Here is a 144,179-nt window from a genome sequence, read left to right on the forward strand (position 1 = left end):
TAGTCTCGATGATACAGTACTGTTTAGAACTATAGTGGATCACTGGATCAACAGTTGCAGAGTGAAACAGACCATTTGTTAGGTGGCTACTGATCTTTGAGCAGTAGTGTGACAGGCACAGATCTGTGAAGTTTGAGGATTTAGGGGCTCAAGCTATCAGTATCACCATGATTAGAAATCAGTTTCCTGTGGTTAGACCACCAACCCTGTCACACTTAATGCTACATAACTATATCCCTTCAAATATAAGGTTTAGAATTTCTGTGACATAAAGGGAGATTGGTTACTTAGCTGTGGGCAAGATAATGTTTAATATTTATATTACTACCATCATTAGGATTATTACAAATGAAGTTTTAAAAATTCCATTTACTCTTCACATTTCTCTGATTATGGACAAAAGTAAAGTAAGCCAGTTTTGTTTTTGTTAATAGTGCATTTTACAATCAGGTTGAGTGCTGCAATGTTTGTTTAAAGACAACTGTTTGCACTGGAATTTAAAGGAAAACTGTTGCAAGATTGTGTTAAGCTTTTTGACTTTTTATTAAAAAAAGGTGCAAAAATTTGAGTAGAAATGGTCCTTTTAAGGGTCATCCACATTGCAGGTGGGTATTTTTCCATATGAAATAGTTATTCCACTAGAATATAACCACTCCTTTTTCAGAGTAGAATATTACTAATTAATTAAAAGTCAAACCTTGCATAATTTTAATAGCTTTATGCTGACACCATGCAAATTATTCAATGTGGACAGCAAGCAAAGAATACAACATGTGCCTAAGCTCTTAGAGGATAAATATTTATTATCTATTTATAACCTAAGACATCTTAAACAAAATAATGCAATACACTATCATTTTATACAGTCAAACATATTCTTAGTATTAAGGCAACAGCTGCATTATTCTTTTTAATAAAAGTGCAGGTTTTTTTCTTTTACATATTTACTAAACCATATATGCAGACTTAACCACAAACTTATCCAAGATATTTTTGCATAGTATAGATGTGTTTTGATAAAATCTTTAGTATTCAGGTAGCTACAGTAATCAAACTTCCTCCATGCTTTTATAACCATGTTCCTAAGAAAAGCATGTGTAAAATTCAAGCCAAAATTCTCAAACATTTTAACCCAGAGCAATTACCTCATTTAGAAAGGAAATCGAGTATTAAAATCAGAAATCCACTCTCTATTTTCCTACTGTACAATAATTACATTTAAATAACATTAGCCTTTGCAAATCCCATTGCTAAACATGGTGTTCACAAGGAATAAAAATATTTTCATGAATGTGTTATATTCATCGAATTACTGGTGCTGATCTATCATTTGTAACTGTTGGTCGGAGTTTCACAGTGGCAAAAGGATTTTCTCCGCTGTGAAAAGAAATATAAAATTATTGCAGGTGTGATGGCAAGACAATGTTATGAGTAGCATGACAATAAAAGTAACTCTCACAAGTTACCAGTCAGTAAAGCACTCACTCAGGTACATCCTTGTGTTTAAATCCATACTTCTTCAGTAAAGCATGTAAAGGATACATGTGAGTACTTTGCTGACTAGAGGCTATCCTCTGCCTGCACTTGTTTCAGGATGTTATTTAGATGTCCCCTCCCTTCCCTTTGAGTTTTTAGTAAACAGTTTCTATTTATCCAAAACCACAAGGAATTAAATGCTGCAGTAACACTGTACTGTGCAGCAACTTAGAACTGAAATATACATTTTCTTCTCTGTACTGAGTTTTACATGAAGAATGAGTATTTCAACTACAAGACACTATGCAATTATTTTTAACTTAATTAAAATAAAAAAAGATGTTTATGGATTTAGTTAGAGGGTTCTTAACAGAGCAAACACTTTTTCATCTATGTAACCCAAGCAGCTTTTACTTCCAGCATCTGGAACTTCTATAAAGCTGGTTGAAGCAGGAGTGACAGCTTTTTTCCCCCAAGCTTGTGTGTTTCCTATGTTTAACCCCAAAACTATAAACTTGACCCTGTTTCCTTTCCTGTAATGGGAAAAGTCCCATGCCTTTATTGGGGCTTCCACAAGGGACTGTTTAATTGCAGTGTACATGTTCAAGCTTGTGCTGCAGGCTCTAAGATGCTGTTAAGTGAGCTGACCTCACAGTGTTTAAGTGCAATGAAGATACACCCTAAGAGTCTTCATGGCATTAGGGAGTCATCAGCCTGCTCTGAAGTGAAAGCATGGAACACATTGCAAACCAGCAGAGGAAGTGAAAAACATGAGATTGTCCCTTATTTTCCTTTTGAGATAATGATCAAATACTACTGCATTAACCTGTAAGTGCTACTTTAATATCTGTTTTATTTAATTATAAGATAAACAGAACATACCTTAGGAAAGGTGGTTTTGTAATGCCATTCATATCAGGTTTCTGCTAAAGAAAGGATATAATCACTATTAAAGCATTTATCACATCAACTCTGAAAATTGTTAAGAAAGATAAGCTACCTACTTGCAGCTGTTTGATAGTAAAAAATATATATACACGTGTATTAAATAGTCCCAACATTTACTATTCCACATTATATGGCTGCACAATGAAATACTCAGCCAACAAGAAAGGCCAATAGCAAGTCAAATGCAGAGGGTTAAGGAAGAGAAAAGCCAGCAAGACCAATGTTTGAGTATCAAACTTAGATAATTAAATTATCTCAACACCCAAATGCACATAATACAAATATATGATGAAGACCCACTAAGATCATCACTTATAAGGTTACTGTTCTACTGTTTTCAAATGTAAGGTCTGTGTGTAAGTGCTAGTTGAGCATATTATAAATAATTTCAGGAGTTATAAAAACACATTGGAACAAAATCAATAACCACATATCAACTAAAGGAGATTCTAAAATGGCTTGAGAGAAATCTACTGATCTGACAGAGAAGTATCCCAAGATGCTATACATCTATTGCAGCATATTGCAATTAATTCTTCTAAATTTGTGAGCTTCATTACTTAAAGCAGTCATAGACATAACACAATATGTAAAATACTAGTGATTACAGTAAGATGTTATTCTGTGAATTGCTGGTCTGGAGCAGCTCAGCTAAAAGAATACAAATGCATATTTTAGATGCTATTTCTATAAACAGGATGTCATCAGTATATCCAGTGGATACAATGTGAAATCATGTAAAAAGTAATGAAATCATCTACTTTAATAGCAGGTTTGAAATTAAAAGTAAACAGGGATCCAGTTCTGATCTATTTGCACTCTAGCCTCGTTTACTTAAATGTAGCTACTGTAGACTAAAAAGGAACAAGTTCAGAATCAGATCCTTTCAACTACTCTTGCAGTGAATAAAATATTGTACATGCTTCTATTCCTTCTGGACTATCTGTAATGGTTTGATGCAATAAAAAAAAGGGAAATAATTTTAATAGTTGTATCTTTACCATTTCATTAGTATTAACTTGCATATTTAAATATGATAAAATATTACCATATGGCTATATCAGTTACTGTACACTACTTCACCTTCTGAAATTCATATTGGATTGTGAAGTTCAGCTAATTACACAAAAGGTGGCAGTATTGCACTGCCGTAATGTTATAATAGCCATTTTTATAGCTGGGATAGGGAAAGCTATCAAACATTTCAGACACATGTCTGCAACATTTTCTGGAGCCATTAAACTATTTCCTCCCTTCACACCACCTATTAGGGAGAAAAACTAGACTAGATCAACTGTGTAAGTCAAGGCATAAATCGGTTCAATACATTTAAACTGGAAAATAAACTATCTTGTTGCTTCCAAAAGTTGTCAATAGAAGAACAAAATGGCAGTTCAAAAATGATAAATTGCAGTTACTAAAATGAAGTTATCGTTTTACATCTGAATACAAACACTGTGCGTTTAATAAAATTACACGTGTCCTCATTTGGTTTATGCTATGCATTTGCGTTGTATGGATATTCTAGATGTTCAATTTTTTAAGTATATACAATTAGAAAGAAAATTGGATGGCTAAACACGGGCCTATAAAACCTTTATATTTACATACATTAAACTGTTGTATGAACTTAGTTTAACCTAGATGTACAAGGTCTAAATTTACCATTATAGATAAAAAGATATTTAGGGCTCCATACTCATTTAGGCCACAATTTGGCAAGATACTTAAGCATATGGCTAACTTTGTGTGTCTGGGCAGCCCCACCGAAGTCAATGAGATTACCTCGGCATGTATTTAAATACCTTGGTGTAGCAAAGCCTGAATCAAGAGTTGTTTTTATTAAGCAACCCTTCCCCCATTAAGATGAAGTATTTTTAAAACCTGGCCTGCTATACTAATCCTTTTATGTGGATTTCTTCTGTAAGGACTATTGCTGCATGAGGCAGAAAGATTAACTTTCATTGCCTCAGCTGTAAACCAACAGAGAAGCAAAACCACAATACCTTAGCCACTAAGCTACCCATGTGTCAGTCAAAGTACTCCAATGAATTAAATTGTGGTTCATTATTAACTGTGCTCATACTGTTACATATTATTCCATTGGAACACTCACTGAATATTAAAGACTATTCTGAATTGTGATATTACATGGAACGTGTTCCCATCTTTCATAGACACAGGGTTAAAATAACTGCCACAGAAGCGTGAAGGACAAGCAGTGAGTAACTGCACTGTGCTTCCCTTTCCCTGAACACGTACAAGTTCCCAGTGTGAGCTCCACTTGGTTTGAAATCCATAGGTTCTTTTAGGCCAAGGAGATGGAGTAGGCCAGGGGCATAAAACACAGCTGGCTTGTCTTCTGATATAGAGAGAAATCACTGCCACTTACACCTACCCCTTTTGGAGTGAAGAGGTCATGGGCAGTTATGTGGACATTGCAGAAATGTTGCGGACAACCCTTTGGGTGCAACCTGAAGCCCACTGGGGGTTGTATATGCAGCGCATGCAGTCCCTCTCTGCTTCTTTCCCCTGTGCCTTTAGTGCCTTGGGGCCCTATAGTTAGTTACTCTCTCTCCCCGGCTCCCAGCACTTCCAAAGTGTTTGAATCAGCTGATTTGAGCTCTGTTCCTGCCCTTCTCACTCACTTCAAGAGCATGAACACCGTGAATGGGGAGCAAGAGGAAGAAATGGGGACAGAACTTGAATCAGCTGTTTCTCAGTGCTTTAGAAATGCTGGGGAGGAGGGACGCAGGGACACAGGGCACACTCAGTGGAGGAGGCAGGGAAGAGGCCAAATGGGGGTTTGAGGAAGGGTCTGGAGTTAGGGTGGGGTGGAGCAGAGAGGAGGGTCAAGTAGCCCCTGACAAAATGAGACATTATATACATTTAAAAAGCAAGGGCACGTGAGGTGCATGCAGATTGCACGCAACTTTGTGAGAGCTGTGTGTTTCCCTCTGTTTCCTTGGCCGCGTCTACACGTGCACGCTACTTCGAAGTAGCGGTGCCAACTTCGAAATAGCGCCCGTCATGGCTACACGTGTTGGGCGCTATTTCGAAGTTGAAATCGATGTTAGGTGGCGAGACGTCGAAGTCGCTAACCCCATGAGGGGATGGGAATAGCGCCCTACTTCAAAGTTGAATGTCGAAGTAGGGCATGTGTAGACGATCCGCGTCCTGCAACATCGAAATAGTGGGGTCCGCCATGGCAGCCATCAGCTGAGGGGTTGAGAGACGCTCTCTCTCCAGCCCCTGCGGGGCTCTATGGTCATCGTGTGCAGCAGCCCTTAGCTCAGGGCTTCTGGCTGCTGCTGCGGCAGCTGGGGATCCATGCTGCATGCACAGGGTCTGCAACCAGTTGTCGGCTCTGTGGATCTTGTGTTGTTTAGTGCAACTGTGTCTGGGAGGGGCCCTTTAAGGGAGCGGCTTGCTGTTGAGTCCGCCTTGTGACCCTGTCTGCAGCTGTTCCTGGCACCCTTATTTCGATGTGTGCTACTTTGGCGTGTAGACGTTCCCTCGCAGTGCCTATTTCGATGTGGTGCTGCCCAACGTCGAAGTTGAACGTCGACGTTGCCAGCCCTGGAGGACGTGTAGACGTTATTCATCGAAATAGCTTATTTTGATGTCGCTACATCGCAATCAGCTATTTCGATGTAGCGTGCACATGTAGACGTAGCCATTATGTCATATTTGCCGGCAACTTGATTTGCCCATAATAATGAATTTCTTTGTGTTGAAAAGTCATGATAAAGGAGGAGAATCAGGCACAATATAGTTAATCTTATTTTTGGGATTGTGGTTAATGCACATCCCCGATTTCAATCTGAGATGAAAGAGGGCCACTCATGTGGCCCACTCAGTAGCCTTAGTTGCCCTTCGCTTAGAGGCATCCTAGACAGCAATGAAGATCGCATCCCCAGGAGCTATAGAGCTCACTTTTCCCAATGTACATTTAGTATCCATAGGGCTTGCCTGAGAGGCTATAAATCCATCTTTCCCTTATAGAGGAGCGTGCCAGAATTTTACAGGAGCTGTTCTCTTCCTCTCTGTTTTTCTGTCCAATGATAGCACGGAGGCCACTATCATGTTTATTAGTTTATTTTAAATCACCTAAAATGAATGATCTCTAAAGTCACTGGAGTTAAACTAAGCATCTGAAATACTACACAGCACAATGCTGCTGAGACAACTTAAATAGTGCCAATAATTTAACAGAACTACAGTAAGTCACCTCTTTTCTTGTCACATAGCAAAGAACTCAATGTCCTGCATACTTAGCAACTTCCACTGTGCTAATAAATCTTTAAACTATTGCTAACGTGATTATAGTCTAAGAACAAGTTGATCTAGTAGGACTCACCAGATAGCCACAGAATAAATGAACCAATATATAATTCTGACGCTACATAATTGTTAAGGCTCATTTATTCTTTATCCAAAAATGAAAACAGCAAGCGTATCATAATATAGGTGCTTTGTTCACATAATTATTTTGGAAGTCCCTAGATTATGGTAGTACCTCAGTGGTACAGGCACCTTGGGAAGGGCAACAGTTTGTAACTCTGAACAAAACATTCAGAAGTTTAGAACTCAATATTAACATAGAACAGCTGTGAGGTAGTGGAGAAAGGAGTGCCTGGCATCCTAGGAGCTAAAGGAAGTCTGTGGGCCCAGCTAGCCCTGCTCTGCTTTATCTGAAATCAATACCAGGTATGTAGTTGGGAGAAAAAGGAAGGAGTCTGACTCAGTTTGGGGCTGACTAATGAGGAAGCAGGAGGTTGGTTTGGCCGTCTGAAGGCACAAACCAGAGCCTGTCCACCCAGCAGCCCTGGGAGCAAGTAACTCCCATCTCCACCCCACTGGTCTGAAATGCGTGGATGCCTGCAGTCCCTGCGTAACAGGAGACAGGTGCCAGGCTGCAGCCTCATTCTTAGCTCCCCTGGGGCTGGTCAGTTTGCTGGCTCCCAGAGTGGAAGGGAGCCAGGAACCAGGGGCAGCCTGCAAGAGGAGGGGAACCAGGAAGCAGGGGCAGTCTGGCTCCCACCTCCCCTCCACTCCTTGGAGCTTCTCCCTATCTTTCCCCAGCTGCATGACTGTCAGCTGCGTGGCTGGGGGAAGGCACAGAGAAGGGGCTCTTAGCTTGCCAAGCTGCCTGCATCTGCGGGCAGCTAGGCAGGCTGACAGCTGCAGAGCAGCTTCAGGTTGTGCCTAACTCATGTTAAAGCAAGTTACTCGCATCTTGAAGCTGCGTATTTCAAGGGTTTACTGTACACCTAAGTGCCCTGTGAGAAGCGATCATATAAGAAAACAGAATAATGTGTTGAACTACTGGTTTCTTTTTAAGCTTGTAGTTCCAGTAGATACACCAGTACCTTTCTCCTATTTTCTGCACATTGCAAATTAGTATCTGAAAATACATACATACATAAGTAGAAAAGTCATACACAAGTGAATATGTAACATATTAAAATGTTTTTATATAGGTTTTTTAAACTCCCCTTTAATGTAATAGGCCAATATTTTAATATCCAGATTAATTTCAGTATATATATTGTAACAAGGCACCATTTGTTTGGATTCCCCCCCTCCAATAAAAATCTATAAATATCATACAAAAGATGCTTTCTATAAACTTTAGGTATCTTTGGTAATTACATAAAAACACAAACCACATCAGAAAAACAAAATGAGCAGCAAATGTCACTATGTATCGGAAATAATCAGGTAGCCCTTTTACAGCAATTTTAAAAAATTCCTATTCACAAGCAATATGTTAGACCAAAACCTCCAATGCTGCTACCATGACTATGCTTCTAACCCAGTGAGAACTAGCACAAGTACACATGCACATCCAGGAGAATCACACATCTGCTCCTTAGCATAGTCTTTGTGAGACACTTACTTTTAAGGGGAAGTACTGAATTATTTATGAAATTTTCTCATTTGTCAGGGAATCTCTGAATTTTTGCATCTGCAAGTGACACGTTTTCGGTTGTCACGACAAGTAATTTTTCTTGTGTATGAATATTCTCGTGAAACACATAAGCAAGACAACTGAGGATGAACATGAAGCTCATTGCATTGGATAACATATGTGGTAATAGAGGACGTTTCCAGGAGAACTTTGCTACTGGACATCTGGCAAATCTTGACAATTAATTCGTCAAAAAAATACTGTTTCTTCCTCAAGGAAAAATCAGAATTTTCTCCCTCCTTTCTGGGCATGTCAGACTTCATTATTTCACATGTGACTGATCGCCTTCCCTGCCACACTTTATTATTTTATAATTAAAGGAAATAGTCCGACTTTCAGATAGATCATCCTAACTTGTATTTATAACTAATTAATATATTCAATGCAAATCTTTTTGCTTGAGTTCACATCTTCAAAATAATACTATTGTGATATTTTGGATAACATTTACTGATTGTTTCTTAAATCATTATTAAAAATAGTATTTACTAGTTCATAAATCTCCAGAAATATTGCTCATACTCTATATTTTTGAGATACATGTGGACAGAAAACCACAAATATATATATATACAGACATAAATATATGCAGTAATCTATTTTATCTGACCTAAAAAGGTGCCTACCACCATTGTATGTAGGCACTTGTACATACCTATATGAATAGATTAATTAAAAAAGAGAGACACACACACACCTATCTGGTAAAGACTGGTTTTTGATCCCATATGAAAGTTACTGCTCTTGACTATTGCTACTATCATATACATATGATAACTGAATATTTCAGTTTCTGCTTTTCATTTCCCCAGAAGAATGTTCTGAGACTCCTCTATTTCACATTGCTACAATATAAGATTTACATGAGTATTCTCATTTCTACTATATGTGCCAGCGGATCACTTAGCAAGCACAAACATGACACCTATGGTGCTAATTAAGTTTACTGTAGTTATAAAATATTTAATTCAGTCCTATTAATTTTCTGTTTATTTCTTGTGCAGTAACTAAACATGCATTTTGTTTTGTTATTCATTTGCAACAGAATGGTATGCAACATGGAATATAAGGAAACTCACTATGGAATTACACACTTATCCAGTCTGGCATCTTACTGAGCAGCTGCATCTCGGTTTCAGCAGAGCTTCTACTAGTGCCTTATGGGCTACGTCTACACGTGCCCCAAACTTCGAAATGGCCACGCAAATGGCCATTTCGAAGTTTACTAATGAAGCGCTGAAATGCATATTCAGCGCTTCTTTAGCATGCGGGCGGCAGCTATTCCCAAATAAGGGGACTTCGAAGTAGGCGGGGTCCTTTCCAAAAGGAGCCCCGTCTGGACGAGACGCGCGGCGGCAAGCCGCGTCAATTTCGAAGCGCCGCTGCCGCCCGCATGCTAATGAAGCGCTGAATATGCATTTCAGCGCTTCATTAGTAAACTTCGAAATGGCCATTTGCGTGGCCATTTTGAGGTTTGGGGCACGTGTAGACACAGCCATGGACTGTTATATTAAAGCAGCTTTTTTCCCCCCTCAAAGCGTGTATTCTGCTTCAGGAATTTTGGGAAACAATCTGAGCAAAATCATTTATGAGAATTAGGTGTACAGTAATCAAGATAAATAATTAAATCTGAATACAAATGATTTAACTATCGAGCTTACAAATTAATAGATAAAAAATGCAGCTCATTCAGTCGTGTGTTTATAGGATATAGGACTTAATGTGAAGGTCTAAATCCTCCCCCTGGCCAGTGTAGGATTTTTTTTTTTTTTTTATAGACTATGAGTAACATTCTGCCATTAGTTATACCCACACAATACCATTAACTTATACGGGGCCTCAAAGCCATTTCTGAAGGCAGAATGTGGCTTATCACTCTCAATTACTCGGACTAGTGCAATTTTTAAACAACATAAGTGATGAGCTTTGCAGAGTCTCCTTGAAGGAAGTCAGGGCTGCAAATTAGAAAGGAAAGTGGAAGGAAGTCTGCCTAGAACTCTTGATATTGCTGACGATGCCTGCAGCAGAACCAATTGGGTGACAAAGTCCTAAAAAACTCAGCAGTGAGCCTTTGGAAGAGGTTTGGAGAGGGAGGAGCTGATACACTTAAAACCTGGGAAGAGACTGTGGTAAAGGCTCTGAACCAGGGCAGATAGGAAGTGGTCCGGGGTGGAGCAAAGGGTCGCTTTTGTCAGGCCTTGACTGCTTATTGTAAAGGCACAGGACTGGTACTCACCAGAGAAGGAGGGAGTGGGACTGCTGTCCCACTACTAGCCTACTGAAAAAGGTGCTGAGGAAAGGACTACTGAAACCTCTTGATCCAAATGGCAAGGCCTAGTGAGTCCAGAGGTGGACTGAAGGACTAGTGTAAGGCCATGGGCTATTATTTGTTAGACAGAACGGGTGGACCTACCTGTGACTTGGCTGGAGGGCTGAGTTACAAGAATCACCCCACCATGGGGCTACAATGGCTATCAGCAGGGAGTGTTAAACACTTGCTACACTGCACTATGCCCAGATACAAAAAGGTGTGCTAACAAATGAGGCACATGTATATGTAAAGTTCAAGAACAAACAAGACAGGACACTACACTGAGCCTGCGCATTCAGTCAGGTGGCCTGACTAATGATAAGAATGGAAAAGAACAGGTGGACCGGAGATAACTGATTAAATGCTATGCAATTTTACTCACAGGAGCTGTGTTTTCTGGTCTGGCCACCGGTGGTTTAATAGTAGTAGTTTTGGAAAAATCTGCTCTCATATCTGAAGTTATGCCTGTTTGTAAGGATCCCAAATAATCTGGTGGTGGGAGGACAACACCACCTTTGTCTGCTAGGTTTATAGAGCTGATACTTCTGATTGGTGCAGGGCTAAAAGGTGGGGGGAAAACACATAACTTAATTAAAACAAGAAATGTTACTGGTTTGGGCCCTAATGCAGAAAAGAACATTAAAAACATGCTTAGCTTTTAATACACGAATCACCCCATTGAATTCAGTGGGACTACTCACGTGCTTAAAGTGTTTTAATAGCTATGGGTCTTTGGGTAGAAGAAGATGGTATGTAATCAAGGGATATAAGAAAGAACATACAAAGTTAGGAAATACTTAGAACAATAACACTCTAGGAGAAATCAGTTTAAAAAGAAAAAAAGTTCATGAGAAAATATGTGACTGAATTTCGAGGGTCTTTGTCCAGCCAGAAGAAAAAAGCTTAATGGTTCCTACTGTGTTTGGCTTATGAGAGCAGGAAAGGGGGATGGATTTAACTGAGTGGAGGCAAGCAGGAGTACAGAAAGTGACCAGAGAAGATGGGGTCACCAATTTATCATGCGCATTGGGGAGGAGAGGGTGAGGAAGACAGAAAGATTTAGAAAGTGAATTCTGGAAGGACTTCTCTCTTTCATCTGTTATCAGCAAGCAGACCTCACCTTCCCACCCCTGGTAACAGTGTCGGAGTGGTTATTTTAAGATTGGCTGGGTGCACCACTGGGACAAAGACTTTTTGTAAAGCTTAAAAGATCTTTAAACAGTTCAAACCGCAACTAACAATATTACCTTGGCACTGGGACATGTACTGTTTCATCAGATGGCTCTTCCAGTAGTTTTGTGTATGATGATGGAAACCATCCTTTCCTACAAAAGAAAAAAAATGGACAACCTGATATAATTACTAGATGATTTGTATTTTATCTGATGGCACTGAAAGGAAGAGAAGGCTAAACAAGGCTGAGTGAAGTTTTAGCTTTTGTGCCTGGCTTTTGGTGATACTGTTTTCTGGGGATTTTGCATGGCACATTTGCCTTCAGGGTAACACTTTCCTGACTGCTGAACCCCCTCAGAATTCCCAAGCAACAATACTGAGCAGAGAACTAAAACACACTTGCTCATAGACAAAATAGAATAAGTAGTATTTGTTTTGCTGATCCTGCAATCAGGTAATACGTAGATTGACTTACACTTTAGTCATGTCATGTTCCCCATAAAGCCAGCCATCCTTTTCTTCAGCTATAAGAAGTGTGATGACATCTCCCTGTTTAAAGCTAAGTAATGTCTTGTTAGCGCCAGCAGTATGTGGAAAGATAGTTTTTACTTTCTGCCTTTTCATTATGTTCAGTCCTGTGGCAACAGAAGTTGAACGTGATAAACTGGTATCATCCGAATTACCTGTAATTAAAATAAATAAATAAAATAAAATAAATAAATAAATAAAATCAATGTGACAATAATCACAGGGTAACAGAGCAAAATGGGTGCCTAAAAGAGACAGGTACTACAACGTTTCGCCAAACAGCATAAAGTATCTATTGCTCTAGCTCAACAGTTTCCAGTTAAAATCTTCAATACTGAGACTTGCAAATAATTAACATTAGCACAATATTCCTTCTGCTAAGTACTATGGCTATTGCAATAACTTTAAATTAGTAAATGTAAAACAGGTACAGAGTTTAATTACCTCAATGGGTTTTCTTCAGTGACTGAAAGTTGCTAAAGTACACATTGATGAGAAATCATACATACAGATGCAAATTTTTTGTTCCATAAGATTTTTAATTGTGTTCCCAAACTAAGGACCTAAAACTCTGATTTTTCACATGTACCAAGCACACAGTTTCAGTACAAGTCAGTGAAAGTTTCAGTTGTTTGACACCACTAAAAAGTCAGGCCATTACTGTGACTACAGTGATATGTGAAATTATTGTCAATGACATAACGGCGACACCTAATAAATGGTTTGTGTTTGCTTGTTTCTGAGCAGAAGATTCATGCATTATTTTGATTACCTTGGAGAACTCTGTGCATTCTTTAACTTGCCCTTGGTTTTTTTTCCACCTCCCCATCAGGATATAATTTAGAGATACTATTTTAATAACGCTACAACACATCCTGATTTTGATGAGATTTCCAAATCTTAACAGGATTTTCCATCCGAGCACAGAGAAAATTTAAACAATGCAGTATTTGTTCATTTTCACTAATTGAATGCACTGAAATAATCATTCAAATTAAGAGAATGAGTTAAATTAGAAAAGTTAGTAATTTCCATTTGACTTCAAAAAATGCAACACCAATATACCAAGAATAAAAAGTGACAGTCATGTGACTGACTGAACACTTAATTTGATGAATATGATACTTAAAACTTCTATCACAATTTCACTAGAGAATTTCAAGAGCTTTACAAGCATGAAATCAATGTCCTTCAGCACTGTATTTCTATTTTTCACCATTTTATAGTTGGGGAAGTTAAGGCAATGAGAACTTAAGCATGGGATTTTCAATGTCTCTGTTAGCTTTAATCTACCACCATTGGGTGCTTTTGAAAATCCCCTTTTGTGTCTTGCTTACAATTAATCAGGAAGTAATGGGCAGAGATTAATAGAGCCCTGCAAATCCACAGATATCCATTTTACATCTGCATCTAGACCATGTATGTGGATCATGGATTGGATATGGATACAAATTTTGTATCTGCATATGGCTCTAGAGATTACAACAGACTCTAAATATCCTGAACTATGCTTTTACCACAAAACATCTTTTCCCCTTCTGAATTTTTCTTATTAAACAGTAATGATATCTTTTTACTAAGAATACTGACATTTTGGAATGACAATTCTGCCTTCCCCCATAATTTTTCTGCATGCCTCCTGGAATGCCAAAGATATAATTTCATATATATATATTGATTATTTAGTAGCCAAGACAGCATGCCATCTATCAAACACTAGTGTATGTCATTTGTACTTACTGTATATCAGTACCAAGATGAAAGTGAAGTCTATCTTTCAACAAGTAAGAACTCACCTGCTGAATTATTTAAACTTGCCAAAGGAACCTTTTGAACTGTTGGTGGATTGTTAAACATGTCAATTAAAGGACTCGTAAATGCTCTACCAGTAGGAGCAGGAGGTACTCTTCCAACCTACAAATGCAAAGATTTTTTTTTTAAGATGTTAGCATAATAACAAAAAGACAGGGACCTCTTTAGATTATTTGCAGCACTGAAGTTTAAAAGGTAATAACTGAATATTCTTATATTGTACAGGTTTCAAATTTTGCAAGGTCCTTAGCTGTCCAATTTCTTCAAATGGAAAAAAAATCAACTTAGAAAACTCCTCTGCCACCTCACTCATAGGGGCTGCCAAGAAATATAAGACCCTTTTTCCATATGATCTCCGGCTGAGATCCAGTTCTGGGAAAAATAATGTTCAGTAACACTTAAGTTTCTGCCTGAAACTCAAGTGAAGAGATATTATACAACAGTCACTGTGTATTTGAATACACTTGCAACACAGGGCACTTAAGTGTACTATGATTTATTTCAAAGGAATTTATTTCTGAATTAAAAAAACCTATCAAAGTTATTTTCAAATGATTGAAAAGAGAGTAACAATGATATATCTGATAATATATATAGCACCCAGAATGTAATTGAATGGAATATTAAAGTTAGAAACTGGGCTGAGTTCTACAATTGGGTCTGTGGGGAAGATCCTTGCATCCACATGTATCCCCACTGGAGCCAATGGGGCTTAGTCTAGATAAGTTTATATGATGGATCTATTCACTGGACAGAGGCTCCAGTTCGCAAATGATTCTAGAATCATAATTCAGGTTATTTGTTATGGCTTTTGAGTCCAAATGTTTTTGTACATAAAAGATCAGGGAAGTCAATCCAACCTTGAGAACTTGTAATGAATGCGTACCATATTATTTCTCTCTGGTACCGGTGAAGGTTGTGGAGTCCCTGAGATTGGAGTGGAACCAGGTGTCTTCATGTCTTCTATCATGTTCACAACTTTTTCTGGCACTTGTGTGGCATCACTACATGTTTCCACCCATCCAGGCAACTTGTACTGAAGTAAATCTGCACACTGTAACCAATAAAAAGGTTACGTAATACTAATTTTTTGTTAAAGCACTGGAACTGTAATGGGCCATATCTTTCTTTAATTACATGAGTGCAACTTCAGTGAGATATATGGGGTTGAAAGTGACAGGAACAGTAAAAATTAGCCTGCTACAAATATTCTTGCTAGGCAGTCTTTAGATACTAATTTAAAGCAATGATATGTGCTAGAAATAACTGCCCAATAGAAAGGGTGAGGTATTGGAATATTGTTTCATCCGTAGGTTCCCAAACTGGGGGGTGCACCCCCTGGGGGGGGGCATGAGGCGACCCAGTCCCCCTGTCAATTCCTCCCATCCCAAGAAAGAACCCACTCTGGTGTTATCTCCTGTGAAAATGGAGGTAGCGCTGGCTTCCTGAGGCATGGGGGAGGGAGAGCTCCTCAGCTGCATCCCAGAGCCGGCATCTCGGGATGCACAGGTGCTGCCTCCCCTCCCCAAACAGCTGGTGCATTTCCTGAAAAGCCTGGTTCTGTTGCCTGCTGCATTCCTGTGCCGGGGGGTAGGAACCCCAGGTCTGTGCCAGCTCCAACTGCTCGGGCCCTGCATGCCCTGCTTCTCGCTCCCCATGGCAGCCATACACTGCTGTTTGGGGAAGAGAAGCAGTGCACACACTTCTTGAGACCGTGGACATGGCACGCAGCTGTGGGGTGTGCAGCTGAGGAAACCCCAGGTACCAGCTGAGCTGTCCCCACCCTCACCCAGATCCCCACATGTACTCTGTCCCCCTGCCCAGACCCCCACAAGTATTCTGCACCTCTGCGCAGACCCCCAAGAGTACCCTGCCCAGACACCCACAAGTATGCAGCTCTCCTGCCCACAAAATTATTTTTATAGATTTTTTTTAAATTAATATACCATGGCTGTGATTAAGAAAAGGAAGTACAATAAAGACTGCATTAGGTATGGCTACGCTGTCATGGGGAAAAAAAAGGGATCAATCATCCTCAATGCATAGTATGCCACACCGTTCTCAGTGATGACACCTTGGGCTTGTCTACACTTGTCCCCATCTTCGAAGGGGACATGTTAATCAGGGTGATGGGAGATTACTAATGAAGTGCTGCAGTGAATATGCAGCACTTCATTAAGCTAATTTTTCCCCATAGCAACTTCAAAGTGCCAGCATGCGTGTAGCCACGGGCACTTCAAAATGCCCACATTACTTTGATGTGCCTTTACTCCCCAAAATATCGAGGAGTAAAGGCACTTCAAAGTAGCGCAGGCGCTTTGAAGTTGCCGCAGGGGAGAATTAGCCTAATGAAGTGCTGCATATTCACCGCAGCACTTCATTAGTAATCTCCCATCACCCTGATTAACATGCCCCCTTCAAAGTTGGGGCAAGCGTAGACCCAGCCCTTGAGGGACGCTTGACAAAGAAACACAGCGCTTTGACAGACAAACCAGAGGAGTTTTTTGCTGCTAACCTTCAAAATCTGAAACACATGAAGCTGTACGCTACTGCAGCTTTTTATCAAATGTTGGCCAAAGCAGGAGAAGCATCTTATGAACAGTCATTGCTTATTGCTAAAGCCAAGAAAGCGCACATAATTGGTGAAACTCTTGTGAAGTCTTGCTTGCTGAAAGCAGCTGATATTGTGCTTGGTGTCAAAAGCAGGAAAAAAAATATTGGAAATTCTGCTTTCTGACAATTCTGTGAAAAGTCGCATCTATGACTTGGTGAAAGATCTTAAACTTCAAGTTGTGGAGGCAGTGTTGGCTTCTCCTTTTTTTGTAATTCAGTGCAACGATACCACTGATGCAGTACAGTGCAGCCAGCTGCTTGTCTATGTTCGATTCATTAACAATGGAGTTGTGAAAGAACTGCTTTTTTCAAAGGAATCAACGACCACATCAAATGTTTCTGATGTTATCAAAACGATTTTTGACTTTTCTTTAAAAAAAGACTGTCACGGGGAAAACTGGTTGGTCTATGAACACATGGTGCTCCAGCAATGGATTTATGACATTGATTACGGCTGGATTTTTTTCTTTCACTAAACACAGACAAGCGTTGGCTGCAAAAACCCTTCCAGATGACCTAAGTGACTCCATTGAATTTGGCCATCAAAGTGTCAATTTTGAGAAGAACACAGTGCTTTAAATATGAGACTTTTTCTTGCTGTTTGGCCATATTTGGGAAGGGCTCACAAAACTGTTGTTTCACACAGAGGTGCAATGACTTTCCATAAGTAACATACTTTCTAGATTGTTCCAATTGAAAGACGAAATGGAAATTTTCCTTGAGCAACAGGAAAAAGCAGAGTTATATCAGGCATTTATGGACCAAACGTTTCAGCTTTTACTGGCATATCTTTTGGACATTTTTGAATCTTTGAACAAGCTCAATTTGATGCTGTAAGGAAACAATGTTTGCAAACATTACAGTGCACCACCATGCCAAAGGGTTTACAGAAAAAATCCAGTTTTGGAAACATTGAACACAACCTCAGATGCTTAACTTTTCATCTTTTGCAACATTTTCATCACTTGCTGAAAATAAAGGTTTTCAAGAACTTTGTAAAGAGGAATTTTTGATAAGATGTTACCCAACATAATTGAAAGTTGGAGAAGAGGTGCTATGTATGATTCTTCTGTTTTCATCAATGTACCTCCATGAACAAATCTTTTCAAGTTTAGTCACATAAAAATGAAACAAAGAAATTGACAGGATGTTGAAAACTATTTGCATTGTGCATTTTCATCTTTTAAACATAGGATTTCTCAAATCGTGAAGAAAACACAGCATCATCCTTCTCATTAAATTCATTTTGTTTCTGCTATTTCGGATGTTAAATTACATTTTTATTAAATTTTTAGACCAAGAAAAACTATATGCGCTTATTTTTAATTTTAAATAAAAAAATTTATACCAAGCTTTTGTGTCTATTTTAAATTATGAATTGCATTTTTTGTTAAAAGGGGGCATGGATGATGGTAAACAAGATTGGGGGGAATGAGAGTTTCTCAAAAATCAAAGAGGTGGCATGATGCTGAAAAGTCTGGGAACCACTGCTGTCATCCATAGATCTTTAAATAACATTTACTTTCTGGTAATAGTAACCCATTACTTCTTGTAGCAATGTAATTAACAGAACACACTACATTAAATGCATTTTAACTTGCTCACGATACAATTTTTCATGCACTACATAATGTATTTTATATTTATCATTTATAGACCTGATCATACTTGTAGGCAGTGAGTTTGGCTTCACCTCAATAGGCCCAATGAGCTTCACGTTGCCCAATTAGGCCTTACGAATGTTTGCATTCAAGCCATCTAGATTTCCAGACACACTGACCTGCTTATGATAGAAGTGCATGTGCTGAGTTAAACTGCAATGCTTGTCAACCAGAAAACAGAATCTTCTTTTTTCTTCACGTAGAGCTTCTTTGCAGCCTTCAGCAATAAATCTTTGAATCTCACTCTGTCGAGAACTCACATTTTCCAAATACTAAATAATAATAATAATTCATAAATTAATAATGAAGTATGTGCACACTATTCATGAGTTTGACTTTTCTTATCGAATCCTACTTATCTACGCATATCTTGTTTCTTTACGCAATTATTTTAAGAAATTTAGTAATCTAACTTCCTTCATGAAAAGGAACATGAACTTTTTGCTTTAAACATCTCTTTTACATTTCAGACCATGCATATCAAAAAGACAAACTGTGTATCAGTAATCATCCACAGATTAGAAACAAAAACAATACTTATACCCTGAAAAGAGAAACAACTTTTAGTTTTCACACAACTGAAACAGATCATAGTATTACTTCGAACTAACAGCAAATGGGCAAAGCAAATCAATTTGTGTATTTTTTTTAAACACTTAGTATGCTATTTTTTATCTCACAAGTTCTTTCTCTGGACTTCCATCAGTGTTTCCGAAGTATAAAGATATATGTTCCCACAAAATCACTGTGAAACATCAAATTATCACTACACCTCTGTTTTATGGATCGGGAACTGAGTCAGAGAGATTGAGACTTGACTGAGGTCATCAAGAAAGTCTATGACAGACATGGAAGCTAAACTTTGATCTTCTGAATTACAGTCTAGTACCTTAACCACAAAATAATGGCTCCTCTACTGAACTTGCATTAGTGTACAAAAAATCTAGCAACAATAGTTAAACATTAAGTTCAATATACTTGGCCGAAATGACAACTAATTTACAAAGAAAAACAATGAAAATATAGGATAAAGAAAAAAAAGAACAACCAACATGAAATAATATTTTGGAGTATAAACTTTCGTGGACAAAGACCCGCTTCATCAGATGCATCTGATGAAGCGGGTCTTTGCCCACGAAAGCTTATGCTCCAAAATATGTCAGTCTATAAGGTGCCACAGGACTTCTTGCTGTTTTTGAAGATACAGACTAACTCGGCTACCTCTCTGATACTTGTCAACATGAAATGAAGACCAAAGGAAGTAAGTGCACAGGAAACTGCAAATAAACAAGTATTTTTGTAGATCAGATACATACAAAACATTTCTATTAACATTGTACTGTCAATTCAAAAACAATATAATCTACCTGTTTAGTTTTCACATTGTTAGTACTTTTTATTTAGCTTCGAAACAGTAATGTTTTTAATGGGATTATTAGGTAATACTAAATGTTGACAATATTTTTAGCATAATACTTTTCAAATTTAAGGCTTCCAAAGCACTACAAAAACTTTAAATGTGAGACCAACACCACCCTGGTCTAACGTCACCCACTATTGTTGGCACATGCAATTGTTACATGTACACAGAGAGCTAACATCCATCGTCTACAAAAGATTACCAGGTGATAAGTTAATGACTACAAATAGTCCAGAGTTTTATGTCTCCCCTTGAAGATGCCAACACAGTATTTCCCAGTAGAATACTGAAACTCCCTGCATCTGTTCTCCCACTTGCTCCACTGGAACTGTGCTACATGGTGTAAAGGGAGTGGGGATTGGAGATACAATGAGAAAGAGAGTATTTGTCAGTTGGAGGAGGAGGAGAGGGTATGATTAAGTGAGAGAGTCTACTAGTCCTGATTTTCTGCCATGAGTGTAATGCAAATCTGTCCTCCTGCAGCTTTGTGTTATGCTGAGGCCAAGCACAACTCAATCAGGGAGCTCTGACTGCCTCTATCAACCCACCTCAGCCCTTCATTGTGTCTAAACTTGCTTAGGCACAGAAAGAATAAAACCCTGAATGGACTGGAACAATAATAAATCCCAATTATCCTTGTTGGCACAAGTAATAATATTCAGATGACCTACACTTGGTGTTGATCATAAATCCAGTAGTCAGAAATCCAACAACCCACGGTTAATTGCTAGTGCAAAAATAGAGGCTAGGTATAAAACAAAATCCAGGGCTGGATGCGACAAAGCGTAAATCAATCAGTGGGACTCCATGTAATGAGTATAGAATAGAACCCCAAACCTTAACGTCAGTTTTTTGATTACATATGCAAGTAATCTCCTTAACCCAAGATAATTTGGGAAAAATCAAAAGTAACAATTAACTTTTTGAAATTCTTCTCCTTACCTGTTGCCAAACAACAAATAATAGGAATTATTCTACATGGCAATAGCGAAATACATTGCAGTCATAAAAATCAAGGTCAATTTTAGAAATCTATTTAAATATTTTAGAGTGCATCTGTCTTTCTGTGCTACATTTGTTCAAGAACTTCTCTTACACCATAAGAGCTATGACCATGAAATTTGGTAGGCAGCTTCCTTTTACCCTAACTGAAACCAAAGTTAGACTTTGGTTGTGCCTGGAAAGTGCATGAAACTCCATGGTTTTCCAGAATGTGGAAAGAGAGGGGCACTAAGAGGAGTTACACCATACTTCAGACAAACCACTGGGGGCAATGACTGCAGGGAACAGCAATTCTGCAGTGGGGGCAGATGCAGCAGGAAAACAGCGGTGAGATGGAAACCAGGCTCTCAACCCTGCCTGCTTCTATATGGGTAAGTATCAGGGGGTACTTCAATACCTCACCTCACAGCTCGGCTATGCTGCCACACGGGAAACCCTGCTATCCCTCCGCTAACCACCCGCCCCCATATAGCTCCCTGAGATCTGGGGCCAGGCCTTTTTCCCCCTTCCCCAAGGACAGGCTGGGGACAGGAAACAAAGCTGCACCTCTGCCACTTTGGTCAGGGGGTGAGAAAAAAGAACATGGCCTCAGCCCTGCCCTCCCCACCCCTCAACTCCCTGCCTTCCTAGCCAGAGTCAGGCAAAAGAGCCACAGCCCCAGCCCCAGCCCCAGCCCCAGCCCAGCCCCGAGCAATGCCAGGTAAATTGGCTAATCAGGCTATAAAGTGGATTGTATGATTTCACTATTAACCAGTTTCCCTAAACAGGACAGAAGACAAAAGTCAACAAGAAGAGTGATTAAACACAAACCTCAGTTTCCTTATTCTCGTATTTCATTGCATTTCTTCCACCTTGACTTTTCCTCCTGATTTTTTTCAGCTCAGCCTGAGATTTCTCCAATGAATCTAACTTGCTTCTGTGTTCGGTTTGGTATCTCTTTAAAGTTGCCTGCAAACCAAACATTTAAGTATCTTAGAGTGCACTGAACAATACAGCTACCTGAGCACTAATGCAGGCATCTAAGAAAAACTCTATATTGTCAGGATGAACATGATTAACATTAATGCTACAAATGTGTCAATTACTTTTCTCCCCTCCATGTTGGTAAATCTAGTTCAAAACAAAGTTCCATTCTTAAGTCATTGTCCAGCCATACTGAAAGGAGAACAGGAGATACCTGGTATGGATTTAATCAGGCTGCAACTTTATTATTAGACATCTGGGACTACCCAATCAATAGCAGTGTATAATGCAGATAACCACCTGTTTATTTTGTAACAGAAGACAGGGCTCCACCAGCTCCCCTTCTTTTTCCATCCAAGTTCCTCAAGCACATCTATTGCTGAGAATTTACCATACCAGGGGGCTTTTACCAGCTCCCTCTTTTTTCCATCCAGGTCCCTCCAGCAAATCCACTGTCAGGGTCTTATGACTTCCCCACGCTACCTGCTCGTGGGTGGGGTAAGGTGGGCTACAGGAAACGGGAGTTGGCTTCCTGCCCTTACAACCATAGGAGCCCAAACCCCACATCATTCCATTCCTTTAACCAGCATCTCCCTTTTGCCTCCTTTACCAGGCTATTTATCTGATCACTGAAAACTTTCCTTATGATACCTGCACAGGCCATGCAGCCCACTTACTAAGTTGTGACATATGCCCTACCATACCTTTTATGCTCACCACATAGGTCTTCCCTGACACCTGCTGTGGGGAAAGCAAAAAAAGTCCCACTTCATTGAAGACAATATGTTGGTGAGGAAAAAAAAATCCTTCTCAGCCCTCTAATAAGTAGCAATTAGCACAATGGCCACAACAAGGTTCTTGCCCACTCTCATAATCATACCTAACGGGGAGAGAGGATGGATGCTGCCTTACCTGCTGTGTAGAGAAAGGGCTTTCCAGTGCCAGGACTTTGCATCTTTAAAGCCTTCTGATCTTACATTTCCAGTCAAAGCTGACTTACCACCTCCCTTTCTGCAGCAGTTTCTGACCTGTCTTCTCTCCACTCTTCTGTCCTTCCCCTCCCTCAAAGCACCGCCGCCTTTGTCTGGCAAGCCTGAACACTGGCCCCCTTGTTTTCAGTAGGGGTGGGGAGGTGTCACTCCAGAATTTTCATTTTACAACTAAATGAAAAATGTTACTAATTTTTTTATTTAAGATTTATATAATATTTTCTAATATGGAGTTGTACATTACAGAATACAGTAGACCCCTGAGTTATGTGAGGGTTGCATTCCTGCACCCTCTTGCATAACTTGAATTTCACGCAAGTTGGGCGGGGGAGCCAGGCAGCAGCCTGGCTCCTAGTTTGCCTGGGTTTGTGGGAGCTGGAAGAAGCAGGGGAGAAGCCTGCCACAGCAGCTGTCTGCCCTCCTAGCTCCCCCAGCTGGTGGAGCTGAATGGGCAGACGGCTGCTGCAGTTCTGCTTCTCCCTGCTGGGGGAAGCAGGGGAAAAGCTGCGCCGCAGCAGCTGGGAGAAGCCACGCTGCAGCAACTGTGCCTGCCTAGCTCCCCCAGCTGCTGTGGTGCAGCTTCTCCCCTGCTTCCCCCAGATGGCAGAGAAGCTTGTCCCTGGCTTCTCCCAGGTGGGGGAAGCTGGGGGCTGGAATGGGGAGCTGCACTCCTTTTGATTTATGCTTAACTTGCTTATTTGGGGTTTACTGTAACTTCTTAATTAAAACAAAGAAGTGGAAAATGACCCTCGGACGTTAAAGATCAAATTCTATATATGATCCTTTTGTAAATTATTTTTAAAAGGCACAAACAACTGCTATAGCTACACACAGTATAAACAAATGCATGATCTTTCTTTTCTGGTATTAAATTCAGTGTACTTACATTCATATATTTTACATCCAATTCTGTTTTCTTCTCCAGTTCAGATATAATCTCTTTATGAAATTTTTTGAACTTTAAAATTAAGCAAGAGATAATGTTATTAAAATGTAAAGAAAAACTTTTTATTTCAAAAGGGTTAGATACAGTAAAATATACTTACACTTTCCTCTAGACTGTCATTAAGTTTCTTGTTTGTACTTGATATCTCTATAAGAACATTTCCTGTGGATAAACAAACACCCATTTTTCTTGTTTATTTAGAGATGTTTGAAATTGGCATTGTACAGAAGACGGATGATTCTTTTATAATTAACAGTACAAAATGAACTAAGAATTTAAGTAGGGCATTTTCTTGCAGTTGTTAATCATGGCAATCATATTCTGAATGAAATAATTTTATCTGACCACAATTTTACCAAACAGCTTACATGACTTGAATAATCAACGATCTATTAACGTGGAAGCAACTCTGAACCTTCCAATAGCACTTGGTTTGTCAGACAGACATGATAGCTCAAGAGCACTTCAAGGTATTCCTCTCGTACAGGAACTGAGCATATTGCCTCTGTAGTCGTCACTGGTTTTGCTAGTCAAGGGAACAAGGCACAAAACCTGGAGTTCATGGCAGTTATTTACTCTGTGTTCAAAAACTAGAATAATTATAATTCTCACTAAATGTTAGCCAATTGCTTCCACAGAGCCTACAGGAGAAATTCTCATATTTGGTTGACTGAGCTGTAAACAATGGCATGTAGCTGATCTGATCTGGCAAATCACTAACGTCACTGGCAAAACTCCCATTGATTTCATTGGTGCAGGGTCGTATTTATCCTCCTCACTTACTTATTTCTTATTATGTTGCTATTCATATCCCTCTTGTCCCAAAATACCAGCCAATACCACCTGTTCATCGGCTTCTCCCACAACTATCTTAACGTCTTCCTGCATAGTGCCTTATGTGCTTGGAACATCCTTCTTGACCCAGTCAGCAAGCTATTGTCCTTTCTTCCTTCTTTCAAGCCCACTTCAAATGCAGCTACATGAAATCAATCAACAAGGATAAAATCCACAAAGGCTTTGAAGATAAAAGACACTGTCCAATATAACACAATACAAATAACCACCTCCTCTGCCAAATAAAAAACCTCCACAATCCCTGTTAGTAATCTGAACCCATGAAGCGGGGGACATATCTAGCCTATGTAACTGTGTGAACATACTGTTCATACTCTTATCTCCTTACATTCCCTGCCTTATTATTTGCCATGATATATTTTGTTTTGGACTTAAATCAGGCTGAACTAGAAACCATTTTGGGGTAGGGGTGTAGGCAGCAACTATAAAGCTCCTAGTACACAGAACACAATGGAACCTATGCTATAGAATGTAAAATATGGAGAGAATAAAGAGAATTTAAAAACAGATTATAGCAAGAAAGTTGTGAACTGGAATTCATATTCAAATTTGACACATTAATAGGTGGTATGAACAGAGACATCAATTACATCACCCATTACAAGGACTGCTTCCCTGCCTTTGATGCTTGTAATTATCTCAGGCAGGACACTTAACATCCCCCATCCCCTCTGCCACCTACTTCAGTCCTATGTAATTGATTTGTCAGTTTTATAGCAATTTTTTTTTGTTTGGTCCTCTGTACTTGTAAATGTCAGTCTGTATTGGAAATGAGATTGATCTGATGAAGTGGGTCTGTTCAACGAAAGCTCATCACTGAATAAATCATGTTGTTAGTCTCTAAAGTGCTACATTTCTGCTGCTTTTTTTAAGGGAGAAAGTTATGCATCTCCCTCTTCTGTTGCACTGACCATTAGGATTGCTTGATGGAATTTGGAAGATGGAGAGCTAAGAATGCTGTGGACACAGCTGAGCTTAATTCCATCTGGAAGGAAAAATCCCCAGTTGGAGGATCCCCATTGTACTCATATCTTGCAGGTGGGAGAGCAGAGCTAGTGTTAACAGGATTTTCATGTATGTGTTTTTCTGGGTCATTACATCCACCTGACAGAATGCTGTGATTGTTGCTTTGGGTGTTCTCTGTTTGTCGGGGGTAAATACCTTGTGAGGTAAGAGTTGCTATAGTAACTGGTTATTTCGTGTACCATAGAAAAAGTAAATACAGTGCAGTTACATAAATATACTTCTATAGTAAGCAGATGGCATAAGAAAGTGAACCTGTTATTTCAGGGGTGGACAAACTTTCTTTTCTGTAGTATTCCTATTAACAGAACTCTATCTTCACAAATATTGTAAATGTTACACTGGTAAACTCAAACAAAAAGTTACATTAAACTGGGGAAACCATGTAGATGTTTATCAATAATTTAAAGAGAAAGGAATATTTCTAAAGGAAACTAAAAGTGAAATTTAAATTTTAAGTTACACATAAAACTATTTGAAAAACATGTACATAATGGCAGGGAATGAGAAAGAAAAGACAGTATATTTGTTTTGAAAGGCATTTAAACTTGTCTGTGCAAACTTCTTCTACATACTTACTTCTGCTCCTTAGGAGAGCATGGAGATTTGCGAACACAGCAACGTACTTAACTAATGGTTTGCATAACTGTAAAGATTAATACAGTAGACCCTAGAGCTTTAAGTACTGACAGCTATTCAACAACATTGGGTGGTGGCTCATTCTCTCCTCACCTTTTACACACCCTTCCTCTGGTTTCACCTCCCACCACCATGCAAATGTTTAGTAAACCAACTCATTCTTCTGGTGCATCAAGAATGGAAAACCTGATGTCTGTCTTTTTTTTTTCTGCTTATCTGAAACAACACTAAGGCTGACTGCAGCCCTGACAGTTTTAGAAAGGCTGAATTCTTGGATAGAAATGCACTTCTTCACCCTTATTACAACAAAGTATACTGTCAAAATTTATCTGGAAATAAATTTTTATGTTATGTGTTATATTAAAAGTTTGCACTGGTTTAGTTTGCAAATTTATTTTCTTCATGTTTGTGGTCAGAACATGCAACACTACATTTTTTTAAAAGTAATATGTTTAAAGACTAATGACCATCTGCTAAATAACAATTTTCCTCTTTTTTAAGAAAATTCAACTAAACATGAATCCATTCTTCACTACAGAGTTAAAATTAGTTCCCTGCCAGAATCCCCTCATTGCCAACAGTAATCCAGCACCACTCAGATGTATGGGCTCACCCATTTCATTTCCTGTTTTATGTTCTGAGTCAATATTTGGACCAAAAACCCATAGTAAGTGCACTGTAAGCTAGTAAGATGAAAAGTATAGACCAAAATCTTCCTCTGGTATGAATCTAGAGTACATCCACTGATTTCAAATTAGGCCCTGTGCTGATAAGTGATACTTTAAAAAGAATTTGGCATCGTCTTAGGTTATCAATATCAATGGAAATTAGTTATCTAAGTGACTAACTAACTTTAGATGACTGAGCAAAGAGGTGAGCAAAGCAGCATCTCAATACTTCTAAAAATCCATCGTACATGGAGAAAATATATAGACTAAAACTGCTCACAAGTATGTGTTCAATTTTCTTGTTATTTCAGATAAAAATCAATAAAATTAATACACCACTGTACTTACAAAGCATGTGCCGAGAGTGTTACGCAGGAAAGAGAGGAAAACAATGCCTACCTCACAAAATTTACAGTAACTTTTAGCACAGTATCTCAAACTGTTTTACACAAAGAAAACAATCTTTTCCCCATTTTACGGTTGGAGCAACTGAGCCATCTAATGTACTCTGAAAGCTCACAGGCCAGTATGACACTATCATATTAATTTGTAATTCATAGGAATCTAAGGGTCATAGTGGACCACAAGCTAAATGAGTCAGCAGTGTGAGACAGTTGCAAAAAACCTAAACATAATTGTGACATGTGTTAACAGGAGAGTTGTATGTAAGGCAAGAGAAGTGATTAGGCCTCAGCTGGCATAGTGTGCCCAGTTCTGGGCACCAAATATCAAGAAAGATGTGGATAAATTGGAAAAGGTCTAGAGAAAAGCAACAAAAAATGATTAAAGGTCTAGAAAATATGGCCTATGAGGAAAGACTGAAAGAATTGGGTTTGTTTAGTTTTGAAAACAGAAGACTGAGAGTCGATAACAGCTTTCAAGTATGTAAAAAATTATTATGAGGAAGAGGGAGTAAAACTGTTCTCTTTAATCTGCAATGATCAGATAAGAAGGAATGGGTTTAAACTGCAGCAAGAACTTACTCACTTTTGTGCAGTAACGATAGTTCTCTGAGATGTGTCCCTGCGGTTGCTCCACGTAGATGTCAGAGCATCCCTGCAATGCAGATCAGAACGCTTTACAGAGCAGTGCCCTCTCCCTACTGTGTGCACCCAAGAGCAGCCTGACATCACTGGGCTGAAAAGAGTGTGTGTGGCACAGTCCTCCTCTGTTCCTCTTCTACCTGAAGTTCTTAGAGACTCCAAGTAGAGGGGAGGCAGGGAGCATCGTGGAGTACCCACAGGGACACATCACAGAGAACTCTAGTTAAAGCACAAAAGTGAGTAGCTTCTCCTTCAAGTGTTCCCTGCAGGTGCTCCACATATGTGACTCCACAGCAGTACCCCTACGCTGCTGGTGGGTATTGGAGTCTTTAAGTAGAATGATGTAAAACAGCATCTGCCAGGTTAGTGATAGGTACTGGCCCTTTGTGCAGTGTGTAATGCTTTGTGAACATGATGTGAGGACGAAGTGGCCGCTCTAAAGATGTCCATCAGAGGGACATTGCTAAGGAAGGCAGTTGTGGCCATCACTGGCATCGAATGGGCTCTAATGGTCTGTGGTGGCTGCTTGCTTCCTAGTTGGTATGCAGTGCGAATGGAACCTGCAATCCACTTGGATAGGTGCTCTGCTGAAACAGCTGTTCCCGCACGGGGCCCCAAGCATGCCACAGAGTTTGTCCAACTTCCTGTTTGGCTTGGTTCTATCAAGGAAAAAAAGCGAGAGCACATCTAACATAGAGTGCGTGCAATACAGCCTCTCTAGGAGAGGAGTGAGGGTTAGGGAAGTAAGTGGGTAAGTATATGGGTTCATTCACATGAACCTCAGATATGACCTTGGGGAGAAATCCCAGGTGAGCTCTCAGTAGCACCGTGTCTTTGGTGAAAACAGCAAAAGGTGGGTCAGCCATGAGTGCTGCAATCTCACCAACCCTTCTGGCTGACGTAATGGCTACTAGGAAAGCCACCTGCATGGACACGCACAGAAGGGGTATTGTGGCAAACGTATCAAATGGAGGTCTTGTCAATGTATCTAGGATCAAGTTCAGGTCACATGGCAGTACCGGAGGGCACAGACTTGGGCAAACCTTTTGTAACCCTGTCAAGAAACTTTTCACCATCAGGTGACTGAAAGTAGAACGGTTCCCTGAGTCATGGAAAGCTGTAATTGCAGCCAGATGCACCCTAACAGAGCTGAGAGGCCTGTATCACTGAGATCCATAAAGTAATCAAGCAAGGTGGGTTTTGAAGCAGAACCAGGATGAAGATTGCGGATCACACACCATTGCTGAAAGTGTGCCCATTTCTTAGTATAGGTATTTCTAGTGGAAGGGTGATGGCTATTTATAAGGATATTTTTGACCCTGTTCAAACAGGTAAGTTCTTCATCATGGAACCATGGAGGAGCCATGCCGCGAATTTCAAGGTTTTGATACTGGGATGAAATGTGGTGCCGTGGTGCTGAGTGAGAAGGTTTGGCACTATTGGGAGAGGGATCAGTTGGTCAACTGACAGAGCAAGTAAGGAAACCAGGGTTGTCTGAGCCAATCAGTATTATGGTTGCTCAGTCTGCCCTGATTTTGTTGCTCTCCCTGGCGATAAGTGGAATTGTAGGAAAGGTGTAGAGAAGGGAAGCTGTCCAGTGAATCACGAATGCATCCTCCTGTGATCTCCTGCCTATTCCTGACCTGGACCAAAAGCTGTGGCACTTGCGATTGTGTGGAGTTGCAAAGAGGTCTATTGCTGGTGAGCCCCATTTGTGGAATACGGAGAGCAGTATGATGGTATCAGTTTCCCATTTGTGCTGATCTGAGAAATACCTGCTCAGCCTGTCCACCCTGGTATTCTGTTCCCCGGATACGTATGTTGCTGTCAGAGTTACCCAGTTCTTTATGCATCAATTCCATAATCTGAATGCCTCGGTACATAGAGAGCATGACTGGGCACCCCCTACCAATTCACATAAAACATAGTGGACATGTCGTCCATGAGGACATGAATAGTTTTGCCCCTTATCAACATGAGGAAATGGGTGCCGGCTCTTTGAACAGCCCTGAGCTCCACGGTATTGATATGAAGGAATCTCTTGTGATGAGCCCATGTGTCCTGGATTGAGGATGTGTCACAGTGGGCCCCCAGCCCATGAGAGAGGCATCTGTAGTTATAGTTACAGAAGGCTCTGGGGGGATGGAAAGGTATGCTCCCAAGGAGGTTTATTGAGGATGTCCACCAGTCGAGTGACTGTAGCACCAACAGAGGAAGAGTTAGGGTTTTCAACAATCTGTGGTGGGTCAGTATGTAGTTGCAGGCGAACCAGTGTTGAAAGCAGAGCATATGGGACTTGCAAATGGGACTACGAATGTGGTGGCAGCCATGTACCCCAGCAGCTGGAGGCAAGTTCAAGCCATAGTAAAGGGGGGCTGTTTGACCATGTGGACAAGGTTGCAGATTGCCTGGAACCTGTGAGCAGGTAAGTAGGCTCTAGCTGAAACCGAATCTAGGAGAGCTCCTATGAACTCTAGGCTCTGTGTCACCTCAAAGTGGACTTCTGTAGGTTTCCAAGGAGGCCAAGCCTGGGAAAAACATTTCCTGGTCCTAGTTATCATAAGGGCAGTTTGGTGGTAAGTAGAACCCTCAATTAGACAGTCATCTAAATAAGGAAAAAATAACATTCTGCCTTCTGAGGTACACTGTGACCATGGGCAAGTGTTGTGGAGAAAACTTGCAGGGTCGTAGAAAGTCTGAAAGGGAGGACCTTGTTTTGAAAGTGGTCCTGACCCCACCGTAAAACCAAGGAACCTCCTGTGGGAAGGGTGAATGGTCACATGAAAATAAGCGTCCTGAAGGGCGAGGAGTGAGAACCAGTCCTCTTCATCTAGTGCTGGAATGATAGCCTGCAAAGTTACCATCTTGAACTTTGTACTGAGAATGAATCTGTTCAGTTCCCTGAGGTCTAAGACAGGCCTCTATCCCCCTGGATTTCTTGGCTGTCAGGAAATAGTTGGAATAAAAACCCTTGCTCCTGTGTTTGTTGGGGAGGGTTCTATTACCCCTAACGTAAGAAGTTTCTGCACTTCTGTCTGTAGAAGGGGCTCGTGAGATGGGTACCTGAAGAGGGACAGGGTAGGGAGGTTGGGGGGGGATTGTTCATAAAAAGAATAGTGTAGCCTTCTCTGATGATATCGAAGATCCATTTGTTGGATGTAATCTGGGTCCACTGATGGTAGAAGTGCCTCAGATGATGATGAAAAGTGGGCCCTGAATCCACTAGAATTAAAGGTGGTTGCTCGGACCCCCGACCAAGCCATCAAATTTGATGCTTTTGGGAGGTAGGGTGAGGTGTAGATGACTGGCCCTGATGTGTCCACCTCCTGTTCCATTTGTTTTTAGGCTTATTATCGTATTGCCTATGCTGTTGCCTGTAATAAGGGTAGTTTTGCTCTTTAGCCCCATGAAAGAGCATGTACTTGTGCCTCTTGCTAGAAGGGGAGTACATTCCCAGCATGCACAGTGTTGCCCTGTAGTCTTTCATAGACTGTAGCATCTCATCAGTCGTGCTGGAGAACAGCTGCTTTCTATCAAAGGGGAGGTCTTCCACCTTTGACTGGATTTCGTGCGGAAAAGCTGAGGACAGGAGCTGTGCCGCCCTGCACATAACTATCACAGTGGCAGTTGTTCTAGAAGCTGTGTCAGCCATGTCCACTGCTGCCTGAAGGGCAGATTTAGCAATTGAGAAGCCCTCCTTAATTACAGACTGCAGGATAGGGTGTTTAATGTCTGACAAGTCCTGTAGCAGGTCTTGTAATTTGCTGTAATTTGTATGGTCATAGCTGTCTAAAAGAGCGGTATAGTTCACTATTCTGTACTGTGGGGTGGCTGAAGAGTTTCCTTGCGCCCGAAGGAATCTAAGTGCTCATGTTCCCTATCAGAGGAAGTAGATTTAAACTGAGGATTTCTGGTTTACCGAATCCACCAAGGAGTTGGACTGTGGATGTGAAAAGAGAAAATCCAATACTTTCTGTCCACACTACGATTGGTGGGCGGGATAGAAGCCAGTGCTTTCCAAAGAACCTCAGAGGGTTCAAGGATTGTTTCATTAATATATAGGGCTATTTTGGAGGGTGCACATGGCTGCAGGATTGTGAACAGCCTATATTGTTCATCTTGCACCTCCTGAAGGGTGACGTCCTGGGATTGGGCGACACTTTTAAAGAGGCCTTGAAAGTGTTTTAGTTCATCAGCTGGAGAAGAGGGGGAATCTGAAAAACCGCCTCATCCCAAATAGGCCTGTCACCCTTGGAAGAAGTCTCAGAGTCTGAGTGAGGTAAATATTCCATGGCGTTAGAAATTGTCTGTGAGACACTAAACAACAGATTAGCTGGTGATGACTGTGCTGACATTTTAGGAAGGTATCCAGGCATACTCTCATGCTGAGAAGTAGCATGCCTAGAGCGGTGCGTGTGGGATGATCAAGGCCGATGCATATGCCAGGCATCTCATGAACCCCACTGCAGTGGAAACTGTTAAGTGGGGTATGGCCATGGCTGGTGTGCCCAGAATGGGGGAGACTGATATTGAAAGTCCCTATACAAATGCCATGATGAGGCGAATGGGCTCGTGAATGACTCGCCCTATGCCTGCTACCGTCTTTGTATTACAATGAAGGTGAGGGTGAGTGAGCACCGTATGAGGTGCCAGCATGTTTATGCCCCACAGAATCCAGTGGGAACACAAACAGTGTTGAGTGTAGCTGAGGTGAGTTATGGGTACGTCACGTCTTTCGTTGTGCCTTCTTATGTCTGACCACTTGGTCCAAAGTGGTAGCCGAGGCAGTGAGCATTGCCAGTGGAGGCATATATAGCCTTTCAGTAGCAGATGCCTCACAGGCGCCTGTTGGTTTGGGTTGCCTGGCCTCTCAATGGTACCTGACATAATTGGCACTGGAAAGTGTGAACGGCTGCCAGCAGCTTGGATAGAGAGCAAGCCGCTGACGCTGTCCCAGAGTGAGAGCCTCTGCAGGGCAACGTAGCTACCCCCATCTGAGGGCTTTCACTGCACCTGTGTATCATTTGGCGTGCCCCTAGATGAGACGGACTTTTGCAAAAGTAGCACTTTCAAGCACAGTTCCTGTTCTTTCCGTGCCCTGGCCAGCATACCCTGGCAATGGGGGCACATAGAAATGCGATGGAATTCATCCAAGCATTCTAGGCATGAGGCATGCCCATCAGACAAGGGCATAGTGCCTCATAGAATTAGGCACGGAATAAAAAGGGTAGCTATCTCTTTAAGACATGAGCTGTTTGTGAGAGGGAAAAAGAGCCACTGCTGCAGCTCCGCAGCAGCTGCCGCTCCACTGAAAGAAAAAAAACTTTTGGTGAGGTAAAAAAGAACAAAAATTGATTAAATATCATAAATAAAAGAGAAAGGATGGAGGCTAAACAAAGACCTCTGACTTTGCAATCAGCAAAGCAAGAGCTGCTCTGAGTCCGTCCGCAGTCGAGGGCAGGAGAAAAGAAATGAGGAGGTCTGTGCCGTGCAATCTCCCCTCAGCCTGGTGATGTCACCGGCTGCTCCTGCACACACGTGGCACTGCTCTATAAAGCGTTCCGATCCGCAGCGCAGGGACGCACTGACACCTACGTGGAACACCTGCAGGGAATACTCGAAGGAGAAGGAAGACTGAGGTTGGACATTAGGAAAAAATCCTCCTGTAAGGGTGGCTAACCACTGGAACAAATTGCCTATGGAGGCTGTGAAATCTCCATCATTGGAGGTGTTTAGGACCAGATTAGACAGGCATCTCTCAGGGGTTGTCTAGATTAGAGGTCTGGTTGCAACCTAGGATCTACCCTACCCTTCCCCAAACCTCTACCCATTCCATTCTCCCCTATCTTCATCCCTTGCTGTCCCCTACTCTCAGGGCTTTTTTTCTGGTGGAACGCACCGGAATGGAGTTGCGGCACCTTTCTTCTGTTAGAACACCAGAAAAATTTTCACCATCAGTGCTGCAGCAGCACGGGGACCAGCGCAGGAGCTGCTGTTGGTCCCACAGCAGCAGGAGGACTGTGACAGGAGCCTCCGTCATCCTGCAGCAGCACAAGGACCAGGGCAGTAGCCCCCATCACTCCTGCAGAAGCGCAGGGACTGGACCAGGAGCCCACGCTGCCCTGCAGCAGTGCAGGAACCAGGGCATTAAAACTGAACATCCTAACCCCTATGAGCAATCATCAGCCTTGAGTTCCGGCACGTTTTTTTCTAGGAAAAGAAAAAAGCACTGCCTGCTCTCATTCACCTTCGCTGGGCCAAGACAGGAGGTGTGGGCTGTGGGTCAGAGCGGAGATGTCTAGCTGCAGGAGGAAGTGAGGGTTGCCAGCTCTGGAAGGGACTTGAGGTGCAGGAGGGCACTTCAGGCTGGGGAAGAATGTTGGGATGAAGGATGGGGTGTGGTCTCTGGCAGGGAGCTCCGGAGTATTGGGGAGCTGGTGGGGGGTTTGAGATGCCAGCTCTGGGGGAGGGAGTTATAGCTGGGACTGGAGTGTAGGCCAGGGTGTGAGATGCCAGCTCTCTTCTGGAAGTGCTTAAAAACAGGTGGCTCCAAACTGGGAGTGCAGCAGTGCTCAGACAGGCTGCCTGCCTGTCATGAAGCCATGCCACCCCCAGAAGCAGTCAGGTGCAGGCTCATCTCTGCGTTCCTCTTGGTGGTAGGTGGACAGCATGTCTCCACACACTGCCTCCACTCCTGCACTATTCTTATAGCTCCTATTGGTCAGGAGCCGGTCATTGGGAGGTGCAGGATTGAGCAGCTTGCAGAAACATGCTTCTTGGAGCAGCACGGAGCCAGGGCAGGCAGGCATCCTGTCAGAGCCCTGCCGCATTTTAATGGTCCTGCTGCACTTTAATAGTCCAAAGAGCACAATCAACTGGCTCAGGCTCGAGGATCAACCAGCTGATCCCAATTGATGGGTTGGCAACTCTTGCTCTAGATGGTGCTTGGTCCTGCCATAAGTGCAGGGGACTGGATTTAATGACCTCTCGAGGTACTTTCAGTTCTATGTTTCTTTGATCTTGGCTTCTGAGACCAAAACTGAGTTCTTCTCACCTCATTCCTTTGGTAACACCTGTGCAATCCCATTCTCATCACATAGGCTTACAGAGGTGCAGTGAATTGGAACTCAAACAAATTTCTTAAGGAAACATAAAATGGAATAGAATCCCATTATCTTAGCTCTGTTTTTCTGTAAAGCTAATATGAAAAATATTCATTTTAATAAAGCAAACCGATATGATGCTCTAGAAAAAATCTGAATAATCTGTACTTCATTTTTCAGAGCAGATCTGCATTTGAAAGAAACTTTCTTAGAAGAAATAGATTGAGCCTCACCTTAAAAGCCTATAGACAAGCATACCACTCTTTTGGGCTCGTTTACACTTTGTTTTTGCACCATTAAACAAGCTGATTTAGGCTGTGTCTACACCATGAGATAAAAACCAAATTTCAAACAGTTACCTCAATAATAAAATGTCACTGTATTCACAGTTAATACTATTATCTTGATTTACTGACCCATAATACTGATTACAAAATTTGGGTATTATGGGACGGGTAAAGGCCCAATTTCGAATTTCAAATCGCAAATCAAGGCTAGTGTGAAAGCGCCATGTCCTTAATTTGAATTTATTAGCCTCCAGAAGTGTCCTGTATGTATCCCACAAAGCTATATGGTGACCCTCCATGTATGGCCACTTTGTTGTATGCTGCTCTCCAACCAGGTGCACCGGAAGGAGGACACAGGAAACCTGTGAAGTTTTGACTGAATTTGAATTAGAATTCAGCAGCCCAGCTCTGCAGATATAAAGGGTGCCCACTATGAAAAAATTCCCTTGCCCATAGCATCACACTGCATAAGTAGCCATCGCACCACAATCGGTAGCAATTGCACTGTTAGTCCTCCAGTGCAATCATAAGCACTCAGGCTAGTGATCTGCTTAGTACTTCTCAGAGTCACAAGAGAGCCCCAGCATGGAGCCATCAGGATATTCAGGATTGTCTTGCAATTTGGGGAGACCAACAGATGGCGAAGAGACTTCAGGTGGCCAAGAGAAATGCAGCAATCTATGATCAGATGTCACGCAAGATGATCGCCCAAGGTTACTTCTAGGACTCAATGCAACGTCAGGTGAAGGTGAAAGAACTCCAGCAGACCTATCAAAAAGTCCAGGAAGCCAACCAGTGGTTAGGGGCAGCTCCATGGATCTGCAGCTATCATCAGCAGCTGCACATGCTTATGGGGAGTGACCCAACCATGGAGGCTGGTTTGAACACTTCTGGAGACTTTGGTATGGAGTTCGGGGTGAGCCCAGAGGAGTCAGGTGGCCTGGAGGAAGAGAGCAACAGGCAGGAGGAAGCGGGCAATGAGCAGGGGACAGAGGAAGTTGTGCCAGATAGCCCAGAGCTCTTCACCATAGACCTCAAACTGGTGGGCTCCTCCATGCTGGTCCCCAAGCTCGTGGACCAAGTGGTTTGGGTGAATATTTATTCTGCCTGCTAGAAGTGGGTTGGGGGTGAGTATAGCTATATGGTTGTATATGGGTACAGGTTTGCTAGCTATGGTTCTATGCCCCTCAGAACAGTGTGTTAATGTTCCTTGGGATGGAGCATTTCTCTTTTTTGGACATCTCTTCAAAGGCCTCATCCAGACACTCTTGTATTTTTTTCCACGAGGCTCTTGGGCAGGCCTGACTTGTTGCAGCTTCCACGGTAGCACACCTTGCCACACCACGCAATCAGATAGTGATCTGATGTCCTGATGCCACACAGCATTTTAGCAAATTTTCCCGGCTTTTGGTCACACCGCACGAGTAGGTGTTCTTTCTCCATATCTGTTAGTTTTAGGAGGGTTATGTCATTTTTGGCAACTTGCAGCAGCATGGGAATTTGCATTTTTTTTTTAAAACATGCTTCCTGCCCCTTTGCATTTGACTGCAGCAGCCGATGGGTAGTCTGTTCTCTGCCCCCCAACATGTTTTGCAGGCTCTGCTGGGCTTCTCCCTGGCCCTAATGTCCCTTTCCATCCAGCATTTCTTTTCATTTTTCAGAAATCCCCTGCACCCTGTGGCTGCTGTGCACTGCTGAGTGTTTCCCCTCCCATGTGTCTTTTCCCCCAGCATTTCTTTTCATTTTTCAGAAATCCTCTGTGCCTCGCAGCTGCGGTACACTATTGGGCATCTCCCCTCCCATGCCCCTTTACATCCAGTGTTTCTTTGGATTATTTATTTTAGTTTCTTTACATTTCTTTCATTATACATTGAATGCCCCCTCCCCACAGATGTCCATGCGACTGTAATCAAACCCCTCCCCACCATGAGGCTTGATCACTGGGGAGGATTGCTCCAGGAACGGCCAAAAATTTTTTTTCCCCTGCCACAGGACACCCCGCAGGATACCTGGCTAGAATGCCTGGAAGCTACTCCTGCTTTGCAGCCCTCCCCTTCCTCTGAAAAGCAGACAATTGCTTATAGCTCACCATGTCCACAAAGAAATGTACTGGATAAGTGATGACAAATGATGTATTGTGAAATGCACGCTTACTATGCCATACTTAACAAGCCTTCAGTGTCTTTCAAAAAGTTAACTTTCTCTGATAGTAGACACAGAGACCCATTGATTCTACCTCAAAGCACACTATGGGAACTGTATCTTAATTTTGACTTTCGTATTTCAGAGCTAGTGCCCTGGGTATCAGAAAAGACCAGAAGGTGAAATAAGTGCAACAAGATCTTATCCTGCAGCATATGGAAAAGACTGAGGCAGAGCACACCAAGCTGACAAAGGATGTTGCTCAGTGGCATCATAGTCAAGCTGAGTTTCACCAGAGAATGACTGAATGCTCCAGCAGCAGCAAGTGGCAAAGCAGAGTGAGGCTGCCGCAAAGCTTGTAACAGCCATTACAGAGCAAACAGAGCTTCTGTGCTCCCTGCTGCAGAGGGACTCCCAACACAGCAGTGCAGAAACTGATACCTGCTGGCTGCAGTCCACTGAGGAGAGGTCGCCCACCCCCATCATCACAGTCCCTGAATGCAGGGAGGGAGGACAAAGATAACCTGCCACTCCAGCCCCAATGACCACTGGAAAAGGCTATTCAAGCACCCTTGAGAAGGCTTCTTTTCCCAGACACTTAAACCCTTCCTCCTGCCAAAATAAAATAATTCTTTTGAGCTCAGTGTGATTTTGTGGCATGCAGGAGTGTGTGTGTGGAGGGGGAGGGGAAATACAAATCAAACTGGACGGCTGGGGGAGGGCTGAAGGCACAGCTGCCCGCTGATACTTCCTGGTCCCCAGCAGACGCACAGCTGAGGGAACCGGGTGTTTGGGGGAGGGTTGAAGGCACAGCAGCCCCCCACATGCATTATAACTTAACCCCTCCCACCAAGTAAAAACATCCATTCATTAAGACACGGTATGATTTATTGGCATTACGTTAGAGAAATACATGGGTAGCATGTGCATTACAGATCATTCATGACGCCATTTTTTAAAGCATCCCTTATTGCTGCTGCCTCAGCATGGCTACTGGTGGATGGTTGTGTAGATGGCTGAGAGTAAGCCCTGCCTATGGCCTCCACTACAGAATTCCAGACGGACGGGAAAGTCTTCTGCCTAGATTCAGATACGTTGTGCAAAATAATTCATGCTGTAATCATGGTGGGGACATTATCTGCAGAAAGTTCCAAAGTGCCAATAAACATCTGAACCTCACTTTTAAATGGCCAAAGCACATTCCAGCATTCCACCACCATTCTGCACCTCCTGAGTCTGTGACTGAAGTTTTCCTTGCTGGGGTCCAGGGCTCTTTTGTAGGGCTTCACAAGGCAAGGGAGCAGAGGGTAAGCAGGGTCACCCAATAAAACAACAGGCATCTCCACATCGCCAACTATGATTTTCTGACCAGGGAAAAAAGTCTCATCCAGGAGCTTTCTGTACAGTCCAGGATTTCAGAATACAGGCGCATTGTCAACCCTCCTTGCCCAACCAATGTTCATGTTGGTGAAATGACCTTTGTCATCCCCTGCAACACCATCGAGAAGTACCCCTTTCAGCTTATATACTCCAAAGCCAGATGGGCTAGGCCGATGATGGGGATGTGCATACCATCTATTGCCCCTCCACAGTTAGGAAACCCCTGGGCAGCAAAATCATCCACTATTGCTTGTGCATCTCCCAGGGTCACAGTCTTCCTAAGGAAATGCCGACAGATTGCATGGGTCACCTCCATCACCACGGACCCCACTGTAGATCTGTCCACCCTGAACTGATTTGCCACTGACCAGTAAATGTTGGGTGTTGCAAACTTCCACAGTGTGATTGCCACTGCCACTCACTTCTGAACCGTTAAAGCCAGCCTCATTCTTGTGTTGCTGTGCTTCAGGGCAGGTGCCAGCACATCACAAAGTTCCATAAAAGTGGACTTGTGCATGTGAAAGTTCTGCACCTACTGCTGATTGTCCCAGGACTCCAAAACAATGTGATCCCACCAGTGTATGCTGGTCTCCTGAGTCCAAAACCATCGCTCCACTGTCAGCAACGAATCCAAGGCAACAAGCATTTGAGAGTTCTTGGACTGCATTTGGGAGATTTGCTCTATGAAACCATCATTGTCCTCAGCAGCAGAAGCAGTACCATTATGATACTGTACCATCACAGAGCTTTGTAACTGAAGGAAAAATTGCCAAAACGATGTGCACTATAAGTTGAAGCATTTGGGGATCCATGCTTATACTGGAGTGCAGCAGCAGAAAAGGGTGCAATCTCCAATTTGTTTTTGTGTGGCTACTGGTGCTCTGAATTCTGGGACAGTGCTTTGAATTCTGGGATTCAAATATGAAAAACTCACAATCAACTGGGGCTAAAGCACTGTGGAATATGTACGCACAATGCACTGCTCACACTGTTGAACTTGCATGGGGAAATGGGGACACAGAGACGCAACATGAAAAAAAGGTGGGTCGAATTTCAAGAAGCTCTGTAGACAATTTGATTTCATAATATCAAGGTTAAATAATCAAATGTATTAAAAATCAAATTCATCTCATAGCGTAGGCGCAGCTTCAGTTAAAATGCAATCCCCCAGTGTGGTCACACATTGATTTAAAAGTTTCAGAATGATTTCAGCTTATGTTAATTGTTTCTAATATGAGAAATAATTTAATCTAAAGACAAAAATAGATCATTTTTAATTTATATTATGTAAACTATGTAAGCCACTTGAACATGCTCTGAAAATTCTGAATGCTACACCAGAATAAACAAACGTCATAAAATATCACTGAAGAGAACATTTAAATACTATTTCTATTAAAGAGCACTGTTCTGGAAATACTTTAAGACTACATTAGTAATATTTTCCAAAATGCTGGGAAAGTAGTCTTGAAATAACTAAATTATTTCACTGATCCATCTCCTGTTATCTCATCCATGGCGGTTCTTGTCCCCTTAAATACGAAGCACCTCACCACTTTCATTTCCTTAGGCATGTAAAGAAGAGACTAACTCAGTCATAGGTTAAAAAGGGAGACAACGAAGTATTTTTAGATTTCATTTATATTATGCTGGTTCCCGTCTATCAAATTACTCTTTGTCCAAGTGGAAGAATTTTATGGTGAAAGAAAGCTTGAAGTAAAGTCCTTTGAACCCATTAGTTCCCCAAAAGGTGAACTGGATAATAGAATGCATCAAAGAAATAAAACTAAACAAACAAATATTAATATTTGTGACATGATTATCACTCTTTTAAAGGAGATTTATTGCATGAAGATGTTTGACCAAAAGGACCGCTGTATCCACATCCTACACTCAAGTGTAATATTTGTCCAAAGGAATGTGTTATAAGAAGCCCAGGTTAGGAGTTACAACAGCAAAGCATTGCAAAGTGTGCAAGGTTACAGGGTGTTTGGTGACCCAAACCCTCACTGGTCTGGATTGCACCCCAGAATGTGATAATAGGTATAGTGCACAAGACCATTCTTTGAAGGCAAAAAAGAAGTTGAATTTAATCACAATGGAGATTAACATGGACCATTAAAATGAAAATGAAAAATACTGCAGCACGAATAACTGTTTGCAGAAAGACTAACTACATTTGATCCTAATATATCTGGCCCAAATACGGCTCTAATTAAAAAAGAAAAAAAAGAATATTTATGGAAGTAACTTCTAGCATACATATGAATCAGTAAGACTAGGGCAAATTTCCCCTTTTCCTGGCATTAATGCACTGTAGATAACAAGCAAAGAGTAGCCATTCAGTATTTCATGTTATAAAACAACATTGACATTGCAGGCTATGTCTACACAGTGATTGCTATTTCGGGAAACAAATGTATCAATTTTATCAGTACAGTCATAGGGACTATATCTGAAGACCAATATTGGAAAAAAATTCAAAAAGTTTTGCTTTCAGCGGATAGTCCTACTAGTTGGACAGCTGGACTCCAATCTCTGTAGAGAGGTTAAAAATTAGAAATAGACTAAATAAGAATGTCACTTCAAACTACTTTCAAAAAGATTTAAAATTAGGACAGGTTTGGCTTAAAAACAACGGTTTTGTAAAAGTAAGTTTTCAAAAAGACTAAAAAAACATTTCCATAATATAAACAACGAATTAAAATTTTTCAATAAGAACTGATTAAAAACATCCCAGAAAAATCCCAAAATCAGTAGTTGAAACCAGTATTATGCTTTAACTCTCTAATATACAAAATATGAGACGCAGTAGAAACTGTTAGAAAAATTACACTGACAAGTCTGCTCTCACTTTGGAAACGGAGAAAAAAATTAAATTGGACCCTGACTGTTCAAATACTTACACACAGACTTTACACACTGTAATTCCACTGAGTTTAGTAGAACTATTTACAGTGAGTTGAGTTAAGCATACTTGTAAATTTTCACAATCTTAGCCTAAGATTTTTAAAATTTTCAGTTTCAGTACTTGAACTTGTTATATTTGCTTTTCAAAAATATATGCTTTTGAACTGGCAGTATCCTTTGAACTCAAAGAGCAACACATACTAAAGTTACTTTTCAAATAAGCTATTTCTTTTAATTGCCTTTTTTTCAAGAGGCAGATGAGTGTCTGTAAAAGTAAGAAAAAGCTCGTCTGTGGAGATGCTTGAAATAAGAATAGCTGAGACAAATGCTGAAAGCACTACAAGCTTACTGGTCAAAAAAGACATTTTAGTGTCCAATACATCTTTAAAGTTACATCCAATAATGGAATAAAAATTAATTTAATTTTTCACATAGCAGAAGGGTCAGTAAATAACTGGAAAAAAAAATCAAAATTTGAAACCACAGCCCTTAATCCTGTAACTGGATCCACAATTACAATTTCCATCCCAAGGAGAGAGACACTGAAGCAACAGTAACAGAGTAAGCCGTGCTAGTCTATACACTATCAAAACAAAAAGCAGTCAAGTAGCACTTTAAAGACTAGCAAAATAGTTTATTAGGTGAGCTTTCGTGGGACAGACCCACTTCTTCAGACCATAGCCAGACCACAACAGACTCAATATTTAAGATACAGAGAACCAAAAACAGTAAGCAAGGAGGACAAATCAGAAAAAGATAATCAAGGTGAGCAAATCAGAGAGTGGAGGGGTGGGGGGGAAGATCATGAATTAGACTGAGTTAAGTATGCAGACGAGCCCCTACAGAGACTCAGAAAGTTCACATCACGATTTAAACCATGTGTTAATGTTCCGAATTTGAATATAAATGTCGATTCGTCCACTTCCCTTTCTACAAAGGACCGATAATTTCTTTTCAGTAACACACATACCTTGAGGTCATTGACAGAATGCCCCATTCCATTAAAATGTTGACTAACTGGTTTGTGGATCTGGAGTGTTTTGATGTCTGTTTTGTGCCCGTTGACCCTTTGTCTAAGGGAGTTAGAAGTCTGTTCAATATACAAAGCATCTGGGCTTTGTTGGCACATGATGGCATATATGATGTTAGTAAAGGAGCATGAGAAAGTGCCCGTGATTCTGTGAGTAACCTGGTTAGGTCCAGTGATGGTATTTCCAGAGAAGATATGTGGACAAAGCTGGCAGCGGGCTTTGTTGCAGGGAAAGGTTCCAGGACTGGTGTTCCTGGGGTATAGACTGTGGCTGTTAGTAAGGATCCTCATGAGGTTGGGAGGTTGTCTGTAGGAGAGAACAGGCATGTCACCCAGGGCCTTCTGAAGTGTAGCATCCTGATTAAGAATAGGTTGTAGGTCTTTAATAATTTGTTGCAGTCATCTGAGTTGGGGGCTGTAATTGATGACCAGTGGTGTTCTGTTCTTGGCTTTTTTGGGCTGATCTTGGAGTAGCTGGTTTCTGGGTATGCGTCTGGCCCTGTCGATTTGTTTTTTTACTTCTCCTGGTGGGTAATTCAGGTTTATGAATATTTGGTAAAGTTCTTGTAGTTTTTGGTCTCTGTCAGTTGGATCAGAGCAAATGCGATTATACCTAAGAGCTTGACTGTAAACAATGGATGTAGTCACGTGTGCAGGATGGAAACTAGAAGGGTGTAGATAAGTATAGCGATCAGTAGGTTTTCGGTACAGTGTGGTACTGATCAGACCATCCTTGATTAGTACTGTAGTGTCCAGGAAATGTATCTCTTGCATGTTGTAATCGAGGCATAAGTTGATGGTGGGGTGTAGATTGTTAAAGTCTCTGTGGAATTCTTCTAGAGCCTCTGTACCATGGGTCCAAATCATAAAGATGTCATCAATGTATCTTAAGTAGAGGAGTGGTAATAGGGGACGAGAGCTGAGGAATCATTGTTCCAGGTCAGCCATAAATATATTAGCATATTGTGGGGCCATGCGGGTGCCCATAGCAGTTCCACTAATCTGGAGGTATAAATTGTCCCCAAAACGGAAATGATTTTGCGTTAACACATCCTATTGAAGAATAAGGGCCATAGTTGTGATGATGACTTTCAAAAGGTGATGGCTCCTTGGGCAAAATGGGTCCTAGTCCCCCACCCTCTGTGCCTTTTAAATCTTTTCAATTTTGTTAACATTCCAGATGGAGTCAAATATACAAGCCTTACGGGCCACTTCCTCACATGCAAACAGTTCTTTTTGACTTGTTTGCAGTTGACCACATAATAAAAGCAGGTACGCTTTGTTTTTTAAAAAATGATGTAGCAATTATTGGCTTATAAATAATCTCAATGCTTGAATGGCATCCCTTTAGCTGTACAAGTGCTTTATATGGAGCTGGTTTTGAAGCACAAATACTTTTCTCAAAATTTGTTCTCAAGTTACATTAGCCATCATGTTTCAAATTATTTTAAAATAAGCTGTTTTAAAAAGCTGTTAAAACTCAGACAATTTGCCTCCTTTAAAATGTCTGAATTCTTTTAAAACATCTGAGTTCGATTTCGTATACACATGCTGATTTTTGAATTACTTGAATCAGCGGTGAGCTACTTTAATAAGATAATATAACTATTTAATTACAGAAATCCTAAATGTTTTAAATATTTGGACAGCTCTTTGCATTTGATTCCTAAGAAAAGCTCCACAGTCTTCTTAACTCCACAAAGCCCTGGAAGCTGCCCAAGACTAAGCATATTGCCTCAATGTCCAAAGATTTCAAACAGCAAGTTAAGCAGGACTGTAATCATCTGAATAAGTGGGACTTACTCACCAAAGCTCATGACTTAATACATGTGTTCATCTCCAAGGTGCTTCATGACTGTTTCTTATTTGTAAAGCTATAGACGATCAAGGCTACACCTCTGTGTTACTAATTTTGTGGAGCGGGTTCCAGTGCTCTGAGGAACTTGTGATGCTTCTCTCTCTCCAGAGAGCTTTATTCTTGATTCTGGTGAGTAAAAAGACTGATCTTCCACAACAGACTCCACCCCCCGCCAATAAAATTCTTCTGGAAAAAGGCAGCAGTAATCCATTCACTTGCATATGCATGCTCGGCCCTCTTTCACAGGCCTGATTTGACTCTCAGTATTGTTAACAAAAACACAACAACCCCCACTCATCCCTCACTTTACGAGCACAATTGGTTCCCAACTCATAGGCAGAAACTCATAAGAGGGACACTAAATTCCTACTAAATTACATGTAAATGTCTCTGCTTAGTTCCTAGGGCTCCCAGCTCGGGCAAGAAGTGGCAGCAGATGGTGCTGCTTTTGAAAGGAGAGCGAACCTTGGGTTGGGAAGGGTTAAAGGATGAGGGTAGTTTGGGGCCGTGAGCAGAAGGGAGGGTTAAAATCTAGTGGCGGAGTGGGGCTGGGGTTCAGGTTGCTGTGATTTGGGGCCGGCGAGGGGTGTGTGTGTGTGTGTGTCGGGCTGCAGGGGTCAGGCGGCGGGGGCACCTGGCTGCGGGCCGGTAAGGGGGTCTTGCTGCCACGGTTTGAGGCCACGGGGGGCTGGCAGAGGTCGGGCCAGTGGTGTTACAGTTGGAGAAGGGATGTCTGGACGCGGGGGTTACAGTTGGTGGGGGGTCTGGCTGCAGGAGTTGGGGGCGGGGGGCTGGCCACGGGGCTGCGCAGGGTAGGGGCAGCCATGGAGTGGTTTGGCCGTGGGGCCGTGGCAGGTACAGGTGGCCACAGAGCGGTCTGGACACAGGGGGTACCGGTGGTGTGGAGTGGTTTGGCTGTAGGGCCACAGGGGTTACAAATGGCGGGGGAGGTCTGGCCTCAGGGCCAGCAGGCTGCAGGGCCACAGGGTGTGCAGGCAGCCGTGAGCTCACGCTGCAGGGCCCGCAGGGGGGTCAGGCTGTAGGGCTGCCAGGGGTACAGGTGGCAGGGGGAGGGTTCAAGCTGTTGGGTCAGTAAGGGGGTCTGGCTGCTGCAGTTTAGGGCTGCAGGGGGTGTGTGTCAGGCAGTGGAGAGGGTCTGGCTGCGGGGCCAGTAGGGATGTCAGGCTGCCGCAGTTTAGGGCTGCAGGGTGTGTGTGTCAGGCAGTGGAGAGGGTCTGGCTGCGGGGCCAGCAGGGATGTCAGGCTGCCACAGTTTGGGGCTGCGGGGAGTGCAGGCACCAGTGGGGTGTCAGGCTGTGGGGCCAGCAAGAGGTCAGGCTGCAGCGGGTTGGAGCTGGGGAGCTGACGGGGTGGCAGATATGGGGGGGGTTGGAGCTGTGGGGAGGTGGTAAGGCTCGAATGAGCAGGGGAAGTTCACTTGTAGAGCGAACTAGGGTAGGTAAGTGTGTCCCTCATTTAAGCAAGTACTTGTAAATGAAGTATTCATTTAACGAGGGAGGAGTGTACTTCTGGTTTTGTCATCGAAAGGTTTTTTTGCTGAGAGTTTTGAGGAATTTGCACATTTCTAATGGTAGGTGTACACTGAAAATAACAGTCTGCAGCTGGCACATGCCAGCTGTCTTAGGCTCACAGGTCTTGGACTAATGGACTGTTTAACTGCTGTGTAAATATTTGGGCATGAACTACAGCTGTGGCACTAGTACCTTCCTACCACACCGGATCTTAGAGCCTGAGCATCTACAACATAATTCAACAGCCTCTTAGCCTGAGCCTTGTGAGTCAGCTGACACAGGCCAGCCAGACGTGTCTAAGAGCAGCATAGACCTAATCTAAAAGAGTGAAAGGAACTGAACTAAGAATATAACTTCACTACAAAATTGACTTATCTATACTTTATTTACTTCTCTGGAAGTAGCCTAGCTTGAATGAGAGTGGCAATGCAGCAAAATAACACTGAAGATGCTGTGTCCTCACCACACAGGCATAATTCATTACACTGCTTCTAGCCACTATTCTAGCAATTGGACTATACATCGCTCTAAGAGTTAGGAAAGCAGCTGAAGAATCCTGCCACCCAAAATTCTTCTGCTGTCTCTCAAATAGTGTAGCCAACTGCATCACAACTCCTCTAAAGCCTGATCCTAACAGTGGACAACAACCTATTTCTGCTACAAGTTACTACTTTAGTTCAATTGGAAGTGGTTGTAGATATGAAGGTCCTTTGTACAACTCCGATGACCACAGAAAGGTGGGAAAGCAACAGTATGTCATGAACAAATATCACAATGCATGTGCATATGAAAGCAGAATTAAAGTTGTATTGCTAACTCATTGCATTCTCATTTTAGTTTAGTTCTGAATGCTTTACCCTTGCAAGTCAATGTTCTCTTAAAGGTGGTAGGTCTACCCAGTTGCTGGGAGTGAGTTCTACAGCCTGGGCTGACGAGCTTTTGTTTCCAGGTTTTAATGCTAACATGCTAAAAATAGCACTGTAGCTGTTCTGACTCAGGCAGTGAAGCATAGGGAGGAATATACGGTTCAGTGTCCAAGTTCCAGCCTGAGCATTGAAACAACCTCTGCAAGGCTATTTTAACATGCTAATCTGAGACCTGCTAACACAAGTCCGTCAATATGGGATGAGAGTCATTCCTAGCAGTTGTGTTGAAATACCCAAATGGCCCAAGGAATGCCAACATGATCCCCTGGGAAAGCTTATAGGTGCTTAGCACAGCTACATGCAACTAAAACAACACAACTGGTGCTACGTAACCAAAATAATTAGAATATTTTACACGAATTGTAGATGAAAATGTTGAAGAATGGGAGGAATATCTATTTTATGGATCATTCAGTTTAACTTCATTAGATCTGACCTACTAAACGGATTAAATAAACTGAAAATGCTTTATACACAATATAATGATGATGATCCATTTACAGATAGTCACTCCCATACAACTACTAGTGAGAAAAATAAAATATTCATAATGAAGACTTAACTGAACTTTCTACTGAGCCAAATCAGGAACATTGTCCCAAAAATCAATCTTACTATTTTTAAACATCCATGAAAGACACTTGTTAGCTTACAATATTCAGAGGGAATTTGTATTTTATTTCCTTCTGTCAAGATTTTCTGCTAACTCAACTTTTTGCCATTGTGATTTGGTTTTTCAGTAATTCTCTCAAACTTCTCCATCAACTTTTCACTATGTAAAGACTGCAGGACAGGCCTTTTTAAAGTTCCACAGTATTGTTTTGTTTGTTTTTTTTTTTAAAAAGAGAGAGAGATAGAGAGAGAGAGAGACCAGAAGTAGTAGACCATAAGATACTTTTACCCAATGGAAAATCAAATAGAGTTAAATAAACATAAAGTTCACCTTGTCTTAAATGTTAAGGTTCCAGTTAGTAAAGAAAAGCAAAGCAGTTGTCCTATAAATAATGAATGAAAAACAACAAGGTTGTTTTTCCCAACTGTCACACCATTGCTAATTACTTTAGAAATTGCTGTAGCCATATTTTTGTTAAAATATACAGGAAATGCTTTACATTAATACAGGTAAAAAGTTGACAATTTATATAGCCCTAAAAATATTATATGGAATGGCTTTGCATGTTGGAGCTCTAATCTTGCTAAACAAACAAGAGTCTTGTAATCATTACACAGAAGAGGTACAATAGAAAATAAAGTTACATACAACATAACTGGAGGCCTGAACATGCCTACATGATGCCTTGCTGTTCTTTACACCAGTGTTTCCCGATTTTATTTGGCCACAAAACCCTTTTAAACTTGAAAGAATTTCGCTCAACCTCAATAACAGTCTTATATATGGAGCTGAAAAAGTAGACCACAAATAAGTAAGGATAATAATAAACAAATGCTAAGCCCCAATCCCTTGCCCCCGGCCTCAGGATTAACACACCTCAGCACCAAACCAGCCCCAGGGACTAACCCATCCACCGAAAGAGTCCCCCAGCCTAACCTCACCTGAACAATCTCCACCCAAGTTAGCTCTGTTACATCACTCAACCTGGTGGATAAACCTACCTTAGCTACCGGTGCTCCTCTGACTCTAGTCCTGAGGGCCCAATTTCATTGGCTGCCCTATGGCAATGGGAGAGGACAGTTGCAGCCAATGAAAGGCAAGAACGATGCAGGAACAGCAGGAATCATCTAGGTCCCTTTCCGCATTGCCTTTGGCACTACCTGCCCCACCCCCATTGCATGCGTGCTGACTACTTTGTGAGTGAGGGGCTGGAACTCAATTCACTTGCTTTAAAGGCTGGATCCCTCCCACTGTCCTGCTGGCTGTTAAACCAATTAAATGCAGTTCTGTTTCAGTGGTGGCAGGGCAGGGAGCCTCACAGGAGCCAGCGGCAGCAGCGTCCAGAACCAGATATGACTTCTTAAAGAGCTACAGGTTGCCAACAGCTGATCATAGTCAATTTATGTTTGTCATCGTTCAATTTTTAAATACAAGAAATCATGTGACTATACTATATTTGTATTCAGTCACCCATGTGATCCACACTCCCTGAGAGTGAGTACAGAGATTTACGGTGGTACATAACAGGCAATCACACCACTGACTGTGTCACAATGCTGAGTAGTGACATCATCATCCCCACTCCCTGGCTAAACTGGCATTACATAGGGACACTTACCATGGCAAACACAAATGAATATTGTTTCTAATAAAATTCATAAATGCTTAAATATTAATTATTTTTAAATCATAAAATGTTATTAAGGAATTTTCTCACAGAACCCTTATTTTCATGTTGCAGAACCCTGGGGTTCTGCAGAACACCATTTGGGAAACACTGCTTTAGACAAACACAAAAGCAATAATACATAGATAAGATGGTCTCTGCTTTTGCAGTATGACCCGGACAAGTAATGCACACCTAATAGCAAGAGACAAAGGTTTCCTGTGTGCGCTCTCTCTCTCTATGCATATATGAAACAGAAGTGATACCTATAAGCTGTAATGTGGTTCTGTACTGGGTGATTTGGTCCAGTTTTAATATTGGAGCCCTCTGCATATCAGTTTCCTAGCCCCTGCATTGTCAGAAACATCTAATAATGAAGAAATTGATTAACCACACATAATATAAAATGTCAATTAGCAGAGTCCTAAACATTGTCTTCTCTTAGGACGTACACATCCACAGTTTCCTGATTAGATCACATATTCTTCATACAAGATAAAATACAGACAGGCCTTGTCTAGTACTTAAAAATGTTAACTCTTTAATAAAAACATGGATTGATATAATCTACGTCTCCTTTTTTATCCTATTAGATTTTCCTATAAGAGATATTCCAACAGCACACACTACACCTAACAGAATGAAAGCTTAAATGCAATTGCATATGTACATGCATTCAGTTACTTCCCAATGCATTCCCAGAATAATACTGGGAAGGAAATGCATACTATCAAATGTGGGCAACTATGCACATATGTACAGCTCTCTGGGAGTGACTTAGGCTACGTCTACACTATGAAATAAATTCAAATATATTAAAATTGCTTTTGTCATGCTGGATTTTGAAATCACCTCCCCAGAAAGTCAATTTATTGCTGCTGCACTCAATTGCCAAACATTGACTGTTACAGCAGTGCATTGTGGGAACCTATTTTACAGTGCCCTCAGCCCCGTAGTAGTCTGGGTATTTTCACTGGTGCAGCATGGGGAAAAAAATGCCCTGCAAATGGTTGTGGGTATTTGATGTCATCTTCCCACATTGTATTGTCCTCCCATAGAAAACAAATGGCCATTTTTCCCGAAGGAAAGAAGGAAAAGTAGGGCATCAACAAAGATCACCAAATTAGTGGAAATCTCTTGCTTCTATACCTGAATTGCTTTTTATAACTGAATTATCAAAGATTTTACAAAAAGCAGCAAGCATCTGCAATGGGCTTAAAGTGCAGCAAGGTGGTTTTGTCTGTGTCTTCTCAGCTGCCCCTCCAGTCACTTTTCCCTGCGTTAAGGGGGCCAAAGCCTGAAGAAAGAGGAGGACAGAAAAGGTTAGGAAAAAAATGATTAGCTTCCCACTTCATTACACAGAGTTGTCCAACGTGGGGAAAGGGGCTTGCCAAATTTCAATAAGCAGTGCTGCTCAGGTGGGGGGGGGCATCCCCAATTGACTGTTGGGGGGGCAGACTCCCTCATCCCTTGAGGGGGGTTGGGTGGATCGGAGGATGAAGGACCAGTTGATATGGTCCCTTCAGTGTTGCTAAGTGGGTGGGTGGGGACAGCCCCAATTGTGTGGTGGCTGGTCCCCCTCATTGCCATAAGGGGGTATGGTGTTTGTGGCTGCAGAACCAGTTAACGTAGCCCCCTGGTGGCATCAAGCCCCCGAAAATTTTAGCTGCTGAGGGAGATTTCCTCCTGGCAGCAGCAAGCCCCCCAAAATCTGTGGGGGCATGGGAGTGGGGTCTGTGGCTGCAGAGCCAATTGAAATAGTCCTTCCAGTGGCAGCAAGCCCCCCAAAATCTTTGGAAGTGAAAGGGTGTGGGGCCCGTGGCTGCAGAGACAGTTGATGTGGTCCCCCCAGCAGCAGCAAGCCTCTGAAAACCTTAGTCACCGGGGCAGATTTTTCCCTTGGTGGCAGCAAGCCCACGAAAATATTTCCCATCTTTGGAGCCCTCACTGCATGCAAGCCAGGACATGGTGATGCCTGGCAGCATGGTCAGCATTGAACAGCAGGCACATCCTTTTATTGGGTCAGGGACAGACCCATGTGATGTGGCTGGGTGCAGGAAAGACCCCGAATGCATGGTGCCTGTGGGGGAGGGAGGGCTGCACAAATGTAAACTGCAGAAAAGAAGTTTTTTGGCCTCTCACACAAGCATGACCCCTCACTCCCCAACAGCCTAGCTACCATGTGATGTGGTGGAGCAGGGGCTGGTGCCAGCACTGAAACACAAATCCAAATGCTCAGCTTGCAGAGGTAGAGACAAAATTATGAACTCTGCGTTGGGGCTATTTTTTTTAAATGGGTAGATTCACTCACAGCAATGACAGCAAAGAAAGAAAGAAAAGTTTCTCAACCTCTCATACAAGCATGATCCCACAGCCATGGGCTTCCTGGTGCCAAATTCAAATTCACAGGCTTCCTATTACCTAGTTCCCATGTACCTGGAGAGCAGCAGAGATGGAAGCAGCCAGAGTGGAAGACTTGGGGCATTGTGGATATAGCCTGGACACCTCTGGAGGCTACTGAAGTCTATTCATAGACATGGCACTTCCACGCTAGCCTTCATTCGCATTTTTAAATTTGAACTTGATGCTACACCCAGCCACTTTCAATGACATTATGATATTAACCTTAGTGCTAAACCTAAAATTGAGCTGATGGTATTTACAGTGAAAACTGACACATTGTTTTAAAAAAAAAATTGAACTGTCTTAAATTCAACTTTATTATGTTGTGTAGACATAGCAAAACACGTCCTACAAAAGATACTCAATACTTCAATCTAAATGTTTGACCATACCCTGTTTGAACAATCCTCAGCATTCAAAGAGCTGCCAGAGGGAACACACCTAAATATTACATTCAGACATGCTCTGCTGTGAATCTGCATCTACACGCCCTAGACACGCACACAAACAAGGAACACACCAAAGTGTTGTGTGGCTCCCCGGTTTAGATGTCACACGCAGAAGCAGCAGTTGATCCAGTGGGGATTATTTTATTCCATCTAGTACAGATGTGATAAACTGACTGCCAAGCACTCGCCTATTGATGCTGGTACTTAACAGAATGAGACGCCTAGGTGGAACTGAAGGGAGATTGTTTGTCATCGATCCATCACAGTGAAGACATCATGGTAAGCAGTCCTAAGTATGGTGACTTCAGCTTTTCTACTTATGTAGTTGAAGTTGTGTAACTTAGATTGATGGCACACAGTAGGGTAGACGGGGCTCATTTCTGTTTAACATCAGAAAATAAAATCTCTAGCAGTCCATGGTCCTTTTCATATTGAAGAGCAGTATAAATTTCTTTCTGTTTTCTCTGCTGTTAGCACTCTCTTCCCCAACCTCTGTGCTCCTGGAGTTGGTTTCAGTGGGCTACAGGTGTTACCAATATTAAAAAATTCACGTTTTACAATGAAAATCTTAAATCTGAACTTAAAAAAATGTAGCTGTGGGTGGAACAAACTTGATTCTCCTGTAACCTTTGAAGAACTAGCTGTAGCAGCGGAAGCTTTTAGCATGCGCACCATTAGTGTGGCTGGTTAACTCCATCACTATGTGCACTTATCACAGACTTTGTGTTCGAGTAAGGGAAGGATCACATAATCTGAAGGAAAATGAGGGGTACTTTGATCTTAAATTAGTGGTAGTTTGTCCTACTCCACTGTGCAGTGTCTGGTCTGAGGATGTTAGCATCATCCCTCATGTTCCAGGCTAACTGCAGTTTACAATTAGCTGACTGTGGCTGAGGACTATTCGCTAGGGCTGTGTTTACACTAGCCCAAATCTTCGAAAGGCCATTTCGAAGACTACTAATGAGGTGCTTAAATGCATATTCAGTGCCTCATTAGCATGCTGCTGCCCGCAGCTCTTTGAATAAGGGGATTTCAAAGTTGGTGGGGTCCTTTCGAAAAGGACCCCCATCTGGACGAGCCATTTTGAAGATCTGAGCTAGTGTAGACATAGTCTAGCTGTATTATCTTGCTTGGGGCTCTCTTCCTGCTAGCAATGAACAATCAGTCCTGTGGTACCTTAGAGACTAACAAATTTATTAAGTCATCAGTTTTCATGGGTAAAACCACTTCATCAAATGAATGGTGTTTTTTTCTGTGGCAGAATGGGATAATAGTCCAGGGGTAGATGACGTTGGGTCTGGCTAAAACAATGCCAGTGAAGGAGTCAGCATGTTGCAGTCAGGATTGCTGCTGAACCAGTGCCAGCCCAGTCTGCCACTTTTAGGGCCCTGGGCTGGGATACAGTAGAGCGGGTGGGCCTCCTCTCTGTCACCCCAGTCTCTGAGTGGCAGTCGTCTGCCGTTCCTGGACAAAACACCGTCACTTGTCAGGTCTCTGCCAGAGCAAGGAGACCTAATGACTCCCTGAGCTGCTTACTGCCCTGAGCTAGGGTCTGGACTTACTGACTGCCTCCTGGGTCTGAGCACTGGCTCAAGCATCTGAACAATTTTGCTGCCTTACCGAGCTGGGGCATATTGACAGTTTCCCTCAGCCCGAGTCAAGCCTGAATCCCTGAACTGTTTGTTGCCCTGCCCTGCAGCAAGGTCTGAGCCAGACTGTTTACCTATTCTACCTGTTTGTGGTGAGCTGGGTAGCCTTCCTCTGACCCTGAGTGGAATCACTATAGGTAAGTAGATAGAGAATTTTTTTTTAACCACCTGAAAGTAAATGGGCTGAATACCTCTCAAGCTGACATTTACTTGTAGACAGGACATGTTGATAAAGTTACTGGAATTTTTTCCTTTATCTTTGCAGGTCACCTTTAGAACAGTTTTATTTGTTTTATTTTATTAAACATGCCAGTATACGTTTAATCACAAGCAAACCAAATTCTGGGAAACCAGTTCAGACATGCATATTATCAGACCACAATTAGTCACCACTGGCACTCCTTGCTGGTGGCAGACAACATAAGTTCTACGACAGAGATCCTGCAGGTCATGTATAAAGTGTATTGGCAAAATCAGTGAGGAAGCTCACAAGAGGTCCAGTTATTTTCTGCATTACAACAGTGTAAGTCCAGATTAACTACTAAAATCTCTGAAGTTGCACAGTTTTTTTTTTTTTTTTTTAAACACAAGGGTGTCTGACAGCAGAATTTGACCTCATTTTTATGTTTGATTCTACTAAGCATTCATATCCTCATATTTCAATTACTTAAGTGTGTCCTAGCTAAAAGCCTTACATGGCTTTAAAAACGTACACTCCTTTGTTTCTGAAAGGGTTGACTGCCATTTACAGGGCTTTTTTTAAAAAGTGAAAGCTATTTTTTCCAGATTCCCAAGATGTATTAGTGATTATTCCAATGTTCTGAACTTTTGTATTTCTACATGTGCTTTATCAGAAGTCAAAATGGAAAAATTCCAAGAGGAATGTCTTATTAACAATGAAAATAAAGATGATGTATATTAAAAATCTCAGTATAAAGTGCTCTGGGTTTGAGTTAAGGCTGGAATGCCCTTCTTAAACCCTTACTTACAATACAAACATTGCATAATTACTTGAGGATAATAGGCGATTAGTCCAATGATTAACTTCAGCATCACTAAGGAGCACTCAAAACTCAAGTCTTCTGTAGACTATCCTCTACAAAAGAAAGGGCTAAGAACACTTTTTGTATTTGGCCCTGCAATACCTAAAAGTGATTTTTTAAAGAGGAAAAGCCATTGGAAATTCTGTAAGAGGCACGCTTTCTGTGCTTTCTAATTAAAGTAAACTTTCATATCCGGCAGCCCCAGAATCAGGTGGTCACTGGATATACGAATATTCTTGATAGTAGAGAGGTATACCTAGTAATGCATAACACTAAAGAAAAACAAGATTAGATATTAAGAAAAAAAATTTATGCAGAGTATTTTATTTACCAACAACAGTAGTATTGTTGTACACTGTAAACTTATACTGTATTTATTTGTATTTACTTTCACTATACTGTACTTATGGAAAACATAAAATTTGCTGAATGTTAAAATTACAGTTATTTGAGAGTTCTGGATGATAGAATGCTGGATATGGAAGAGTTAACTGTAGTTCTTTAAAGGAATAAAGTTAAAGACATAACTAGACTTCTAGCTGTCTTTTATGTGCATTTTTATGGAATTCATAGTATTTTAAAATTCTTGTGTATTTGTATTATAGCACAGAAACTCACAAGACTTCCTGTAAATGACTATATCATGAACTGTTTGCTTTCTACTGTTTGCTCTTCTACCACTCCCTCAGTTTGAACATAAAACATGAAGTCACACAACAGTGGCTTCAGAATAAGTAAGTAAAATACGTGAGAAAGCACAATAACCAATATTCACACTTAAGAACAGCTTAACTGTTACTGTCTTCTGCCACAGGAAAAACACAAACGAACAAACAAAAAACCCACAATTCAATTCCCTCATCAGGTGGATCCTTGTATTAACAAGTAGAGTCACAGAAAGCTTTCAGTTCTGTGTTAGTTTTCCATACATAGGATTTTAGAGGAGACTCTTTTTACAGCAGAAATTAAAGTAGGCAATCAATTTTGTCAATTTTCTGTATTTCTTGAAGTATATTTGCGGTATCATATAATGCTTCTCTCTTACAACCTACCTCCTCTGGCTTAATTAGGCAATGAAGTTATAACCTTTGTTGGAAACAAACGGTTGTTATGGAAATATTTATTGCAATATATTTTGTCAAATTAATATTATGACTTTACTGCTCGCAGAATGAGAATACTGATAGGGTGTCTGGAAATTTAGCTCAAATGACAGAGAAACCCATGAAACTTACACCATTGTAAAAATAAGTATACCATCACAGATGAATATTTTCTGGAATTTTATGTCTCTCTCAAATGGTGAATTTCAAAGAGGATATAATATTCTTAATATCTGTCGAAGATCATAGAAGAAACCTTAGAATGGGGTTTAGAGTTTCAAATGTATGATTCTCAGATAAACAAGATCTGATGGTCTTAATGTATCATGTCCTGATATAACCACCTCAATGTTCTGCTCTCTGAAATCCAACATTGATATCTAAAATGGAATTAAAATCTGCTACAGTGCTATGTAGCCCTGAGTATGACAAACTCTGAAAAAATTATGCATAACTATAGGTGCACAAGGCCAGGAGAAACCAGATTACAGTTATAAAAGCACTACCTTAAATCTGGAGTACAAAATGTAATATATTAGTATTTCAGCATGAGATATTTAAACAACAGTACACCTCAGTGACATTGACAGACTTGCCAAGCCCCTGGGCAAGCTGAGGGAGGGCTGGCTTTGCATCCTTGGGAGGGGCAGAGCCTCAAGCAAAGGTGCAGAGCTGGGGCTAGCCTCCCCAGGGTAGCCTCATGTGGGGCTCTGGTGGCCCCAGAGCGGCAGCAATGGCTGGGAGCCCCAGGCCATTTTGAATTGATAGACTCCAAGGCACCTGCCTCCTTTGTCCATCTCCTTTCCCACCGCCAACCAGTGGGTTTGATACATCTAAAAATTAAATACAGGTCTCAAGTATATGTAGTACCTTTCTTCTACCTATTATACACAGTACAATAAAATTAATGCATTGTAGCTTGAATCATTAGCTATTCCTGATTTCCCTTATAAAATAAGTGACCACTCTTGATTTTTTTTCACTTTTTAAAAAATTAACTTACTGGCATCCCTGATTCATTTAGTCCTGTTGATGAACATTTTTGTAGTTCCTCATGTTTAAGATATCTAGTCAGATAAACAGCATGACGTAGCCCAGAAGCAGCCTGGGGAGAAACACTGCAGTATAAAACATTTTGGGTGTGGGGGGCATGATGGGATGACTCATAGGGAATACATGTATCATATTTTACTGTACACTGCTGAGTTTTGTTTAGCTCTCCTACAAAATCCGACTAGATAACCTGAGGTCAACTCTTTCAGAGGCATCTATGCCTGCCGAAAAGCAAGTGAAGAACTACAGAAGGTATTTCCTGTTTAAACTCATAACCAAGGAGAGAGGCTACATGAGTTGGCCAAGAAAAAAAATAAACACAGTGAACTTCATGCAAAGAGATATAGTGAATATTGGAACACAGATAAGTGTCCAGCTTGTGAAATGGGCATTTCTCCTAGGACTGAAACTACAGGACATGTGGAGTCATCTACTGCATTTCAAAGACAAATTTTGCTTTTGAGAAGTATTTTTGGAAGTAGTATTATGGAGGGTAAATTTGCAGTGTCATGGTGAAGTGCACTAGGCTGACCAGTCACCCCAACTTTCCCTTCAGTAAGTGGCTTCTACAAGGTCCACCACCTGAGCAACTCCTTCCAGTACCTCACTATCCTTTTTAGTTCAGCAAACATCCAATCGGGAAGGAAAAGTATCATAAGATGTACTTTAATTAAATGGGATTTTCAGTTTTACTTACCCAATTCTTTAGAAACTGGAGATGCAGTTGCTATTTCTCCAATCTTTGCTACGCCATCAAAATATGCTTTTCCAGCCAGTATCATAGCTATAGGGAAGACAACAACAGTACTCAACTTGTGTTGCACTTAAAAAATTGAGTACCTTATGAATTACCATCTCTCACATGTACCCCGGAAGAGTGGATAACATTTTTATAATAACTGCAGAGTTCCAAAGAGGGTGAACACCCTTAGTTCTCTAACTTTTCGGAATTATTTCAGGGTGTTCTCTGAACCCCATGCAGCACCTGCTGGAGTCCATGGAAAGACTTCAACTTCAAATGAGGAGGGAACAGCCCCCAACAGTAGTAAATTACATCTATTAATAGGCAATAAAATTCCCAAAAGGCAAACTGTTTTTAAACTACATAAATATATACAATAACCAAACTGACTTCTACGTTCTGTCCTACTAATTTAGATTCACATGCCCCTTTAGTTCCTTTTAATGGACACATGGAAAAATTATACTCCATTGATTGGATTACTGAATTTGAATTGAAATGGATTTAAGTGTTTTACGAATATGGAGTATTGCAGCAGACTGGTCTCATTGCTTTGCAAATAGCAAAGCATGTTACTACACAGGAAGCCTACTTTTAAAAGCAGTTATGGGGCTCTAAAACTTAACGTTAGGAAAGAATTAGGACTTGTCTACCCTTGCCCTCAACTTTGAAGGGGGCATGTTAATCAGGACAATGGGAGATTAGTAATGAATAAAAGGAGTGGTGCAAACTGCAAGGAGCCCCTCTAAGCAAACACTGAGGGTTCAAGAGCCTACTCATGTAAATCAATTCTTATACAAACAGCTTCACTGAAGTCAGTAGGTATATGTCACATGAAAAAAAGTTTGAGTTGGTGGACAACTAATTTACTTATTTCAATTTTAATTAGATTTAGGTTACACCTACATGAGAGATATTTTCCTAGCAAAACTGGACTTTTGTTGGGAAAAAACGTGGAACGTCTACACACAAAATGCGCTTTGTCGACAGCTTGTCGACATAACCCAGCACATCTGCCAGCAGCATTATACCTCTCCCCGTTTAGGTATAACGCCTCTCTCAAACAGGGGTCTGTTGACAAAATAGCCATATAGTCGCTTTGGAGCCCTTCCATCAACAGACAGGGCTTCCAGTTCACCAGGCAGCCTTGTTTGCAGAGCTTCTGGTCAGCTATTCCGTTGACAGGGGGCTGGGCAGTCTGGCTGCTCTCTGTCAACAGAGCAGATTGCTCTTCAATCTGCTTTTATGTGTAGGTGCAATTTGTCGACAGAAGTTTGGCTGAGAAATCCCTTCTGACAGTGACATATCTCAACAGAGGCTTCTCGTGTGGACGTAACCTTAAAACGTGACACTACAAATTAATTTTTTTTTGATCCAGTCAAATCCTGCAAATCTTACTCACACAAGTACTCCCACTGACCTCATGGGCTATTTGCATGGGTAAAGAACACGTAGTAAGGGTTGGCAAGTCATTTTTCCATGCATTTCTACAGAGACTTAAGATATTAAAACATATAATTTTTTAACCCTGATACTATTTCTACATTTTCACTAAGCTTACAAATTGAAAATTGATTAGTCAGGTATTTTTTATTAGTAATTGATTAGTCAGGTATTTTTCATGCAACAGCACTGTGGTGAAATGCTTGAGATATAAATGCTGCAGCCAAAATCTTATTTTCACTGACTTAAATAAAAATACAGAGACCGAAAATAGAAATGATGGATTTAACATGCAAATTGAATTTAGGATTAATATATGGTTTCTAACATCTTTAAACAGAAAACAAAATTTAATAAAAACAGTTAATAAATTTATAATTGAATTTAAAAATTAGATAGACTTACCATTAACAGCTTTCTCATAATTTTTTCCCAGGTTTATTAAATTCCTTAGCCCAGGATTGAACTGTTCCATAACATTCTGATGATCAGAAAAAAAAAAAAGTCATATTGTAACAAAGGAAACTCAGTGCCAGCAATAACAACTACATAAAAATGATGATTTGAGTCTCCACTGTATAAGCCAACACATGTCTACCTTGCAATTAAAAACCTGTGGTTGGCCTGAGTTAGCTGACTCGGGCTTATGAGGCTCAGGCTAGGGAGATGTTCAATTTCAGTGTACAGCAGGTGTCTCAAGCTCACAGCCTAGGGGCCACCTGTAGCCTGAGAATCAATCTGGTCTGCAAACAGCTGCTGGTACACGAGTCCTTGCAGCCCAGGGCAGGGTGTCCAGACCCTTCCCCAACTCCAGCGCCTTGCTCCTCCTGCCATGCCATCTCCTCCCCACATTGCGCACTTTCCCTCAAGCCCCCCTCCCCTGAGGGACGCAGCCTTAGGGATTAGCAGGGGCCTGGCGTGTGGTGGCAGCAGTAGTCAAGTCCCCTGCACTCACCACAGCAGCCGGAGCTGTGAGGAAATGGAACAACACAGTGGATACTGCTCTGCTGTTATCTCGCCCACCAGCCCAAACACTTCACTTCACCACAGGATTTCTTGTTGTTTTTGAGGTAAAATAGCAGCGATTATCAAACTGTCATTCACAATTCAGGACAATAGGTGCATTGGTCCAATTTAGAAAAAAGTAACCAGACACAAATTTAATAGCCATTTTTAAAGCCCCAATATTTTAGAAATTTCTCCTCCCTTCACTGACAAATGGACAGAGAACAACAACATTTTTCTTCAGACCAAGATTTTCAAAAGTGGCCATTTATTTTCAGAGTTAAAAGCTTACATAAACCTTGAAGAGGGTCTGATTTTTCAGAACATGCAAATCCTTGGTGTATCCGGCATTTGAAGGTATCTCAAAATGGGTAGTAAAATGGAGGCTGTCAATATTATTAATTACTTTTTTAAAAAAGTTGGCTTCAGTTTAGCTACTTGGTAGCTTGCTTGAACAGTACTCCAGTGGATTTATGTGGTGGTGATAGTTTAGCTGTAATTCAGATAGTCAGCCAATTTATGTTTAAAAAGAAAAGGAAAAAAGCACAAGAGGTAATAAATTGACCTTTATTCTCTATTCATGCTAAACTTCCACTGTAAACAGTACTTATGCCTGAGCAAGCAACATGGGACTGGCTAGATGTTACCATATTACTAGTTATTTTAAGCCAAATAATTTCAATATTAGAACTCGTTTTCTTCTTGTATGTTATTTTCCATATATTTTAGATAAGTCTGTCTGTTTGATGAAGAACTCTGCCCAAATGGCAAGAACTAAGACCACCATATTCAGTATACTGTTTCCTCTTATCATAACTTAAAGAAATGTAAGAGCTTGGTTGTGCCAGGAAACCAGGATGTGCTTGGAATGGTATTATATCTCATAAAACCAAAAAGACAGAGTCAGAATCACCAAAGCAAGTACAGTCCTCAAAAGTGACATAACTGAACAAATGCTGAAAGAGACTGAACCAAGACAAGCTAGAAAAACAGAATGAAGTTGGGGTAGGATTGTTTCTCAATAAACTTTACAGAAGAGATAAATTAGAAAAATTTGGAGTAGCGCTGTCTTTGGGCACACCTAATCAATGCTCTTGCAAGAAAATGTTATTGGAAATCAAACTGACTACAGACTTTTTTGTTTTGTTAAAACAGTGAATGATAAGAGTTTATAGGAATGAAGAAAAAAATACGTGATGGAATCCCCGTTTTTAAAAAATTAAATGGAAAAGTAACACTTCTTAAAAAAGAAATCTGAAAATAAAATTAAATTAATAAAAACACTATTTGTGAAAAATACAATAGTTTAAATAAAGAATGTACATTTTCCTTTTATTGTCAAAAACAACTTCATAGAATTAAAGACCCAAGAAATGCCAAATAAATCTGTTAATATATGGATGTTTAAGAATTCATCATCATCATCAACCACCATGGGTTCTATGCCCATTAGTCTTCAATGCCTACCCTCACTATTTCCTTACCTCTTTCCCTGTCTAGTGCAGAGTGGCTTAGTTTCTGTAGACTAGCTCTGCACCAATGTACTACAAATTTAAATTATCTGAAGATCTCTACAACCCCTTATTATGCCAAACAATGCTGGAACTGAAATACCACACTAGAAAGAAAATGAAATGGAGATAAATATAAAAGTTGTGTTAGTTCTGCACTATCACTTTTAAGTTGAATAATTTTAAAATATAAACATTCTCATGTAAAATCTCCCATCATTTTCAGATGTCTTCTCTGTGATGCTCAAGAAACCCAGCTGCTCAAAGGGGTCTTTGAGTAAGCCTACAGAACCCTAAAGCTCGATTGCAAATTGCTAGATACAAAGATCAATTATGTATCTGAAAAATCACATAGTAACTGAAAAAAGACATTTGACCTGAAGCACTTGTAGTTTGTTAGATATTAAACAGATGTAATTTGAAAAATGTGTTCTAAATAAACTCTGTGGCTGAGTCTACACTAGCAAGTACTTTCAAAATATCCAGCAAAGCGTCTACACACAAAAAGTGTTCTTTCAAAATTAAATGGAAAGAATGCAGTGCTCCTTTTGAAAGTACTCTTCCACTCCCATTTCAGGAAGAATGCCTTCCTTAGAAAAAAAATGTAAGTAGATGCTCCACGGGCCCCTTTTTATTTTTTTGAAAGAGCAGTCCTCCTGGGACCTGATTTTTCGATCCCTGGCCCATTCTTTCAAAAGAGCGGGGGCTGTGCAGACACTCTCTTTCAAAAGAGTGGCTCACTCTTTTGATCCACTTTTTTGTATGTGGACATGCTCTTTTGAAAGGTTCTTTTGGAAGATCTCTTCCAGAAGGACTTCTTTCAAAAGATCACTGTAATGTAGATACAGCCCTTCTGTTTAAAAGAAAGATCAGATAGCAACAATCTTAATGTTTTGTGAGTTGTTCCAGTAATAATGTGTGTGTTGAACTAGCAAATGTATGTCTATTAGTACATGCATGGACCAGGAGAATATGATAAGAACATTTTAAAAATAATTTGAGAAAAAATAATCACATTTTCATCTTTTCAGATAAGGTTATTCAGACAATATATGTTTTTACAAAGCATGAATCAATAATGAAATCTAGTCACTTGATAAACTGACGAAGGAGTTAAAATTGGTTTTTCACGTTTCCCCAACGCTTATTGTTTTATGGTCTTTTTATTCCTAAAAAAGACCCCGATACCAAATAGAAGAAACTATCTGACTGACTACCTATGAGAAATTATGGAAGTGACTGATGCATACAAAGCTGTCAAATAGAGGACAGAAAAAAAATAATTTTCCCTAAATTGTTTTGTTTTAAATTGTTTTGTCTTCAGTGTTTCTGATAACATCACAGAATATTTTCAAACTCACTTTTTATGCATACTGTAGTCACATATTCTACTGGTAATGCTTTAAATATACTTGCCTGTTTATATTTTATTGGTATGAGAAAGTTACAGGGAGTAGATACTGCAGTACTTAAGCACAGTGGTTACTGAAAGCACACTGTAACATAAGAAGCATAAGCAAACGCATGGCAGTGACTAATGTCATATAACGCCTTGTCAGACAAGTCTGTTTTGTAATACATGCTGTAATTATTAGTTTCTGTTCACACACTTAAAAGAATTTTTTAACAGAATTAGGCTTCATCCACCACTAATTCACCACGTCGATGTTAGAAATAACAAGATTTAAATAAATATCTTAACTTTTCCCTTTCCAGAAATGCAAAAACATTTTATTTAACAAAGATGTACACACACTCTCATACACACAGAGCCAAGGAATATATTTATTTTTCTCTTTTATACAAAGTAAGCCCAGGTATTCTCATTACTAGCAAACTAGAGTAGGGAAATACTGATTTCCAACGCCTCCCTTTGGTAGGGCAACATAACCACTTCCCTCCAGCATGCAGTTGCTAGGCACACAATCAAAAAACCTACTTTTAGTACTTGTAAAGTTCGCAGCTATTGCCGTGAGTCTGACCTTCCACTTCTGTGCAATAGTATTGAAAAGTCTGTGATCTGCAACTGCAGTACCATTAGTCCTTATCCTTCTTTGATACATTTCAATTTGTTTACCCTCTCCTAGAAACAGAGAAGTCAAGGGCAGAGTTTCCTTAATTTTTTCCATCTCTGGGGAGAATATAAGGGGGTGTGCACCACTAGCATAAACACACTAGCTATAAGTATCGGAGGGGTAGCTGTGTTAGTCTGCATCTGATGAAGAGAGTCTGTGCTCACGAAAGCTCATGCTCAAAACTTTTCTGTTAGTCTGTAAGGTGCCACAGGACCCTTCGTTGCTGTTACACTAGCTATAGGTGCTGTGGGTTTTCTGCTAATCAGCTGGGCAGTACCTGAATCTCTGCTGGTCAAGTGTGCAACTTACAGGGAACACTGGTCATAGTTTTTTTTTCCCCCATCTGTAAGTAGATTCCAGTACTGCTAATCACTAGACTTTATTGACTCTCAGCAGACATTGACAAGCATAGGCAAGATTATGACACAAGAATAAGACCCCATAAATACAGAGTGTTTTCAAGAAGAGTTCTGATATATCACCTGTTCTGCTAATGGTATATGAGAGGCTATGGGGAAAGATAGAAAATTTGGTCTACTTTAATGGAAAACACACAACTTTTATGTACTAGAGCCAGGTTTGTAGCTGGAAGCCTTTGCATAGTCAAAGTAGTTGATTGTCACCAGAAGTGCCACAGCCCAGTCTCTAGACTTGAATGCTTGAGGAATGGAGACAGGGCACTCCCAACAATGTTCTATGCGCTGGAATATGCTTATCTGATTCAATGCATTGGCTACAGTTAAGCTCATCTATGCCAAATAGAACAGTTGGTGGGAATGTTCAGCAATATTTTGAGGGGACTGAGAAAAGAAAACTTGAAGTCTACTTAAGTTTGTTATCTGACTGTAACTTATGCATCTTATATTTAACTTTTCCTACTCTGTGATTGTCTGGGGGGTATTAAACTGGGGTTTCTTCTGTTGGGCAGGAGGGAAAAACAGAAGGAACCCTACAACCTTAAAAAAAACTTCAAGACAAACAAAAATCCGATCTGTTTATGCAACTTGATTTGTGAAGTGTTTGAGTGTATTTATACACTCCTTGTCTCATTCTGCAGAAGTGCCACAAAAATGGATAATATTTTTCAAAAAGAAAATGGCTTTATCTCTGGAGTTATCTTCAAAGCTGATGGGAGTTCCAACTGATCAGCATTTCTCAAGGTCAGGGCTAAATTTTGTGGTAAGTATTAGTATTTTACACGTTGCTAAGATATCTAATATTTTTAAAACAACAGCTTTATTTTTGTTGAACGCTAGAAGTAGCAGAAAAGTCACGCAGGGATAAACTACTAGGTTAAAAAGCAGAGCATGCTTTTTTAACAGAATCGAAGTTTATTATAAAGAAGTTATAAAACAACCTATTGAAAAGAACCAAGAAAATGAATGTGACAAATGTCATTAGTCACTTTTCACAAATGTTTAATGTAAAAGTTCATTTTGACTTCACAAATTAGAGTGAAAAAAACAAAGCAGAATCTTGGGAAAAAATCAGCTTGCCAAAACTTTACTGTTTAAAGGAGAAACCAGTCAGGCTGACAGATTCACCACGCAATTAGTGAAGATGGGGGAGGAGGGAGGGAGGGATGCAGCTACATGCCCCTAGTCTCACCCATGTGGCCCTCAGCACTGCCTTGGAGCATGAGGTGCAGGGCTCTGACCACATTTAAAGGGCCCAGGGCTCCACTGCTCCTGCAGTAGTTGGCATCTTCAAGAAATGGGTCCTTTTGAAATGCTGGGCCCTGGGGCTATTGCTCCTTTCCCCTTCCCACAGCCATTGGCAGACTGTGAGAAACACATTAAAGCATGTTTTCAGTATGATTCAAATATAAACTTTCCTGGAAAAGATCAGGAATACCTGACCCATGTGAAACCTAGGTCCTGATGAAGTATTAATTTGGCAAAACTCCACTGTTGTCAACACAGGGGCTTATTTTAAATTTAGGTGGAATTTGGCTCCTACCTCTACAGATTTCAGCCTGAAAGTGTCTTACATTTTTAAACAAACTTTAAAGAAATGTATTTTAGGTTTCAATAGGAGAAGACAATTGTTTTGATTAAATACATTTAAGCTTCTTCAACTGATTTTAGTTTGCTTTTAAAATGAATGTGGCAGGCAATCCATAAACTAATCAAAAACAACAAGAAGTCCTGTGGCACCTTATAGACTACCAGATATTTTGGAGCGTAAGCTTCCGTGGGCAAAGACATGCTTTGTCAGATGCATGACAGCTCGTGCATCTGATGAAGCAGGTTTTTGCCCACGAAATCTTACGCTCCAAAATATCTGGTAGTCTATAAGTTGCCACAGGACTTCTTGTTTTCGAAGATACAGACTAACTCGGCTACCTCTCTGATACTTGTCATAATATAATCACTAGTCTGTTCTTTCTTTCATTTTAAAGGAATACAAAATAACTATTGGCAAGATTCTTAACTATACATGTATACTTATACATTTACATAACAAACCATTATTGTTTATCAAGAAAGTATTATTTAAAATTCTGTACACTACCAGAAGAACCTAATACCTCCCAGAATAAACAGCGTATTTTAAAAATTGTATAAATATGTATGTACAGTGATTTCTACAGCTTTCAGGACATTTATATACAGTTTTAAATCAAGGATTAAAAATAAACACCAATAAACTATAGGAACCATCACGCATCAGGAGGTGCTATAAACCTCATAAGCCACAAGAGAACAGCACAAGTGGCTTGCGCAGTCACTAGAACATAGAAATGTTATTATAGCTTTCTAATTTAATGCTTTCTTATCATTTTTCATACTATGCGATCCGATGATTCATTGGCAGTTTTACCCTATACTGCCCCTGACATGGAGTCATATCAACAGTAGTAGCCATACAACAAATGAATGGCATAGTCTACCTGGGACCACACAATGCTGTCTACTCTCACTAAAGAGTCCCCTGATTCACAGGTGCAACATCACTTCAGTAAACGATTCGGGTTGTGTGCTATGAAGAAAACTGTATGCTATCAGTCATAAGATATCACCTGAGCTGGACAAACATTGGGATCTCTTACCCTTTAAAACATGGACTTCCATACCGCCAAGTTTCATGCTGCTTGTACCACTGTAACACATATACAAAAGCTACGTAATGCCTAAACAATAAGAGGGCAAGATTAATTGTCAATTTTCCCTCTAAATTTCTTTGCTTTTGTTAATTTGTGGTTGAACTTGGCTGTGTAATAATAGTGCTTAACTTCATATTGAGTAATTAAACATGTATTTAAAGGACATCTGATACATGGATAACAAGATCAGTACAGTACAAGAGAGTCACAATGTCAAACAGACAAGCAAAAAAAACTTTTAATTTCTCTTCTAATATAATTCAGTTCCCCTTTCAGTTATCATGTTTAAGTATGAAAGCCTATAAGGTCCTGCAAGCCACACAGCCCTCCATTTCACAATTCCTGTAGTCTTGTTACAATCCAGTATTTGTAAACTTACAATTAACCTTCAGAGCTTCATCCTGCAAACCCTTTCTCATGAAAATGATCTTGTTAGTAATACTCATTCTGTGAGTAAAGGGTTTGCTAATTTATGGTCTATGACATCAGTAATCATCATGTATATAGAAACTGTGTAAGAGACAGGACGAGATAGATCATGTATAAATAGAAGCTCTCTCCTCTACAAAGAGCCAGATCTTCCATCCAATAAATGTAACGGTAACTTGGTCCAAATGTGGTATGTTTAAATATTTAGTTACAGGTGCTGGATCTAGGGGTGCTGGAGATGTGGTACTACTCCATGCATGGCTGCAAGTGGTTTCCATCATGTACAGGATTTACTGTTTTGTTCAAGGACTGCCAGCACCCGCACCATACTGATTGTTCCAGCATTCCTGCCCCAGCGATCAAACAGAAAAATACAAGATGCCAACACAAGTGGACTAACTGCAAGAAAAAAAGGCTATAGGATCAGCCTGAAGTATGTGAAAGTAACAAAACAATTATTGGGTGGGGGGAGGGGGAACCTTCAGGAAACATTCTGAGGGACTATAAATGGAAAATTAAACAGGTTTTCAAAATTATTAAAACATACTTTGGCATATTATTTTACGCATGAATGTATATGAAAGAAAGACTAGAAATCCTTCATTTGGGCTCTATGGTGCAAATGCACATATGTAACTTGACTCAGAAAAAAGCATTTTTGCTAACCTGAGCACTTTCTCTGGTGAGACACAGTATGCAAAATGAAGATTATGGGGCAAACTCATCTTAGCCAAAACTTTGATTTTAAACAGTTTTTTTTCCTGAGTGAGAATTAAAGAATTTGACTCAGTATGATTAAACTCAGTGCCTGTGCCTACACTAGAGAGTTTTTCAACATAACTCAGGGAGCATCTACACACATAAAACATTCTGTCGACAGTCTTCACAGAATTCTGCATTTGTCTCAACAGTGTTATCCCTCGAAAATTTGAGGAATAATGCTTCTGTCAACAGAAGTGCAGCACAGACACTTCTCTCAACAGAGAGGGCTTCCAGTTCACCAGGAGCCTTCGGTCAGCCATTCTGTTGGCAACAGATTTGCTCTGTCAATCTGCTTTTGTGTGTAGATGCACTCTGTCAAAAGAGTTTCTGTTGAAACAACTGTGTCGACAGATGCTTCTAGTGTGGACATAGCAGTGTGTTTAAACAAAGACATGCACAAAGTCGAAGTACAGAACTTTTAATGTATGTAGGTGTTGAATTGGGAAAAGGCAGAGTTTCGAAATAACTAGGTAAAGCTAATGTAGAGAAAAAAAACATTCTGCAAACACCAAAACATAGATGTGTTTTCTTAAAATCACTAGAACTGGACTGTCATTCATCGCTCAAATACTTCTAAATGAGTGTTATTTGCAACTACACATATACATTTTCCCAAAATATATTTTGTATCCTCTAGATGTTGATTTATTACAGATTTTAGCACATACTGATCATGTTAAGTGCAGTTGTAACAAAAAAATTTTAAAAAGAAAAATTTCACACCCTACACGTGAATGTACACATAACTAATTAGTATCCAGACATAAAAATGGTAAAGCATAGCCCCATTTATGAAACCAGATCCACAAGGATGGATTCCTCTGTTGATCTGTAACAGTAGTTACACTGGGAGTATGCATACCAACATCCACTAATTTTTCATGGATTTATCACAAAACAAAGACCAAAACAGCAATGCAAGTCATAAACCTAGTCAAAAACAGAGAAAACTCATTGCAAACTCTGGTCTGGCTATGGTCTGAAGAAGTGGGTCTGTCCCTCGAAAGCTCACCTAATAAACTATTTTGCTAGTCTTTAAAGTGCTACTTGACCACTTTTTGTTTTCACGGCACAATGTATTTTAATTAATACTATACTGTCTGTCATCTGAAATTAAACAAGGTCAACCAAATAGCTTTAAGTTACCATAAAAGTTTTCTGAACAATTTTTGTGTACAGTATTCAGTTAAAAATCCACATATTCTTCTGCATTCATGGAGAAACCTTGCTAAGCTGCAGGCTGGTCAAGGCAAGAGATTCTACATGGAGACATAAGTATCTCATAGAACTGCGAGGGACCTTCGGAGGTCATGGAGCCCAGTCCCCTGCCCTCACAGCCAGGACCTAACCACGAGAGGGTTCTTTTTTTTTTTGTTAAGTCTGCTTGCCCTAGATCCTGAAGGCCTGAACTCACAACCCCGGGTTTAGCAGGCTAATGCACAAACCACTGAGCTATCCCGCCCCCGGAAAGTGGTGCTCTCTGAGGGGTGTGCGCGCGCGCCCACACGGGGGTGCCCCAGCTGCTCGGTTGCTTGAGGGGTGGGTGTGTTTATCCACCTCGAGACGCCCCAGCGGCCCGCTCCTCTGGGGGAGTGGGGCGCGCGCATATGTGTGCGCGTACACGCCGGGGTGCCCCAGCTACTTGGTTCCCGGAGGGGGGGGGGGAGGTGCGTGAGCGTGCGCGCGCCCCCGCTCCAGGCTGCCCCGAGAGCCGGCGGGACGCGTTGTAAGCGCTCCCCTGGGGCTGCCCCTCGCACCAGGTTAGGTCGCCGACTGCCCCTCACCTTGTAGGTGCTCTCGGTCAGCTTGTTCACCTCCTCGGGATCCCGAGACATGGTGCCGGCGGTAGCGCCTCGGCCAGCGGGGACGGGGGAGGAAGCGGCGGCTCTGGGGAATCCGGCCGAGGAGGCAAGCGGGAAAATAAACTTTCTCCTCGGGAAGCTGCTCCGGCGCCAGTCTCCGCCCGGCCGCCCCCAGGAAAGTCCCGCACCCGACGGTTCCGCTGCTACCTTCGCCCAAACTGTCCAACTCGCAGAACCCGAGAGCCCAGCCCGGCCCGGCCCGGCAGCGCTCCCGGGGCGGAGCCTGCGAGGTGCGGCCGCCTGACGCAGCAGGGCCCGCCGGCCGGGCGGGGCGGGTAGAGCAGACGGCTCCGCTTCACCTGAGCCGCCGAGGCCTCGGGCCCCGCCTCGCCTGCCCCGCCCGAGCTGCTGCGTGGCGCGCGGCCGGTGCCCAGGCAAAGTCACCCCAGGGCGCCACGACAGCGAGGCCGCCCGGCGACCTTCCAGGCGAGGACGCCACACATAGGGGCCGGAGGGGGGTAGTGCCTGGGGCCTTATGGCCGGGTGTGTTGCGGGGGGGAAGTGGCGCCTCAGTCGTTTTTGATGGGGCGGGACGCTCCGCTCTGCTCCGCTCCTCGGACTCTGAGAAGTGGTCAAGGGGCTGCACTCGTCTGTGATCTCCGGGGCAGGGGTGCGGGAAGGAGACTGGCTGCAGAAGGGAGCTGCGGGGGATTGGATGGGTGAGGGGAGGGGGTCGTGACCTGGTGGAGGGGTGTAGGAGGGGTTGCAGGGCCTGGGAGTTGTTAGTGACCCAGGAAGTTCCCATTGCTTTTCAGCCACTAGGAGCTGTGAGATTGTACTGGGGATAAGGGCAGCCCACGGAGCCCCTCTCACACCAGGGTGCAGACACACATGGCCCTTGTAGCCAGCCACTTTGAGCAGCATGTCAGGGCGTAGCATGCAGGCTCCTACTGGACCGTGCGGGGAGCTGGGTCCAGGGGCTGTATTTTGTCTGCCCCAGTCTGTGCACTCCATCCTTGCAGTATTTGAGCACATCACCAAGGTGAACAGATTTGTTTTCACAGCACTTGGGAGGCAAGGAAGGGTTACAGGTCTCTCCCCATAATATCTAAGGTATTGCGGCACAAGAAGAGTTGAGTTACTCACAGTCACCCAGCCTGCTAACAGGGTGGAGGGGGGATTAACGGGGCAATTGCCCTGAGAGCTGGTGTTTCAAAGGAGCCTGGAGCTCTGGCCACTCCCAATGTAGCAGCAGTGGCTGCCAGAGCTCCAGGCCTCTTTGAAACACCTCTGCATTGCTGTTCCACACAACTTGGGGTCAGGGGAAGGTGTGGTGCGAAGGGCTGACTGCCCTAGGCATGGCTCTTTCCACCCTTAGCTATGGCTCTTCTGGGGGAGCAGAGCCAGGCCCATCTCCCCTCTTGCCCCCGGGTCCATCATGACTGTTGTCCCTGCTGTCCAGACTTGGTCTCAAACCTAGATGTCATGACACCCTTTCCAGTGCCTTACCAGCAGGACCACCTCACCCGTCCCTGAGTTAATTTAGGGTTGTGTAAAAAATGCAATGGTAGGTGATACTCTCTTCCACCCTCAGCTGAGGAAAGAGACTCAGGAGGTTTTCTAACAATAAGGGGAGGTTTTCCTTTTCAAAACAAATGAAGTGAAAGGGGTGAGACGATTGGGAGTTTATTTTGCAAAGTGGAGGGGGTTGAGGCCCTGGTGTCCACGTTAGGCACATTTCTTTAAACTGCTATTCTTCACTTGGCCAATGAGGTTATTTCTTGAGCACTAACTGGAGGGAAGAAGGTTTGGAATGGTCTACAGATATTTGCAGTATGTAAACATCAAGAATGGAGAAGAATTAGAATCTTAAAATGTAATGGGAAGTTGTGAGATGAAATTAAGCTTAGGACAGGAGCAGGAAAGTCTTCCAGATAAAACAATGTAAACTGTCTCACAGGGGAAGTGACTTAAACTACATGGCTTTGGACATTTATAACTTTGCAGAACACTATCAGTTGAACCTCTATCTATCAGCACAACCTCTATCTATCAGCACCCTGGAGACGTGACCGGTGCTGCATTAGAGAATTTGCTGAACCACAGAAAGTCAATATTGTCTAGCAGCATAGCCAACAGTTAGGGTAAATTGCAGCTAAATAACAACACAGAACACTGAAAGCCAGGCTGTAAACAAACTTTATGTGACTACGGGAAACTTGGCCAAATCCATGATAAGTGGATATCGAGCTAGTTAAAAGTCATCATGGACTATGGATGTTGCTACACAAGATAGTCCTGGAGTAAAGAGGTTCAACCTGTGGTAAATGTATAGTAGGGAACAAGGCAGCCTTGGCGAGAAATAGTACTGAATAGCTTAATACTTCTATCTCTAGAATCTCTGGTTAGCTGGTTACAATCAGCAGAACTCCACTAAAGTCAAACAAGCAGGCCTGCTGACTTTGGGGCAAGGAGGGGGCAAAGGGGGTTGACAAGGGGCAAGGAGGGAGCTCCAGGCCCCTTGGAATTGATGCAGCAGCAACAGCGCATGTGCCTGGCAGGAGATGAGCAGTGCAACAGGCCAGGCAGCACTGAGGGATGATTGTCCTAGGCCTCGCTCCTTGCACTCTTGTCCCCATTCTTTCTGGGGCATGGAGCCAGGGCTCCTCCCACCTTTTCCTGGGGCCCGCTGCCAGTGTCAGTGCCATTGCAAGCAAGGTATGCCAATATACAGCATTAGAAGAGCTGACCCTACTATTCTCTTTTTATCATTTCATTGACACAATGGCAAACTCCCCAGTCCTACTTTATATTTAGGACTCTTGTATATTAGAGGTCATATGAATTGGTGGGGGTGCTCACTGCTTTCAACAAAGTTCATGTCCCTGAAACTTGATCTGACCCTTCTATATAATCTAGACTGCAGACTCAGTGCCACTTTTCCATCATTCATGAGTTTCTAAAAATGATGTTCCAAATCAGAAGGCGTTTATATTCAAGCTACACAGGTTTTTAGTTAAAACTTGTTAATTTTTGCTACATCTATCTCTTTAAATATTGGGCTTCTCCATATGGTAGTGTCTCATTGGTTTTCATACCACCTTGTTGCTGTGGTGAGATCACAAGAGGCAAACAACAAAAATTGGACTTCGAACATGAATGCAAATGTTGGACTCTGATATAGGAGGAGACTGTTACCAGGTTTCAAGAGCCGTAAAATGGATTTCTCTCATGGTGTTTATGCCTTTATTTCTTACTGCTTCGAAACAGTGAGCTGAGAGAGCATTATCATGAGTAAAACAACCATGGAAGGAACAGAGGCAGGTATGTGGGGCGCTTCCCATCCTTCCGAGCAAAGTCTTCACAAGCCTCTGGAATTTATTGTTATGATACATACAGTTTATAGTATTGTCCTGATAACTGTTCTTCATAATTTTTGGCCCAATTCTACAGTCCTTACTCACAGTGAGCGATACAAGCACTACATACAAGTAATTCAGTTGAGCCTAATGGGGCTATTTGTGTGAATATGGGTGAAGAATCATACATCTTTCTGCCTGCTGGATTTCAAAATGCTTTGCAACTGGAGAAGCACATTCTGCTTAACTGTTCCATGAGTGTTCAAAGCAGGTACTTGGATGAAAGGGTGCAGACAAAACCCCCACCTTGCATCCTGGAACAGCAGTCCTGGCATGCAAGTCACTGAAAAGGAGATGAGGCCATGGCTCATTTTCCCGATATTGCATCAGCCATTGGAACTGGTAGGTACATGGGGGGAAGTATGCTGTATCCTTTAGGGCTTTTCTATACTAAGTGGAAGATGGCCCCAGTGAAGGTCGATCTTCCAGAGTTCGATTTTGCATATCTGGCGAAGACGCGGCAAAATCGATCCCTCTGGGGTCAGCAGTTGACCCTGTACTCCACGTGATAGCATGGAATAAGAGAGGTTGATGCGAGTGTATAGAGGCTAGGTTTTCATTTGGGAAACAAGTAGATTCTGATGTGTCAATTCTAGCTATGCAAATACTGTAACTGGAATTGCATATCTGAAATAGACTTACTTCCCTAATATAGACTTAGCCTAAAAGACTGTAGCCATGATTCAAGTATCTGAATACACTGGGGAGTGCTAAGACACTCTCTAGGTCAATTTGAGTCTATATTTAATTAGCATGGGAGAGCCCCGATATATAAATTAGCTGTGCACTTAGATCCTGATTGTCGTTTACACTTAATCTCTTTACATCACTCTGGCAGTCTAAAGGGAACTTGAAATCTTTTGTGTAAATGAGAATCTGGCTCCCGGGGTTTACTTCACATACTACTGAAGTGCAATCACTTTTACGTCACATGTGAATTCCAGCCGCAGATACGATTTGCAGGTCATATAGATAAATCTATACTAGCTGTAATCTAGCAAGCTTGCTAAAAATAGAAGCAAGAATGGGAAGGTGTGGACTTCATCGTGGATTGCACAAGTGAGTACATACCAAAAGGAACAAGGAAACAGACTTCTGCAGCCCTCACTGAAGCCAGAACTTTCATGTCTGTTTTAGCAAAGTAGCAGGCTACACCTAGCTGCAAATCACAGCTGGGGTTGTAGTGAATTGTACCCTTAGTCTATGTCTAGACTGCACACTTTTTCTGGGAGACCTGAGATCTCTTGGAAGATGTCTGCTGCATGCAAACAACGTGCACTTTTCTGAGACCACTGTCAGAAAAGTGGATGTGTTCTGCTGACATCCCTGTACATCTCATGCAACGAGGCGAAAGGGATGTTCTGGCAGGAAGCAGTGGGTGGTTTGAAGCCACAAGTTCTATTCCCACTTCACCTCTGTCCATGTATCATGGGGGGAGGTTTGAGCATTGGCCTTAGAGGGCAGGGGAATGGGCTCAATGACCTTCTATGGTCCCTTACAGCTCTACGAGATGTGTATCTCCATATATTCTTTTTTTAGATGTGGCATAGGGGCTTTTCCCCAACACTCAGCCCTGTGTGGGGGGGCCAAATCTTAGGAGAACCTCTCCCGACAAAACTGTTGGCAAAAGATACTCAACTTGCAATGCCCAATTTGCTTATCTTTTTCCTGATGTTTCCCCATAGTGTAGCCTAAGTCTTAGAATGGTAGATAACAATAACACAGAGAAACTATAAAAACAACTTAAGGCATGAAGTATAGAATAGTCATGTCCAAAAAACGATAACCAGTAGGAGGGATTTAGATTGGTAGTACTAGAATAAGAACCTGAATTTATTTATATACGTTCACCTTCAGTATCAGATTTTAAAGATTTTAAATTTTTATTGTTCTCAGCAAAACCTTATTAAATACACCAGAAAATGAAAGTATTGATATCTAGGATGAGAGGAATCGATCAGTTCTGTTAAGGCTTCACTTGTGCTTACTCTCAACATTCACTGGTAAGTTGCATTGTTGGTCACTCCTTAAAAATGTCACTGCATGTAACACAGGATAAACAGATGGTTTTGGTCAGTTGCACCCAAATTTTGGATGTCTATGGCTACGTCTACACGTGCAGCCAACATCGAAATAGTCTATTTCGATGAATAACGTCTACACGTCCTCCAGGGCCGACAACGTCGATGTTCAACTTCGACGTTGCTCAGCCCAACATCGAAATAGGCGCAGCGAGGGAACGTCTACACGTCAAAGTAGCACACATCGAAATAGGGATGCCAGGCACAGCTGCAGACAGGGTCACAGGGCGGACTCAACAGCAAGCCGCTCCCTTAAAGGGCCCCTCCCAGACACAGTTGCACTAAACAACACAAGATACACAGAGCTGACAACTGGTTGCAGACCCTGTGCCTGCAGCATAGATCCTCAGCTGCCGCAGAAGCAGCCAGAAGCCCTGGGCTAAGGGCTGCTGCCCACGGTGACCATAGAGCCCCGCAGGGGCTGGAGAGAGAGCATCTCTCAACCCCCCCAGCTGATGGCCGCCATGGAGGACCCAGCAATTTCGACGTTGCGGGACGCGGATCGTCTACACGGTCCCTACTTCGACGTTGAACGTCGAAGTAGGGCGCTATTCCTATCTCCTCATGAGGTTAGCGACTTCGACGTCTTGCCGCCTAACGTCGAAGTTGGTGCCACTACTTCGAAGTAGCGTGCACGTGTAGACGCAGCTTATATGTGTATTCCTAAAATACCTTTTTGCATTTTTAATAGTTGTGTTTTCAGGGTTTTATTGAAGACCATATTTCACATTAGCTTACCAAAACATGGACATTATTCTATTTTTAGTTTCTCCACTGTTCAGATAACCATATTTTGCACTGGAATTTATATTAACAGAAGGTACAACATTTTATTTTTTTCTGTGTAAACATTTCAGAAATATAAAACAAAAAAGAGAGGTAAATTAAAATTTAGATGCAAAAGCAAATCATATTGCAGGGTGAACGGATCAAAAAGGATCAAAACATTTTAAAGATAAGAAATATCACAAAGGTAACTGTAGATGGCAATGAGGGGATGATGTTGCTATTAATCCATAAAATAAGTATAAAACAAAATGGGTACATCTATCCTAAGAACTAACTTTGAAGTTAGGCACTCCTTCGAAGTAGCCACCAGAGAGTCTACACACATTTTTCCCTTATTTCAAAGTTAACTTTGAAGTAGGGAGCCCAACTTTGAAGTCCTTACTCCATTCCTGGGAATGGAGTACTGCCCTACTTCATGTATGTACTTGTATGTACTTGTACTTCGAAGTAAGCAACTTTGAAGTTATTTTTGGAGTGTAGGCACAGCCAATGAAAGAATGAAAATAACGGAAGAGATAAAAATGGAAAATATACTCAAAGTTAAGTTTTGAAGGCTGGCTTATATTTCAAAGACATGAATACTAAAAATGCTTTCTTCAGTATCTTGGAATGATTGTTGAAAGTACTTTATAGAATTAATATTTTGAAATGTTACCTTTTTATTGGAAAGAAAACTGCATTTTGACATTAGGTTTCAAAATAAATTTTTTTTATGGAATTTTTGTTTTATGGTGATAAATATTACTTCTAACAAATCTAGTAAATATTTTTACATGCAGCATTTGGAAAAGTTTACAATATGCTACTTGTTCATTTTTTTTTTACTTTTAAAAAAATCTCTACTGCTCTGAATAATAAATGGTAGTATTGTTCAGATTTAGTTTACTATAAATGTATTTTAGCAAACAACATAAAAAGCCTTACATGAAATCTGGAAGTCTGCTCTAATTGTATATTTTCAAATTCCCCGACATTGTGGGACAGAAAGTCCCCCATTCACACAGAAAGCTCCTGATAGAAATAACAGTGGCAGCTGAAATTGAGAACAAAGCTTTACTGTAGTATATACTTCTGTATTTTGATCTTTGATTATAGAGATATAGAGCTGTTGGTCTCAAACTGAGTGAGATCAGAATTGGTGAAATAGGTCTGTTCAGCAAGTTCCTTAAGCATGCTTTTAAATCTAAGCACCTGAGTTGTCCTACAGGAATTAAAATTAGGCATGTACTTAAGTGTTTATGCCAAATCAGACTGAATGCTCATTGCCTTGCAGGTTCGAGCCCTTAGGCCGTGCCTACACTACCTCCCTACTTGGAAGGGAGGATGGTACGTAGGGTGTTGGGATTTTATTAATAAAGTGCTGCGCTGCACATGCAGCACTTCATTAAGCAAATTCCCCCCCACAGCAAGTCCGAAGTGTTAAACTTTGAAGTGTCAGCTCGCAGCTAGCCGTGGCTAACCTGCAGGTACTTTGAAGTGCCTGGGCAACTTCAAAGTCCCTTTATTCCTCAAAATTTTGAGGAGTACCTGTGGGTGAGCTGCGGCTAGACACAAGCTGGTACTTCGAAGTTTAACACTTCGGAGTTGCTGCGGGGGGGAATTTGCTTAATGAATTGATGCATATGTAGCACAGCACTTCTTTAATTTAAATTTCCAACACTCTACTTACCATCCTCGTGTTGAAGTAGGGAGGTAGTGTAGATAAACCCCAATGAGTGAATCTTGCTTGGTGCACTGCCTGTGTACAAATATCAAAATACATCATATTGTTTTGGACATTCTGTCCCATATCAATATTTAGGATAGTGGTTCTCAACCAGAGGAATACATGCCCCTGCGCGTATGCAGCGGTCTTCTCGTGGTACATTATCTCGTCTATATTTTTGCCTGGTTTACATAAAAAAGCAGTAGAGAAGTCACTACAAACTAAAATTTTGTACTCATAGAGACAATTTATATTCTAATAGATTTCTTTTGTAATTCCGTAAGTTAAAAATGAGAAGCAAATTTTCAGTGAGTGTGCTGTGACACTTTTGTATTTTTATGTCTGATTTTATAAGTAGTATTAAAGTGAGGTGAAAACAAATCAAACATCTGCAAGAGATACAGTAGACTGAAAAGGCTGAGAGCCACTGATTTAGAGATAGGTGTTGGCTTCCTTCTGGCCATGGGGATACTCAACCCCTCTCTCCACCCAAAGCCCAGCCCTCACTTCTTCTTCCAGATCCAAACTCCACCTCTTCCCCTCCCCACCCTTTAGCATACCCTGTCTTCACTCCTCCTCCATCCTCCACAGCTTCCTGCATGACACAAAACAACTGATTTCAGAAGGCAGTAGGTGGTGGAAGGGATGAGGGAGTTGGCTGCTAGTGGGCACTAAGTACTCACTAATTTCTTCCATGGTGTTCCAGTCCCTGAGCACTTGTGGAGATGGCACCTATAGATTTATTGCAAACATTTTTCAAAAGTGGCCTCTGATTTTGGGTGCTGCAGTTTTTGAGCTTGCAACTCCACATCCATCTTGGGCCCAATTTTGAAATGTTTGAAGCATTCATGATTTTCCCTGAATTTAATTTATGGGTATTAAGCCATTTTGAAACTCCTGGCCAAAGTGTCTCTCAGAAAAAGATGACACCCAAAATCAGACGACTTTCTGAAAAATTTGGTTTACTGAAATGCAGTATTTTGAATCTTTGTGTTATGCCATTAATATGCTTATATCTGCAGAGTAACAACATTGTAACAGCAGAGATATCAGAAGGAAATAAATTACACCTCATTATCTGAAAACCCAATTAATATTAATGCAGGTGGAGCTGTATCACTGGTGCCTGCATATTTTAGAGAGTACTAGTGACACCTCATTTCAGTCTTGCAGCTTCCACCTCTTTTTCAAATTACACCTACCTGCAGCACAGCTAAGGGAGGAGAGGAAGCCTGTCATATTATTTTAAAGATACCTAAGAGACATTATCTTATTTTGTTTGAATGAAGTCTCCTCCATAATGTTCCTAATCTTTGAATGCAAATTATGGTCCAGAATTTCTGATTGATACATTCATCAGAGAGGTAGCCGTGTTAGTCTCTGTCTTCAAAAACAACAAGAAGTCCTGTGCATGCATCTGATAAAGTGAGTCTTTGCCCATGAAAGCTTATGCTCCAAAATATCTGTTAGTCTATAAGGTGCCACAGGACTTCTTGTTGTTTTTGATTGTGGGCTAAAAGACACTCACACTGATTGAACTGTAGAATTGGGACTAAAGTACTGAACCAAAATGAACTAGGATATTCACTCCTCTCACAAAGTCAATCCCTCTCTGCATTATTTTAAATAAATTTAGGAAAGTTCCTATGGAAATTGTAAATTTGAACAGACTTGCTGCTGAAATATTGTATCCATAGAACTGTTATAGCTTGAGCAGCAATTGTGAAAGCCTTGTTAATTTGTCAATTTGTCACAGTTTTTTTAAGTGTAAGGGGGAAGTATTAGAATTGATGTCTACTGAAAAAATAAGTTTCTTGTTAAACAAATGATATACAATATAGTAAAATATGGAATTCCTAAAAGTTAATTGAATGTAATACTTATGCTTTCTTGAAATGTCCTACAATTGTTGACAAAAACAAATACTCATTTAAAAACTATTTAACCATATGTGACCCATTCAGTTCAGCTCATCATTAAATCTTCAGCATGTGTTTTACACTGATAAATACAACTGTTAGTAATCACCCAAATTGCTGTTCAGCAGCAATGGCATATGCATGGTAGAGCCAGCTGTGGCTTATTTCATTCCCTGTGGTCATTAGCTTAATTAAGAAAAAAGTGTACACAGCACTTTTAATTTGTAATATGAAGTGATAGTCAAATTCTACAATCAGAATAACACTTTACAATCTGGAATTTGAAGGAATTGTGTCAAGCTCATGGTTTTAAATGTTGACTTGTTCTAGAATAAGTTCTCTTTCCAACCTTTTGAACAATATGTTTTGAATTAAAAAAATGTTATTTTTTAACTCCTGTTCCATTGATGCTTACAAAGATTTTTTTAGGTAGTTTCTCTTCTACTGGGTGTACTGGGACACAAACTTAGTATGGTCATGCTGCTGTTAAATGACATAGTGAATAAACTTTCTGAAGGACTCACTGAGCATCTGATGAAGCGGGTCTTTGCCCACGAAAGCTTATGCTCCAATATATCTGTTAGTCTATAAGGTGTCACAGGACTTCTTACTGTTTTTCAAGATACAGACTAACTCGACTACCCTTGATACTTTTTTTAACAGAGAGGTAGCTGTGTTAGTCTGTATTCTGTCAAAAAAAAAAAAAAAGACAATCATGTAGCACTTTAAAGAAGAACAAAATAATTTATTAGGTGACAAGCTTTTGTGGGACAGACCCACTTCTTTAGATCTGTAGTCTTTCCAGAACAGACTCAATATATAAAGCACAGAGGTCCAAAAATTGTTATCAAGGTTGACAAATCAGAAACATTGTTATCAAGGTCAGCAAATCAGGTAGAAGAGCGAGGTGAGGGGTTGAGGAAGTTAGGTGTCAAATTTGAATATGAATGTTAGTTCCAAACATTCTCTCTGTAGACAGTTGTTATAGTCTCTTTTCTCCAGCACACAAACTGTCAGGTCTTTAACAGAATGGCCCACTCCATTAAGGTGCTGGCTGACAGGTTCGTGTACATTCATCCCTCACTCTACGAGCACAATTGGTTCCCAACTTGGTGCTTGTAGGCGAAAACTCGTAAGAGGGACACTAAAGTCTCATTAGAATACACGTAAAAGTCTCTGATTGGTTCCTAGAGCTCGACAAAGGAGTGGCGGCAGGTGGCGCTGCTTTTGAAAGGTAAGTGAACCTTGGGTTTGGGAGTTGGAAAAGGTTAAAGGCTGGGGGCAGTGTGGGGTCATGAGTGGGAGGGAAGGTTAAAACCTGGTGGCCGGTTGGGTCTGTGGGGTGGGTTCAGGCTGCTGAAGGTTGAGTGTGTGGTGGCTGTGGGGGAGTGTCAGGCTGTGGCAGGTTAGGTCCACTGGGCTGGCGGGGACAGGAGGTGGAGGGTCAGGCTGCCTTATGCGGGTGTCAGGCTGCCGCGGGCTAGCAGAGGTATGGGGTCAGGCTGCCACAGGGCCGCGGGGGTCAGGCTGTTGTGGGGCTGGCAGAGGGCGCGGGGGGGTCAGGCTGCCATGGGCCGGCAGAGGGCCGGGGGGTCAGGCTGCCATGGGCGGGCAGAGGGTGGGGGGGGGGGTCAGGCTGCCACGGCCCTGCAGAGGGCAGGGGGCTCAGGGTGCCACCGGCCAGCAGAGGGTGGGGTGGGGTCAGGCTGCGCGGGCTGGCAGAGGGTGGGGGGCAGGTGTCAGGCTGCCACGGGCTGGCAGAGGTATGGGGTCAGGCTGCCGTAGGCCAGCAGAGGGCAGGGGGGTGAGGGTGCTGCGGGGTTGGCTTAGGTGCGGGGTCAGGCTGCCTCAGGGCAGGGATGGCAGGCTGCTGCGCATGCGGGTTTCGGGGTGGGGGTGGAGGGGCAGGCTGTGGTAGGTTGGGGCCGGGGGGCTGGCAGGGGTGGTCAGGCAGCGGGAGTAAGGCTTGCATTAGTTGGGGGGAAGTTCACTTGTAGAGTGAACAAAGATAAGTAAACCTGTCTCTCGTTTAAGTGAGTACTTGTAAGTAAAGTACTCGTTTAAGGAGGGATGAGTGTATTTAGAGATTTTTGATGTCTGCTCTGTGTCCATGCATTCTTGGGTGAAGAGTGTTTGCAGTTTGCCCAGTGTATGTAGTGCATGGGCATTGCTGGCACATGATGGCCTATATAACATTAGTTGAGAAACAAGAGAATGTGCCTCTGATTCTGTAATTAATGTGGTTAGTTCCAGTGCTGGTATCTCCAGAATGATATGTGGACAAAATTGGCAACGGGGCTTTTTGCAAGAAAAGTTCCTCTGATACTTTGTTACTGAGCATAATGGGTTGGATTCTACTCTCTCGTTAGCTTTATACATTAGTTCAGAGGAGTTATTTCATTTTCAAACTTATACAAGTGTGGGCAAAATTAGCCCCCCTGTGTCTTCTGGTGTCGTTCCCATGAGTGGTTGGTGAGTGGAACATGGGACAATTTATCTGTGACTTACAGCTCAATCCTGCAAGCTGTTGAACAACAGGCCTCTGATCTAGCAAAGCATTTAAAGATGTGCTTAACTTTAAGCACATGAGTAGTATTATTGACTTCTTGGGAAAAGGAGAGTTTCAAACAGCTGTAGAATGCTACTTCTTCCAACACACCCTTTAAATGGGGTTATGCTGTCATGACTTTGCATCCTGAAAACTACATTTTGTTCAGATAAGACTCACAGGTCTATTTTTAGCCAGCTGTTGGACATCTATGTTTTTGCTATCTTAGTAGTCTCTCTTAGCAAATTACTTTGGGAATGTAAAAAGAAATGATAGCATACTGATTTCTCCATTGTGATATCTTCTTTTCAGACTGGAAATATGTTATCCAGATCATCAAGAGTGAGTTTTTTTCCATGGTATTTTTTATACTTGCACAAGATACTTTGAATTTGCCCAGGATGAGGCACTTTGACAGGGCACAATGGTGGCTGTTACCACTCATTGGAACTACAGATCCTAAGCAGATCTGCGGATAATTGAGTGACTTAATTTTCCAGAACTGATAAACCAGCACTTTATGCAAGTGCTGTATTTCTTTTGTTTTATCAGCTGTAACCACTAGATGGCAAGCATGCTGTACATAACAGAACCAAATATGATTTTATATAATGCCCTTCATGCTCTAGTGTTTCAAAAAGTGCTTTTCAAATTAACAGTAGGCAAATAGAGCAGCCATTATGTTGCTCACACACAGTACTGGACTTTTTTCTGAGAAAGGAAATATTGTTAGGTTGCTGATGTTATCACTGCTTGTCTAAAAAGTACCTTGACATTTTTAACTTTCCAGTGGAAGTCAACCTTGGACAGCAAATTCAAATCCTGGTTAGGGACTTTACTTTCCGGACTTCTAGACTACTGATGTGAATGCTTCCACATAAACCATGCCAACACTGTACTATTTAGAGTAAGTACATGTTCATTCTTCCCTTTTATAGTCTATCAAATGGAAGTTTAACTATCTAAAAACATGTATAAACTGTTTTTGCCTGAAGGAAAATAAAGAGTATTGCAGATAAAGGTAAGATACACATTACGCTACTCTGACTGCTTGCAACTGCATGCCTATTATATAGAGTTGTGAATAAAGGATTTGAAATATAGTATGTTATAGGCCCCAGTCAGGGAATTTGATTCTATAAGGCTAAGCATTGTGTACACACACACATCCATCCACCCCCTTATAGCTATCGTCAAAAGAGTCCACATACATTGGATCAAGGCTCTGCTAATCCTAACTATTATTTTAAGGTGACATCAAATAAACAATGAATATTAGGATATTTATTCTGTCATTTTCTTCATATAAAAGTAACAAAATCCCATGAAACCTTTTTTTTTTTTGAGGGCGGGTTATCAAATATTTTTAACAGTAAAAGTATCACCTTGGTTTCACTTCAGTAACAAAGCCTTCAAGAAAACATTCCATGTCAACGTGTCTGAAATGAACCCTATCCAAAGTACCTGGAGATAACACTGGGCAGAAATTAGATTTTTAAAGTTCATTCAGAAAAGGCATGTGACAGGACAAGGACTTTCCTCATCTGAAAGCTTACAGGCTCAGCATTGCACTAGTAAATCTGACTGCTGGACATTGTGCCCCAGGCTGTGTAGACATCACCAAATCTCTGAAAATACAGCTTGATATCATACCCAGATTCAGAATTGTATCATTAAATACCCATTCAATGATTGTCTGCTCTAGCACATATATCCCCACTAACTAGTCAGAGGGAGACACATAGATCATGAGTATCACTGAACCATGGCCAGATTGAATTTACCAATTCATGGGGGTCTTCAGAACCTTTCAAAGACATACTTGAAATCTTGCAAGTCATTATCAGGGGTAGCCTATAGCTCTTGAATCATTCTCATAGCTTGGAAAGAATTTTGGGATAATGCTAAGGCCTGAAATGAACACCTGACTGTATGAAAGAACTTCCAGGCTTCAGCATATCTCAGAAACAATGGGCTGCATTGAACCATTTTAGAACACTGCATGGCAGATGCTGTCATCTCATACACCTCTGGCAGATGAAAGACAATGCACAATGGGACTGCAGCCATCAGTCAAAAACTAAGGATCAAATTGTAAATTGGTGCACCCTTTGATTGTCTGTCACTTCTTATTAAATTTACACCAAATCATTTCTGAAGCTACTCACTGGCTCATTAATCTGGGCTTGGTTATTTTAATGTTTCTAAACACCTCTTTTGCCCAGTGTTGCAGTCCTAAACCTGGAGGTAAAGAATGGCACTAGAATATTGATTTTTCTTTAACATAAATTATGTGGCAGAAGCATAGGTCCTGAGGCCAGGCTGCCGGGTCAGGTTCCTGTCTGCCATGGGCTGTAAATCTGGGGCTAGAGCCCAGCTCTGCTATGTCTACAAGCTGCTGGCATAATGCTGAGCCAGCCAGGGTCTACTGATTCTGTTAAGGTTTTTATCTCAGGCCAGAGGAATCCTGGAGTGGGAAAGTGGGAGTCAGCCCATGTAGAACACAGCTAAGTGGAGCTTGCTTAGGACAAATACTGGGGTCCAGTGCTTTGCAGCCTTTACTGAGAGGGATCTGAAGGTGTCAACTCAACAGTACTTGGTTACCTAGAGGGTTTGGCCACAGCCTGTAGGAGGATGCTGCACCTCTGGCTCTGCTAGGAGCCCTGTCCCCTATGCCAAAAGAAGCAGTTTGACAAAGTAGCCATACTGGCTATGGATCATGCAGCAGAGCATCCAGATCCCTCTGGAACCCACGGGGCTAACCCTGGAACTGCCTTAAAAGCGTATATCCTAATACTGTATATGGCTACGTCTACACGTGAAGCCAACATCGAAATAGCTTATTTCGATGTAGCAACATCGAAATAGGCTATTTCGATGAATAACGTCTACACGTCCTCCAGGGCTGGCAACGTCGATGTTCAACTTCGACGTTGCGCGGCACCACATCGAAATAGGCGCTGCGAGGGAACGTCTACACGCCAAAGTAGCACACGTCGAAATAAGGGTGCCAGGCACAGCTGCAGACAGGGTCACAGGGCGGACTCAACAGCAAGCCGCTCCCTTAAAGGGCCCCTCCCAGACACAGTTGCACTAAACAACACAAGATACACAGAGCTGACAACTGGTTGCAGACCCTGTGCCTGCAGCATGGATCCCCAGCTGCCGCAGCAGCAGCCAGAAGCCCTGGGCTAAGGGCTGCTGCCCACGGTGACCATAGAGCCCGGCAGGGGCTGGAGAGAGAGCATCTCTCAACCTCCCAGCTGATGGCCACCATGGAGGACCCAGCAATTTCGACGTTGCAGGACGCGGATCGTCTACACGGTCCCTACTTCGACGTTCAACGTCGAAGTAGGGCGCTATTCCGATCCCCTCATGAGGTTAGCGACTTCGACGTCTCGCCGCCTAACGTCGAAGTTAACTTCGAAATAGCGCCCGACGCATGTAGCCGCGACGGGCGCTATTTTGAAGTTAGTGCCGCTACTTTGAAGTAGCGTGCACGTGTAGACACAGCTTATATGTGCAGTCTATCCAGCGTACCTATATGTATTTTGTTTGGGCAGTGCCCACTACATTTTTGAACCTAAAATTACCTGCACCAAGTTTGATAAATTTCCTAATTTACCTATTCCCATAAACATTTGTGGGAATTAAATGTGTTTTTCAAAAGGGAAATATAAAATGAGTTCTGATGAAGACCTACCAATACAAGCTATAAATTCCAGTGACTCAATGGCTTTAGAATCTACTCAACAGTGTGTTCAGTGTTAAAATGCTGTGGACCAAATTTGCCATCAATGTTTAGACAATGGTTCCCATTGCCTTAATTGGGGCTACTTGGGCATGAAAATACAGGATTTGGTCCCATGTAAAAAAATGAATGCTTTAGCTATTAGGGGCCTTTTAGGCTACACTTTGCCCTCAGCTATGTCAGGGCTTGCCAGCGACCCAGGCTGAGTCTGTTGGTGTTACAAGCGGAGACTCATCTTGGACGAACTGCTTGGAGGTCTCCAAAGCTCAGGGATGTACAACAACCCAGGTCCACCGGTGTTACATGTATGTTCAGAGAGAACTTGTGTTTCAAGGGAACTCAATAGCTATGTCTACACTACAGCAATCTGTTGACAAGTTTTTGTCAGAAGATGAAAAGTGATCCGCTCTATCGCCAGAGAGCAGCTGGACTGCCCGGCCACACTCTCGACAGAATGGCCAACCGGAAGCACAGCACACAGTGCTGCCCAGTGTCCCAGCAGCTCAGTCTGTTCACAGAGGGTCCTGGGGCATCCATGCTTGCTTTCTGTCAAGAGATTCTGTTGAGAGAGGCGTTCTGTCTTCTGGGGGAATAGCAGAATACTATCAACAAAAGTGCCACACTCTGTCAATTTACTGTCGATAGAACACATTTATAATGTGGACGCTCAATGAGTTTTGTTGACAAAATACCAGTTTTGTCAATAAAACTCTCTAGTGTAGATGTAGCCAGTGAGTGCTTTTCTATTGACCTCCATAGGTCAAGATGTCACCTTGATTCTTTTGTCTCGAGCTTTCAGTAACATTAAATGCTATTTTAAGGGAAAACAAGTTTTCAAGAGCTTCCTGCTACACTAATGAAATAGTGTTCTGATGTCATCAATTGACATATATTTCCTCTTCCATTCTGAAATGTCAACAGGCAGGTATTGAACATTCCACATTTTCATTACCTACTGAACATCAGTTGAGTATACAGCATGGATAGATGGAATGTTTTTGTAAAGTCATTTTCCATTAGCGTCAAACAAGGTACATATTTTTCCATCTTAGATCATACATAAAGTCATCGGAATTGTTCCCTGCCCACATCATTATTATTATAGTGCTACCTAGCAACTAAAAGTAAAAAAAGCATCTTACAGGGAAAAGCTGGGCCTGAGCTGCTAAACTCAGGTTTGAATTTGGATCTGAATTTTGTGAGAGATCAGGTTTGTTTGGATTTTGTTTCAGTCTTCTCACTTTATTTTACCAGTAGAACCAGCTAGAAATTGTGTGTATTCTGTAAACAACATTCACAAACTAAGGACACTCAAAACAGAGGATGCGACAAATAGAACAAAGGGTTACCGTATTTATCCGCTCAATATAAAAATGAAGGTCCAGGGCTTCCCCTTGGTGGGAAGACCAACAGAGGGAGTAGAAATATAATGTCCCCAGTGCAGAGAGGTTCTTTTGATCAAGCTACTAAAGGTTGAACCTTTCTTGTCTGGCACCCTCAGGACCTAACCTGGTACCCAACAAAAGAATTTGCTGGACAACTGGAGGTCAATATTGTCTAGCACACTACCAACACTTTCACTGCTTAATGGGCTCTTTGAAGAATATTTAGGGGTAAGTTACAGCTAAACAACAGCACAGAACACTGGGGTATATCTACACAGTGCTCCACCCAGTGTTGCTGCTGGCAGAGCTATGCAAAATGAACTTCTTGGGATTGCAAATGGCGTGCCGTTTGCATACTCCCAAAGCTCATTACCATAGCCCTGCGAGAATTCAGCATCGGCAGAAGGGGGTGCCGGCACTAGAGGCTGTGTGGATGTGCCTCTGCTGGCTAAACCCCCCTCTGTTGCCAGTCTCTTATGCTTCAAATGTTTGAGGCATAAGGAACTGGTGACAGAGAGGGTTTAGTCGGCAGAGGTACGACCACATGGCCTCGGCAGTGCCGGCACCCTCTTCTGATGCCAAACTCTCGCGGGGCTATCGTAATGAGCTTCAGGAATATGCAAATGGCACACCATTTGCAATCCATGAGAAGCTCATTTTGCATAGCTCTGCTGGCAGTGGCACTGGGCAGAGCACTGTGTAGACCCAGCCTGAGAGTCAGGACTGGTGGCTGTAAACAAACTTTATGGAACCACAGGAAAGTTGGCCACACCCATGATAAGTGGCCATTCAGCTAAGTAAATCATGCTGGAGTACAAAGGTTGCTGGCTGAGAGAGTTCCAGATTAGAGAGATTCAACCTGTAGAGGGTACTTTCTCCCTGCAAAATTAACACCTCCTTAAACTTGTGACTCCTCAAATATCATTTCACCTCTTTTCAAAGATTGCAGTCACCTTCCAGAAATGTAACATGACCTGAATAAGTCAAATTCAATTATACACAATAATCCAGATGTAAAAATAGAGCCCATCATTGTGAAGCTCTTACTTTTTTTAAAGGTGTGTGAAAATTTGAGTTTCAAGCTACATAAACAACAGAATGAGGCAGTTTGGTCTCCCAAGATGCTTAACATACCTATGGTATGTATATTCAGTGGAGTGAAATAAGCCTGGGGTTGTGTCTTTCCTACTGCTGTCTCTTGTTTTCATTTATTTAAGTCAGGCTCTTAGGCTACAAAACATAAATGAGTTTTGCTGACAAAAACCCAATTTTTGTTGACAAAAGTGGTGGAACGTCCACACACAAAATGTGTTTTGTCAACAGTTTGTTGACAAAACTCAGCACTTGCACGGGCAGCATTCTGCCTCTCAGCCAGTATTCAAAAAAACTGTGTGGATGCTCTGGGGGACCTTCTCTCAAAAGACAGGGCATCCAGAACAATGGGCAGCCCTGTCTGCTGTGCTTCTGGCTGCATGTTTTGTCAAGAAAATGGCCAGGAAATCTGGTTGCTTTGTCAAGAGAATTGAGCGCTCTTTTGATTGGCTTTTGTGTGTGGCTGCACTCTGTCGACAGAAGTTTTCTCAGGTAATCTCTTCTAATAATGACTTCCTTCAACTGAGTGCTGTAGTGTAACCATAGCCTTAGCGTACTCGTCTCATTTTGATTTCTTGCAGATTTACTCGTATAACTCCCTACACATCAACATGAGAATAAAATATGTGCACTCTAGAGAAAATAATTAAATGAATCACTAAAGCATAAAATGCTCAGGTTAAAATGCTTAAATATGCCATTTGGTGCAGCTCTATATGACAGTGTACTTTTCATCAGCCCAAAATAAGGATCCAGAATCCTGTCAGGCTATTCTGACTTTCATTGTCATTAACAAGAATTGCGCTGAAGAAAGGATACCAATGCAGCTTTAACACTACTGTCTGGGATGCTGCAATACTCACACAGTTTCTGAAAATGTCCATGTAGCTGAGAGAAAGTGTTATCCTTATAAAATTAGTAATAATTACCCTGGCCAGCGAAGTAGCACTACTTGTAACACACAGAGTTTTGAATTACTAATGCAGAAGTTGTAGTACCTTTTCATAAGGTACCTACAGTCAGATAGGAGCGTTAATTTATTGACATAGCAGGTACCAGAGTAAAATGTTACTGGAAGATGTAGCAATGACAGCCTAGTATGGCTATGATCTGACGAAGTGGGTCTGTCCCATGAAAACTCATCAACTAATAACTTATTTTGTTAGTCTTTAAAGCGCTCCTAGACTGCTTTTTCGTTTTCACAGTATATGGACTAGCATGGCTATCTCTCTGTTACTATTTAACACAAGTATGCTCATTGACAAAGAAGGAAATGAACTAATAGTCAAGTACAAGCAGTTGTGAAGCAATTCAAATACTTAGTATACACTATATGAATATTACAGCTATTATGGGACTGAAAATGTCTTTTCTCTAATATGGTGTTTCTCAATTTTATTCGGCCATGGAACCCTTTTAAAATCAAAATAGTTTTGCGGAATCCCTAATAACAGTCTTATATATGGAGCTGAAAAATTAGACCACAGGTAAGTAAAGATAGTAACAAACAAGTGCTAAACAAGGTAGACAGTCTGCCCCCCCATCCCCAGGCTTAACCCCTCTCAGCCCCAAACCCTCCCACCCCCATCCCCAGGATTAACCTGCCTCAGCCTCAAACTGGCCCCAGTCGTAGCCAAGGAAAGGCAAGGATGATGCAGGAATCACAGTATCCCTCTGACTCCCTTTCTGAATAGCCTTTGGCTCCCCGTCCCATTCCCATTGTGCACGCACCAACTACTTTCTTCAGCTCCCTGCCCAGCCACCGATCAAATAATGGAACTAAATGCAGTTGGACTAATGGCTGGATCCCTCCCACTGCCCAGTAAACCAATTAAATTTAGTTTTACTGTTTCAGTGGTGGCAGGGCAAGGAGCCATAGAAGAGTCAGCAGCAGCAGCGTCTGGAGCCACAAATGACTCCTTATAAGAGCTACATGGAGCTCCGGAGCCACTGGTTGCTGACCCCCTGATCATATTCAATTTATATGTGTCGTGGTTAAATTTTTAAATACAAGAAGTCATGTGATTATGCTATATCTGTATTCAGTCACCCACGTGATCCATGCTCCCTGAGAGTGAGTACGGGAATTTATGGTGGTATATAACAGGCGATTGCACCACTGACCGATTGCATGCAGAGCACTGAGTAGCGACCTCATCATCTCCACTGTCTGGCTAAGCTGGCATTACACAGGGCACTTACCGTAGTAAACCCAAATGAAAATTTTTTAAATAAAATGAACAAATACTTAAATATTGATTATTATTTTTAAATAATAAAACATTATTGTAATGGAATTTTCTCATGGAACTCTTAGTTTCACTTCACGGAACCTGTGGTTGCATAAAACACCATTTGGGAAACACTGCTGTAACAAAAGGAACCAGCATGATAATGAGAGGCTGAAAGACCTAAGCTCCTATGCCATTGTGGTACCCACCTTTTCAGACCCATATGCCTTTTTGTGCCCCTTCCTGCCACTTCTCAAAAACATAATGGTGTTATTTTGAAAATATGCTCTTAAATTCTCTGTGCCTAAATTTAACCATATAGAATTGGTACAGTAATATTTATTATCTAGCTAGCTGGACGCTGTGAGGTTCACTAATTAATATATGTGACATGCTTTGATATCTTCTAATAAAAGGTGTTACATAAGAATAAAAGATTATTCTGAGGCTAAGAAATTGAAGGGGACAATTGGCGCTCCTTCCTTAAGCTAACAATGTTGTACTGAAAATGGCTTTTGAAGCATCACTTAGAATCTGAGTCACAACCGTGATATTATTTAAATAAATATCTAATTTTCTATTTATAATAGAATAAGTCAAAGGATTCTGGAGTCCCTCTGGTCTCGGTAGTCAAAGCTCTCCCTGGAACTGGCCATGATTGAGAGATCATCATCTAAGATCAAAACCTCTGGTGACTGCCATGTCTAACTGAAGTTACATCACTGTTCACAGAAGCAAGATGGATCACGACCTAAATCCAAAATTTATTGCTTGAATTAACTTTCCTTCATGAACACAGTGTAAAAATAAAATACACACAGATCATGTATCTTACTACTGCTAACTGGGAAGAAAGGGAGGAAGAAAGAGTTATAGCTATGTAATTGTTAGGAGGCATTCACATACTAGGGTGGTGGGTGTCAGAGAAAAAAATTAGATATGTTACAAAAAAATGTTAGTGAGTTGACATAATGTTTATATCCATTCTGACAAACTGGATTTTAATGCTTTGGCTCACAGAGGAAAATGATAAATAGATTAAGCTACAGGACATTGTTGATTCACACTTCCTCTTATATCAAGTCTCTATGTAATAGAGATTTTGAACAGATTCTACACTCCTTCAGTTTCACAGCTAGAATCAATTTAGCAGATCCACACAAAGTGTGAGAAACTAATAAGCTTTTCTCATCCTTAAGTCACTTTTGCGTCATCCTGTCCATTTCCCACCCAAAAAAAAAAGAGGAAAAAAAAATCCCACCTTGATGCAGACGACAGGCTTTGGGTTAGAGAAATCTAATGTTAATTAACATTTATAGTCATGGTGAGTTGTGCAAATGTAACTTCAGTGATGAAGAAAATTGATATGGCAACATCGATCTAAAATAGAGAAGATAAAGGCCTATTTGAAGGATGTATTTTTCTGCAGAAAGAGGAAATCCCTGGATTTAACCTAAAAGTGAAAGAAATGAACTTTTGGGCACCTAGAAAAGATAACATTGATTTTAAAGGGTAAAATAAAATAAAAAACAATGGACATAATTTGAACATAAATTGAAAAATCTATTTCATATAACTAAAGATGTCTTGTAATAATAAAAAAAATGGTGAAAGGAATTATTTCCCATCTCTTTTGCAAGCTCAAAACAATAAACAGATAACACTCCACCTAATTGGGAGCCACTTTGACTCTGATCCCCAGATTCTTGTGTACATACTTCTTGCAATGGTCCTCTGAATGTACTCAGGAAAATATGCCCACAGGAGGTATTGCAGAATCAGAGACCAAGCCAATGATAGAGTATGAAGCAGTGGATCACATTATCTCCCACTTGTCACATTATTTAATTACAGTTTTTATTTTCTCTCCTTTTTTTTTAAATGTGAAATAATCATATTTTGAAATTTCTGAAATATGTATTTCTTGATTCTGGAAAAAATATTCCCAGAGAGGTAACATTTGTTGTTTATTTATTTATTTTTGCAGCATAGTCTTTTTATTGCTGTGACTGTGTTTCAGATTAGACAGATGAAGCTTGGTAGAATTCAGTGCAGTAGTTAGTTGAGGGCAGTCATGGAGTCAGCTTAACCCAAGGATACAGATGGCTACAGAAAGTGTGGGCGAAAACCTGGTGTGACATGCCAGAGTACAGTCTGGACTAATGATCAGCTGTGTCGTCTCTGCCCTCTGATCTGGGGTGGCCTTTACAATGGTTTGCCACTGAAGCCTGTGAGCTGGAGTGCTCCCAAACAACCTTTAGCATGCAAGTCACTCCCAGCTATCTCTATGTGTACACTGCAGCCAGCCAGCAATGCTTTGGCTCTCACCAGCTTTTGATTATACTGCAGGTGATCCCAATATATGCCCACTCTTGGATTCTCCCGCCCCCACCCCCAAATATATGTGTTCTGTATTGTACAGCCCTTTCCTGGACAGTACATGTTGATATGAAGTCTGTTAATTCTTTAATAGAAATAATACACAAACTACTTGCCACCTCTTATGGAGTGCCCACTCTGGAGAAAGATCGGTAAAGGTGGCCTGAGGTTGTTGGCATCATCTTAAACACACTGGAGTAGATCAAACAATGAAACGAATTGAATAACAACAAAGGTGCACAGTCCCTCCCACCCTGGGCCAGCCCCAGGGAGAAGGCTGTGGTCAGCACTACTTCCTGCCCTGAGCCCCTCCTCACTCCCTGCTCTAACTCCTTGAACCCAACCATGTCCTGAGCCCCTCTTTAACCCCCAACCCCACAGCTTCTCGCCTTGAGGCCTCCCACACCCTCAACCCCCTGCCCTGAAGGAGCCAAGCAATGCCCAGTAAGTCTTCTAGTTAAGTATAAACAGAAGGGTTTAAGTGGTTGCAAACAGAGGCAGATCCAAGTCAGTTATTATATTAAAATGCAAAACTCCAGCTAATCCTAGCCCACTAGGAAATTTGTTTAATGAAAATTCTTACCCTAAAACAGTTGTTCTAAACAACTCTTTCACAAGCTAGGAAGCCTCCTAGCAGGGGTCCAATCATTCCCCCTGTGTTTCCAGCAAGCATCTTAAGTGGTCAGTGGGAGTGGGGAGGTGTCTTCTGAACTGCCCCTGTTGTTTGGTTTCCCCCCTTATATCCCACTGCTCAAAGTGGGAAGTCTTTAGGCTCAGTTCAAACTTTTCTCACCTTGAGAAGAAAAGTACCAGATCCAAAATGAGTTTCAGCCTTACGTGGCCTGGCCACATGTCTTTTTAGGACCAACCACAGTTTATATGTATATAAACCAGATCTTCGAAAAAACCCTTCTTCCCGGAACAAAATAGGAAGAAGGGTTCTTTCAAAGGTGGGTTTGTTTTCGAAACAGCACCATCTACACTGCGTTTTTTCTGTTGAAAGACTCTCTTATGAAAAGAGATTATGCAAATGAACCACAAGATATGTAATTCAGCACCTTATTTGCATTTTCAATTTTCCTCATTTGCATTCCTTTTTCAAAAGAGGAATGCAAGTGTAGACATAGCCCCTCTGTGTGGAATGGACACAGATTTCAGTGGGACAAACTGGGCCTGTAGAAGTATCATGGATATTGTTATATAACGCCCCAAACAAAACATCAGAAAGACTAAGTTAAGTAGAATGGTAGAAGAGCTTTTTCACACCAAAAAAAGTATTTTTAAAAAAATCACAATCCAGCCCAAGCACTTCTAACTGAACGGACTGTAAACTCTGCAAAGGTATTGAATGGTATTTAGGAGAGCTAGCAATAAGTTTAGAGAACAAGAAGTTACCAAATGATCTTTGTAAGCACATGAGACACAGAAGGCTTTTAGGAGAGTAGGTAGTCCACAACGAAAGATAACAAGGAAATGGAAGAAGAGTTAAATGCCTCCTTTCCCCCACATCTGTTTACTGAGGATAATAGTTACCCTGGGGATTACTTTTAGGGTGGTGAAACCGAGACAAAATGAAAGAGAAAGTAGGTGAAGAAGTTGCAATAAATCCCCCAAAGCAGTTGATGCTTTCTGAGAGTTTTAAAGCAATGAGCCGTCAAAGTACTTGAATGAACAAAACTATATTTTATCATTAAAATGGTTACTGTACCAAAGAGGCGAAGAGGGGAGAACTTTGTAGTCATTTTGAAAAAAGATAATAGTGTGACCCCAGGAATTATAGAACGGTGAATCTTAGTTCAGTACCAGGAAAATAGTTGAGAAGCTCAAAGAGTTAACAAAAAGGCACCTATATGTCTAACAATGACAGGGACATATCAGCATGGCTTCTGTAAGGGTAAATCGTGTCTGTTTAACCTCTAAGAATTGTTAAGCGGTTTAACAGACTGCAGGGTAAAGGAGAACTGTTTGGTATAATTTATTGAAACTTTCAAAAACCTTTTGATAAATTCTCCCACATGAAGCTATTAGGAAACTCAAAAATCACTGAGTCAATGGGAAAGTTCTGTCACAGATTCAAAATTGATTAAGATATAGCAAGTAGTGACGACTAATTCTCTGTTTAGAGCGAGGTCAAGAGCAGGGTGACTCAGAGCTCTGTAGTATGACTGATATATTACGTTAACTTTCTGGAAGAGGGGTGAATAGCAAGATAGAGACACTTTTTCATGACAAAATCATTTAGATTAGGCATGACGAGGAAAGACTATGAGGAACTCCAGGAGAAAGTAATAAAATGTCAGATTAAATCCAGTTCAGACAAGTGCATGGTAATGAAAATGTAAATCACTTGTACAGGCTGGATTCTAAATTAGTTCTAGGGACAATTGCATGATACTATATTGGATTATTTGTGAAACAGTATTATGGTGATGTAATTAAAGACAGTGACAGAGCATAAACTACTCCTGGGGGGATTCCCTGCCATGAGAAATGGGGGAGCAGAAGTCTGTGGGGAACACATGCTCCTTCCGCACATGAGCAGTGAGTTCTAGGGCACATAGTGTCTGGACCCCAGGAATATTCTGGGCCCTGAGCTCAGCATCCACCAAATTTCAGCCCCATATGTTGCCCCATGTGCTCCTTCCTGTGCATGCCCCAGCCTGCTGCCACCCCCAGGCACTGTAAAATGGCCCCCAGACCCCTGCCAATACCACTGGCAGTGCAGTGGGGCTACAGTGGCTTCCTATGCTGCACTCCCATAGGCTGCCGGCACATCCTTGTGGCCCCCAGGGGGCTGTTACCACATGCTGCCCCACCCCAAGCACTCCTGCTATGGCCAATGGGAAGCTGCAGGGATGGTTCCTGTGGGTAGCAGCACATGGAAACCACTACACCCTCCTGCCTAGGAGCCATTGCCACAGAGGGGTGTCCTAGTTAAGAGCTGTACCACCCCCTGCTGCACCCACTCCCGTACTGCACCTCTTCCCCACTTCACCCCCTCTCCTCCTGTCCACAAATTCCCTCCTACATTCCCTCAAGCCTCCAGATTCCCTCCCTAGCCTGCCCCTCTCACAGCTGCCTGCATACCCACTCCTGGCCCCAACCCAGAGCCTACACCCAGCACCCAGCCAGAAGCTGGAAGCCTGCACCCCAGATCCTCTCTTGCACTCCCAGAGCCCAACTCTTCCCCCTAACTCCCTCCCAGAGCCTTAGGCAGGTGGGGGTGGACTTTGCGTGGGGCAAGAACGTGGTCTCTGGGTATTCTGGGGTATTCTGGGCACCACCAACATTTCTGCAAGCCTGCTGCCCGCTACTTCTGTGGCAGCTTTGGTGCATCTGTAGCCTGGGAGCAGCCAGCAGCAGAGAGTGGATTATCCCAGGAGACAGAAGGGAGGTTGGGTATGTGTTCATGCTTCCATGGAGAGATTAAGGGGGCGGGGGCTGCGTGCCAGTGAAACAAGGAGGCCTGTAGCACTTGAAAGACTAACAACAAATAATTATTAGGGGACAGACCCGCTTCTTCAGATCAGGAAATTATCAGAATTTTTGAGGACTGAATCCTGGAATTATGCTGAATTTGACAAGACTGCTTTCTTGTTTTATAAAGATGCAGACTAGCACAGCTACCTCTCTGTGGCTGTATGCCAATGAGTGAGCGAGACACTTTCTGTCTCTCCCATCCCCGTTGCATGGCAGCTGAGGGTTGTGTGAGGCAGGCTTTCTCCCCGAGGCAGAGCAGAAAGGTAACAGCTAAGCAGGCAGGCTGCTAATGTTTAGTGTGAAGGAGCCTTATTGTTAACGACAGTAATGGAATCCTTGGCTAGAAAGGTCTATGTGCTTTCTCTGTCTTTCTTTTTCCTGTGCCAGGGAGCCTAGATTACAGCTTGGGGCTATTTTACTTATCCATTTAAATAACTATAGGACAAGGATTAGCAAAACTGCCTGACTTGCTTGTGTGAAAGTGAACAATTTAAAGTGACATTCCACTTCAGGGATGGGCAATAGTTTCTGATGGGGGCCCACTACATCAATTTGGTAAGTGGTCTTGGGCTGCTGTCTTCCATTATATTAACGGGGGAGGTGCAGGGTCTGGGACGGAGGTTGGGTGCTGAAGGGAACCTGAGTAAGGGATTGGGAATTCAGGAGTGGGTGTGGTCTCGGGGGTGGGGGTGGTGTTTGGGCAAAGAAAGAGGGTTGTGACTTGAGGCAGGGCACTGGGGTGCTGGGTCCAGAAGGGGGTCTGGGTGCAGGAGAGTATTGAGACCTGGAGGAGGGGTTTAGGGTCTGAGAGGGGGTTGTGGCCTGGAGGAGGGATGTAGGAGGGGGTGCAGAAGTTTAGGTTGTGACCTGGGGCAACAGATAGGGGTGCAGGGTCTGTGAATGGGTCTGGATGCCGGAGCAGGGGTACAGAGTGTGATGGGGTCCAGAGGTCCCCAAGCACTGTACCCCATCCACAGGCAGGAGTGACCCTCATTCAGCAGGTAGAACAGGAAGTTTATCAGTCAACAGAGGAACAGCTCAGTACAGAGGTGTCAGTACAGCAGGCAGAGACAGTCATTCCAACTCATCCTGGGGAGAGGAGCCCGAGGGGTGCCCCAGCTGGGGTCTAGCTTCTCACTCAGCCAAACAGGCTGCCTTCCAACTCTCCCTTCCCCCAGCTTCTAACTGTGGCCTCCAACTCAAACCCAGCTTGGCTCCTCCCTGCTCTTTGTTCAGGACAGAGGTGTTACCTGCCTGCCTAGGTTACAGACCCAGGGGGTCATTCTTAGCCGCTGTGAGCTGCTCTGCCATCTCACACACATCCAGCCTGACTCTCACATGCACTCCCCACTCTATCACACAGAGGGTTTGGGTTACATGGAGTAGTAGTGCAGGAAGGGGACACAGGTTTGGGAGATGAGACGGGCTCAGGTACCAGAAGGAGGCTCTGGCCAGGAGGTGCTTACCTGGGCAGCTCCTAGCTGGCTCCTTAGCCAGATGCCCTCCCTTCAATGTGCCAACACATGCTCAGAGCAGCCACAGGGGCCTTATGTACTGCTCTGAACAGAATGCTGAGAGGGCACGGGGCGAGGTACTTCATATATCGTCTGTCCTGGAAACCAGCCAATGGGACCTGCAAAATTTTGCTGGGGGTGGGGCTAGTGTAAGAAGCTCCTCCCACCTCTATTGGGCTTGCAGAGTTCACAGAGCCTTGCAGTTAGCTTTTCTGAGCACAAAACGGGATGGGCAGACAGGGAGCCAGCTGAGGCTCCCATAGGCAAGATCTAGTAGCTTGGAGGTCCAGATCCAGCCCACAGGCCATATTTTGACCAGCCTTCTACTTTATAGTACACCAAACACCAAAATAAAAGTAAAGTAATTTAAATGAAAAGCCAGGATTATAACTAGAATGCAGGAAGTTGATTGCAAAGTATTTGTAACATAACTTTCATGTTTTCAGGAAATGCTGAACAGTCATTGCTATTTTTGTTCTGTGTTATAGTTTAAATAAATTGTCACAATAAGTGAAACTGATGCGATTATATTGCATTACAGTAAACTCTCTTTTAACCAGCATTCAAACACCCGGACTTCTCTGTTAACTGGCATTTTGTCGCAGCCGGAGGCTCCGTTGGTCTCCCACCCACAGCAGCTCCCTGTGCAGCACAGCACCCTGCCCAGACTGGCTCCCCGCACAGCGCAGCCATGCTCAAGCTGCCCAGAGCATGCCTGGCGCAGCAAGGTGCAAGCCTCCCAAAGCGGCTCCCCACATGGTGCGGTGCAGCGCCCCACCCAGAGCATTTGGAACTTCTCACATATCCAGCATATTGCAATATCTGGCAATCTCCTGGGCCTGGGGCTGCTGGATATCAAAGAGGTTGCTGTATTTTGATAGATAAATCATGCAGAATTTTGTAGAATTTTAGATTTTTTTTTGATGGAGAATTTTGGATTTTTGGTGCAGAACTTTGTGTTTTTTGGCACAGAATTCTCCCAGGAGTAGTAAGTACAGAGAGGAATAGTTACTGTTGAATTGCATATTTGGTCTAAGTTGTTTGCATTTATGATATTTGTGCATTCGTAGTTGTGACTGTGCACACTGTTCCAGATGAGAAAACCCTGCTGGATCAGTGCCACCCCATGCTGTCACAAAGCACCACCCGCGAGGAGTAATTTGCAGGATCAGGGAGTACATTGTAAACTTCAGAGTGTGGGGCAATATTTTTGTATGTTAATGTAACTTTTTTTTCAAGGGGGAAAAAGCAGAGAAACCCCCCTCCCCACTGGAGATGGTAAGCTTGTGGAGTTTACAAGCTCATTAAGAGTTCTCAATGGATTTACAAAGTAATGCGGGAAACTGACTACCTCAGAGATAAACTTTCATCATTCCTTCTGCTTCTGAATCAAAATCTTTTTATATAGAAAAATATTGCTGCCATGAAAATGTCCTGTGTGGATGTGGTGGGGCCTCAAGCCCCACGCCTCTTAGGAGGACTTCCCTGCTGTCCTCAGGCCCCTGTGACATAATCCATATTTCCTCAGTCAGGCCTCAGTGGCCTTGTCAGTGGTTCCCCTTCCTTGGGGTCACTGGGGTAGGAGTAGGGGAGTTCAGGCCCTCCCTCTCCAGCAAGCTCCAGCCCAGGGCCCTGTCGGTGGTGGGTGTGCCTCCCCAGCCACCAGCTCTGCAGGGATCCCCACTGCAACACGCTTAGCTCCCAAGTTACCTCCTGGTTCCCTGCCCTAGGAGGCTTCCTCGCCTGTCTCAGATGAGGCACACTGCTCCAACTCTGGCTGATCCTCCCTGTGCTGCTGCTGCTGCTGCTCCCAAGTTCTACAGGAGCTCCTTCTCCCCTGGTGGCCAGCCTCAACTGACTGGCCTGCCTGGTCTTTATACCTGGGCTGCTGTTGGAGCATACCCAGCAGAGCCACAGGGGAGGGGCCTTTTCCACCCAGCAAGACTGGCCCCGACCCTCTTGGCTCGTGTGGGGTTGGTACACCCTGTCACAGTGGGCATTAGCTATCATGCAAATGCCATATGGAGCTCCCAACATCAGGAAAAGTTACTTCCATATGTTCACAAAAATAAGATCTGAAACTTCTGAAATAGAGAGGTAGCCATGTTAGTCTGTAGTGTCACAAAACAAAAAAGCAGTCCTGTAGCACCTTAAAACCAACAACATTTTATTTATTAGATGATGAGCTTATGTCGGACAGACCCCCACTTCTTCAGATCAATACTCTCCAAATCTGAAGGGACAGATACTGAACTTCTGGAAAATGTGGAGCACTCCTATACCTTGGAAATCATCTTTCTGCTAAAATTGACATTGATGTAGGAATCAAGCATCATCTGAGTTGTGCAAGCTCTGCTTTCGCCCACCTGAGAGAAAGGGTCTTTGGGAACCAGGACATCTATCCCAAGACAAAGCTCCTTGTATACCATGCAGTGATTGTTCCAATGCTACTGTATGCATGTAAAACCTGGACAACGTACAAGCAACATTTGAAGGCACTTGAACAATATCATCAACGCTGCCTCAGGAAAATCCTAAATATATCTTGGGAGGATAGGCACATGAACATTAGCATCTTGGAAGAGTCAAACATGAATAGCATCGAATCCATTATCATTAATCAACAGCTTCATTGGATTGGTCACATGGTTCGGATGTCTGATCAGAGAGTCCCAAAACAGATTCTGTTTTCCGAATTGAAGGGGGGACAGAGGAGGGATGGGAGCTAGTGGAAACGATATAAAGGCATGCTGAAGGCGTACATGAAAAAGTGCAGCATTGGTGTTGACACTTGGGAGAACCTTGCCTAGGACCATCCCCAGTGGAGCATCTGCGGTAATCTGTGATGGGGTGGCGCAATTTGAGAGGTCCTGCCATAGTGCAGACAAGGAGAGGTGGAAAAGCAAAAAAGAGCATCAAAAACTGCCCTGTGCCCCTCCAACAGCTACCAACACCTGCCTCTTCTGTGATAAGATCTGAGGCTCCAGAATTGGACTGAATCAGCCATTAACTCATTCACAAATAGGAAGGTGACACGAAAACTTCCTACTCGTTATCGAGTGACCACCAAGGTACATAGCATAGCTCCTATGGGAGACGGGTCCAAGACTGCATCTTAACATGAATTAATACTCTTGCCTCTGGAATTTTATTAGCCTTTTAGGAGCATATTATGAACACATCTGTGACAGGCGCTTCCCAATGCTTTATGAAATATGCTAATGAACAGTGCTTTTTTTTGTGCCGGGACTTGTCAGTACTGAGTACCGGTGCCTCAGCAACCCTAGCAATGGGACTGGCTGAGGGAGTGGGGGCGGGGAGCTGACTGAGTATCTGCACCTCTTTTTTTACAAAAAAGGCACTGCTTTTGAATATGGGTAAGAGGAAAATGCTTTATGCAAAATAGTTCTTGTAAAGTATCATTTGAGAAGTTTTAATCTGCTGAACCTGTATATTCCATTTGTGCACATGCATCATTCCTGCAACAGAGAGGTAGCATGTCAGTCTGTATCCCAATAAAACAAAAAAGTAGTCATGCATCACTTTAAAGATTAACAAAATAATTTATTAGGTGATGAGCTTTCCACATGACTGCTTTCTTCTTTTGTTAGGATACAGACTAACATGGCTGCCTCTCTGGTACTATTCATCATGCAAGGTGCTACATTTAGCTATTTGGAATGGAGATCCATCAACTATATGAAAACCCTTGCACAGATCCGGACAGACGTCATCTTCTCTCCAAGTGCAAAAAGATGGACATCCTACCCAAGGGACTGAAAGGGGAAAAACCCATTACAAACTGAAGAAGTGGGTCTATCACCTAATAAACTATTTTGTTAGTCTTTAAAGTGATACATGACCACTTTTTTGTTTTATCATTCCTGTATTTAAAGTTAGAAATGGGGAATTATTTGCACCTGTTTTACTAATTTAGACATGTTAAGTGTGGGCTATTAAAGGCACTTCAGAAACTTGATGGTTCATTGATAAGGCCAATGATCTGTAAGTGGGTTGGTTTTTCCTGTGAACCAGCAAATAGGTGAGGCTCAGAATCCCCTGAGGAAGCCTGATTTCAGCAGATATAATGGACTAGCTTATTTGCTACTCTCAAATTGCTCACAGAATTCCCAGTAGTAAATGCAGGAGTTCACGAATGGATTAAGACGTAATAGTTAAATGTTAGTTGGATAGATCTGTGTTTTTAAAGTATCCTCAAATATGGAGAAGAGTTGAAGAATTTGCAAATCTACCCCAGACAAATGCAAATAATGAAATAACTAGCTTATGCTAGTTAAAACAATCATATAGTTGTTTATGTACAGACCCACTGATGGGGGGAGGAGAGGGAAGAGGCAGCTGCCCTGGGACCCAGTGATTCAAAGAGGCCCAGGATTCCTTGCTGCTGCAGAAACACATGGAGCCCCTGGCCCTTTAAATGGCAGCCGAAGCATCACACTGAACATTCCATTCAGCATTGAGAGGTGGGCCCTGCCCCTTCAACCTGAGGTCACACCCCTTCAGAGGGCGCAGAGCTGGGACCCCTCACACCTTGCTCAGGGGGCCACAAAAGCTGTTTCCTCCCCTCCCCCTTTGCTTATGTAGTGCCTTTGATTTCTCATTTGCAGTTACTGGGATATAGGGCTGCTCTAGGTTGTTCTCTACCTGCCATTTATTTATGGCTGTGTCTAGACTAGCCCCCAACTTTGAAGGGGGCATGCTAATTAGGGTGTTGGGAGATTACTACTGAAGTGCTGTGGTGCATATGCAGCACTTCATTAGGCTAAATCTCCCCTGTGGGAACTTCAAAGCGTCAAACTTCGAAGTTCCGGCTTGCCTGTAGCCGCGGGTCAGCCACGGGTACTTCGAAGTTCCCACGCTACTTCGTCCCTTTACTCCTCAAAGCTTTGACGGGGAAAGGGACTTTGAAGTAGCACAGACACTTTGAAGTTTCACACTTCGAAGTTGCCATGGGGGAGATTTAGCCTAATGAAGTGCTGCATATGCACCGCAGCACTTCATTAGTAATCTCCCAACACCCTAATTACCATGCCCCCTTTGAAGTTGGGGGTGAGGCTAGACACAGCCCATACGATAAAAGCCACTAAACTTAAAAAATTAAAGTTTGGCCTAATGACCCCTACATTTGTCTTCCTCTTCTATTCAACAGATATAATCTACTATCATGAAATATAAATCCTATGGGGTGAATACTATTGAGCTGCTACAAAATAATAAGCTACAAGGCAGTCAAATTTAGCTTCAAATGGTGTTTATCCTGCAGTAATTTTAGCAGTAGTTGGATACCAAGATATCTTTAAAAAATTGGGTGTGTGACAATTATGCACAATTCAGCCACCACTGAACAACTCCTGTGTGATTTTTAGAAGCTGTTTTTGTCAGTAAACCTCCTGGATCCCACAATTCAAAAGAAAAAAAAATGCCTTTCAATTTATTAGCAGAGAAGGCAGATGGCATAAAAGGATTCACACCATCAATGCCCATGGCAAATTCATTTTCCTCTTGCTGACCTGATTCATCAACAGGTGACACAATACAGCCGATGAAGTGAGGAAAAATAATAGTGATACTATTAAGTTCTAAGGTACCAAAACCAGAGCCATAAAAGAGAAGGGACCATTGGTGCAGTTGCACTGAAAGAAGAGGTGATCTACTAGAGAAAAATTATGAATACAAAGTCACAATGATCACATTTATAGAGACGAATTCATAAAATCCTAGAGAGAACTTTTGTTACAAAGCATGGTCTGGAGGTGTGGTATTTAAAAAATGTTTTCCTTTGAGTGATTATGCACATATAGATTCCACAGCAGGTATACAAGTTCTCAATGCATTCAAGAGGACTTTTTTTTCCTTTTACCACCAGTACCCCTGGGCAACACATATCCCTGCTGTCCTTGAGCTTTCAGTTCAGCCATTATGATATCTTTGCTCCCGACACTGGGATTTCAAAGTAAACAAACAAACAAAAAAGCAAAAGCCCCTTGATTATTTTGATAAACAGTGAATATCTAAAAATCCAACAATGAACAACTGATATCTAAATAGCAAGTCAGGAAGAGAGTGGTACAAATACACGTGTAAAGTGTGAGGAAATAGAATATGTACAAAGTTTGTGAATGTCCTGCAGTAAACAAGTATCATATTACAAATCACTGTGTGCATGTTTCTTAAAATAGGGATTACAAAAATTATAGTTTGACATTATTTATTTAGTGAGGACTGTCTAGCATTCACATGCACTGTGGCTCTTGAATTACTGAGTTTTTACCAAATTAAAAAAAAGATGGCTGTTCTTGCTAATTTGGTTACTCACCCCTGCCCTATACAGGTACAAGTGAAGAAAGAGTTAAGGAGCAACTCCAGGTTCAGAAAGCCCCTCCCAGGCAACCCTACTGGCCATGCTCATAGTGAAGGCTGAGAGCTCAAAAGGGAGCAGCTTTGCTCAGTTAGGGTGGATGGAGTGGGGAGCAGTTGTGTGCTAAGAATGCTTGCTGAGAAGCTGCGGAGACTCCATGTGGCAGGGCCAGTGCTTGCTGTCAGACCAGTCCAAGCCTGTCCATTTCAGAGCTCAATGACAATGAGATGTGACTGCATATGTACATTAGTAACAATGTTTGTAGTTCATCTTTTTAACTTCAGATACAGGAATGATACATGCATTCAAATAGGATATACATATTCAGCAGATTAAAACAAAAAGCCGTCAAGTAGCAGTTTAAAGACTAACAAAATAATTTATTAGGTGAGCTTTTGTGGGACAGACCCACTTCTTCAGACCATAGCCATACCAGAACAGACTCAACATTTAAGGCACAGAGAACCAAAAATAGTAAGCAAGGTGGACAAATCAGAAAAAAACTATCAAGGTGAGCAAATCAGAGAGTAGTGGGGTGGGCAGTGGGGGAGTCAAGGCTTAGTTTAAGCCAAGTATGCACAAGAGCCCCTATAATGACCCTGAAAAGTCACATCCCAGTTCAACCCACGTGTTAATGTGTCGAATTTGAATATAAAAAAGAGTTCAGCAGCCTCTCTTTCAAGACTGTTGTGAAAATTCCTCTTCAATAAGACTATCATGGCTTTCTCTCTGTTACTATTCAGCGGATAGTAACCTTTCCAATAAGTCACATGAAGTATCTTGCATAAAGCACATTCCAGTTATGTCATATTCATATCCATAAGCATATTTCCATAAAGCACATGGAATGCCCTGTCATACTTTCTGCTTTTGAAACCAAGGAATATATTTGATCTGAACGTGCACAAAGAATAACAAAACTGAAAAAAAATCTCACCAGAATAGTAACGCATTAAAATGGAAGACTAAACTATCTGATTACATACATATAGTGAAGATTATCCAACATTCTGCATGTATTTGTCCTACCTTTGAAATTTACAATTTGTCCACCCCTTCCTTAGGATGTAACAAATCAGTTTTGTGAGAAAACATGCTGTAGAGTAATAACCTAATTAGGTTGGTTTATTTCAAAAATGATATGGCTGTTTGTATAAATATATTTTACTACAGTGCATAAGAAGAGAAAGTAGAAAAGAAATACAGATGGGTCTTTTGTTTCAAGTGCAGGTAGACAGGATATCACAGTCACCATTTATTGCTCAATGTTTTGCAGTATACTACACCAGTTGTATCTTCTCATGCCAAAGCTTCATGTCCCTTGTGAGACGAGTCAGAAGAAAGGCAGTATTATCTGGATTTTGTTTATGAAATCCAGAGGGGATCTTATGCCAAAGCAGCAGTTTGCCCAGGAAAGGCATGTATTCATATCAGAAAACAGGTATAAGCCATGTGACTTCAAGCTTAAGGGCGGTGACGCTTAGATTGTGACACTTTAATGTGTTTCCTGTGGCTCTTTGTAGCACATGATATTAAATCACTGCATGATTATTAACCAGTCAGGATGATTTTACTATGTTATTAACTAATTAAGGTATCAACTTGCACTAAGTTATTCATGTATTTGCTATGAGAACATATATAATATATAATTAGAGTTTGTGCATCTGTCTGTCTGTCTCAGAGTCTATCCATATGCCTGTGAGTCCATTTGTTCAAGAATTCCTCTTAAATGGTAAGAGCTAGGACCACCAAACTGGGAATGCAACTTCCTCTTATCATAACTTAATATAAGGTCAGAGGTTGTGCCAGGAAAATGGGATGTGTCTGGAATAGGATTGTTTTCCATAACCTGGGAAGGGAGAAGGCTGCTAGGAGGGACAGTTATAAATTACAGTGAACACAGGGGGGGTGGCTGTATCAGTAAAAGATTGGCCAGCTGGGGAAAATGCTCTGAATGTTGCCAGTGACTGTCTAAGGGTAAGGCTCCTGCGCTGGTGCTGGCCATGGTTGTGCCTCCACCATTGGTTGACCTCCCATGCCACAAAGGAGGAGCCCAAGCCTCTGCCTCCCATCCCACTACTGGGGTACTGGGGGAGCCCAAACAACTTTTCCCCTCCCTCAGCTCCAAAGACACGTGTGGGGAGGGAGGCCAGGTGGGCAGTGCAGCCTCCATCTCTATGGGTGTCCCAGGTATCTGCTGCCACCAGACCAGCATGGCCCTGGCACCCCTGAACAGTTACTGCCAGACCAGTGCTGCACTGACTGCCCCTGCAGAGCCACTGCAGCAGCACCCCAGTTGCTCCAGAAGCCACCTCTGCAGAAGGCCCAGGTGAGCTCCTCACAAGACCTCCCAACCCCCTATCCTAATCCTGCACCCCCACTCTTGCCCTGAGCTCCCCACACCACACCCCCGCTGCCCTGAGCACTCACCAAATTTGGTATGGAGCTTCTTTATATCATAACTTTAAAGCAAGATCAGGCTTTGGTTGTGCCAGGATAATAGGATGTACGTGGAATGCAGTTGTCTCTAGAGGGTTGTGTTAGCAGGGATATTCATACTTACCCATGACCACAGATGGGCAGCAGCACCCACCACCTTGGCCTGTCCCAGGGAATAGCTGCTGGCTACTATGAGACCCCCTGTCACTCTGGGCCAGCCTCACAGAGTGTCGCCTGCACAGCCCCTCCTTGTGCCCAGACCCGGCCCAGGGATTGCCAGCAGGCAGCCTGCGTGGCTCCCCCATGCCCCTGGAATGGGCCCATGGAGAAGCCAGTGGCCATGTGCTGCAATGAGTGCTCCACTCTCCTTCCAACCCCCTGCACTGATTCCAGCACCCACATCTCCTGCCCTGAGCCCGTCCTCACCCTTGGCCCTGACTCCTGGCTCAAGCCACCCACATCCCCAAGCCCCTGTCCTGACTTCTGCACCCCTCACCTCTCCAGTCCCCTGCCCTGAAGGACCCAAGCAATGCCAAGTAAGTCTTCTAGTGCATGTGTGTATGTGTGTGTATACATAGATGCAAACACACATACACACACAGGCCTGCTGAGTGAGACAGGGTGCAAAGGAGGCAATTGCTCCAGGGCCAAGCATTTCAAAGGCGCCCAGAGCCCTAGCTGCTACTGCTGCTGAAGTAGCAGCAGTGGCTGGAGATCTGGACCCCTTTGAAATGACACAGCAGTGCTGCTGCACCACGCTGCGCAGTTCTGAAGGAGAAGTTGGGACTGCGCTGCAGCCTGAGCGGCACTAATGGCTGATTGACTTGGGCCATGCCCCCTCCACCCTAGGCTCCACCCCTTCCAGTGGCACAGAGCTGGGATCCTCCTCCTACCTTGCTCCTGGTCTCATGGTGGTTGTTGGCTCCATGGTACTCAGACAAAATGTCTCCCCTGTCATTCACACTACTGTGGCTCTTTCGGGTAATGTTGATTGCTAATTTGGCTTCTGAACTACTGAGGACTGTGTCAGTGCCTTAGAGGGCAGGGATCTTGCTACTATCATCTGTTGGTAAATAAAGAGCAACCAAAAGCATCTTCACAAGCTATTTACTTAGTGCAGGGGTCAGCTACTTTTGTCCCATGACCCACAAGGGTCATCTGCTGGTGGACCTTGAGATAAATGTAAATAATGTCTTGTGGCCTGCCAGTGAATTATCCTAATGGGCTGTGTGCTGAAATTTGCTGGCCTTGAACTCCAAACAGGGGTTTCCTTTTCTCTTAAATGAAGACAAGATAATGCTGTGGTAAGGTGTGGCATGCATTATCTTGACACTGAGCCATTACAGCAACATAAAGGAGCTGGTTAAGAGACAGGAAACGCAGGGTAGGAATAAATGGTAAATTTTCACAATGGAAGGGGGTAACTAGTGGCGTTCCCCAAGGGTCAGTCTTGGGACCAATCTTGTTCAACTTATTCGTCAATGATCTAGAGAAAGGGGTAAGCAGTGAGGTGGCAAAGTTTGCAGATGACACCAAACTGTTGAGGATAGTCAAAACCAAAGCAGACTGTGAAGAACTTCAAAAAGATCTCAGCAAGCTGAGTGACTGGGCAGCAAAATGGCAAATTAAATTTAATGTGGGTAAGTGTAAGGTAATGCACATTGGGAAAAATAACCCCAATTATACATACAATATGATGGGGGCAAATTTAGCTACAACAGATCAGGAAAGGGATCTTGGAATTATAGTGGATAGTTCTCTGAAAACATCCACGCAGTGTGCAGTGGCAGTCAGTGAAGCAAACAGGATGTTAGGAATAATTAAAAAAGGGATAGAAAAAAAGACGAAGAATATCTTACTTCCCCTATATAAAACTATGGTACGCCCACATCTTGAGTACTGCGTGCAGATGTGGTCTCCTCACCTCAAAAAAGATATATTGGCATTAGAAAAGGTTCAGAAAAGGGCAACTAAAATGATTAAGGGTTTGGAACGGGTCCCATATGAGGAGAGGTTAGAGAGACTGGGACTCTTCAGTCTAGAAAAGAGGAGACTGAGGGGCGATATGATAGAGGTATATAAAATCATGAATGGTGTGGAGAAAGTGAATACAGAAAAGTTATTTACTTGTTCCCATAATATAAGAACTAGAGGACACCAAATAAAATTAATGGGTAGCAGGTTCAAAACCAATAAAAGAAAGTTTTTCTTCACACAGCGCACAGTCAACCTGTGGAACTCCTTACCAGAGGACGCTGTGAAGGTCAGGACTCTAACAGAGTTTAAAAAAGAGCTCGATAAATTTTTGGAGGTTAGGTCCATAGATGGGTATTAGCAAGGGGTAAGGTATGGTGCCTAGCCTTTTGTCGCAGGTGGGAGATGGATGGCAGGAGACAAATCGCTTGATCATTGTCTTCGGTTCACCTCCACTAGGGCACCTGGCATTGGCTACTGTTGGCAGACAGGATACTGGGCTAGACGGACCTTTGGTCTGACCCAGTATGGACATTCTTATGAGGCAGGAAAGGAGTCTCTTTCACATTATATAACTTATTTTTCTAGGCCTGCATGGGAAATGGAGCTCAGTTTGTATCCAAACTAATTCCAGGGTGTCTTATATCAGGTAAAGTTGCCAACCCTGTAATGGTATTCTTTGGCTGCTGTTTAGAAACGCATACAATGCCATTCTTCTTTTTTTTTCCTTTTCATGTACTTATTTTTGTGCAATGTTGATTTGCCACTTAAAAACAACTTACCAGAACACTGTAAGAATAGAGGTTCAGTTACAAGCATGAGACTGACTGAGCGGAAGAGGAGATATTATATATTTGTATGGGAGTGACTAAGCCTCTAATTATGCCCAAAAGTCTGAGCCATATCTGGGTGAGTTGAATACTCATGCAGTTAGCAAAAGCGCTGCCTTGAGTGCTTATTAAACATTACACATTCTATTTTAAGATTGAGGTTTTCACATACTGGAAGCTCCAGGCTCAGAACAAGGGAATTGAAAGTATGTTGTTGAATATATGAGAGAAAGAGAAGTTATTGTTCATGTTGCCAGGCCTCAGGATAACTTTTTAAGTTAGGCAGTAAAGAAATACACAGTTAAGAAATGTGTGTGTCTACACTAGAGAGTTTTGTAGACAAAACTGGGGTTTTGTCTACAAAACTTGTGGAGCATCTACACACAAAATGAGGTTTGTCGACAGAAACTGTCAACAAAAAAGCTGAGTAGATGCACTGGAGGGCCCTTTTGTTAACACAGCAGATCAAAAGATTGATCTACTTTTATGTGTAGACAGGATCTGTTGACAGAAGTTTTGTTGGAGCAGCTCTTCCGGCAGTAACTTCTGTAGACAGATGCTTCTAGTGTAGCCATAACAATTTAGGACAAGTACAGTCTATTCCAAATTCACCTATCAGATATTGCACTCTTAGCTTGGAGACTAATGAACTCAGTTTTGAAACAAAGGGGAGATGCAGCCTCTATGACTTTTGATACAATAAAAGTACTTCTATGGCCCTATTCTGTAGCCTTTACACCGAGTAGCATTTATTCACCCGAGTTTTCTCATTGGAGCTTAAATGACCACATGCATAAGTGCTACCCTGTGTGCCTGAGTTACAGAAGTGTACTCTGATGGGGCATACCAACCCCACACCGGGATTCCAAGAGTTAACCCTGCTCACTTAGTGGAGGAACCCCTCCTCCCCCCCAAGTTCTGCTGGGCATGCTCCAGCTGGAAGCCAGGTATAAAAGCCTGCAGAGTAGCTCAGTATGAGCTGATCTCTGATGGAGGAGGGTGTTCCATGTTAATTCCTGAAGAGGAACCTCCTGCACACAAGGATGCTGATGCTATGTAAACACATGCAGACATTCCAGCCTAGGACAGCATCAAGGTGGGAGAAATGGGGAACCCAGTACTAAAGAGACATGGAGATTCAGGTAGGAAGTGACCCAGGGGAATTTTATAGGTGATGGTAGACGTAGAAGAACAGCGTGGTGTTGTGCATTGGGAGACCCTCAGTTGGGACCCTGTGCAGAGGGTGGTCTGAGTCCTCCTCCTTCCTCCTGTCCACCGCTTCCCAAGGTGGTGAATTTGTACCACATGTTACTGACTTTGGCTCTTAGGCCATATTTCCCTGCAGAAGGAGTGCACTATTACTGACTCTGGCTGTTAGGCTGCCCTGCCCTGTGGGCACTGTTACTGACTTTGGCTTCTAGGCCATACTGCAGGAGGGTCATGCTGTTATTGACACTGGCCAGTAGGCTGTGCAGCTGTGCAAGAGGAGGACGTTGTAATTTACTCTGACCATTAGCTGGTGCAGCCCTGAGGAGGAATGGGGCTTTGCTGTTGATGCCGGCTGCCTGGCCATACTGTCTGGGTAATCAAGACTGTGGGATGAAGACCCAGATTATTGAGTCATGTTGGGTTGAGCTCAACTGCAGGGCCTTAGAGAACATAGCCTTCTTCTAGAGGATGGGTGTACCAACCCTATGCAATTGGTAGAGAAAGTGGGCAATGACTGAGCCTTGAAAGAGGTATCCAGAATCAAAAGCTGGAACCCATGAAGTTTTTGAAATGGCTAATGGACAATCAGGAGCAACAGGCTGTGGAACAGCAACAACTGCAGGAATAGCTGCTTCAATATTTTGTTTCACAGCAACAGCTGCCAGTGGCATCACGACATGAGTAGCAGTAACAGTGACTATAGAAGCTGGCAACGCAACAACAGATCCAACCAGGAGAAATGGTTCAGCAGATGGTGTCTGTTTAGTGACCCACTCCAGCCTCCTACCATAGCTTGGCTGGAGACGGGGCTGGGGATAGCTTGATGGGGTTACCCATACTCCTGACCAGGAATAGGCCCAGTGATGACCTGGGGACCCATCTTCTTACATTTGAACAGGTCACCACTGCTGCAAATCAAGGTAGACATCTGGTCCAAACAGGTGTCAACCCTAAAGCTTATCATCGGCTACTCCACTGCCGAATGGTATCTGCTGGGGAAACATGACGAGGGTCGTAGCCCAACAGGGGCAGGCTTGCTACTGGTGATGTCTGGAGCCAGAACGCCACACAGGGCACATGCTGTGGCTTTAGAACAATTAATTCAAACCCAGCTGTCTGGGGGAAAGAGTGGGTGTGATAGCACCAGCCAGAAACCCACACTGAGCCTGTCTTGATCACTGAGGACGACATGGCTGTGGAAGAATCAGACTGTCATAAACTGGGAAGACTCAGTCGCAAAAAGCCACTTGGCTGTGGTGTCCACAAGCCTGAGGAAGGTGTAACACTGGCACTCCCAGAACACCAGCACCAGGGATTGAACCAGTGATCATAGGGGCTGAAGCCCTGTGTTCTACTGCATGAACTAAAGGTCAGCTGGCTCTCAAGCACAGACTTCACTTACCCTAGTATGAGGTCTCTGTGCCTCTGGGTACTCCAAAGGGAACTCATACCCGGCTGCTCCTAGTCACAAGGGCACCCCATGTCAGGGACCCTACTGGGACCATCCCTGCATGGGCAAGAGAAGGCCGAAGAAGTGGCCCAGAGGCTCGCCAGGATACAGTGCCTTCAGGATCAAATCACAACTGCTGTTGTGAGTGTGGCCAGGAGGGACATTTCCAGAGAGAGTGCCCATTTATGGACTGTAATTATGGACAAGTATAGGTGACAGGGGATATGGGTGAAAGAAGGATATGGGCAAAAACTTAGTTCCCATCTTCAGTGAACGGGACACTACCCACTGCCCAGGTTGACTCTGTGCAGTCAAACACTGGTCTAGTCCAGCTTCTGGGCACATTTGGTACACCTGTACACTTGCAGTGTATCTGTAGGGATGTGGGATCCTATCTGACCACCTGGGTGAAACTGGAAGCTAGTCAGCACATAAGATAGTGCTTGGCTGTGGTGGTTCCAAAGATAGATTGCTTGGCGGTGTGTGACATGGACCTCCTGCGGGGGTGGAGTGCACTCCATCTGGCGGCTCCTCCCCGGAGGGCTGGAGCTGCACTGCCCTACTGGCTGGACCTGGCCAGTGGCTGCTCCCTGGGAGGGAGACATGGCAGCAGGACCACTGGGCAGTGCATCTACCCCAACCCTTGGGTCCAGTGCTGGGGATGAGGGCTGGGGAGGGGGAGTGGTAGGGTTGAGGCTTTGTGGCAAGGAGGCCGTTTCCTCATGGCCGTTGGCCTGTAACATGCAGAGACTAGGCCCCAGCTGGCCACTCTCTTACTGGTGTGGCTGCCCCCCTGTGGTCACCATGCAATATAAGAGTCTTCTGCACTCACTACCCCCTGTGATAATTGGGGAGCAAAACTGTTCCTGCTCTTAGACCTCTCCCTTTCTGTTTCTCATTAAACAATCAGATTCCAGGCACATCCCATTATTATGGCACAGCCAAGCCCTTACCTTGCTTTATCTTGCGATAAGAGGAAGCTGTGTATCAACTTTGGTGGCCCTAGCTCTTTTCGCTTAGGAGGAGTTCTTGAGCAAACAGATGGACAGACGCATTTCTGAAATATAGAGTAGATGATTGAGCCGAGACTGTTCAAGGAACGCAGTACAACTGGGGAACAAAAACAAGCACATTTATGCCTGGACAGTGGGTTTTGTTATTATTCCCTTCCTTGGAGTTTACACAGCTGGCTAAGTGGCAGGGACCCTTTGTGGTGCTGAGCAAAGTGGGATATGTGACTATGACATGTGTCTGTTAGGGCTCCAGAGAATATGCTTGTTTATCATGTGAACCTCCTCAGGGCCTGGAAGAAATGAGGGTTGGGACCTGGTGGAGAGGGCAGAGCCAGGTTCCCTTACTTCCCACCCACTACTGCCTCCCAAGGTGGTGAACCTGCACCCTGTGTTACTAACTCTGGCCACTGTGCTGACTGCCCTGTGCAAAGAGGGCACTCTTACTGACTCTGGCTGCTGGGCCTCACTGCTCAGTACAAGAATGGGGTTTTGCTATTGACTCCGGCTGCCGGGCCAGATTGTCAGGATAGTCAGGACTTTGGGGTGAAGACTCAGACTAAGGAATCGTGTGGAGCTGAGCCCAACCACAGGGTTTTAAAATATGTGGCCTGCTACTAAAGGAAGAGGGGTATACCAACTCTGTGACAAGGACCTTAATGAATAAAGCCTCACAGCACCACTGTGAGGTAGTTACATACTGTATAATTCTACTTGTGCAGATGGAAAAACTGAGGCACAGAGGTGAAGTGACTTAATGACATATAAGTGCCTAATGACATAAAAAGTTTGTGACAAAGCCAGGAAGTGAATTCAAATAGTCCACCAGCTGGTCCTGCGCTGTTGCCATGGGACCATCCTTCCTCTTTATTTAAAGAAGTACTTTTTATAGCGCTCATAGACAGTAAAATCATTGACATATTTGAGATAAAATAGATGTTGCTTGCACTGTGTATTGTTTATTTCAAGGACAGAATGAGAATCTGTGAAACAATACCATAAACAGTATATTTAAACATAGTTCTCTTCACAATGATGCTAGGGCACTTTCATCTCCTGAAAGTAAAAACAATTAAAGATCTGCTTTTTCCCCCCTGTAACTTGGTTCCAAGTGTCCTTAAAAAGAAATTGTCAGAGGTGAAATGCTGCTGAGGGCCACACCATCCTGCTTGTCTGCTTCCATTTTCAGACCAAGTGCCTCATGATTCACACATCACTTCCTTGTATTGCATTAGAATTAGTAATAATTGCTCACAGAGGTAATCTGGTGCACCAGAAAGGAAGAGGAGAGGGCAAAATAAGTGTCTAATACCAAAAACAACAGGAAGTCCTGTGGCATCTTATAGACTAGCCGATATTTTGGAGCATAAGCTTTCATGGGCAAAGACCCACTTCGTCAGATACAGCTGATGAAGCGGGTCTTTGCCCATGAAAGCTAATGCTCCAAAACATCTGTTAGTCTACAAGGTGCCACAGGACTTCTTGCTGTTTTTGAAGGTACAGACTAACTTGGCTACCTCTCTATTTGTCTTACACCAGTTGTTCAACTTGCCTGATGTATTAGAATACAGAGGTGACTACTGCAGGGATTCCGGGGATGGGGCAGCACTGGCCATGTGCTCCTGCCCTGCCCCTCCCCCACCCATGCCCCACCATGCTCCACTCCCTCCTGACCCAGGCTCCACTCTTCTCCATTCCAGCCATGCTCCGCCCCTGTTCCCCTCCCTCTACCTGTTCTGTCCACGCCCATCTCTTCCCACTGAAATGCATGCTGCTTCCAAGGAGTGTAGGGGCAGCCTGCACCACCTCCGTTGGAATGTATCATTTGTGGGAAGCGTTGGGGTTGCAAAAGATTTCACAGGAAAATAATTCAGAGCCACTAGTTACACCAACTCTTTTGGTTATGGCTGAATAACTCTAACTTCCCAACAGGACAGAACTTCTTAATACAATTGCTGCCGCTGACATACACATGTGACAGACTTTATCTTGAAGGCAAAGCTTTATCAGTAATTTTGGAGCTATAACTCTAGCAGATGGTACAACAATTTAAATAAGACAAACAAGCTCATTGTTCTGCCACAGACTTCGCAGATAAGAATAGCAGAAGCAATAAAACTAATAAAAGGTGCAGGGCCTTTTGGAAAGATTTATAGATAAAACGGATTTGACAAAGCTAGTCAATCTAAAAAAACCCAACAACCCACAAATTAAACAGTGGAACAGCTTTTCTTAAAATGTAACGATCCAGGCAAACAGATGAATGTAGGAGGTATCAGATAAATCAGCTGTTATCTCCTCTTTAAAAATCACTTATTTTAAAAGGGATTATTAGTGCTTTTTTTAAAAAAATGTTGGGGGCTTTTAGAATTTAACTTAGAAGAAATTGTCTGAAAACTAAGTGTTTTTTTCTTCTCCATTTTATTTATTTATAAAAGTGAAACAAGCACCTGTTGCCAAAGCTGTGGATAGATTTACATAATAAAAACATTGTGTCAACACTTCATAATACGCTGACAACAGTTGGGAGTTGAAACAGATGATCCTCAAACAACAGTAAATTATTTATTATTATTTCATTATTATTATTATTATTTCGTATTTGGCATTCCATTATCCAAGACTCTCAAATAACTGGCATTTTAACTGTAAGTGAATTTTAGTTACATTATCCATAAGTACAGTATAGTGAAAGTAAATACAAATAAATACAGTAAGTTTACAGTGTACAATACTACAGTTGTTGGTAAATAAAGTACTCTGCATACATTTTGTTTGTTTCTCAGGCTCCGCCTACACTTACCAAAAACTTTGAAAGGGCCATGCTAATGGCCAGATCGAAGAATACTAATGAGGCACTGAAATGCATATTCAATGTCTCATTAGCATGCCACCAGCCACAGCACTTTGAAATTGCCATATTTCACTCCCGTGCAGCTCGTCTACTCGGGAGTCCTTTTTGAAAGGACCCCACCAACGTCGAAATCCACTTATTCCTATGAGCTCATATGTGGATTTTCAGGAAAAGTATTGCTATTGTTCAAGATTCTTTAAAACATATCATTGAAAATTTACTGGCAGATCATAATCCCCCCACCACACACACCTTAACCATTTTGTAATTAATTTCTAACTCACTGATGGGACAAACTGGAATATAGGTTGTACGTCCCTGGCTGGCATGGTCAGGCCTGACCAGTCCTGAACAAGAGATTTTGCTGGATGAGGGGAAGTTTCCTGCCACTGGTCCCCAAGCCACCAACCCCCTTCTACCACCCCACTGGGCTGCTCACCAATCTGGTGCTGTATGGGTGCCTTGGCCTAGGTTGCTGTTGGAGCTCCCACTTATGTTGCTAAACTGCTGGGGGACAACAGCTCCAGCTCCGGCCCAACAGGCTCCAGCCCCACAGGGCTGCCTGAGGATGTGGGCTGCAGCTTGTCCTCCTGCTCAGCACTCTGATCTAGGAACATCCCTGCTCCTGCTGGATGAAGGATGTTGTCAGACCAGGGAGTGCCACTTGTAGGAGGTGCAACCTGTACTGTATTTCTTCTCTGTAAATGGTAATGGTCTTTACTTTCAATTTCCCCAAGTGTCTCAGAAGCCTGAGCCAGTTTAAAGATTTTCTGTTGTAAAACAAAAACAGGAGTCAATACTCAGCTGGCTCTCCCTCCCCGCAGACACTCTGGCAGCTGGGGCTGCTGAGGTGCCTGCACTCAGTACTGGCAAGTACTGGCACAAAAGAAAGCCCTGCTACAGCCCATAGGCTGTCGCAAAACTTAAGCAGCTTAAAATACTTTGCAATCTGCTTGCTTGCAGTAATGCCAATAGTGACTTTGTGGTGAAAGCAAACTGGCATAGATATTACTGAACCATTAAGAAAACATTGAATATATTTGCCAGTAAGAATTACTTCTACAGACATATGTCTTTTCCTCAGATGACTCATGTTTTAAAAATAAGTGATGGAGGCAGGGGTATTAACAGTAAATGCCATTTAAGTCTTATTGTGGCCCAGTTTTAAAATGAGGTCTATTACTAGGATGTTTAGATTGACACTTATGAAGATAGGACCAAAGGCAACTTGCCTCTTCCTCAGCACTGAATGTTCTGGAGAAAGTAGAACTACTGATGTTCACTGCATGGTGGAAGGAAGGGCTGTAGAGAAGCCTTATAAAATGTCAAGTTCAAGTCAAGTTCAAGCTTCTTTCGAAAGAAAACATGTGTAGGCACTCCATGGGGCCCTTCTTTCAAAAGAGGAGTCCTCATGGCACTGGATTTTTTCAACCCCTGGCCTGTTCTTTCTTTCAATGCCTGGCCCATTCTCTCTATCAAAAGAGCAGATCAATCTTTCAATCTGCTTTTTTGTGTTGGACGCACTCTGAAGTGTTTTCAGAACAGATCTTCAGGAAGAACTTATTTTGAAGGATCTCTGTAGTGTAGATGTAGCATTTCTGTGCTTAAATGAATACATTCAATAACATTACCTTTTATTTACTGGGAACTTCCTCACTCTAGCCGTGTCTACACGTGCACGCTACTTCGAAGTAGCGGCACTAACTTCGAAATAGCGCCTGTCACGGCTACACGTGTTGGGTGCTATTTCGATGTTAACATCGACGTTAGGCGGCGAGACGTCGAAGCCGCTAACCCCATGAGGGGATGGGAATAGCGCCCTACTTCGAAGTTGAACATCGAAGTAGGGCACGTGTAGCCGATCCGCGTCCCGCACCATCGAAATAGCGGGGTCCGCCATGGTGGCCATCAGCTGAGAGGTTGAGAGACGCTCTCTCTCCAGCCCCTGCGGGGCTCTATGGTCACTGTGTTCAGCAGCCCTTAGCCCAGGGCTTCTGGCTGCTGCTGCTGCAGCTGCGGATCCATGCTGCATGCACAGGGTCTGCAACCAGTTGTCAGCTCTGTGGATCTTGTGTTGTTTAGTGCAAGTGTGTCTGGGAGGGGCCCTTTAAGGGAGCGGCTTGCTGTTGAGTCTGCCCTGTGATCTTGTCTGCAGCTGTGCCTGGCACCCTTATTTCGATGTGTGCTACTTTGGTGTGTAGACGTTCCCTCGCAGTGCCTATTTCGATGTGGTGCTCCGCAACGTCGATGTTGAACGTCGACGTTGCCAGCCCTGGAGGACGTGTAGACGTTATTCATCAAAATAGCCTATTTCGATGTCGCTACATCGAAATAAGCTACTTCGATGTAGGCTTCACTTGTAGACGTAGCCACTTACTGCCTCAGATGGTATGTGAATGTATGTAAAAAACCACACACAGTTATACCAGTGGTATCACATAGTTCTGCACATTTGTTTTGTATGCTGTTTGGTATAAAAACGATCTATATTTACTATGGCAACTACTTCATCAAGTTACAAATATACTACTTATAAGGTGCTGGCCATCTGCTTCACAAATTGCACACATCAAATTCATGTGATGTGAAAATCCCTTTAGTGTCGCAACATTGTAAAGGAGAAAATGATAGGTGATAATTGTCTTTTTCATTTGTGGTCGTGATCCTGGATTCATGATTGAACCACTGTAGCTATAAGGGGGTCTGCTGAAGTTATTGGGAATAAGCATAGGGATCTCTCTCTCCCTCTGTATTCTACTATCAACACAAAGGGTACGTCTAGATGGGCAGCCTCTGTTGACAGAATTCGCTGTTGACAGAGAAACCTTGGCAGTACCTCTGTTCACAGCTTGTGTCTACACATAAAAGCAGATCAAAAGAACACTCTGCTCTGTTGACAGAGAGCAGCCACACTGATCGGTCCTCTCTCGACAGAACAGCTGACTGGAAGCTTTGCAAACAAGGCTGCCTGGGAAACTAGAAGCCCTCTCTGTTGACAGAAGTGTCTACATGGGCACTCTGTTGACAGAGGTGCTCTTCCTGATTGGGAAGAAAGATAACGCTGTTGACTGGACAGCTGAATTTTGTCGACAAACTCTTGACAGAGCTATTTAGCTGTGTAGACGCTTGTTGAGTTTTGTCGACAAAAGGGCTGTTCTGTTAACAGAAGCCGCCCGGGTAGATGAAGCCAAAAAAATTAAAAGAATGCCAAGGCTGCAAAGTCAGGCACTGGAAATGTAGGCAGCATCAGAATTAAGGCTGCCTTTCAACTTTGATTCATCCCCCTTATGCATATGTATTATGGCAGACTTAATTACAAGATCACATGCTAGTTTTTTTTCTACAGGACTCTTGCCCCTCATTCAGTGCACAAAATGGACATTGCTTATTAATTGGACAGCTATTCAATACTTCATTTTATCCTCACCGTTCAATACGTGACTCCATGCCACCCGTATTTACTGTGCTTTATTTAGACCCTGCTCTGAAGAATTATTGATTTCCTCATGGGAATTTAGATGGCATTCATCACTGAGATCAACTGAGAGCTTCACAAACATTAACGAATTTATTTTCATAGTACCCCTTTGAGATAAAATGATATTATTATTCCCGTTTTACAGATGTAGACATCAATGTAAACATATACACTAATATTCAGAGCTCTCCCTACCAAAGTCAAAAATATACCCTCATTTTCAGAGTTGGTGCCCTCCACAGCCAAGGGAGAATAGCCAATCCCCAGGGGAGGTCCATAGAGACAGACGCTGCAGGTGTGGTATGGGGGTTACCAGCTTTCCGGGACCAGATGGATCAGATACCATTGCTGTTTGGTCCAGGAGAGTTGGCAACTCTGGAATAGGGCATGCAGAGACCCTCACCTGCAGCCACAGGGCAGTAAGTGAGAGGTGCAGGTGGCATTGGGTGACATGAGCAGATGCTGGAGGAGCAGCAGACAGCAGACATGAGACTTTTCGTGAGGTCTCCAAAGATGAACAACAGCTGGGAGCTATGCTTGGAACATAGTGGGTTTGTCTAGACTACCACCTTCCTTTGAAGGTGTGATGGAGTGGGGGATACCTGTGTGTGTGTGTGTGGCTCACAGAGGGTGTGGGGCTCCTGCTGAGGGTAACCCTGACGACCAGGTAACACCTTTGTACTGCAGACAAAGGAGGAGGTGGAGCCTGAGGGGTTTGAATTGGAACTGGAAGTTGCAAGCAGTTAGTCTGGGCTGAGGGAGAGAGAGACAAAGAAGGGGGCAAGGCCCCAGCTCTGGGGGCCCCTCGGGGCCTCCTCTCCCCAACATGAATTGGACTGGCTGTCTCTGCCGGCTGTACTGACTCCTCTGTACAATGCTGTGTCCTATCGGCTAATAAACCCGCTGTTCTCCTGCTAAGTGAGAGACTCTCCTGCCTACGGCCGGGGTGCAGAGCTTGGGGGACCCCAGAACCCCATCACACTGGTGTCAGGAGTGGGATGTTCTGCACCCCGAGGATGGAGCAGCCAGCAGTAAGTGACCGGGGCCCCGGAAGAAGTGGGGCCTGCGAGACCCAGGTGTGCTGAAGGGCAGTGAGGTGCAGTTCCCCAAGGCGGAGGGGCCTGCGGCTGAACCCAAGCAACTGCGGTTGTGGTCCTCGAGAGGGGGTGTCACACCCGAGGAGGGGTTACTCCTGGGAATCTGTTGGAGTCGGTCCCAGAAGGTGGAGGGGCCGAGAGCCCAACCCCCAGGAACAAGTGACCCCTGAGGAGGCTGACGCTGAATGAGTCCTTCCCAAGACAGGGTGCTCATGGTCCCTGAGAGCGGGTGTCACACTGAAGAAGGGGTTCCGCTGGGAGTCTGTTGGAGTCGGTCCCAGAGGGCAGAGGGGCCTATGGCCTAACCCCGGGCAGCTTGTGACCCGCAAGAAGCCTGGCACACTGAAGGGATTCTTCCAGGAATTGTGGGGTGCAGAGGGCATCAGCCTAAGAGCCTGCAACCACGCTGAGCAACTCCGCTGTGAAGTGGCAGCACCTGGAAACCGAATCAAAATTAAAGAAGCTGGACAAGGCAGCGTGGATGTGCAGTGGCGGAGCTAAGGGCTGGGAAGAATCCTGCAGAGGTGAGCCCGGATTGGGGCAGGGAACCCTGGACTGCCTGGAGCTCTGAACCAAGTGGCCTGCCACAGCTCAAGGAGGGAAGGAGCGATTCCAACCCATCATCTACTAGTGGCCAAGACAGACCTGCAAAAAGTTTTCCAGGCCTGGGCCGAGGAAGGTGCCTGTGTGTCTGTGCAGGAAAGCAGCTAATCCACTGGGAATGGCAAGTTGTCTGTGAGAGAAGCTGCTTCACCTTCTGTGTGTGTGTGGAGACCAGCCGGGGGGCTGGGACAAAGGAGAAAGTGTCTCCCATTGTCTGTCTGTGTTGAACAGCAGCAGCAGCCTGGGAAGAGAGCAGAGCCTGCGTTTGGAAAAGATGCCAATAAGGAAAGTAGCCCATTGTCTGAGGAAGATTCCCCAGCCTGGGGTGGCTGGAGAAGAAACCACCAAAAAAGAGCATTCCAGGTGTGTCTCTAAATCCAGCCATGGGGGCTGAAGCAGAGGGAATGGCTCTGGGATGGGCAGTGGTATCCCTGCTAAGGACACTGGTCCTTGGTGCAAGAAAAGTGCTTCTGCTTTTGGGGAAGTGAATCCTTTGCCTGAGCCTGTGGGGGCTCAAGATGGAGCCAAGATCCCAGAGCTGGATCTGAGGGCAGCTGAAGCCCAGATGGGAAGTGGGCCTGCCTCTGTGTCTCTCAGGGGGGATGATGCTTTAACGTGGTCTAATCCAGTTAGTATCATCAGGGAATCCCAAAAACCAGACGATTCTGGTACTTGTTCTTTGCCTAATGCTGAGGTGTTACTGGGAGGGGGTGAGAGGACTCTGTCCTACCAGAGTCATCCTCTCGCCAGGACACAAGAACAGACAGGCAATGAAGTTACGCTAACTGATGAAAATAAAGGAGCTGGTAGCAGAAGGGAGGAAAGGGATCCTAACCTTCTGTCCGGTGGTACTGGCTGTCTGTCTGGAGGGGGATTACGTGGGAATCTGCCTAATGGGCCAGAAGTGATCCTGGGTGTAGGTAAAACCCAGGAGCTGGTTGTGGCTCAAAGGAACAGTGCCCCCGTGGAGGCAGACAGGGGTAAGTTATTGTTTGGGAAAGCTCTTAAGCAAGAGAATTTCCCTGAAACTTTTCCTGACCCGTCTGTGGGAACTGCAAAAAATGGGAGTGAGGTGAAGGTGAGTAAACAAAAAAGGTGCTTGTCTGTAAGAGCCAGAGCAGCCCTTTGCCTGGGGAGAAGTTGTTTCAGCTCCTGATGGCCAGGATCTGCCTGAGTGTAAAACCACTGGCTGTGCTCTGGAAGGGTCCAAAGCAGGCAGTGTAAAAGTTTCTCAGAAATTGGAAGTTGGTGCAAGTAAGGTGAAAACTATCAGGGAATGTAAGCAGCCCTGTGAGAACCAAGTAAAACAGCTGCACAGTCAGTCTCTGTAGGATGCAGGAGAGGTTCAGCAATTCCCCATCTCCAGATGCTAGAAACACTTATATTCTTATACTGGACTCCACTTCTAATTCCATGAAGAGGCAGTAGTTGAAGGGGGAAGGACAAAGGAGCTGTGGTCCGGGTGGGCCAGTAAGGGATAAACAGGGATTCCTCCATGTGAATTCTGCATCTGGGACTCACAAAACAACTCTCAAAAAGCAGTTTGGTTTACAAATTTCCAGGCTGGCTGGGAGGGGCCGTCTCCCTGAGATCATCAATGGCCCAGCTCTTGTTAAAAGGGAGGACACAGCCAAAAAAATCAAATTTCCACCCCAGGGGGCAAGGGAGAAGATTAAAACTTAATGGTGCTAAAAAAGGCCTCAGCCATTTATCCCCAAAATACCGGATTCTCAAGGATGTTGCACAAAGGTTGTGGTCTACCAAAGAGCAACGTAAATGTACAGTTGCAATGGGTTTGTTCTGTTACTCACGCTAACTGCTGTAACCAAGGGGTGCTGCTACCAAAAGCTGTAAAATTGTACCATGTACTAAATGTTTGGAAAGAGCCATTCAACTTAATAACATTAATGTAAAAGCATAAGTTGTATGTTAAAGGAGTCTGTAACTCTAAAATGTCACCATTGTTCCCTGTAACTAGTCTTGCAACCTCTCACATAAGGAGAAACATTCCAAACCTATTGTGTGGCATGGAAGGGAAAACTAAGGCACACAGCCATTGTGGTGGTCTGGCTAAATGCCAAGGGTGGAAAGCATTTGTACCTTCCTTTACTGGACTGTAACTAAATTCCAAACATTGGCTAAAGCAGCTGTATGAACTGGTGGGCAAACAGGGCAGGGCCCAAACCAAAAAAAAACTATTTAATCTGTTGGTGCTGCAGCATCTGTATGGGCTCTGCCTGCCCAACTTAAGAACGTGGCTAATGAACCAAAAACAAAAGCAGGAAAACCAACCAACCTAAGGAAACTAAAGGAACTTGCCCGGCTGCATCACATAAAAAGGGCCAATACCAAGCTCCTAAGTTGAAGCCTCCCCCAGCAGGATTATAACATAAAGGTGGTGCACATCAAGGGGAGCACTAAGGGTGCAGCCAATGCCCAATCACAAGGGAAGGGCCCCGAACTTCCCCAGGTCACTGGCTGAGTGACCCCGCTCAGTTCGGTCTGAAAGGGGGGAGAGGTGTGATGGAGTGGGGGATACCTGTGTGTGTGTGTGTGGCTCACAGAGGGTGTGGGGCTCCTGCTGAGGGTAACCCTGACGACCAGGTAACACCTTTGTACTGCAGACAAAGGAGGAGGTGGAGCCTGAGGGGTTTGAATTGGAACTGGAAGTTGCAAGCAGTTAGTCTGGGCTGAGGGAGAGAGAGACAAAGAAGGGGGCAAGGCCCCAGCTCTGGGGGCCCCTCGGGGCCTCCTCTCCCCAACATGAATTGGACTGGCTGTCTCTGCCGGCTGTACTGACTCCTCTGTACAATGCTGTGTCCTATCGGCTAATAAACCCGCTGTTCTCCTGCTAAGTAAGAGACTCTCCTGCCTACGGCCGGGGTGCAAAGCTTGGGGGACCCCAGAACCCCATCACAGAAGGAAGGACGGTAATTATGGTGTTGGGAGTTTACTAATGAAGTGCTGCCCTGCATAGGCAGCACTTCATTAAGCAAATTCCCCCCTGTGGCAACTCTGAAGTTTAAAACTTCGAAGTACCTGTTTGTGTCTAGCTGCGGCGCACCCGCTGGTACTTGGAAGTGCTGGGGCACCTTCGAAGTCCCCTTACTCCTCTGAAAAGTCCTGGGTACCTCAAATTGGCACCCAAAATAGTGGATTCTTTTGATCTTAATCTCTGTGCCTCAGCTACTCCCCTATAACATGGGGACAATAATGCCGCAAGCTCACCTTGCAGGGGTGAGTTGAAAAGAAATTCATTAATATTTGTAAAGAGCTCAGATACAATATCAATGAGCTCCGCAGAGAAAGCCCATGAGGAAAACAGCAATTCTGTCTTCCAAGCTGAGTATGAATTGTGTAATGTAAACAAGGCACAGAACCTTACCTTGAATAATGAGGAAAAACAAAATATTGAATAGCTGCTCATTAACTGAGCACCATCCACCCTGCATTCTAAGTGAGGCAGGAGTGCTGTGGAAAAATGCGTATCTGAGCATATATCTAAAGATTGAATCATGAGGCATTTGGACAAGGGGCCTGAATTAAGGTTACACAGGCAACCTTAATCCCAGGATTTCCTAGTTTTTGAGTGCTTAACTTAACCTAAGTAGTGCTCTTTCAACACAGTTTTTTGCCTGTAATACACATCAAGATTAACAAATAGCCTTCCTTATGTATTCTGTTTGGGAGACCTGTTTGTCAAGAGATAGTGGGAGAATTCATACAGTTTCCTTTGGACTAGTTTTAATCCTTCGTAAGTGGCATCTCCCATTATGGTAGGCAGAGCTGATCAGTGCAGGGATTGCAGTGGGGACACTGGCCATGCCCCCTGCCCTGCCCACGCCCCACCTTTTCTCTGCTCATGCCCTTACCTTCCCACCCTGCTCTGCCCATGCCACACCCGTTTGCCATCCAGGCTCCTTCCCTTCTGCCCCTGCTCTGACCTCATCCACCTCTTCCCAGGGAAATGCCACTCAGCTTCCAGCGGGTGCATGGGCAGTCCTATCCTGTGTGGCCTAGAAATAGCGATTTCAGGCCATGCCACTGCAGAGAAGGCGTAGGGCTGCCCCCTTATTCATCAGAAGCTTCACAGTGCTCACAGTGGGTGCGTGTGGAGGACATATGGGGGGTGCATGTGACCTCCTTTGCACTCCTCACATATTGCCTGCGACTGTAGGTTTGTAACTGCGGCAGCCCATTCTGTAAAAACCTCAGCTAATCATTTTGTAGAGGCGTAGGACTTTTGATCCACCCAGGACACCATATTGTCCTTCCAGAACAATATGGTCTCATATTTTTTGGTCTCATGCTCTTGTGCCATCAGCTTTCCTTTCCAATCACCATAAATGTGCATTGTCCTCTGAACCTCTTAAAATGTTTTCTGCAAATTGAATCTTTCTTTTCACAAGATCTCTAATTAGCAGCTGGTTAGTTCCAGTAATAGCCACTACTTTTTAGTAACAGAAAGATTGCTGTGCTTGTCTATATACTATCAAAACAAAAAAGTAGTCCAGTAGCACTTTAAAGACTAACAAAATAATTTATTAGGTGATGAGCTTTCCTGGGACACACAACTTTTCAGTAAAACACTGACTTTCAGGTCTTAACCGAATGGCCCACTCCATTAAAATGCTGGCTGACAGGTTTGTGAATCAGGAGCGTTTTTATGTCTGTTTTATGCCCATTAATTCTTTTTCTAAGAGAGTTTGAAGTCTGTCCAATATGCAAAGCATGTGGGCATTGTTGGCACATGATGGCATATATGACATTAGTTGAGCAACATGAGAACGTGCCTGTGATTCTCTGACTAACCTGGTTAGGTCCAATGATGGTACCTCCAGAATAGATATGTGGACAAAGCTGGCAACAGCACTTGTTGCAAGGAGAAGTTCCAGGATTGGTATTCTTGTGGTATAGTCAGGGGTTGTTGGTGAGAATCCTCATAAGGTTGGGAGGTTGTCTGTAGGAGAGAACAGGCCTGTCACCCAGGGCCTTCTGGAGTGTGGCATCCTGATTAAGGACAGGTTGTAGGTCTTTAATAATGCACTGCAGTGGTTTGAGTTGGGGGCTGTAGGTAATGACTGGTGGTGTTCTCTTATTGGCTTTTTTGGGCCTGTCTTGGAGTAGCTGGTCTCTGGGTATTCATCTGGCCCTGTTGATTTGTTTTTTTATTTCTTCTGGGGGGTGATTCAGGTTTATGAATATTTGGTAGAGATCTTGTAGTTTTTGGTCTCTGTCGGTAGGATCAGAGCAAATGTGATTGTACCTAAGGGCTTGACTGTAAACAATGGATCTAGTTGTGTGTGCAGGATGGAAGCAAGAAGCATGCAGGTAAGTATAGTGGTCCGTGGGTTTCTGGTTGAGCGTGGTACTGATCAGGCCATCATTGATTTGCACTGAAGTGTCCAGGAAATGTATCTCTTGCTTGGAGTAGTTGAGGCATAAGTTGATGGTGGGGTGTAGATTGTTAAAATCTCTGTGGAATTCTTCTAGAATCTCTATACCATGGGTCCAAATCATAAAAATGACATCGATGTATCATAAGAAAAGGAGAAGTAAGAGGGGACGAGAGCTGAGGAATCGTTGTTCCAGGTCAGCCATAAATATATTAGCATATTGTGGGGCCATGCGGGTGCCCATAGCAGTTCCACTAATCTAGAGGCACAAATTGTCCCTAAATCTTTAGTTTGTATACAGTCTATCTATGACATTTTCAGAATTCTTGTATTGCATCATAATTTGAATCAGGGCTTAAATTTAGCCAGAGCTGTCCAGAATGGAGTTCTGGTAAATATTTTCAAATCTATGAGGCAGGAGTCCCAAACCTCTCATGTTCAATTAATACTCTGAGAATTTATGCCCTGGTTGTAGTTTCTTTATTATCAATTTGAATGTCCATGTTTCACAGCTGTAATTTAACACAGGACAAATATATTTTTTTTATAATTGGAATTTAGTTTGCAGATTTATGTCTCTTCTCATCAGATGTTTATTCTTCCAGAATGTTTCTTTCACACTTGGTATTCTGGTGCTGACTTCAGTGCCAGATCTTTGATTTTCTCTACTGATGCATCCTAAATAGCAATGATTTCTCACTTGCTATATGGTTGTCTCAATCTTACATGATTTTCCAGGATTCTTACATACCACTATGTTTTTTGTCTTGTCCACATTCAACTCCTAACCACATACTTTACTATGTTATACAACCTACACTAATTTCATCAAACCTCCTGAATCAGCCAACAGCACTAGTATATGTGTAACAAATGTTCACTCATTTCTCATTCATCTTGATACCTTCTTCTGTTCTTATTAATTTTAAGCAAACACTCACTATAAATGTTGAATAAAGTTGGTGATATTATACTTCAATGTCTCACTCCTCTCTTGATCTCCATTAGACTTTCATTTTCATCTCCCAGTATAATCACCTTATGATCCCAGTGTAATTCTTTCTTCACTCAGAGTTCATATCAATCAGTCCTTACAAATCTGAACATAATGAGAAATTTGTACAAGTAGATTCTGCCAAATGCCTTTTGGATGTCAGAGAAACATAAGTATGTAGTGTTTTTTTCCCATTTCAATTGATTTTTCTTATGAGTGTCACCCTTCTATTAATGGCAGGTGACCACAAAAATGGCCAGGTTCAGTTCCTAGGGGATTCCTTCAATACAGCAACCTACCTGGCTCAAGCCCCCACCCTGGGACAATCTCGCCCACCCTGCTGGGTGCGTGTAAAGGCAGTTCTTCCCCTCTTGGAAGCACAGAGTATGAGATAGAAACAGCTTGTTTAATAACAATAGCCTAACACAAATTTACACAGTGACGCATGCAGTATTCCTAAACAAAGGAAAGGAAAACAGTGAAGTGTGGCACTGCCCTCAGAGTCTGCTGAGCCAAGTTCCTTGCTTAGTGCTCTTTATCTGCACACTCCCACCTCAACTCTCAACTCTCCACTCACAGTGCGGTCTGGTCCAAACCAACCCAGAGTTCACAGGTACATCAGCATGGAGTCTCTTGCCACACAGGGGCAGGATCACCTGCCGGCCACTTGCCTTTTGCTCCTACTGTTCACCTCTAGCAGGCTGCTTGCCTCCTACTTTGCTGATTTGGCTAGAGGTATAACCCAGTGATTTCAGCTGCTTCAGCTCTGGGCCTAGCCACAAGAATCTCAGTACCCACCAGGGTGGATACTCACAGAATAACTACAGACCCCAGCACTGGTCTGGGCTTCATGCCTATCTCTGAACTCAGGTGGGGAAAAAGACTAGTCAAACCAGACACGGCTGTATGGCCAAAAGGCTCCCAGTCAGCTGCTTCAATCAGTACCACCTTCTACTCCACAGTACTCTGATGGGGGGAATCTCTGTGGGATCCACATCTTGCACAGTGATGATGGCTGCCCTGCATCCCCATAATAATTCATGCATTGGTTATATTCCACAATTCCTAGACTGGGTGATAACATAAGTTGTGACTTTACAACAACAAATTGTTTACAATAGGTAAAACACCACTGTTTCATCTGCTACCTAGCAAGTCTTGAAAACAAAGCAACTATTTACATAGACACATGCTGAAACTCTTCCCCTTCCACGTAAGTGAGCTCTAAAGAACGCTTTCCTCAAATTCCTGCTTCCACATTCCTTACATGAGTTTCAAGTTTATTGCCCCCATCCACATTTGAAGGTTTATTGTTGATCACTTATTTCCTTATCAACATGCAAAAGTGTCTTGCAGGCACGTGACACCAGGCTGATTTGTTCTGTAGTCTTTACAACTTGTAGTATTGCTTTCCTTCCCCAGGATTTGGATACAGAGTGAGGTTGTAAAATCTCACGGCAATTCTCCTTACTCAAACATATTCTTGATTACCATTGATAAGGCTTTCAAGCCTTCATATCCTATACTTTTTAACAATTCAGTTGATATTCCATCACAGCCTAATGATTTTCTATTCAGAATTATTTTATTGCTGCCATGGTTCCAACCGTTATTGGTATGTTTATTTGACTGATCTTCGGTTGATGTTTTTCAGGTCTACATCACCATATTTTCCCTTGATATATTCTTGCTATCTCTTGTTCATGTCTTTAGGGTCTGTCAAATATCACCCACTTTCATCCTGTGGGCTCATACCAATAACCTTTATCCTGTAATTAAAGGTACTTATCTTTTGATGTCTCACTTACTTTGCTTTCTTTGCCCAGTTGTTCATTTTCTTTGCAATTCTCAATCAGCCATTCAGACTTTGCTAAATCTATGGCCAGAGCCACACTACAACAGAAGATAGACCTGCTGAAGATTGATCTTCTAGGGTTTCATTTTGCGCATGTACAAAATGACGCTCCCAAGGGGTCGATATCGACCCCTGTACTTCTTGCAGTAGGTGAGGAATAAGGAAGGTTGATGGGAGAAATGCTTCCATCAGCCTTCCTCTGTGTGGACAGATATGGAATTTGAGTGTGGATAAATCGACTTCAGCTACTCAATTGGCTTAGCTAAAATTGTGTATTGATGGTCAACTTCTATGTCTAATATAAACATAGCATATATTTATTATTTGTCAGTTTATCTAGTCTTTGGTATTCCTTTTTTTTCTGTGATCCATCTTTGTGCCTTTACCTTCCTTCTTTTGTCCATAAGAGCAATGATTCCATCTGCTATCTGTGGGCTTTCTTAGCTAGTAACTTCTTCCCAACGTGTTTTTTGCAGCTTCCTCAATAGCATCATTCAGATATCCCAAGTTACTTGCTTTTAGGTTTTTATTAGTGATCTGCAACACTTTTGTCTTGATAGTGCCTTTGCATCTCATGATTCCTGAGCAATTCAAGGTTCCATCCCAGACAGCATTTGGCTTTCTGTAACTTTATGCGTTTGGTATTGATGAAGCTGACTATCAATCTGTGATTTGGTCCATAATCTACACTTGGTCTATCCTTAACATTCCTATTATTATTTCTGTACCTACTATTGATCATGGTAAAATAAATTTGTTTTTTATTCCTCCCTCATTACTCCCGTGTATGTGGTACATTTTCTTTTTTGTTCAGCATAAGTATTGCAGATAATTAGTGAGGAGGAAGACGTCTGAATTGGAATTCATTTACGAAGTTGAGACATTTAGCCTGGGTCTGAAGAGAAATCTTAACTACTTTATGCATTACAAGGGCAATTTCTCCATCTTTGATATGTGCAGGAATGGGATACATCCTACTTAATTTGCTTCATTAACTGGTCCTACTAGTGACAGGTAAACACTATATTCTTTTTTTCCACTCCATTCATATAAGGAAGTGGGTTTTCCCACAAAAGCACATGACCTCATAAATTTGTCAGTCTCTAAAGTGACGAAGGACAGATTGTTCTTTGTGCAGATAATGAAATCAGAGTTCTTGAAATATTGCATGAATCTTTCTCCCATTTCTTTCACCAAGATCAAATAAGCCAATAACACAGATACTCCTTCCTTTCCTACTTTTGCATTCTAGTCTCTCATAAGAATTATGACTGCCTTTCTTTCCGCTACTGATTTTCATTGCTTCTTCAGTGACTTTCATAGACTTTTTTTTGACATCCTCACCAGAATCTGTAGGGGTTGGGCCAGACACTTGAATAATCATATCTTTAAGATGTCCTTCACTACATATTCAGATGATAGAGTTATAGCTGTAAGGATCAAACAAGTGAATCTATCTACTATAATTACCACTCCTCTCCTACTTTTATATCCACCTCCACTGACAACTCTGCATTCTTTGCTGCTTGGATGACTTATGACAAAGTCATCTTGACCTCTCCAGAATGTTTTACTTAGTTACCTATTTGCAACCTTAGTCTTTCCATTTCTCTTTATGTATTGGCTAGTTTCCCAGATTGATGATGCAGTCCTTTTACATATTAGGCATTGATCCCTGCAATTGCTAATTTCATATGTGTGATGGGGTGGAATAGGCCAAAGGCCTCCTGCTGGTGGCTTCAGGGTCCTGCCACAACCCTCACAGAAAGAGAGCAGTGGAGAGTTCCTCCAACCAAGCTACGATGGCTGCAGGAGAAGCAGCTAGTCTAGGGGTGGCTAACCAGGTAGGGAGTAAGAGCCATGGGCAGAGTGCAAATAGCACATCTTATAGAATCATAGAATCATAGAAGAGTAGGACTGGAAGGGACCTCGAGAGGCCATTGAGTCCAGCCCCCTGCCCTCATGGCAGGACCAAGCACTTTCTAGACCATCCCTGAAAGCCATCTATCTAACCTCTTCTTAAATATCTCTAGTGATTGGGATTCTGCCACCTCCCTTGGCAATTTGTTCCAGTGTTTGATCACCCTGACAGTTAGGAACTTTTTCCTAATGTCCAACCTGAACCTCCCCTGCTGCAATTTAAGTCCATTGCCTCTTGTTCTATCCTCAGAGGCAAGGAAGAACAAGTTCCCTCCCTCTGCCTTATGACACCCTTTTAGATACCTGAAAACTGCTATCATGTCCCCCCTCAATCTTCTCTTTTCCAAACTAAACAAGCCCAGTTCTTTCAGCCTTTCTTCATAGGTCATGTTCTCTAGACCTTTGATCATTCTCGTTGCTCTCCTCTGGACCCTCTCCAATTTCTCCACATCCTTCCTGAACTGTGGTGCCCAGAACTGGACATAATACTCCAGCTGAGGCCTAACCAGCGCAGAGTAGAAAGGGAGAATGACTTCTTGTGTTTTGTTCACAACACACCTGTTAATGCATCCTAGAATCATGTTTGCTTTTTTTGCAACCGCATCACACTGTTGACTCATATTTAGCTTGTGGTCCACTATAACCCCTAGATCCCTTTCTGCTGTACTCATTCCTAGGCAGTCCTTTCCCATTCTGTATGTGTGACACTGATTGTTTCTTCCTAAGTGGAGCACTTTGCATTTGTCCTTATTTAACTTCATCCTGTTTACCTCAGCCCATTTCTCCAGTTTATCTAGATCCTTTTGAATTATGACCCTGTCCTCCAAAGAAGTTGCAACCCCTCCCAGCTTGGTATCATCTGCAAACTTGATAAGTGTACTTTCTATGTCAATATCTAAATCGTTAATGAAGATATTGAACAGAACCGGTCCTAAAACAGACCCCTGCGGAACCCCACTAGTTATACTTTTCCAGCAGGATTGAAAACCATTAATAACTACTGTCTGGGTACGGTTACCCAGCCTGTTGTTCACCCACCTTATAGTAGCCCCATCTAAGTTGTATTTGAGTAGTTTATTGATAAGTATATTATGTGAGACCGTGTCAAATGCTTTACTGAAGTCTAAGTATACCACATCCACCGATTCTCCCTTATCCACAAGGCTCGTTATTCTATTAAAGAAAGCTATTAGATTGGTTTGACATGATCTGTTTTTAACAAAGCCATGCTGGCTGTTCCCTATCACCTTACCACCTTCCAATTGCTTGCAGATGATTTCTTTCATGACCTGCTCCATTAGCTTTCCTGGCACAGAAGTTAAGCTGACTGGCCTGTAGTTTCCCGGGTTATTCTTGTTCTTCTAGCTATCTATCTAAAAATAATTATCTAAGACGTGGCTCAATTCCCTCCCACTCCTCCAGAACCAGGCACCCCCAGTTCCCCACCATAACCCAATCCCCACCCCTCCCCCAGATCCAGGCACCCACAGCCTTCCTGCTCTAACTCAATGCCCTCCCACTCCCCCAGAGCCAGGAACCGCCAGTTCCCTTGCTCTAACTCAATGCCCTCCCCATCCTTCAGAGCCAGGTATTTCCAGCCCCTCCCCTCCCCCGTCTATCTCAATGCCCTTGATTCACCAGAGCTGCCACCGCCACCACCACCACTGCCACCATGCACTTCTCCCACCAAGCACTGGGCTGTGTGAGCAGAGTGGTGGCCAGCACTCCTGGCACACAGCTCCAAGGAGAAGCTGCATTTTAATGGCTCAAACAGCAGCATGTATCTCGAGATCCATTGGTTGGCCACCCTGAACCAATTAGCGAGGTTGCAGGGAATAGCCAATGAGGGCCAAGCAGGCCAAGCACAGCAAGATGAGCACAGGGGAGGGCTTTCTGCCTTGCGGTGCAAGGTCATTGGCCTTTGTGAGATATAAGCAAGGACAAAAAGCCATTTTTGGGCATCTTTTATTAGACAGGTGCCATGCCACTAGGGGCTGTAGTGAGGAGTCCTGGGCAACTGGTCCCCTGCCAGCCTGGAAAGATACCAGACCACCGTTGCCCTCCGACCCCAGCCTAGGGATTTGAAGAACCCAAAAATGAACAGGGATGAGTCTGGGAGGGTTTATCCATGGCTTAGGGGCTGAAATGGAGGGTGAGGGCTAATGGGGTGGGGGGGCTGTATTGATAGTGGGTCCTGAGCAGATGGGTGAGTTCTGGGAAGGTGAACCAAGAGTGGTGGGAATCAGTGGGGAAGGGGGTGGGCTGAACTGAACTGAGTGTGTTGATAAAGGGAGCTGAAACAAGGGGCATTAGTTAGGGACAGAACTGTTAAACACTATGAGGCAGGAAAACAGCTTGTTAGAAGAGAGGCAAATGTGGGGCTGAGTGCTCCTGAGGCAGTGAACATATCCTCCGGTATACATAGGAGAGTGAGCGACACCAATTGTCACATGCCACCCTGTGAGCACAGGCAGGGGAAGTCCAAAATCAAGAGACTGACCTGAAAAACACAAAACAGGCTGAAACTCTCTAGTCTGGCACCCTTGCCACCTGACCAGTGCTGAACAAGAAAATTTGCTGGACCACAGGAGGTCAATATTGTCTAGCAGCATCACCAAAACTTCCCCTGCTTACTGGGCTCTTAGAAGACATTTAGGGGTAAATTATAGCTATAGCACAGAACACTGAGACCCAGGACTCTTGGCTGGGACTATGTGAATCTTGGCCACACCCATAAGAAGAGGTCATCCAAATAATGAAAATCATGCTGGATTACGGATGTTGCTGGATGAAAGTGTGCCAGACTAGAGAGGTTCAACCTGTGCAATCTTTTAAAAAATGTTGTGATTTTGGGGGTTCATCTACTTATTTTTGATCTGTTGATATTGGCAATACTAACATGTTTAAACTTTCACTGCCTTATGATACATATTTGTTCTTCATCTTGTTCCTGCTGATCACTTGCAAACAATAATCCTTATAATAGAAATCCTTGTGTGGTCATTTCAGGTGTGCTACATACATTTCTTATAAAGTTTCTCTTCATTTGTGTTTTCCCTACAACTGTCACGATCTCATTTTAGTTTTATTATCTACTGTAAATCAGATTCTACTACCTTGGCACAATAAATGGGAATATATTTCGTAAGATTTTTCTCATTCTGAGAAATCCATTTGTTTTGCATTATTTTACAAAACAATCAGTGCTATCATTTGTTCAGTTTTTATGCCATCATGGCACTGCACAGTATACAAAAATAGACAGCATGTACCTGTAGTGAGTCAGTATGGCCTCCTGCAGACCCCGAGGCAGGGGAGGCTATGCAGAGGCCCTGGTGGGCGGGGCCGGAGTCAGGAGACCAGAGGCCCGCCCCTCAGAGGGCGGGGCCAAGGGCTAGAAGAGCCAAAGGCGGGACTCAGGACCCATTTGGGCCTGGGCCTCCGGGCAGGGAGGACGTGCCTGCACGAGCTCCTCGGCACCAAAGGGAGAGGGCCTGCGGCCGCCCAGCCAGGCCAGAGGAGCAGGCCCCCAGAGGCTCCAAGCAACCCCAGGTCCATATGCCCCAAGGAGACTACCCGGACTCCCGGACCTACCAGGACCTTCCCGCCGGCGCAGACCCCCCGCCTTGGAAGAGGCCCCAGGAGCGGGCTGCCCCAGCGTCCCGGCGGATCCTTACAGCACGCAGACCCAGGATCGCCTTGCGTCTCCTGTATTGCTGCCGCCTGACTACCCTAACGACATTGTTATGGACGACTGGCCGGAGCCCCCGAGGGTGGATGACCCGGAGGAGACCGACCTAGGGGGGCCCCCTCGACCAGATGGACTGGGACCTTCCGCCAGCAGAGGGTGAGGTAGGAAGTGGCCCGGGGAACGACGCTCACGAACCCATGGCAGTGTGTTGCGGTCTGGATCCCCACTGCCGGGGTGACGTGTGAGCGACCCCCAGGGCCCCGGGCGGGTCACAGTGGAGTGGGAGGGCCTGCGACCCCCTACGCCCCTCCCTGACAGGGCCAGCCTGCGCTGGGCCTGCGCTTAAATCCCTTGTGTTGCTGCCCCGCCCCAAACTGAGGGCTGGGCCTGTGGTTGTATCTTGTGTTGCTGCCCCGCCCCAAACTGAGGGCTGGGCCTGTGGTTGTATCTTGTGTTGCTGCCCCGCCCCAAACTGAGGGCTGGGCCTGTGGTTGTATCTTGTGTTGCTGTCCCGCCCCAAACTGAGGGCTGGGCCTGTGGTTGTATCTTGTGTTGCTGTCCCGCCCCAAACTGAGGGCTGGGCCCAGAACTGTGCTAGTACTTGGGACTGCTGCCCTACCCTGAACTGAGGGCCGGGCCTAGAACGGTACTATTACCTGTAAACTGCTGCCCTGCCCTGGACTGAGGGCTGGGCCCAGAACTATACTACTCTTGTGAACTGCGGCCCCGCCCTGGGTTGAGGGCTGGGGCCTGTATGGTGTTGTAGCGGTGAGCCGCTGACCACCCGAACTGAGTACGGGCTGGTGTTCTAACCCCTTTTTGCTGCCGCCCACCCTAGGCCAAGGGGCTGGGCGTCTCTGGACGTGTTACAGTACCCCAAAGGAAAATGGTTTTCTCCTTATAAATCTACATATTGTGTTTGCCTATGTGGAGTCTAATCAATGTCCCATCAATGTCAGTGGGAGACTTTCTATTAAGTAAAGGTATAAGGACAAACCCTTATCTAGCATAAATCAGCATAACTCAGTTGATTTCCATGGATTTAGAACATCTGAGGATTTCATACATCATGGTGGTGTTATTACTATTGGTTTATTTAAGCATTGGAAGTTCAGTGCTGTGCAGAACAGCAAAGACATGTGCCCTGACCTAATGCCCTAACTTCAGTGGAGTTCCTTTAAACTTTCACCAGTGTAACTGAACTCAGAATTTGACTTCTTAGATATAAACTAGTATGGGGCATATCTTTGTCTCCTATCTGCTTGCTTTGAAACATGTTCACAGTTCAAAGCTGGTAGAAAGCTAGCCGGTCCTGCTGATTGGGAATTCCTGGATAGAGGGAATGCCCAGGCAACACAGAGACAACAGAGAGAGTCATGCCAGAAAAAAGATATTGAAAAGGATTTGGCAGGAGTGCTCTCATGCTTGGGTGATCGTTAGCTGCTGGAATGGCTGCTTGTGCTGGCTCGTAACAACACCCAATTTACAGCATCACTAAAGCTGTGCTGTGTTGCGCTCACATCAGATTAACCCTGGGACTGGGGGAAGGTGGAGAAGAGAAACAAAGGTGACTTAAAGTCGCTGTTGACACCCTGCCTCTTCTCTCAGCTATACTGCAGGAAGCTTGACTTATGTTAAAGACTCAGTCCCTGTGGTTTGTAACTTTAGCTTGAAAAAGCAGAGGTATATTCATATTTGAATGAGCACTATTTTGCATGCAAACCTTCCAGGCATCAAGATGAGAATATTCTCCAAGGTGTATTGTTACTGCTTCAAGTACATGGCTTTGCAATTCATTAAATTTTTCTCTCTTGCATGGAAATGTTGGCTCATGGAAAAAAATGTAAGGTAAGTCTATAGAATAACATGTATAACCAGAATGCAGTGCTTTCTGTTTGTTTCATTCTAGTTACTATGCAATTGGTGAATTAATGTGAATATCATCGAAAGAAAAAGACTTCCTAAGTCCTTTTAGTCTCATGGAAAGGATATTACAAATGCTAACTTTACAAAACTTTTATTATATCGTTATAAAATTCCCAGAATCACTACTAAGTGGGAAAATTATAGTAGTTTATCTCACCTGTTCTTTGAGAGCTAAAATGGCTTCCTGTTTGTTTCTGAGTGAAAGTCAGTGCATTGACTTTGGTTTATAAAGTCCAAAATGCCTTCCCCACCCCACCACATGTACCTCTAGGGCAGCTGTGATTAACTGGGGTTTGAGGAAACAATTACTAGATTTAAATGGCTGAGAGATGGGAGTTCTCTGATGAGAACACCTATCTCTCTTGAAGTTGCTTCCTCAACTTGTTTGACAGACTCTGAATTTTAGCCTTGTGTTTTGCCTATAGGGGGAATTCTTCTTCTTCTTTCTTTTTTTTTTTTTTTTCCCTTTTCGGATGGAGACGGGCGGGGGAACTGAAGGAAGTCTTTACTTTTTACTTTCGTGTCATCTTTCACATTAAATATTTTGCATATGTTGAAGAATGGGCCCATTGTTTTCTTACTTACCCAAGAATACACCATGGCCAAATGTATTAAGCTGAATAGCATTATGGAGTGTAGAATGGAAGGGAGAAGAGACTTGGAGACAGTTGATACATTTAATAAAATACAAACTGCATACAAATGTAATGCCTCTGGCTGCTGTAAGTGCCTGTAGGTAACCTATTCAGCCCAGGCGGTATGACTCGCTAGCTAGTAGAAAATCACTGTGAGAGGAAAAGGATTAACATACATTTGTATGTGGTTTATGGTTTCATTCATATCTGGGATCTTCATTCTTACAGTGCAGTTTTGTGATATCTCGATCTTTTAATTGCAAAGGATATCTCCATGGAAATCCAGATATTAGGTCTCTTCTCCTGCAGCAATGACTGTCTTTCAATTGACTTCAGTGAGCTTTGGATCCAGCTCAGAGTGAAGGTTTGGCAACAGGAAAGTTCAGATGTGTATCATAAATATTACAAGGAGAAAAATGGTGTCCGGCTCTATAGATTTTGACCTGGCTGTTATCTGTGAGATGGAGCTGGAGGGCTGCAGCTCCTTGCACATGCCTGCTTCCATCATAGTTGGGGTTAAAAGAGACTGCCTGTGGTAGCAGGAAGGATGTGAATACAATGGAGAGGGTCCAGTGGAGGGCGACCAAAATGATTAGGGGGCTGGAGCATATGACCTATGAAAAAGGTTGAGGGAATTGGGTCTGTTTAGTCTGCAGAAGAGAAGACTGAGGGGGGACTTGATAACAGCCTTCAACTTACTGAAGGGAGGTTGCAAAGAGGCTGGAGAGAGGCTGTTCACAGTGGTCACGTATGGCAGAACACAGAACAATGGTCTCAAGTTGTGGTTGGGAAGGTCCAGGTTGAACATTAGGAAAAACTTTTTCACTAGGAGGGTGGTGAAGCATTGGAATGATCTATCCAGGGAAGTAGTGGAGTCTCCATCCCTGGAGGTGTTTAAGTCTCACCTCGACAAAGCCCTGGCTGGGCTGATCTGATGGGTTTGGCCCTGCCAAGGACAGGGGGCTGGACTTGATGGCTCTTGTTAGGTCTCTTCCAGCTCTATTGTTCTATGATTCTATGAGTCTTGCTTCTCTTTGCTTACTCTTTCATTAGTGATTTATCGTGAGGAAGGGCTGTAGGTTTAAGCCCAAGTGTCCTATTGAAATTAGGCCTTAGAAAATCAGTGCAAGATTTTTCTCAGTTTCGTACAAGATACGTAGTTTTCTCAGTTTCATACAAGATACAAGAGCAGGCAGAAAACCTCTGTAATCACATAGTTTTGTATTTTTCCAACCATTCCAGATAACTTTACAAATGACACACACATGCCTACTTCCCCCATCACAGCATACATCTGGAATTTATTATGAAGATGCCAAGTTTGGTCCACCCTTTCACTGCGCTTACCTAAATCTCTCTTCTTTAAGGGGAAGTTATTCTTCCACCTGTTTCCTTTAAAAAAGCAACCAGGTTCAGAGAGACCAAGGGTATGTCTACACGTACCTGGTTGAAGCATCAATCTCCTGGAATTTGATTGCACACATCTGGTAGAGACGTGTGAAATAGAACTCTCTGGGGTTTTCAGTCAACCCTCTGCACTCTTGCTCTTGTGAGGAGTAAGGGAGGTCGGGAGGAGAAATGGTCTCATTGACCTCCCTCAGTAAGGACAGACCTTACAGTCGACTGCATATATGTTGATTCTAGCTACACAATTGCCATAGCTAGAATTGTGTATCTGCAGTCAATTGTAAGGTCTAGTGTAGACCAAGACCAAGACCAAAGGGCTGATTATGACCCACCTCCTTGTGCAACCATTTCACAGCTGTGCAAAGAATGTAACTTCTTCAGAAGTGCTTTACATGAGGAAATTAGGGCGGTATAATTATGTTGCTTGGAGATGTGAAAAATTCACATCCCTGAGCGACAGCTGATCTGAGGTAGAGTAGGGTGTAGGAGTAGGCTGGGGGTGGGGGATCTGGGTGGGAAGAGTGTAAGAGATGGGTGGGAGGGAGTGCTGGAGGGCTTGGGGCGGGAGGCTTGGAAGGGAGGAATCAGGGTGTGTGTCTGGGAAGAAGGGGTCAGGAACAGGGTACAGATGGGGAATTTGGGCAGGAGAGGACTGCAGGAGGAAGGTGTAGGGTCTGGGCGGAATGGGGTGAAGGATTCGGCGTGCTGGGTCTGGGAGGCAGGGTCATGGCAGAGTGAGGGATCAGTGAGGGATGATGCAGGTGGGGATGAGATGCGGGGTCTCGATGGGATGGCTCTGTGCACCTCCCCACCCTGCTCCCAGGCACGACCCTCCACTACTGTGATTGGCTGGAATTCTGGCCAATCAGTGCAGCAGAAGGAAGTCTTTGAGAAGGCTGCCAAGGCTGCTGCTTCCCCCACTCCCTTCTCTGGGCTAGGAGAACAGTAGCAACTGGCAGCAGAGCCTGGACCCACTTCCTGCCCCCAGACCCCAGGCTCTGTCAGAGCCAGCAGTCTGGATTTGGACTGTGGCTTTCCTGATCCAGCCTGCGAGGTTTGGGACTCCAAATCCTCCATCCCGCTGCGGGTCAGATGTTATGGAGGGGAGTCCTGAGTCATGCGGTCCAGATGAAGACAAGCTGTGGTCCAGATGCAGACCCAATCTGGGCCCAAATTTCTGCCTACTTTAAGTTGTAAAGAATTTTTATTCTTTTGCCTTTGATCTTTCACAGAATCATTGAATGCTAGAACTTGAAGAAACCTCAAGAGCTTATGAAGCCCAGATCCTTGCACTCATGACAGGACCAAACACTGTCTAGATCATCCCTTGCTGCAGCTTAAGCCCATTGCTTCTTGTCCCATCATCAGAGGCTAAGGAGAATAATTTTCTCCTTCCTTCTTGTAACAACCTTTTAGGTACTTGAAACTGTTAACATGTCGCCTCTCTGTCTTCTCTTTTCTGAACTAAACAAGCCCAGTTCTTTCAATCTTTCCTTATAGGTCATGACTTCTAGACCTCTGATCATTTTTGTTGCTCTTCTCTGGACCTTTTCCCACTTGTCCACATCTTTCTTGAAATGTGGCACCCAGAACTGGACACAGTACTCCAGTTGAGGCCTAATCAGTGTTTATGTTTTAACAAAAGCAACTATTTTATGGTCAAGGTTTCTTTTATGGGGAGAAAAGAGTTGTCTCTCTCCTGTTCAGATGTAACATGTTCATATGTGGTTGTTTCACAGATGTATATCTTCAGTTTGATTTATTTGCTTCTAACTACGCTTCTGTAATGAATTTGATCTCTTCATTTCTACTCTGATTACATTCACTTTATTCTGCAGGGGCTTTCCTTTTTTGTTTCTGTACTCATATCTTATTGATAATCAGTAGTAGTGTGGGCCAGTATCAAATAGAAGGCAAGTATTTGAATTGTTTAGTGCTGGGAAACTTACCATAAAGCACAACTATCACCAGATGGTGGATTTAAAGGTACAGGTAGAGGGAAAATGTGAAAAATGTGTCATTCCTTTAAATAGAATTACTTTTGCTGTAATAATAACACATTTTAATCCACTCAAGAAGATGTAATGACTAAGATGACCCTATGGGAATGAGAACTTTTTTATCCTACACAATTTAAGTATTTCACTCTTGAAAGTTAGGATGTTTCATAATGTTTTAGCTGTTTTGAATTAAAGGGGACTACTTAAGAACACAAGAATGGTCATATTGGGTCACACCAAAGGTCCATCCAGCCCAGTATCCTCTCTGCCAACAGTGGCCAATGCCAGGTGCCCCTGAGGGAGTGGACAGAACAGGTATGATCAAGTGATCTCTCTCCTGTCATCTGTCTCCAGCCTCTGTCAACAGAGGCCAGGGACACCATTCCTTACCTATCCTAGCTAATAGCCAACAAGGGACCTAACCTCCATGAATTTATCTAGCTCTTTTTAAAACTCTGTTATAATCCTAGCTTTCACAGCCTCCTCTGGCAAGGAATTCCACAGACTGACTGTGTGCTGTGTGAAGAACTTCCTTTTATTTGTTTAAAACCTGCTGCCCCTTAATTTCATTTGGTGTCCTCTAGTTCTGATATTATGGGAACAAGTAAATAATTTTTCCTTGTTCATTTTCTCCACACCACACATAATTTTATATACCTCTATCATATCCCCCTTAGTCTCCTCTTTTTTAAGCTAGAAGAGACCTAGTCTCTTTAATCTATCTTCATAGGGGACCCATTTCAACCCCTAATAATTGTAGTTACCCTTTTCGGAACCTTTTCTAATGCAAATATATCTTTTTTGAGATGAAGAAACCACATTTGTGTGCAGTATTCAAGATGTGGGCATACCATGGTTTTCTATAAGGGCAATAAGATGCTCTCCGTCTTATTCTCTATCCCCTTTTTAATGACTCCTAACATCCTGTTTGCTTTTTTGACTGCTGCCACACACTGTATGGATGTTTTCAGAGAGCTATCCATGATGATTCCAAGATCTTTTTCCTGTTGAGTTTTAGCTAAATTAGCCCCCACCATACAGTATGTATAGTTGGGGTTATTTTTTCCAATGTTCATTACTTTAAATTTTCCACGCTGAATTTCATTTGCCATTTTATTGCCCAATCACTTAGTTTTGTGAGATGTCTTTGAAGTTCTTCACAGTCTGCTTTGGTCTTAACTATCTTGGGCAGTTTAGTAGCATCTGCAAACTTTGCCACCTCAGAGTTTATTTCTTTCTCCAGATAGTTGATGAATAAGTTGAATAGGATTGATTCTAGGACTGAACTTTGGGGAACGCCACTAGTTATCCCTCTTCATTCTGAAAATTTACCGTTTATTCCCACACTCCATTCCCTGCCTTTTAACCAGTATTCAGTCCACAAAAGGGTCTTCCTTCTTATCTCATGACAACTTAATTTACATAAGAGCCTTTGGTGAGGGATCTTGTCAAAGACTTTTTGGAAATACAAGTGCACTGTATCTACTGAATCCCCCTTATCTACATGTCTGTTGACCTCTTCAAAGAACTCTAACAGATTAGTAAGCCATGATTTTCCTTTACAGAAACCACATTGACTTTCTCCCAACAAATTATGTTCTTCCATGTGTCTGACAGTTATATTCTTTACTATGTTTTCCACTAGTTCACCTCCAGAACCCTTTTTTAAATATTGGTGTTACGTTAGCCGTCTTCCAGTCCTTGGGTACAGAAGCAGATTTAAAGGATAGTTTACAAACCACAGTTAACAGTTCTGCAATTTCACATCTGAACTTTCAGAACTCTGGAGTGAATGCCATCTGGTCCCAGTGACTTGTTACTGTTAAGTTTACCAATCAGTTCCAAAACGTCCTCTAATGACTCCTCAATCTCAGACAATTTCTCAGATTTGTTACCTGCAAAGAATGGCTCAGGAGTGGGAATTTCCCTAACATCCTCAGTTGTGAAGACTGAAGCAAAGAATTCACTAAGTTTCTCTGCAATGGCTTTGTCATCTTTGAGTGCTACTTTTGCATCACGATCGTCTAGGGGCCCCACTGGTTGTTTAGCAGACTGCCTGCTTCTGATGTACTTAAAAAACTTTTTGGTATTGCTTTTTGAGTTTTTGGCTAGCCATTCTTCAAACTTCATTTCCCATAATTTACAAATATAAAGAGCAAGGATGATTGGTTCAGCATAGCAGCTACAAGCGGATCATCACTTTCCATTGTGAAGGCTCTTAATGAGCTATAGCAGCACAGCTCTAAAACCAAGAAAATATTGACCACTTGCGGTTGTATTGACCTGGCAATGCTATAAATCATTAAAACTCATGTACTGTATATGCGAGACACAAAAGATGGATAGCTTCATTGTTACACTCAGCCAAAACATCTGTCTCATTAATATTAAATGAAAGTGCTTTCAATTGTTAAGAAAATATTACTATAAAATGTATGAGTAAAATGATCACCTCTTTAATATACTGTTATGAAACTCCCTGCACTGAGGGAGGGAGATTTACCTTTGCTATATCTTATGTGGGTGTGAAAGATAATGGGAGTATAAATTTGTGCATGATACTAAAAGGTATGTTTTAGTATCTCTTCATGAGATTAATATTGCATTTTAGTATTGATTGCTTGTGCATTCAAGAGATGAATAATTCCATTTGTTAATTTTTGCCTTATT

At 42.9% G+C, this 144,179-nt stretch overlaps 1 protein-coding gene across 2 annotated transcripts; it reads right to left on the reverse strand.

The window, feature by feature from the left end:
- Positions 1-785: 785 nt before the first annotated feature.
- Positions 786-70,400, reverse strand: BAIAP2L1 (BAR/IMD domain containing adaptor protein 2 like 1). Of its 2 annotated transcripts, none has more exons than XM_075011119.1 (14): positions 70,049-70,400; positions 59,782-59,857; positions 57,889-57,975; positions 23,917-23,978; positions 23,757-23,828; positions 21,729-21,866; positions 18,616-18,768; positions 15,109-15,276; positions 14,207-14,324; positions 12,358-12,565; positions 11,957-12,034; positions 11,092-11,269; positions 2,359-2,399; positions 786-1,377 (listed from the first exon to the last, which is right to left on the reverse strand). In XM_075011119.1, exons 1-14 carry the CDS (start codon positions 70,097-70,099, stop codon positions 1,302-1,304), a joined length of 1,506 nt encoding a protein of 501 aa, XP_074867220.1. In that variant the 5' UTR covers positions 70,100-70,400; the 3' UTR covers positions 786-1,301. The 2 variants fall into 2 exon arrangements, with proteins under 2 accessions (XP_074867220.1, XP_074867219.1); XM_075011118.1 differs by having other exon boundaries at positions 2,359-2,402.
- Positions 70,401-144,179: the final 73,779 nt, after the last annotated feature.

The sequence above is a fragment of the Carettochelys insculpta genome, chromosome 16, assembly GCF_033958435.1.
Source record: "Carettochelys insculpta isolate YL-2023 chromosome 16, ASM3395843v1, whole genome shotgun sequence".
Taxonomy (NCBI): domain Eukaryota; kingdom Metazoa; phylum Chordata; order Testudines; family Carettochelyidae; genus Carettochelys; species Carettochelys insculpta.

Coding starts and splice junctions, on each gene's coding strand:
- BAIAP2L1 (XM_075011118.1), bottom strand. CDS start 70,099: ATGTCTCGGGATCCCGAGGAGGTGAACAAGCTGACCGAGAGCACCTAC. Junction 59,858..70,048: donor TGACCGAGAGCACCTACAAG/GTGAGGGGCAGT, acceptor TCTGATCATCAG/AATGTTATGGAACAGTTCAA. Junction 2,403..11,091: donor GACCAGAAAACACAGCTCCT/GTGAGTAAAATT, acceptor TCCTTTCTTTAG/CAGAAACCTGATATGAATGG.